Consider the following 116,341-nt stretch of genomic DNA (forward strand, 5'->3'; position numbering starts at 1 on the left):
GTGTGTGAGGGACATTTCAAATAGGTAGTGGAAAAGGAAGAGAATAATTACCAGTTCTGGCCCAGAAACTAAATGCAGCAAGGGGGGCTGTAGTGTGTCCCACTATCCTCCCTCTTCAAAGTTTGCCTTCATAAAGAGAAGCTTAAAGGAATAAGGAAGGAACTGTTCCACGAACCTGAATGGAGAAATAGATCTGTCGAGTACAAAGGTGGACTGTGGTGACTATGAAAATGTGCTGCTCAGATCCCTGGTTGTAGGGAGCACAGTTACTTGATGGCCACAGCTGCTGTCCCTTGGGACCAACTATTGCATTTGCACCAAAGCCATGCTTCCCTCAGACTTCTCCTAGATAATCACTGAGTGGGAAATAGTAGTGCGGGTCAATTCCTCAGAGAACACCTCCAACAGGCAACTTTGACTCATGGTATGCCTATCAACCTGTCAGAAACCTTAGAACTGTGGGGCAGTCTGAAAGTATTCCAACCTATCTTTATTTTTTCTTTCCCCTTCTCCCTTCACAGACATCATTTCTGCATTATGATCCAAAGGCTCTTCCTGACTTCTGCTCCCTCCCTTTTATCCCCTTTTCCTATAATTAATCTCTTTCACAGGAGTCTTATCTTGGTGTCTGCCTCTCAGGGAACCTGAACTAACATAGGTACTAATAAAAGTATTGTTTAGAATCACTTGATTACATATCGAGAAGCATAGCATCCAAAGAAAATCCGCCAAATATCACAGCTATATTAAAAATAAAGCAGTAATAGTTGTTTATTTTATTTAAAAGCTTACTGAATATAGGCCAGGCACAGTCGCTCGTGCCTGTAAGCCCGGCACTTTAGGAGGCCAAGCCTGGCGAATTGCTTGAGCCCAGGAGTTCGAGACCAGCCTGTGCAGCATGGTGAAACCATGTCTCTACAAAAAATACAAAAATTAGCCTGGCACGGTGGTGTGCGCCTGTATTCCCAGTTACTCGGAAGACTGAGGTGGGAGGGTCACCTGAGCATGGGAGGTCAAGGCTGCAGTGAACAAAAATCGCACCATTGCAGTCCAGCATTGGCAACAGAGTGAGACCCTGTCTCAGAAAAAAAAACAAAAAAAACAAAACATGGTTACTGAATAATATGTTTTCTTTCATTTTCCTTTTTTAATTTATCTTTTATTCTAAGTTCAGGGGTACATGTACAGGTTTGTTATATAGTTAAACTTGTTTCATGGGAGTTTGTGGTACACATTATTTCCTCACCCAGATATTAAACCTAGTGTACATTAATTATATTTCCTGAACTTCTCCCTCCTGCCAACCTCCACCCTCTAATAGGCCCCAGTGTGTGTTGTTCCCCTCTATGTGTCCATGCCTTCTCATCATTTAGCTGCCAGTTATAAGTCAGAACATGTGGTATTTGATTTTCTGTTCCTGCATTAGTTTGGCTAAGGATAATGGCCTCCAGCTCCATCCAAGTTTCTGCAAAGGACATGATTGTGTTCTTTTTATGGCTGCATAGTATTACATGGTGTATATGTACCACATTTTCTTTATCCAGTCTATTACTGATGAGTATTTAGGTTGATTCCGTGTCTTTGCTTTTGTGAATAGTGCTGCAATAAACACACATGTGCATGTGCCTTTATGATGGAACAATTTATATTCCTTTGGGTGTATACCAAGTAGTGAGATTGCTGAGACGAATGGTAGTTCTGTTTTCAGGTCTTTGAGGAATCGCCACACTGTCTTCCACAATGCTTGAAGAAACTTACACTCCTCAGCCACAGTGTATAAGTTTTCCTTCCCCCACATCCGCACCCCCCCACCCCGAGCCTCACTGCCATCTGTTATTTTTTGACTTTTTAATAATAGCCATCCTGACTGGTGTGAGATTTATCTAATGTGCATTTATCTAATGATCAGTGATGAGATTTTTTTCATGATTGTTGGTCTGCATGTATGTCTTCTTTTGAAAAGTGTCTGTTCGTGCACTTTGCCCACTTTTTAACAGGTTGTTTGTTTTTTCTTGTAAATTTAAGTTCCTTGTAGATGCTGGATATTAGACCTCTGTCAGATGTGCAGTTTGTAAAAACTTTCTCCCATTCTGTAGGTTGTCTGTTCATTCTGTTGATAGTTTCCTTTGTTTTGCAGAAGTTCTTTAGTTTAATTAGATCTCATTTGTCAATTTTTGTTTTTGTTGCAATTGCTTTTGGCATCATCATCATGAAATCTTTGCCTGTTCCTATATCCGGAATGCTATCTTGCTGTTTGATCTCAGACTGCTGTGCTAGCAATCAGCGAGACTCCGTGGGCACAGGACCCTCTCAGCCAGGTGCGGGCTATACTCTCCTGGGGCACCGTTTCCTAAGCCCGTCGGAAAAGCACAGTATTCGGGTGGGAGTGGCCCGATTTTCCAGGTGCCCTCTCTCACCCCTGGAAAGGGAACTCCCTGACCCCTTGCACTTCCCGAGTGAGGCAATGCCGCGCCCCTGCTTGGGCTGGCGCACGGTGCACTCACCCACTGACCTGCGCCCACTGTCTGGCACTCCCTAGTGAGATGAACACGGTACCTCAGATGGAAATGCAGAAATCACCTGTCTTCTGCGTCGCTCATGCTGGGAGCTGTAGACCGGAGCTGTTCCTATTCAGCCATCTTCAAATTTAACTCTTAACACTACCTTAGCTGTGTCCCACATATTCTAGTATGTCATATCTTTGTTTTCATTAGTTTCAAAGAACTTCCTGAACCTGACTTAATTTTGTTATTTGCCCAAAAGTCATTCAAGAGCAGGTTATTCAATTTCCATGTAATTGTATGGTTTTGAGTGAATTTCTTAGTCTTAATTTCTATTTTGATTGCACTGTGGTTCACAAGATTGTTTGTTATGATTTCAGTTCTTTTGTATTTGCTGAGAAGTGTTTTACTTCCAATTATGTGATTGATTTTAGAGTATGTACCATGTAGAGGTGAGAAGAATGTATATTGTGTTGGTTTTGTATGGAGAGTTCTGTAATGTCTATCAAGTCCATTTGATCCAGTGCTGAGTTCAGGTCCTGAATATCTTTGTTAATTTTCTCATTCTTTACTCTGTCTAATGATGTCAATGTGGTGTTAAAGTCTCCAACTATTATTGTGTAGGCATCTAAGTCCCTTTGAAGGTCTTTAAGAACTTAATTTATGAACCTGTGTGCTCCCGTGTTGGGTGCATATATATTTAGGGTAGTTAGATCTTCCTGTTTAATTGAACTCTTTACCATTTTATAATACGCTTCTTTGTTTTGTTTTGTTTTGTTTTTTATCTTCATTGGTTTAAAGTCTGTTCTGTCTGAAGGAGACAGTTTTGGGCTTGCTGAATTTAAAGCATCTCAAAAGACCTTCAAGTATTATCAAGAGGTAAAATCCTTTCCTAGATTTCAGGCCTGAAGGAAAAATAGCATCTGGTTCAAAGGTTTAAGTCTATGGCAGTGGAAACTAAGTCACACATCCAGACTAGATGCAGAACTAGGGTTAGAAGTTGGGGTCTCTACTTCTAGTTTATGGTTCTTCCTGCTGCAGGAAGAGAGTGTCTCTGGAACCATGAGATACCCTTCTAAGAGAATTTAGCCAATGCTTTTTCATCTGAGACTAACTTCAGTTTACTCAGCCCTTCTCAAGTCTAAACATAGATCCTCTTAGCCTGTCAATTTAAAGTCTTTCATTATTTTAAATGCTGTTTGGGAGATTATGATCCTGTATCAATTCTCTAGGTAAAAAGCAATCTACTCATTTAACCCCCTCTTTTTTTTTGACGGAGTCTCAGTGTGTCGCCCAGGCTGGAGTGCAGTGGCACAATCTTGAATCACTGCAACCTCTGCCTCCCGGGCTCAAGCAATTCTCTGCCTTAGCCTACCGAGTAGCTGGGGATTATAGGCACCTGCCACCACATCTGGCTAATTTTTGTATTTTTAGTAGAGACGGGGTTTCAGCATCTTGGCTAGGCTGGTCTTGAACTCCTGACCTCGTGATCCACCCGCCTTGGCCTCCCAAAGTGCTGGGATTACAGGTATGAGCCACCACTCCTGCCCTCATTTAACCCTTCTTATAGTGTGGAAGGCAGGTTCACAGGGGCAATGTACAAAGCTTTTTGGAACCATCTGAAAGAACAGCTATTGAGTACTCCTCCTGACTTCACTTGTGCTCTTGAACTTCTAAAAGAAGTTAAGGAGGTGAGTAACCAACCTCCCATTTGTAGATGGGAAGTTCCTGGGCATCTCAGAACCTTGGATCATCAATGGCTATTAATATCTTAAGTAGCATACTTTTTTAACGTGGCCTGCTACTTAAATAGATAGGATGAGGCAGCTGCCAGTTTATTTGTGTAAGACGAAACTTGACAGTTGGGTGATTACTATAAAAATATATAATTCAGTTAAACAAATTCTTACTGAAACCTCACTATGGTCTATGTGTTTCAGAAGCCCAAAGATGAATAGGACAGCCCTTGCCCACAAGGAACTTACATGTTTGAGTCAAAAGGCTATTTCAAGTGACCCATAAAGATTCCGAATTTGCTATTTTATCCTCGCGCTTTAGAGTAAAACTATCCAAAAATGTCCTTATCCTTTATTAAGAATAAATAATCTTATTTCCTTTATTAGCGGTGGCTCATATCTGTAACCCCAGCATTTTGGGAGGCTGAGGCAGGCAGATCACAAGGTCAGGAGATCGAGACCATCTTGGCTAACACAGTGAAACCCCATCTCTACTAAAAAAAAAAATACAAAAAATAAGCCGGGTGTGGTGGCAGGCACCTGTATTCCCAGCTACTCGGGAGGCTGAGGCAGGAGAATGGCATGAACCTGGGAAGTGGAGTTTGCAGTGAGCTGAGATATAGCCAGTGCACTCCAGCCTGGGAGCCAGAGCGAGACTCCGTCTAAAAAAAAGAGAAAAAAAGAATAAATAATCTTATTTTCCTTCCACTGACTACCCTTTTTCCCACTGACTACCTCATCTTCTTGTGGTGGTGTGTATATCATATTTCTTATATCCCACACATTTAAAATCACATTCTTGTTTTTATTTATATTTTTACCTCATTCTACCTAAAAAATAATAATAACTACTACTATAACTGATCCCAATGAAACCTTGAATGGTAATTGTCCTCTAAACAGAAAGAAATAATACTCTCTAAGAAACTTAGATAATCAGTTTTCTGACCCACAGAAGACATAATCTGGGATGCCTTTGGCCTAACATAGTTCACTGGAGAGAAAGTTTGAGGTTCTAAACAGAACTTGGCTCCTTTGATTTCCTTTGTTGGGCAGATCTTGTTATCACTGCTATTACCATGGCAGAACTGCCTAAGAAATGAGATAGAAGAGCTCTGGACACAGATCTCCTCAAGCAGGAAGCAGAACATGGGGCCCTGGATGTCCCTCATCTTTCTAACTACATTCTCAATTTGATGGCCTTGCTATGTGCACCAGTTAGAGATGAAGTGATACAGAAACTAGAGACCGTAACAGATCCAGTGCAGTTACTGAGGTGAGAGTCTAGATGTGCTGTCCCCCAAATCTGCCTTAGACACTGTGCCGGAGAACTCTGAGCCAGATACTGTGATATAGCCCGTGTCTTGTCTAGCTCTTGTGTACTGACAACCTGACTAACACACCTTTTCTCCTTTCTGGATTATTGGCTTTATTTTCCAAGGACAGCCTCTCAGGGTTCCTTTGATGATCTTTAGATCAGTTGGGTCTCCTTTATGTCCTGATACTGTTAAGACATTAAGGTACAGTAATTCTTTCTCCTATAGATTGCAAATTACCTTTTCCCAGATGTTGTCCTGTTTGTCCCAACTCAAACCTTGTGAGGGGACAGAAAAGAGGATCACCTGTGTTTCACAGATAGAAGAACCAGGACCTAGAAAAGTAAAATGATCTGCTCAATGAGTTAGAAATTCAGTCACCCACATCCCAGCTACCCACATATAATTGCTAGCACCTTGGTGATTTTCCTTTCACTGACTACCCTTTTTTCAAGGTGACAGAATGATTACAGGTGAAAGAACTCTAATCTGGTAGTTAAAGTGTCAGGAGGTATAACTATCCTTAGTTTTGCCATCAACTCACTCTATGGCCTTGGGTCACTGGCTACAGTACCACTATTAATAAGTTGATGTAGGACTGTGCTGGGGTCTGACCCACAGATCCAGGCTGCACGATGGATCAATAACATACTCAGACACCAATATTCAGTGAAAGAGTGGCTAGGGTCCAAGGCCACTCACAGAAAGAGATGTAGCAACTGCACACACTGAATAGCTGGCCTTGTGGGCATTTATTCAGTGCAGATTTAATGACAAAGGCTTTGAATCAACACACCTGTGGGTAATTAATCTGGTCACCCTCCCCTGGAGAGAGCAGTCCTACGAATGATCAAAGGCCAGTCTTAGGACCACATGAGTAAACAAGCTCTTTAGATAAACTCCCTTACACTCCTTTGTACCTACTCTAAGCTACTAACTCAAGGTAAGAGAATTAGGCTGCCTTCAGCCAAATTTTTTACTGAAGCTATGCAAACCTTCCAGCCTTCCAAGAAGGTTTGTGTCTATTTCCTATAACTTTATCTTTATCTTTATAATTTTTCTACCACCCAGACTGAACCCCTAAGTCTCCCCTTTTTCTGTTTTTTGCATCAGGCTTTGTTGATTGAAGAGTGCAGATGTGTGCAGCAACAGGTCTGTCAGGCATCGTGGTCACTGCTCTTATTCCAGCTTTGCATCCTATAATTAGCAAATAATATATGACAAACATGTGTATAATGAACAACACTCTTCCAATCAAGGAGTGGTGCCCAAGAGCGGGGGTCTATCTGGGAGAGATGATCTTGCACACCCTTCCATATGGCTGTTTGTTGGATGTGTAGGGTAAATCTATCCCTCCCAGCCAAGAAGTTAAGTTATTAAAGGCTGGGAAGGGGGTGTCTGCCAGGTGACAGGGTGAAAGAAAGGTGGATCTAAGATATAAGCCCAATAGAGCATAGCAGATACAGGTTGCAGACAAAGTGAGAGCATGAAAAGGATCAATACCCTACGTGAGTTGCAATGTACAACAGAGAGCATAGCAAGGAACAAATTATCTGGAGTAAATGGTGTCTGTATCCAGAGTAGGATTTGTTCAGCCTCTTGAGTTGTCTTCTTTAGCATCCCCCAGGTAATGTCCGGGGTTTGTGTCATCCAAGGAAGCCACATTGTCCAGGGCTGTGGGTCTTATAGGGTCATTTTCTTCATTTTTGGTACCAGGTTGGGCCCCAGCCATGCCACGGTATGGTTTGATGCATCATGCTGGAATCCAAAGAGGACCTGAGGGGGTGTGAACACAAGCATATCCTCTTCCTCACGTTAACAGTTCATTTGGACCACACCATACATTACTGTTTACATCTTTCCATAAAACTGTGGGTTTTATGTCTTGAGAGGTTTTAGCAAAGTGCTTTTCTATAGCCAATTGAAATTTGTCATCTAAATTTTAAAAATTAAGGGTCAATAAGACTTGTGCTAGTAGCATCGCAGGGTCTTTACTCATACTCCCCCTTTTTTGTTTTTAGAGAATATTTTTAAGAGTGGAGTGGGCACGCTCTACTATGGCCTGTGCTTAGGGGTTATACAGGATGCCTGTGGAATGTTGGATATTCCACGTGTGAGAAAATTGTTGAAATTGTGAGCTGGCATAAGCTGGACCATTATTAGTTTTAATTTTTGTGGGCCACCCCATAAACACAAAAGTTAAAAGAAGATGTTTATTGATATATCGGTTGGACTCTCCAGGAAAGGCCTGTGCACTAATTAAGTGGGAATTGGTATTAACGGACACATGATTGCACTGTGGTCTGAGAGACAGTTTGTTATAATTTCTGTTCTTTTACATTTGCTGAGGAGTGCTTTACTTCCAAGTATGTGGTCAATTTTGGAATAGGTGTGGTGTGGTGCTGAGAAGAATGTATATTCTGTTGATTTGGGGTGGAGAGTTCTGTAGATGTCGATTAGGTCCACTTGGTGCAGAGCTGAATTCAGTTCCTGGGTATCCTTGTTATCTTTCTGTCTTGTTGATCTGTCTAATGTTGACAGTAGGGTGTTAAAGTCTCCCATTATTATTGTGTAGGAGTCTAAGTCTCTTTGTAGGTCACTAAGGACTTGATTTATGAATCTGGGTGCTCTTGTATTGGGTGCATATATATTTAGGATAGTTAGTTCTTCTTGTTGAATTGATCCCTTTACCATTGTGTAATGACCTTGTCTCTTTTGATCTTTGTTGGTTTAAAGTCTGTTTTATCGGAGACTAGGATTGCAACCCCTGCCTTTTTTTTGTTTTCCATTTGCTTGGTAGATCTTCCTCCATCCCTTTATTTCGAGCCTATGTGTGTCTCTGCACATGAGATGGGTTTCCTGAATACAGCACACTGATGGGTCTTGACTCTTTATCTAATTTGCCAGTCTGTGCCTTTTAATTGGAGCATTTAGCCCATTTACATTTAAGGTTAGTATTGTTATGTGTGAATGTGATCCTGTCATTATGATGTTAGCTGGTTATTTTGCTCATTAGTTGATGCAGTTTCTTCCTAGCCTGGATGGTCTTTACAATTTGGCATGTTTTTGCAGTGGCTGGTACTGGTTGTTCCTTTCCATGTTTAGTGCTTCCTTCAGGAGCTCTTTTAGGGCAGGCCTGGTGGTGACAAAATCTCTCAGCATTTGCTTGTCTGTAAAGTATTTTATTTCTCCTTCACTTATGAAGCTTAGTTTGGCTGGATATGACATTCTGGGTTGAAAATTCTTTTCTTTAAGAATGTTGAATATTGGCCCCCACTCTCTTCTGGCTTGTAGGGTTTCTGCCGAGAGATCAGCTGTTAGTCTGATGGGCTTCCCTTTGTGGGTAACTTGACCTTTCTCTCTGGCTGCCCTTAACATTTTTTCCTTCATTTCAACTTTGGTGAATCTGACAATTATGTGTCTTGGAGTTGCTCTTCTTGAGGAGCATCTTTGTGGCTTTCTCTGTATTTCCTGAATTTGAATGTTGGTCTGCCTTGCTAGATTGGGGAAGTTCTCCTGGATAATATCCTGCAGAGTGTTTTCCGACTTGGTTCCATTCTCCCCATCACTTTCAGGTACACCAATGAGACGTAGATTTGGTCTTTTCACATAGTTCCATATTTCTTGGAGGCTTTGTTTGTTTCTTTTCATTCTTTTTTCTCTAAACTTCTCTTCACGCTTTATATCATTCATTTCATCTTCCGTTGCTGATACCCTTTCTTCCAGTTGATTGCATCGGTTACTGAGGCTTGTGCATTCATCACGTAGTTCTTGTGCCGTGGTTTTCAGCTCCATCAGGTCCTTGAAGGACTTCTCTGCATTGATTATTGTAGTTATCCATTCATCTAATTTTTTTTCAAAGTTTTTAACTTCTTTACCATTGGTTCAAACTTAGTTTGATCTTCTGAAGCCTTCCTCTCTCAACTTGTCAAAGTCATTTTCTGTCCAGCTTTGTTCTGTTGCTGGTGAGGAGCTGTGTTCCTTTGGAGGAGGAGAGGCACTCTGATTTTTAGAGTTTCCAGTTTTTCTGCTCTGTTTTTTCCCCATCTTTGTGGTTTTATCTACCTTTGGTCTTTGATGATGGTGACATACAGATGGGTTTTTGGTGTGGATGTCCTTTCTGTTTGTTAGTTTTCCTTCTAACAGCCAGGACCCTCAGCTGCAGGTCTGTTGGAGTTTACTGGAGGTCCACTCCAGATGCTGTTTGCCTGGGTATCAGCAGCGGTGGCTGCAGAACAGCAGATATTGGTGAACCGCAAATGCTGCTGCCTGATCGTTCCTCTGGAAGTTTTGTCTCAGAGGAGTACCTGGCCGTGTGAGGTGTCAGTCCGCCCCTACTGGGGGGTGCCTCCCAGTTAGGCTACTTGGGGGTCAGGGACCCACTTGAGGAGGCAGTCTGCCTCTTCTCAGATCTCAAGCTGCGTGCTGGGAGAACCACTGCTCTCTTCAAAGCTGTCAGACAGGGACATTTAAGACTGCAGAGGTTATTGCTGTCTTTTGTTTGTCTGTGCCCTGCCCCCAGAGGTGGAGTCTACAGAGGCAGCAGGCCTCCTGGAGCTGTGGTGGGCTCCACCCAGTTCGAGCTTCCTGGCCGCTTTGTTTACCTACTCAAGCCTGAGCAATGGCGGGCACCCCTCCCCCAGCCTCGCTGCTGCCTTGCAGCTTGATCTCAGACTGCTGTGCTAGCAATGAGCGAGGCTCCGTGGGCGTAGGACCCTCTGAGCCATGTGCGTGATATAATCTCCTGGTGTGCTGTTTGTGAAGCCCGTTGGAAAAGCGCAGTATTAGGGTGGGAGTGACCCGATTTTCCAGGTGCCCTCTGTCACCCCTTTCTTTGACTAGGAAAGGGAATTCCCTGACCCCTTGCGCTTCCTGGGTGAGGCGATGCCTCTCCCTGCTTCGGCTCACGCACGGTGCGCTGCACCCACTGTCCTGCACCCACTGTCCGGCACTCCCCTGTGAGATGAACCTGGTACCTCAGTTGGAAATGCAGAAATCACCTGTCTTCTGCGTCGCTCACACTGGGAGCTGTAGACTGGAGCTGTTCCTATTCGGCCATCTTGGCCCCACCCAGTTTTTAATATTTAACTTCACCACTGAGTCAGAACTGAAACAGTTGATATGGAGGCCTGTGTTAGTGAGACTTTGGCTTGCCACAAAACCACACTAATTGAAGAAATGAAAATCTGTTGTCCAAGTAAGTAATGAAGCCAATTTGAATAAAGTTATTTATATGATTACAAATTTTAAAAGGAACCTACAAATGAATACTTAAAAAAAAATTTAAGGTAGTGCTATGCTTTGAATATGTCCTTCAAAGTTCATGTGTTGGATACTTAATTGCTGTTGTAACAATGTTGAGAGGTAGGACCTTTCAGAACAGACTAGGTCGTGAGGGCTCTGCCCTCATGAATGGATTAATGCCGTTATTGTGAGACTGTGTTAGTTATCATGGCAGTGGGCTCCTGATAAAAGGCTAAGTCCAAACCCCATTTTCTCTTTGTCTCACACACTCTATCACCATGTGACACCTTCAGTGTCCCCTGCCAGATACTGGTGCCATGCTCTTGAGACTTCCCAGCCATCAGAACAGTGAGCCAAACAAAATTGTCTTCTTTATAAATTGCCTAGCCTGTGCATTCTGTTATAGCAGTAGAAAACAGACTATGACAGGTAGGTAGACCTATTACCCAAAGAGAAACACATCTGAAAAATATACACCAATCTTTTTACATTGAATATGTATGGGTCACAGTGATGGGATCATATAGATGGAAGATGTAGAATGATTTCATCTGCTAAATATACATTTATAATGTTTAGTATTTTTTAATTAGGAAAATTTCTTGAGAGAAACAGTTGAAAATATGTAACAGCAAATTAACAAAAAAGCAGATAAATATTTTTCTTTTAAGAAGTGTTCATGCTATGCTGTTTTTTTTTAAAGAAAGATTATAATAACTCTTGACTTGAGAGTTACCCCTATCTATGTAGATGTGTGATTTGTATATCACAATTCCATCGTTTAGAATGTTCAAACTCTCAGTGTGCAGACTTATCTTCTGCTCTCTCAGGGGTTGGATGTCTCTCGGGGCATAGAGACACAAGAAGGGATTGCTGTTAAAGGATGGACAATTATAGAAATTTCTGGTTGATGCACTGCATATCAGTCCCTTTTATCACTCCCTTCCCCTTGCAAACTGATCTGTCCCGAGACTTTTGGGGTTATAAGTCTGACTCTGACAAACAGATGGCATCTACGTACATTCAATACTTTAAAGGGAAAAGGTGTGATTCTTTTTTTCTACTCTCATTCCAGTGGCCACTAAATTATCTTTCCTATTTCCTTTATACTTTCCATGTCTGTCTCTAATATGCCCTCTCTGAGATGGACTGAACTTTTTTTTCTGTCATTCAGTTATTTTCAGATATTTTTATAACTTTGTCCTTCCTTAAGAATATGTGATATGCAAGAGTTTATTGAAACTATGTGTGGTGAAATCATGCCCATCTAATAGAGCTCAGTTCTAATGCTGGCAATTTCATGTAGCATCTGAATGAACCCTGACAAGCTTCTACAACTCATTAAGTCTCAGCAACCTAAGACAGGCCAAGAAGCTGGTAATTCTGCCTACCAGAATCCTGTTATGAGGAACACATGGAGGAAGAAAATGTAATGTAATGTAATGCAGCAAGCACAGAGCATGGCATGCAGCAGGCCCTCAGAGTTCCCCCATGTCCGTAGCTACAAGTACCTGGGTTCCAGGTCTCCCGACTATAGTTAGCTTGCTCTGCAGGGGTGACTCAATTGGAAACAGCTTCCTGGGTGTTGGTGGCAAACTCAGGGGGCACTAAGAACAGGAAGTAGAGCCTCTTCTGGCTCCCAGGGCTCTCCTCACTATGCCCTTCGGGAAAGGACTTATTTTGAAAACTCCACCTTGCTCACGTGAGCCTGACAAAATGGTCTGAGGCCTACTCTTGCCTTGTTTGACAGATCCCCTCAATTTTCTCTGAACCCCAGCTCCAGATCTCACAGATTCTCCTCACAAACACCATGTGAAGACAGTGGTGACAGGTCACTTCCCACATGCCACACCATGGGTGAATTGGTCAGTGCCAATCCTTGGCCTCAGGATCTCACAGGGCATGAAGGGTTCTGGGCCCCCTCTCCCACTCCAACCCACAGGACACCCAGCAGACTCACTTTCAGTTAGAGCTGGTAGGTGGCAAGGGCCCAGGCTGAGTGTTTTCCATTGTCCTGAGGATGAGGGTGAAGTGAACCCTGAGATACCTGTCTTAGTCCATTTTGTGCTATTATAAGAGAACACCCAACACTGGGTATGTTAGTCTGTTCTCACACTGCTGTAAAAATACTACCTGAGACTCGGTAATTTATAAACAGAAAAGGTTCAGTTGACTCACAGTTCCACATGGCTGGGGAGGGCTCAGGAAACTTACAATCATGGGAGAAGGCGAAGGGGAAGCAAGGCTTGTCTTATATGATGGCAGGTGAGAGAGAGAGCGAGGAAGCGCCACACTTTAAAACCATCAGCTCTCGCGGGAACTCCATCACTATCATGAGAACGGCATGGGGAAAACTGCCCCCATGATCCAGTCACCTCCCATCGGGTCCCTCCCTCCACACGTGGGGATTACAATTCAACATGACGACTTGGGTGGAGACACAGAGCCAAACTGCATCACTGAGTGGTTTATAAAGAACAGCAATTTATATCTTACAGTTCTGGAGGCTGGGAAGTGCAAGGTGGGGGGGCTTGCATCTGACGAGAGCCTTCTTGCTGTGTCATCCAATGGCAGAAGGTGGGAGGGCTAGAGTGCACAAGTGAGAGAAAGCAAGAGATCAAACTCATAGACTCAAGCCCTTTTATAATTGGTATTAATCCATTCATCAAGGTGCAACCCTCATGACCTAAACACCTCCCATTAGGCCCAACCTCCCAACAGTGTTGCACTGGGGATTAAGTTTCCAACACATGCTTTTTTGGGGACACATTCAAACCAACCATTGCATCCTGCCCCTGGCCCCCCAAATTTATGTCCTTCTCACATGCAAAATACATTAATTCCATCCCAGTAGCCCCAAAGTCTTAACTCACTCCAGCACCCAAAGTCCAGAGTCTCATCTAAATTAGAGATGGGTGAGACTCAAGGCAGGATCCAGACTGAGGCAAATTTCCTCTAGCTCTGAGTCTGTGAAATCAAAACAAGTTGTCTATTCCCAAAATACAGTGGTGGGACAGGCGTAGGATGGACATTCTCATTCCAGGAGGGAGAGACAGGCAACAGAAAAGACATAACTGATCCTGAGAAAGTCCAAAACCCATCAGAGCAAACAACATTAAATTTTGAGGCTTGAGAATAATGTTCAAGTTCTGCCTTCTGAGGCAGGGATTGGGCCCCCAGATTCTCAGGCAGCCATGCTTCTATGGCTTTGCTAGGCTCAGTCCATCCAGCAGCTCTCACAGGTTGGAATCTTGTTCCTCCAGCTCTCCCAGGGTATCATTAAATGCCAGTAGCTCTGAAATTCTGGAATCTTAGTAGCAGTCCAGCTCCCACGCCTCTACTAGACATTACCCGAATTGGGACTCTCTGCAACTGACTTGTTCCCACAGCCCCATCAGGTGCTGGCCTGATGGGGACTCTCTCTGACAGCTCTGCCCCTGTGGCAGGTCTCTACATGGGTCCTCAGGCTGTCTGCAACATTCTGCGAAATCTAGGTGCAGGCCGTCACAGACCCATAGCTCGTGAATGCTGTGCACCTGCAGAATTAGCACCATTTGGATGCCGCCAAGGTCCACCGCTTGAGCCTTCCAGACCGGCAGCCTGTTCAGCACCCGGCCCCCCTTGAACTATGGCTGGGACAGCCGAGGAGTGCTGCACGAAGGTGCGGGCAGCAGACACTTAAAGCAGCAGGGGGCAGCAGATGTTGAGGTCCCGTGGGCGTCTCTCTGGAAACTTTGCCTTCGCATTGTGCACTGGGCATGTGACTGGAGGAGCAGCCTGGAAAACTCTGAAATGCTGTCAGGGCCTTTCTCCAGTGGTCTTTGTCTTACTGAATAGCACCTGTTTCCCTTCTATCCGTGGTAATCTCATTAGCAAAGTGGTCACTTGGCCATGTCTTTAGTTTGCACTCCTAAACACGCTTTTTCATTCTTTACATGGCTAGGGTGAAATTTTTCAACATATTTACCTTCTTCCTATCTTTTAATTTACAAATTCCGTCTTTAAAGCATTTCTCTCTTCTCTCATTTTTGTCTAAGTGGCCGAACAAAGTCACGCAGTACCTTGAATGTTTTGCTGTTTAGTTATTTTCACTGCCAGATATCCTAGTTCATTACCCTGAAGTTCTTTTAATTTTTTTTCATTTTTACATTTTTGTGGGTACATAGTAGGTGTATATATTTATGGGGTATATGAGATATGTTGGAACAGGCATGCAATGTGTACTAATCACATCACATCCCCTCAAGCATTTGTTATGTGTGTTACAAACAATCTGCATCCTCTTAGGTACTTTAAAATGTGCAATTCAACTATTACTGACTTTAGGCAACATGCTGTGATATCCCACCTTATTCATTCTTTTCGTATTTTTTTGTATCCATTAACCATCCCCACCTACCCCCTGCCTCCACACTACCCTTCCCAGCCTCTGGTAACCATCCTTCTACCCTCTGTGTCCACGAGATCAATCATTTTGATTTTTCAGGTCCTACAAATAAGTGAGAACATGCGATGTTTGTCTATCTGTGCCTCAACATAAAGTCTATCTCACTCAACATAAAGATCTCCAGTTCCATCCACGTTGTTGCAGATGACCGGATCTCATTCTTTTTATGACTGAATAGTACTCCATTGGGTATATGTAGCACATTTTCTTTATCCACTCATCTGTTGATGGACACTTAGGTTGCTTCCACATGTTGCTATTGTAAACAGCGCTGCAACAAACAGGAGTGCAGATATCTCTTCCATATACTGATTTCCTTTCTTTCGGGTATATACTCAGCAGTTGGATTGGTGGATCATATGGTAGCTCAAATTTTAGTTTTTTGAGGAACCTGCAAACTGTTCCCCATAGTCGTTGTACTAATTTCATTCCCACCAACAGTGTACGCGGGTTCCCTTTTCTCCACACCCTCATCAGCATTTGTTATTGCCTGTCTTTTGGATATAAGCCATTTTAACTGGGGTGAGAAGATATCTCATTGTGGCTGTGATTTGCATTGCTCTGAAGATCAGTGATATTGAGCACCTCTTCATCTGCCTGTTTGCCATTTGTACGTCTTCTTTTGAGAAATGTGTATTCAAATCTTTTGCCCATTCTCTAACTGGATTATTGAATTTTCTCCAATACAGTTGTTTGAGCTCCTTGTATATTATACTGGTTATTAATCCCTTCTCAGATAGGTAGCTTGCAAATATTCTTTCCCATTTTGTGGGTTGTGTCTTCACTTTAGTGTTTGTTTCCTTTGCTGTGCAGAAGCTTTTTAAGTCGTGTCATGCTTGATCCCGTTTGTCCATTTTTGCTTTGGATGCCAGTGCTTCTCGGGTATTACTCGAGAAATTTTTGCCCAGAACAGTATCCTGGACGTTTGCCCGGTGTTTTCTTGTAGAAGTTTCATAGGCTGACATCTCAGATTTACGTCTTTAATCCATTCTGATTTGATTTTTATATAAGATCAGAGATAAGGGTCAAGTTTCATTCTTCTCCATAGGGATACCCAGTTTTCCCAGCACCGGCGCCATTTATTGAAGAGACTGTCCTTTTCCCAATGTATGTTCTTGGCACCTTTGTCAAAAATGAGTTCACTGTGGGTGTGTGGATTTGTTCCTGGGTTGCCTATTCTGTCCCATTGGTCTATGGGTCTGTTTTAATGTCAGTACCTTGCTGATTTGGTTACTATAGCTCTGTAGTATAATTTGAAGTCAGGTAATGTGACTCCTCCAGTGTTGTTCTTTTTTGCTCAGGATAGCTTTGGCTATTCTGGGTCTTTTGTGGTACTATATACATTTTAGGATTGCTTTTCCTATTTCTGTAAAGAATGTCACTGGTGTTTTTGTAGGGATTGCATCGAATCTGTGGATTGCTTTGGGTATGATGGACATTTAAACAATATTGATTCTTCCAATGCATGAACATGGAATAACTTTCCATTATTGTGTCCTCTTCGATTTCTTTCATGAATGTCTTATAGTTTTCGTTGTGGAGATCTTTCACTTCTTTGGTTAATTCCGAGGTATTTAATTTTATTTGTGTCTATTGTAAGTGAGATTAATTCTGATTTCTTTTTCAGGGTGTTCGCTATTGGCATATACAAATGCTAGTGATTTTTGTAGGTTGATTTTGTATCCTGCAACTTTACTAGATTGGTTGATCAGTTCTAATAGTTTTCTGGTGGAGTCTTAAGGTTTTTCTAAATATAAGATCATATCATCAGCAAACAAAGGTAATTTGGCTTCTTCCTTTCCAGTGTGGATGCTCTTTACTTCTTTCTCTTACCTGATTGCTTGAGCAAAGACTTCCCGTACTATGTTGACTACCAGTGGTGAATGTGGGCATCCTTGTCATGTTTCAGATCTTAGAGGAAAGGCTTTCACTTTTTCCCCATTCAGTATGATACTAGCTGTCAGTCTGTTGTATATGACTTTTATTATGTTGAGGTATGTTCCTTCCATACCCAGTTTGTTGAGAATTTTATCAGGAAGGAATGTTGGATTTTTATCAAATGCTTTTTCAGCATCAATTGAAATAATCATATGGTTTTTATCTTTGATTCTGTTGATGTGATGTGTCACATTGATTGAGTTGCATATGTTGAACCATCCTCGCATCCCAGGGATAAATCCCACTTGGTCATGACGAACGATCTTTCTGATGTATTGTTGAATTGGGTTTGCTAGCATTTAGTTGAGGATTTTTGCATCGATATTGATCAGAGATATTGGCCTGTATTAAGAAGTCACTGTAAGAAGATGCCTGAGAGTGGATACTTGGTCAGTGTAATGATTTTAATATGCGCCTTTTCTAGTCTTCAGAAAATAGTCTCTTTTCTTATTTACTTTAGAATGTCATGACCCCCAACCTACGGAATTAATTAAACAAAGAAACATTTCCAATACACTATTTCACATTCAGAAGATTTCACAGTCTTTCAGCGTCAAACCTTGTGAGCAAAGCCAGGACAACAGGCTCTAAGCTGACAAAAAAGTTTACCAGTATCTTCCATAGAGATGTCCTTTTCATTCATATAGATTCCATCCGCAAGTCAGGCCAGATCTTTCAGACTCTGACTTGTAAAAAAGTCTTGTGTAAGGAAAACTTACCAGCTTGCAACTAGTGTTTGGTCACTGCTGAGAGAAACAAATATTAAAAGATAAATAAATACGTCTCAGAGAGTTAAATGGGCATACTTGGAAACACGAAAGCTTAGAAAATGAATTTAATATGGCAGATTTTATTGAGAATGCATCATGAGTCATAGGAGTTCAGAAATCAGGAAGTTCAGGAAGAAGAAAAAGATCACAAAGGCAAGTTTATGATTACATCTACTAATCGAGGAACTGCTTGCTCTGCAACCAATAGATGATCAAGAGATGGTCAGATCTTGGTAGGCCCACAAGAGACGTCAAAATAAAATTCTCAGAAATAAACATCCTAGAGACCTCCAGTTCTGGCCAAGCTGGAGTTTGCCCTTTCCTCCCAGATGGTCCCTCTACATCAGAACACGCTGAATATAACAGCAAACCAGCAAAGAAAACTCTGAAACGTGGAAAGGGGAAAGCAGACTGACTCGTGCTCTCAGGACTCGAGCAAGAACACAGGCAGTGCATTCCCTTGGTTTTTCTATTTCCACCCAATATCCCAGACAGGGCACCGCAGAAGCCCCCAGTCCAGAACCACCAACAGTGGCAGACACAAAGCTCCAAGAAAAGCCTATTCCCTCTGCCAAAAGACCAGAAAAAACGTGATCTAAAAACTGAAAAACCTTTGTGACAAATTCCCCTCCCCTACACTAGACAAACAACAATGGAAAAACCTTACCTCCCCCACCCCCCGAGGTTTCAGGGAACAAGAAGGAAACTTGTCTTCTATCCTGCCTCTCTGAGACAGATGGTGATGATCCAATTCACCTGTCAGGGTAGTGTCAGTGGTGTCCAGCAGCAAGATGAGCCTTCACCTTCACCTGACATCAATAACACTGAACAAGGCAGTCCAAGTTGGGACTAGGAAGCATTCCGTTTATCCCCATCTCTGGTGTCAGTGATGCCCAGTGGAAAGTTGAACCTTTACACTCATCCAAACTCAATAAAGCGGTGTGAGGTGGGGCTAATAGACACTCTGCTTTCCCCCTCAGGCATTCTGTGTAAGCTAGGCCCTATGGAGAGCTGTGCCTCCTTGTCCACCCATCATCAAGATGGAATCAGGTGGTGGGAGGCAGGGTTTGTTGGCAGTCTCCTTTCCCCCTCCTTCTCCTGATGTTCTCAGAGACCAGTGGGGACCTAGGCTTCTGCCCCACCACACTGCAGCAACAAAACATTGAGTCAGCCGTCCAGTTCCCCTTTCCCTGAAGCCTAGCAAAGAACTGTGCCTATACTCCCCGACCCCACCTCTGAGGTAACAAAGTGTTGTGAATTGGTGCCCCCTTTTTTATTGGAAATGTTCTCAGGGGGGCTAGGGTAGAAGTTCAGGTCCCACCCCCAGCCATCTGTGAAGAGGCAAGGTGAACCAGCAATCTAGTTTGCTAGGATGGTATCAGAACAGGAATCTGCACATATCACCTTATGATATGATGGGACCACCATCATATATGTGGTCTATCGTTGAACAAAAAGTCATTATGTGGTGCATGACTGAATATGGACTGTCTTAATGAAATGTCATCACAGCCTTATGAGGTTAAATTTATTACTATTCCCAGTTTAAAGATGGATAATAAAAGCTTGGAAGAGTTTACCTGGCCAAGGTTATTTAGCTACAAAGTGGTAATGCCACGGATTCAATCCTAAGATACCTGATGCCCATTACCCCATCTACTGAAAGATGACACCGTACTGCAAAAATTAAAACAGGCATAGCTGATCTGCTTCTTTACCTGTAATTAGAGTAAAAGAAAACAACAAAGCAAAACATAAAAACAACACAGTGACATGCTAACTGTCATGAAGAAAAGTACTACATGTCTGATAAGGTGATCAGAGATGTACACTAAGTAAGGAAGGTAGCTATAGGGATATCTAAGGCCAGGCTGTTACAGAAAAACACTTAACGGTATGGGAGTGTGCTTGCTGAGCTAGTGTTAGAGCAACAAAAAGGAGGCTAGTGTGGCTGGAGAAAAATCCATTTATTCATTCAAAGTATCCACTGAAGCAGGCATTGTTATAGGCACTTAGGATACATTAATGAGCAATAGACAAAGATATTCGCCCTTCTGGAATTTGTATTTTTCCACCATGGGAGACAGACAATAAAAAACAAAAACAGCATATGAGTGAAATATATTGTATTCCAGAAGATGACTGTGGGGGGAAAAATCAAATAGGGAAGAAGTGGAATCAGGAGTGTGGGCTGAGGGTTGGACATTCAAACAAATATTGCCTGCTTTGCAATTGATAGTATTATTAGATGGGTGGAAGTTTTCTCCTTTGTGCTGCCTTTGCCAGGCATCAGTGTAAATGCTCTATTGGCTTCACTGCAGAGGACAACACATTTTTCCTATCTTTGGTCAGGACTCATTTCCTTCTTTAATATATCAGAGAACCAGAGACACTAATATCTGACAGCCTTTTGCCATCAAGTGGCCACGCGTTTTTTAAGCAAGCATCCCCTGCTACACGTCCACTAAATTTGAGCTTTTAACTGTCTGTGTTTAGACGTGGCCTGGTAGAAACCCTCGCTGGGGCCAGGCGCGGTGGCTCACGCCTGTAATCCCAGCACTTTGTGAGGCCGAGTCGGGCGGATTATGAGGTCAAGAGAGGGAGACCATCCTGGCTAACATGGTAAAACCCCGTCTCCACTGAAAATAGGAAAACTAGCCGGGCGTGGTGGCAGGCGCCTGTAATGCCAGCTACTCGGGAGGCTGAGGTAGGAGAATCGCTTGAACCCGGGAGGCAGAGGTTGCGTGAGATGGGATCCTGCCAGTGCACTCCAGCTTGGGCAACAGAGTGAGACTCCCGTCTCAAAAAAAAAAAAAAAAAAGAAAAAAAAAAAAGAAAAGAAAAAAAGAAAAAGAAAGAAAGCAAAGAAACCCTGACTGGCCAGTGCCCAGGCCATACACAAATGGCATTGTGCCTCACTTTTCACCTAGACGAAATCAGCAGGTGGGGCAGGCTTATAATCAGAACACCCCTCCCTTTCCACCTCACACACTCCCACCCGCCTGTCCCACAATCCTTCCTGCCCCTCCCGCTCTCCCACCCTTGGTTTCTCGAAACCCCTTCTCCTTCCCTGCTCCCTGTCCCCCCAGCTCCAGGAGGGGGAGGGGCAGGAATCTGGCTCCTCTTCCTGCCCCTCCCGCTCTCCCACCCTTGGTTTCTCGAAACCCCTTCTCCTTCCCTGCTCCCTGTCCTGCCAGCTCCAGGAGGGGGAGGGACAGGAATCTGGCTCCGCCTCCCAGTATGGAGATGATTGGCCAAAGGAGGTCACCTGACCAAGCTGAGCCAATTGAAGTCCTCTCCCCGCTGCTTTGAGACGGAACCCTTAAGACGCTGGGCCCCACCCGCAAGATTGCGTCTTGTTTGTGGCAAGATTCTGAGGGGAAGTGTAGCTCCCAGGTTGGTTCCAAGTCTTCTTCCAATTAGGTAAATTACAACAATATCTTTTCCATGAATTTCCTTTCTTTTCTTTTTTGCCTTTTTTTTTTTTTTTTTTTTTTGAGACGGAGTTTGGCTCTTGTTGCCCAGGCTGGAGCGTAATGTCGCGATCTCGGCTCACCACAACCTCCACCTCCCGGGTTCAAGTGATTCTCCTGCCTCAGCCTCCCAAGTACCTGGGATTACAGGTATGCGCCATCATGCCAGGCTAATTTTTGTATTTTTAGTAGAGAGGGGGTTTCTCCATATTGGTTAGGCTGGTCTCCAACTCCCGACCTCAGGTGATCCACCCGCCTCGGCCTTCCAAAGTGCTGGGATTACAGGCGTGAGCCACTGCGCCCGGCCCTTCTATAAATTTTATATAAACTAGGCCTTTTTTGGCCTACATTACCTAGGGTCAAGGTTTAGGGATTCATAGGAAAGGCAAATCCAGCTGGATTGCTCGGTGGTCCACTCTCCACTCCACTCTCTATGTATCCCTTATCTTCACGTGTGACTAGCTTCAATTGTATGGCTAATCACTTCATGCTCTCTCTTTGCAATTCCTCAGGCAGGTTTTCTCTTCTTCGTCAAAAAGTTATATTTCTCTTTTGCATCTTAGTTTTGTTTATAGTTAATTTTGATATGGTGGGCTTTAAATTGTAAATATTGGATTGTATAGATATTTTTCTTTCTATTGTATTTCATTCCTTTTATGCTTAAAAATGCTTTCCTCATCTGAAGAGTAAATACATATTCACCTATGTGTTGGAGATGACTGGGCTTTCATCTCTTATAGTCTTTTTAATGAATGATGTGGTATGAGCATGTATGCATCCTTCTAACTATGTTTCAATTGGTTATCGTTAAGCAGTGTGGTTTATAGGTTGCCAGCCCTTTAGCCACTGATTTTGTCTTTTAAAATTCTTTACTCTGAAATAACTTTGGACTTACAGAAAAGTTACAAAAATGATTATACAGAGAGCCCTTGCCTGGATTTCCCTAATGTTAACATCTTATATAACCATAGAAAAATTACCAAAACTAACTACTACATTACATTGATGTACTAATTAACATTACTACATCGATGTTAATTACCAACAGTTAACATTGATGTGGTACTATTAACTAATCTACAGATTTTATGTGAATTTCACCAGTTATCTCACTGATGTCCTTCTTCTATTCTAGGATCTTATCCAGGACACTTCATTGCATTTGGTCTTCATTTCTCCTTAGTCTCCTCCAGGCTGACATTTCCTCAATCTTTATTGGTCTTCCACAGCCCTGACACTTTTGGAGATACCAGTCAGGTGTTTTGTGGAATGTCTCTCAATTTGTGTTTGTCTCATGTTTTCTTATGATTAGATTGAAGTTGTGCATTTGTAGCAAGCACACCTGTTTTATTCTCCTCCCTTTCCCAGTGGTGAGGGAGGGATTCCCACCCTAGTGTTATGGGGGCGGCTGAACACATGGTACCCTATACTGGACAGACGGAATCCACAGCAATTTATTAGTAACATTTACTCACAACCAGAGAGAGGAGGGCACCTCACGCCAGGTAGAGCCACACAGTGTCACACTCTGGAAGAGAGTGAACAAGCAGGGGCTTTCAGGGGGAAGTCTTTGTAGTAACCAGAGGATGAAGTGACCGTTGTTTCAGGGGAGGACGATTGGCTTGTTTGAATAATTCTGCAGGCTGGTGGGGACCTGAAACATGCTACCCAGAGATAAGCAGGCACTGTGTCTGTTCAACATGATAATAAGGAGGGTACTTTGGCCAGGGGGTCTTTCTCCCTGGGAACCCAATAGGGAAGATAACTTGTGGTGAGGCCAGTCAGTGTCCTCCTGTTCTACCCCAGATGTCAAGGCATCCATATAATTGGGCCTCTAATTTTAGGTCTTATGCGACATTACCGCAAACGTGATTTCGTTCCCTTCTACGTGGATCATGTCAGGGGTACATGACATCCATAAGTTGTATTACTGGTGGTCCTCACCTTGATCACTTGGTTAAAGTGGTGGGAGTTATGCTGCCCCAGTGTAATGCTACTATTTTCTTCTTTGTTAGTAATAAACATAGTGTGAAAAGTTCTTTAAGAAGAAACACAATAGGTCCTCTTATATTCCTGTTTCTTCGCAGACTTTGACCCACTACTGTTAAAATCTGTCTAGGGATCTTGCCTACAGCAAATATTACCTAATGGTGATTTTCTGTTTTCCTAATTTCTGCTACATTTATTAATTGGAATTCCTCTGTAAGGAAGAGCTATCTTTACTCCCTCATTTGTTTATTTCTTCAATTTATTTATCTCAGTATGGGCTCTTGAATAATTATGTTATACATGCCAGGCTTAATACCTAGGTGATGGGTTGATGGGTGCAGCAAACCACCAGGGCGCAGGTTTACCTATGTAATGAACCTGCACATCCTGCACATGTATCCCAGAACTTGCAATAAAATAAAATAAAAATTTAATCTAATTATATCATTATTTTGTTCTTTGAACTGTTCTAGCCTTGGCCATTGGGAAGTCATTTTGGTTGGTTCTGTGGTCTTTTGATATGACCCTATCGTTTTTTGGTACCTTTTTCTGGCACAATAAGATGTTCAGATTCATCATGTGTGTGCCCCCCTACCCTCACACACACACACCCCTTATAGCCCTGGATTAAAACAACTTCTACAAGGGGCCCCGGTTCCCTTTCTTGGGGAATGACATTTACCAACCAGTATCTCGGTGTGTGTTCATTATTAATGGCGTTTCATTGCTGCTAAGGCTCTCTCTATGGAGAGGGTTAGGAAATAACGTATGTATACACCCATGCCTATAGACACATCTACATTTATTTTGGTATCTATCTGTATGCATAGCTATTAAAAGCCAGGAGCTTGTATTGATACTTTCAATTCCAATCATTCTAGACTTATTTGTAGATTCGTTCTCCGACCTGGCTTTCATTATCAAATAGTTTACATACCTGTTTATTTCTGGTCAGTAGATACATAAAGTAGCGTCTGAATTGCTAACAAATAAATGCCCCTGTTGCAAACATATTAATAAGTTATATTTTTGTACAGTTGTTTTTGTCTTTGGCCTTAGAGGATATAGTCAAAATACTGCTCTCCAAAGTTATGTATCTTAGATCTTTTCTTCCTCTCTCCTTCAGCGTGGTTAAGACACTCATTTGTAATATTGTTAGTTGAACCTGTTTCTGTTTGATTTGAGGTACCCTCACCCCAATATCCTGGTTGATTTCAATTTTTTATTTATATTTTGGGTATGTGCAACATTACTATGATCCAAAGAGTCAGGGTTATACAAAAACCTATACTCGGGGAAGTGTCACTCCTTCGTCATCCCTTCTACCCTGTTCCCATTCCCCATTTCTTTCCACTTCTTTCCCTGGCCCTCCCTGTAGGGTAATCAGTCCCTTTGGTTTCTGGTTTAACCTTTCCTGTATTTACTTTGCCCAAATGAGCAGATACATACATGTTTTCTCATATTCCCTTCTTACACGAAGGATAGCATACTATACATGTTCCTTTGCACTTTGCCTTTCCTACTTAACAGCATTCTTGGAAATCACTCCATATTGTTTCACAGAGATCTTCATCGTTCCTTTTTACGGCTGCATTGTACTCCATTGTGTGGCTGTGCCACACATAGTTTGTTCAACCACTCGCCTATGTTTGGGCATTTTGTTTTTAATACAGAAACCAGGTCTCGCTCTATAACCCAGGCTGACTGAAGTGCAGTGGCACAATCATAGCTCATGGTAACCTCAAACTCCTGGGCTCAAGCAATTCACAACTGCCTCAGCCTCCCAAGTGGCTAGGACTACAGGTGTGTGCCACCATGCCTGGCTAATTAAAGACAATTTTTTTTTTTTTCGATACGGGGCCTCTCTATGTTGCCCAGACTGGTTGGATCTCCTGGCCTCCAGTGATCCTCCCGCCTTGGTCTCCAAAGTGCTGAGATTACAGGCATGAGCCATGGTGCCTGGCCTGTATGGGCTTTTAAATTCCTTCCAAGATTTTGCAGTTACAGACATTACTCCCGCGAATAACCCTGGACATGATTTTTTTTTTTTTTTTTGTATTGGTAGAAATGTACCTTCAAGGTATATTCCCACTAGTAGGATTATTGGGCCAAAAGTTAAGTGCACATGTAGTTTTCTTAGGTGTTTCCAAGTTTCTCTCCAGAAGGATTGTACTGGTTTTCATTTCCATTAGCAACATATGAGAATGACAATTTCCCCACAGCCTCACTAACAGAACATGTTGCCTTACTTTGGAAACTTTTTTCTACGGGTTAGGTGAGAAATGGTGTCTCGCTGTTTCTGTAATATACCTTTGTCTAACTATGAGCAAGTTTTGACACTTATCATATATTTGAGGACTGTTTTTATACTCTTTGTTGGAATTATCTGTTCGTATCTTTCCCCCATATTTCTATTGCTGTTGTGGTCCTTCATCCCTCAATATTTAAGAGTTCTCTATATATTTGGAATATTATCCAGTTGTCTGCGATATATGCTGCAAGTACTTTATACCAATTTGTCAGTTGCCTTTTGATTTATTTATGATGCATTTGCATCACTTTCGTTTATCCTTATGTGGTCAAATCGATTGATTATTTCTTTCTTTCATTGCCTCCGGAATTTGAATCCTAGTTAGAAAGCCTTTCCCTACAGTGGGATTCTGCCATGTTTTCTTTTCTTTTCTTTTTCTTTCTTTTCTTTGGTTGACATGGAGTCTCGCTCTGTTGTCCAGCCTGGAGTGCAGTGGCGCGATCTCGGCTCACTGCAACCTCTGCCTCCCAGGTTCAAGCAATTCTCCTGTCTCAGCCTCTCGAGTAGCTGGGATTACAGCCGCCCGTCACCTTGCCCGGCTAATTTTCGTATTTTTAGTAGAGACGGGGTTTCACCATTTTGGCCAGGCTGGTCTCAAACTCCGGACCTCAGGCGATCCACCTGCCTCAGCCTCCCAAAGTGCTGGGATTATAGGCGTGAGCCACCCCCCTCCCCCGGCCACTGCCATGTTTTCTTCAAGAACTTACATGGTTTCATTTGTTATGTTTAGATCACTAACCCATTTGCAGTTTATTCTTGTGCATGCTGTGTTATATGGATCTACCTTTATTTTCCCAGACGTCTCAGTTGTTCCAGGACCATTTATTAAATGTCCATCTTTGCCCTAGAGAGTTTATGTGCCATCTTTATCATGTACTAACTTTCATATGATTTGGTTGTATTTCTGAGTTTTCTATTCTAGTCCACTGGGCTATTAGTCTATTCTTGCACCAGTGCCACTATGTCGTAATTACAGAGGCTTTATAGTGTGCTTTTCTGGCTGATATCATAAGTCCCCTCTCATAGATTTTCTTTTTCACGCGTTTCCTGGCTATGCTTGCATGTTTTCAAAAATATATTAACTTTATTATCAATTTGCCTAAATGCATAAAAATGTGTGCTGGCGTTTTTGAGACTGAATTAAATTTATACACCAACTTAGGAGAACCGACATCTTTTTAATGCTGGATTATTCCATCTAGGACAGTGACTTAGTCTGTTTGGGCTGCTATTACAAAATACCATAGACTAGGTAGTTTATAAACAACAGAAATTTATTTCTTGCAGCTCTGGAGACTGACAAGTCCAAGATAAAGATGCTGGCTGATTTGGTGTCTGGTGAGGGCCCTCTTCCTCATCGATGGTACTTTCTAATTGTATCCTCAACATGGTGGAAGGGACAAGGCAGCTCTCGGAAGCCTCTTTTATGAGAGAACTAATCCCATTCATAAGGGCTCCACCCTTATGACCTAGTCGCCTCTCAAAAGGCCCCACCTCCTGATGGCATCACCTTGCGGGTAAAATTTCAAGATAGTAATTTTGGGGGTACACAAACATTCAGACCATCTCGGATAGCGTATGTGTTTCCATCTGTTGAAGTCTCCTGTGGTGTCATTCAGGCGTATTTAACAATTTTTCTTGTATAAATGTTGTTATCAAGTTTATTCCTAAACTTTAATCCTTGTTGCTAGTGTATGTGGGGCTTTGTCTGTGAGTGTGTCCTCCAGCTGCTTATTTTTTTGTGTGTGTATTAAAAGACTGCTGATTTTTTGTATGTTAATTTTATATTTTGCTACCTTAATGACTTCTTTTACTGGTTCAGTTGATTTATCATTGTTTCTATAGGGTTTTTCAGGTATACTATAACATCATCTGCACATAGAGATGGCTTTACTTCTCTTTGTAAAAAGTAAGTTTTATTGTGTATATCTAAGGTATACAACACGGTGTTATGGGACACGTATGGATAGTAAAATAGTTACTATAGTGGAACAAATTAACATACCCATTATGTCACATAGTGACCCATTTTTGGTTTTGGTAGCAGGAGGCGCTAAAATCTATTCATTTAGCAGAAATCCCACATCGTATCTAAAATCTATTCATTTAGCAGAAATCCCACATCATATTTAATAGTACAATTGTACAAACTGTATTCCAGCATGTTGTGCACTAGATCTCTAGTCTCTTTCATCCTACATGACTGCTACTTTGCATCCTCTGACCTACATCTCCCCCTTTCCTCCTCCCATCCCCTCCTCACCACCCCGACCCTGATAACCACTGCTTTATTCTGTATCTCTGTATATTTGAGTTTTGTTTTACTTTTATTTTTTAAGATTCCACATATAAGTGAGATCATGCAATAGTTCTCTTTCTGTATCTGGATTATTTCACTATTTTTCACTATTATAGCATAATGTCCTCCAGATTCATCCATGTTTTGGCAAATGGCAAGATCTCCTTTTTAAAGTGTATACATACAACACATTTTCTGTATCCATCTGTCCCTTGATGGACACCTAGGTTGTTTCCATATCTTGGCTATTGTGATTAATGCTGCAGTGAACATGGGAGTTCAGATACTTTTCAAAGATCAGCTGCTTTTAAAAGGTGGTGATTTTATTTCCTTTAAGTAGATACCCAGAAAAGGAGTTGCTGGGTCATATGATAGTTCTGTTTTTCACTACCATATTTTTTTCTAAAATAGAAAAATGTATAACTACCATTTTATTTCTAAAACAGAAAAAAAAAATCTATTTCTTTAGGTACCTCCATACTGTTTTCCATAATGGTTGTCCCTATCTACATTCCCATCAACAGTGTACAAGGGTTCCCTTTTCTCCACACACTTGGCAATGTTTGCCATCTCTTGGCTTTTTGATAATAGCTATCCTAATGGTTGTATGGTGTTGCCTCATAGTAGCTTTTATCTGCATTTTCCTGATGATTAAATGATGTTGAGCACTTTTTCATATACCTGTTAGTCAGTGTGTATGTCTTCTTTGGAGAAATGTCTATTCAGGTCCTTTGCCCATTGTTTAAATTTGATTGTTTTTCTGCTATGGAGTTGTATGATTTCCTTACAAAATTTGGATGTTAACCCCTTATTCGTATATATGTTTCGCAAGTATTTGCTCCCAATGTGTAAGTTGCCATTTCATTTTGTTGATTGTTTCCTTTGCTGTGCTTTTTAGTTCTTCTTATTCATTCCTAGGAAAATGATCGATTTCTCTGGTCAGTTGACTAATACTTGTAATGCAAGATTGAATAGGTGTGAGGTAGTAGGCATGCTTTCCTTGTTCCTGATCCCAAGCGAAAACTTTGAGTGCCCCCCGCCAAACCCCATTAAATAAGTTACTAGCATTAGGACTTAGGTATAGATGTTTTATCATGTTAAGAAAGCATCCCGTGGTGCCTATTTTCTTAAGGCTTTTCTATTTTTTAACATAAAGAGGTGTTGAATTTTTCCAAAGGCTTTTTCAACATCTGTGGTGATAACCATATGATATTTGTCTTTAAGTGTATTAATATGGTGGATGATATCAAGGTACTTTCTAATATTGAACCAATCTGTATTGATGGGATAAATCCCACTTTGCCAAAGTATATTATGATTTTTTAAAATATGTTGTTGGATGTTGTTTGCTAATATTTTATCTAGCATTTTTGCATCTACACTTATCTATCCATGTCACACTTGCTTCATAAAGGAAGTTATGAAGATTTCCTTTATAATGCTGTTGAATAATTTATAGAGCATTGGCACTCTGGTACTATCTGATCTTTGAAGGTTTAGTGGAATTGACCTGTAATAGCATCTGAGCCAGGTGCTTCTTGGGAGTTATTCCTTAATAACTTTTTCCATTTTTTTCTGTGAAAATTGGCCAATTTAAGCCTTCCAGCATTAGAGTAAAAATCTTGATAATCTGTATTTTCCTAGGAAATTATTTATTTCATGTGTATTTTTAATTTCTTTATACACAGGTTTGAAAAGTAACCTAATTTTTTCTGTTTAAATGATTATCATTTGTCATTTATTATTTTGTATATTTGTGCTCTCTCCCTTTCTTCCTTCATTAATCTACCTAGTGAGTTTGTCCATTAAAAAAAAAACCCAGGATTTTGATTTAATAAATATACACACATTGTTTTTCTACTATGTATCTTATTAACATCTGCTTATGTATTTATTTATTTATTCATTCATTCATTCATTCATTCATTCATTTTAGTGACCGAGTCTCCCTGGATCACTCAGTCTGGAGTGCAGCGTTGTGATCATAGCTCACTGCAGCCTTGAGCTCCTGGGCTCAAGCAATCTTCCCACCTCCGCCTCCTCAGTAAGTAGGACTACAGGCATGTTCCATCACGCTCTGCTAAAGAATCATTATTATTATTATTATTACTGTAGAGGCAGGGTCTCCTTATGTTGCCCAGGCTGGTCTCAAACTCCTGGCCTCAAGTGATCCTCCCGCCTCAGCCTCTCAAAGTGGTTGGATTACAGGTGTGAGCCACCAAGCCCGGCAATTTCTGCTTTTATGTTATTTCTTTATTTGTGTTTCTTTTGGTTTCCCGGGTTGTTCTTTTATTAGATTTTTGAGGCAATGCTTTAATTTGTTTAATTTTATTCGTTCATTTTCATTGATGAGAGTATTTAGTGCTCTGAATCTGCTTCCAATCACTGCTTTAAATATCTTCTACAGATTCTCATATGTAAGCTCTCATTATCACTCCTCTTAAATATTTCTGTAACTTCAGTTTGTATCTCCTCTTTATCTCGACATTTGCTTAATAGAAGGCTTAACATTTTTTCCAGGTAGAAGAGCCTTTGTGCTTTCAGTTTGTGTTAGTAAGTTCTACTTTTGTTGCATCGTGATTGCAGAGGGTTGGTTGTAATATTTCCACTTTATGGAAATTAGCGAGGCCTTCACTGTGAGGTAATCATGATCACGTTTTGTTAACGTGCCATCAGCTTTTGACAAGGTGGTATATTCTTTATTTCCAAGGTGTAGATTTATGTGTGTGTATGTATGCCTATGTGTGTATACACACACTCAATGTATCTTATTAATTGTGTTGTTTACATTTTCGGTATAGGTCTCTTTATTGTACCACTGGATTTGCCTTGTACTGAGACTTGCCATATATTAAATCTCCTATTATTATTGTGCTTCGATGTCTCCATACCTTTTGGCATTACAAAGGTGGTTGCTATGTTATTTGGTGCATAAGTATTCCTAAGTATTATATCTTCACTGTGAATTTTCAATTTTTAATGTTAGCATGTAAACTTTGTCATTAAAAAAATTACTTTTAGCACCTGCTTGCTTATTGAACATTTTACTCTCTGGTCCACCAGTTTGTTTTTAACCCCCAGTCTCCTTTTAACACTCATCTACCGCCTTATGAAAAAAAAAAGTTTATTCTCTTTTTTTCTATCTCTCTCACTTCTCTTATTTTACTTGCACTATTTTTTTTCCACAATATAAAATAAATGCACGTTAGTCGTTTTCCTTGCTTCACCTTCATTTTAGTATTAGATACCAAATGCTTGCCATCAGATGTTGTAGGGAAGATTTTCCTGTCATTACCTGTGGAATCACAATCCCAGTTTACCCTTTAGAATATAAGTTAGCAAATGTTTTCTGTAAAGAGCCATATAGTAAATATTCCAACCAGTGGGCCATAGTTTGCAGACCCTTGCTCTAGTGGAGTCCTCAGGAAGGGCTGATGGGTACATAATTTCCTAAGTTCCTGTCTGTTTTTCTATAAGCTGTGATATTAGTGAAGGATCGGCTGGGCTGGATATCAAATCATTACTTCAGACATTTTTCTAAGCCCATTTCTGAGTTTAGAGTTTTAAATGATATTCTAATTCAAGGCAGGTTTTATATCCTCAAATGCTTGTTTGAATGGAATTAATTCTGTTTGCAGGGTTGACGTACAGTTTCCTTCTGTTTCATGGTTGTTTAATATGTGTGAAATTTTGTCTTCTGCTCTTTTTCTCTGTCTGGAATGTTTTTGTAAGGAATTATCCTTCCTTTTGTTCATTTTTATGATATTGGATTGTTTTACCAGATTCCTATTTTAATGGTGCTATTTTCTGTCAGTGTAGAAAAATTCAGGCCTGAAATTTACTGATTTCGTTTGCTTGTTTTGGTAGCAGACAAAGAAGTTATGAGCGCTCTGATTCTGTGGTTCTCTTATGTCTTGCAAGATTCTTCATTTTCTCCTTTTGTTTCTTTTCCCCATCATTACCAAAGTGGCAAAGCATGCTTCTCCCTTTCTGTTTGCCCTTACTCTTACCCAGAAGCTGTGGATTTCAAAGGCTACTTTTATTTTATTTTATTTTATTTTGAGATAGAGTCTCGCTCCGTCTCCCAGGCCAGAGTGCAGGGGTGTGATCTCGGCTTACTGCAACTTCTGCCTCCTGGGCTCCAGCGATCCTCCCACCTCAGCCTCCCGAGTAGCTGGGACCACAGGCGCACACCACCACACTTGGCCACTGTTTTAAGTTTTCGTAGAGACGAGGTCTCACTATATTGCCTAGGCTGGTCTGAAACTCCTGGGGCTCAGTGGTCCTCCTGCCTCGGGCCTCCCAAAGTGATGGGATTACAGGCGTGAGCCACTGCACCCAACCCAAAGACTACATTCTAAGATCATCTCTACCTCTTTAAATTACACATATTTTAGAGGTCCTTCCCTATAGTCCCTGCTCTTATTATCTGGGACACCTTCTTGGTATTTTTTAGACTTAGTCTGGGCTCAGTCATTTTAACTGTAGCTTCAGACCAACTTTAAGCCCCTTGCCTCTTCCTTTCTCTGTGTCTCTTGCAGCTTTTCTTGGTCTGTCTTTGCTTGCCACAAAGCCTGGTGATGAGAGCATGACAGATCCTGTGCTGGGATTTCATGCCTTTTCTCCTTTTACTCACTACTAAAGATTTGGCATTATCTGTTTCTAAGTAACGATGAGGATGTGGCTTCTGTATAGATTTACATCTTCCTTTCTGATTGGTTTATATCCTTTTGACACGAAACATTGGGAGGCAGGTGCCTGGGTGGTTGACATTGCCTTATGCTGACTTACAGCTGATTTCAAATGGCATTTTATCTTATCTAAATATATATGTGTGTGTATACACACACAGACACACACACACACACACACACACAAACACAGACATTTATACACACATACAAGTCTATTTCTATTCCATGTCTATAGTAGAGGTCTCTTGAAGTGGTTGTTTGATTCACCATATATTTGTTCAATACATATTTCATTTATTGCTATCTTTGGTGGCAGGCAAGAGACTGTGAAAATCTTCTCAGGACTTGTTAATGTTCCTCACCCTAAAGCAGGTTCATGTCGATGGGCAAAAAGGTGCCAGCCACACTGCTAGAGCTTGCTGCATGGAGTCTGCTGAGTGATGAGCCTGCAGCTATCCATGCTCTTGAGGAGCTCCCATGAGACCTCTTTGTTTCATTGTTCATCACTGCCTTCTTGGGTGGGCAGAAGATGAAACTAAAGGCCATGGTGAGGATTTGGCCCTCCTGTTGTCTCCATGTTGGACCGTTGAGCGTAAGGGAGTCACACTACGAAATCTTGGGAGCCACGATTGATGGTCTGCAGATCTTCCCTGCCCAGAGCTCTTCTCCTTGGTAACCCTATGTACACTAGAGACATAGTGAGTCATCAGGAGGGTATGCTGCAGCCTGAGGCAGGGGGTGGCCTAACAGTCTCCCAAAGGTAGTTGATGGTGAATGCTGAGGATCTCTGTGAGGTTGTTGGTCCAACACTTGGGGTCACCTTAAGGACTCTAATGTCTTACAGAGGTGATTATGGAATAGAGGTGATTGAGAATACTATTGATGGATTCACCTACTGGGTATGATTACATAGAAGAACAACATGGACACCAGACTGGGGAGGATCGGAGGAGAAGGAAGGATGGGAAAAACAATAAAAGATGTTGAGTTTGTACGGAAAAATATTTGTTGGTAGATTGTTTACAGAGTGAAGAGCAAAGATAAAGGGTTTGTCCCTCCTTCCCCTCATTGGTGTTGCTGGATTATATTAAAATCAGCCACCTTTCATATTCTGTCTCTTCCTCTTCCTGCAGACGGCCAAAACGGAGGGTCCTGGATTTAAAGCAGGACCCAGACAGCAGAACCACATGCTCTGAGATCAGGAGCACATTCCCATTTTGTTTTCAGTCTTGTGTTTACTCTCAGCACTCTATCCTGAAAATAGAAGAAGCCAAGCGAAGTGTTAGGTGCCTGGAAATTGTACATTTAGAGTCTCAGTCTCGGCCCATCCAGGGAACGCATGGGATTGTTAGCGGACATTTCCCTTGATGGCACCTTGAGAACAAGGCAACTCTTTTCTTTTCTTTCGAGTAAAGTTGAGCAGAGCCTTGGGTCCTTGCATCTCTGCTGTAGAGATTTGCAAATTCTCTACAGACAGACAGACAGACACACACACACACACACACACACACACACACAAACACAGACATTTATACACACATACAAGTCTATTTCTATTCCATGTCTATAGTAGAGGTCTCTTGAAGTGGTTGTTTGATTCACCATATATTTGTTCAATACATATTTCATTTATTGCTATCTTTGGTGGCAGGCAAGAGACTGTGAAAATCTTCTCAGGACTTGTTAATGTTCCTGTCAAGTGTCTGCCCACAAAAGTGTCCTGTAGTTTCTGGATCTGGGATGCACTGATCACCTGGAAGTAGGTCAGGCTTATTTGAGTGAAGTCAGCACCCTTTTGGCACAGATGATCCAGCAGGACAGACTTAGTCTATCTAAAATCCTTTTAAAATCCTGTAAAGGGAGAAACTTCTCAACTTTTCTCACTCATCATGAGCAGATGAACAACCTCCAGGAATTCAGCTTGTCTTGCTTCTGCCCCACAGATCAGCTGGACAAAATTTCCGGGTGAGAGGTTAGGGAGGGACCTGGGTTCCCTGAATGCCCCATTACGAACAAAGGAGTGCGACTATCCTTAGATACTCTTAAACACTTTGTAACCTATTTCTCCTTCCACATCAGCACGGGCACTGCTGGGTGTTTTAAACGAGCCAAGCTAGAGAGTGTGGTCCCTCATGCTGAGGAGAAAGACAGGATTAGAAAAGTCAGCTGTGCCCAGTCAGTCAGTCAGTCAGTCAGTCAACCAACCATGTGCAGACACTAAGATAAGTCTGTCGACATATTGGCGAAAAAGACAACAGTCCTTCTCTTATTGGAGTGTGTAGCCTTCTAGAGAGGAAGGGGAGGCATTCAGTTGGAGAAATAACTGACGCTGTAGCACTGATGCACATCCCCATGGGCTGGTCACAATAGGTAATACCGCCAGATCGTTTTGTTCCTGTAGTTTTCCCGAGGCTTAGGACCTGAATGGAGAACTTGTCATTTGGAAATTCGTCAAAGGGAATTCTCAGTCGGCTGCTTTCCCAGACGCATCCCCATCAAATAACTGAACTAGATACACTGCTAATTATACTGTAGGCACTAAGTTAAACTCTTTTTCCCTTAATCTGTCCCACAACCCTCTATAATAATTGCTATTGTGCACATTTGAAAGATTAAAAAACTGTATCTCAGTGTGGAAAAGTAACTTTCTTAGGGTCACAAATCTATTAAGTCTGACTGTAAAGTCCACAGTGTTAACTGCTGTTGCAATGGACATACAGATTACTTTATTCTAGAGTCATAAGTATCTATAATTCGGGACTGCTTGCTCTAATCCAACCCTCATTCTTCAGAAATGCCTTCCTTTTTTCTCTCTACAGAGCCCTGCCATCTCATTTGTATACACTGTATGTGTCTTTCTGTGGACTTTCTACCAGAGAGACATCACTGTCCTATCCCAGAGCTCTGAGGTTACCCGCCTAAGACTGTTGAGTCTGAGTAACAATCAGCTATCCTGGGAAGTTTCTGAGCCATTCCAGGCTCTGCTGGAGACGGTCTCAGGGAACCTGCAGCATCTGGAGATAGACAACTGCCTGATAACTGATTCTACTTTCTCTGTTGTCATCCCAGCCCTGAGCCTCTGTTCCCACCTCTGTGTCCCTAGCTTTGTCTTCAACCCCATTACAATGCCTATGCTCATGAGTCTTCTGCAGCACTTAACAGCGTTGATGGAGCTGAAGCATGTGATTTATCCTGTCCCTGTCCATTGCTATGAAGAATGGCATTCACATGGCAGTTTGGACATACAAGCTTGCTAAAGTGCAGGCCTCATTGAAGGTGATGCTGCAGGCAAGTACCACAGAACGACATGAACTAGACCACCCATTCTGAGTGATTTTCACAGGACAAGGAGTTGTTTCATCACTGATGTGTGGCCACTAAAACACTGAGTGTTCTTGCCTGAAGCCCAATTAGTAAAGACACATAATGTACCATTCTGCTATTCCAGGAAACTGGTGTTAGGAAGATTGGATATGTAACTGACCTCTATAAAAGAAAAACTCTAAGAAGGAAACAGCAGACTTTACGAAGTCCTGTGGGTCTCTTGCCCATTGTCCTCTACGTCCTCCTTCTTGTTACTGACCACAGTGTTGGGTACGTGACATGGGCTGACCCAGTCGTGGCACACCATTTCCCTGTCCACACTGATCGGTTCACTTATGGGTACTTGACGCAAGTCAGGACAGTTGAAACCTTTCCTGAATGTTTTTCTGGAGTAGGTGCTGGTTACTGAAGCCAATAATATTACTCACTGAGGTCCTTTAATCTTCTTGTATTCATGATTGCCTTAGGTTGCTTATGACAAACCATTGGCAATTAAAATGAAAAACAACAACAAGAAGAAACAAACTATCCCCACTACCTACTGGTGTCTTTATCAGTATATTGCTATCTCCTTTCCTAGGTGTCAGAAGCCTGGGGTTCAGTTTGCCCTTATTTCACACAGATTCACCAAAGATCTGTTATTAGCTAGATACTGTTCCTGGTGCTAAGGATGAATAGGCAAACAAGACCCTACACCAAGTCACTCACAGTACAGATCTTCCTATGATTTGTCTGCTTCCCCGCTCTTTTCTTAGGGGATTTGGGAAAGTTATTTTGCCCATCTATAGCCCAGATTTTTTTTTTTTTTTTTTTTGCTTTGCCCCTTGCATACTCTGCTGAATCCACATTGGCCTCTTTATGCTGTTGGATAGCTCATCAAGTCTCAGGCCGTAGCTTAGATGTTACGTCCTCCGAGACGTTTTTCTCTTACTTCCCCCTCCTTACTTACCCCACTTCTCTCCCATTACTTCCCTTACTTCACCATGCTGTTTTTAAATGTACCATGTACATTTCCTTCGTGGTACACATCATTCCATATGTATTTGCTCCCTCTGCTCCTCCCCTAGAGTTGCACTATTCAGTATAGTAAACACTAGCCACATGTGGCTACTGAGCACTAGAAATTTGGTTACTCCAAAATGTGATGTACGATAACTGTAAAACGCACACGGTATATTCAAGACTTAGTGAGAAACAAAAAATGTAGAATAACTAACTAATAACTTATTTGCATTGTTTACGTGTTGAAATGATAAGTTACTGCAGATCAAAGACATAGTAAAAAAAAGACAGAGTACTAATGTGTTTATATTGTTCAACAAGTTGAAATGATAGCACTGCGGCAAAGACAATCACTCTCAGCATTCCTATTGAATACCTCCTTGGAAGACCCAACCGGTACAATAAAGCAAAGGAAAGCACTAAAAGGCACACAGATTGGAAATGAAGTCATGAAAAAGTGTCCCTATTTACTGACATGATGGCTATGTATAAAACTTCTAGGAATTTGTGAAAAACCTCCTAGAACTAATGAGTGAGTGTACCTAGGTTGTCATATACCAGGTCAATATTAAAAGTAGGTCAACTCTATTTTTATATACAGTCCTCCCTTTGCACAGTTCTGATATGCACTAAGGTCATTTACCGTGATTTAGTTAAATAACACTAGTCCCTTCACAGTATGGGTCAAACTTCAGTTACCATGGTAAACTAACTGTCAGTAACTACATAAAGACCAAACATTGCTGCTGGCTCTTCAGTCCACAAATCGCTACTGAAATAACAGATGAGAATCATGATCAGTGGCCAGTCATGTCACTTCTTTCAAATTCTGTTTGTGTCGCTCCACAAATCACTATTTAAATAATAGGTGAGCATCAGGATCAGTGACCAGTCATGTCACTTTTCTTTTAAAATCTAATCATGTTTGGTCACTGAGTATCTATTATTTATTTCATGCATCAACAGCCAAGAATGAAGCTGAGTTTCCTCCTTGCCTCCCAGTGAACTACTCATATGACATTTTACCAAAGAACTGGATAGTTTAAAAAGGTAATTGGCCAACAAAGACAGAAACATGCAAACAAATGACAAGAGATAATGCTGGAAGTGGAAATTGCAAAAACGGTTTTGATGGAAAGGATTAAGATATCCCAGTGAAAGTGACACTTGCAAAAAACTTTACACTACAGGATTCCTTGAAGATATTCATGACATAGAAAGAACAAAGAATAAAGTTATGGAAGCTGATGAACACTCAAAACTGAGAAACAAAATTTGCCAAGTCACAGGAAAAAATGTCTACTCCATATCACAATTAATAAGATGAGAAGAAGGCAAGAACTGTTCATACTACTCTTTTTTTTTCCATGAGAAATTCTGGATTTAGTTTTATTTGGAATGTCACCAACTTCTCTGGCATAATATATGGTATAATTACTTTTAGAATGTGATTATTAATATCTGGAGACATTTTTATGTTTTGAGCACTTTTCTGAAACAATAGCTTCTGTTTTAGTGAATAGTAGTGGACAAGGCCAGAATCGATGTTTTTCTGTAACATTAAGCTAGTATTGGTAGAAGCAGTTAGATAAATTCAAGTCCCTTGACTCCAGTCACAAGACTTTCTCTAAATTATTGTGACTTTGTAAAATATTCTTAATTTGAATTTTCTTATCAATCCAATAGTTATTTACATTGATCTTAAGTCAAATTTGTATGTGGCGGCCAGGCATGGTGGCTCACGCCTGTAATCCCAGCACTTTGGAAAGCTGAGGCAGGCGGATCACTTGAGATCAGGAGTTCGAGACCAGCCTGGCTAACATGGTGAAACCTTGTCTCTACTAAAAAAGAAAAAAAAAAAACAAAAAACAAAAAACAAATTAGTCAGTTGTGGTGGTGGGCGCCTGTAGTCTCAGCTACTCAGGAGGCTGAGGCAGGACAATTGCTTGAAACCCGGTAGGTGGAGGTTGCAGTGAGCCGAGATCGTGCCATTGCACCACAACCTGGGCAACAGAGTGAGACTGTGTCTCAAAAAAAAAAATTGTATGTGGCTAGTTATTGTTAATTTCACTTTCATTGACATTTCTACTTTCACTTCACAGTACTTTAAAAATAGGCAGGCCAACATTCAGACTCAGGAAATACAGAGAACACCACAAAGATACTCTTCGAGAAGAGCAACTCCAGGACACATAATTGTCAGAGTCACTAAAGTTGAAATGAAGGAAAAAATGTTAAGGGCAGCCAGAGAGAAAGGTCGGGTTACCCACAAAGGGAAGCCCATCAGACTAACAGCTGATCTCTGGGCAGAAACTCTACAAGCCAGAAGAGAGTGGGGGCCAATATTCAACATTCTTAAAGAAAAGAATTTTCAACCCAGAATTTCATATCCAGCCAAACTAAGCTTCATAAGTGAAGGAGAAATAAAACACTTTACAGACAAGCAAATGCTGGGAGATTTTGTCACCACCAGACCTGCCCTAAAAGAGCTCCTGAAGGAAGCGCTAAACATGGAAAGGAACAACCGGTACCAGCCACTGCAAAAACATGCCAAACTGTAAAGACCATCGAGGCTAGGAAGAAACTGCATCAACTAACGAGCAAAATAACCAGCTAATATCATAATGACAGGATGAAATTCACACATAACGATATTAACCTTAAATGTAAATGGGCTAAATGCTCCAGTTAAAAGACACAGACTGGCAAATTGGACAGAGTCAAGACCCATCACTGGGCTGTATTCAGGAAACCCATCTCATGTGCAGAGGCACACATAGGCTCAAAATAAAGGGATGGAGGAAGATCTACCAAGCAAATGGAAAACAAAAAAAGGCAGGAGTTGCAATCCTAGTCTCTGATAAAACAGACTTTAAACCAACAAAGATCAAAAGAGACGAAGGCCTTTATGTAATGGTAAAGGGATTAATTCAACAAGAAGAGCTAACTATCCTAAATATATATGCACCGAACACAGGAGCACCCAGATTCATAAAGCAAGTCCTTAGAGACCTACAAAGAGACTTAGACTCCCACACATTAATAATGGGAGACCTTAACACCCCACTGTCAACATTAGACAGATCAATGAGACAGAAAGTTCACAAGGATATCCAGGAATTGAACTCAGCTCTGCACCAAGTGGACCTAATAGACATCTACAGAACTCTCCACCCCAAATCAACAGAATATACATTCTTTTCAGCACCACACCACACCTATTCCAAAATTGACCACATACTTGGAAGTAAAGCACTCCTCAGCAAATGTAAAAGAACAGAAATTATAACAAACTATCTCTCAGACCACAGTGCAATCAAACTAGAACTCAGGATTAAGAAACTCACTCAAAACCGCTCAACTACGTGGAAACTGAACAACCTGCTCCCGCATGACTATTGGGTACATAACGAAATGAAGGCAGAAATAAAGATGTTCTTTGAAACCAACGAGAACAAAGACACAACATACCAGGATCTCTGGGACACATTCAAAGCAGTGTGTAGAGGGAAATTTATAGCACTAAATGCCCACAAGAGAAAGCAGGAAAGATCTAAAATTGACACCCTAACATCACAATTAAAAGAACTAGAGAAGCAAGAGAAATTCCATTCAAAAGCTAGCAGAAGGCAAGAAATAACTAAGATCAGAGCAGAACTGAAGGAAATAGAGACACAAAAAACCCTTCAAAAAATCAATGAATCCAGGAGCTGGTTTTTTGAAAAGATCAACAAAATTGATAGACCGCTAGCAAGACTAATAAGGAAGAAAAGAGAGAAGAATCAAATAGATGCAATAAAAAATGATAAAGGGGATATCACTACTGATCCCACAGAAATACAAACTACCATCAGAGAATACTGTAAACACCTCTATGCAAATAAACTAGAAAATCTAGAAGAAATGGATAAATTCCTCGACACATACACACTCCCAAGAATAAACCAGGAAGAAGTTGAATCTCTGAATAGACCAATAACAGGCTCTGAAATTGAGGCAATAATTAATAGCTTACCAACCAAAAAAAGTCCAGGACCAGACGGATTCACAGCCGAATTCTATCAGAGGTACAAGAAGGAGCTGGTACCATTCCTTCTGAAACTATTCCAATCAATAGAAAAAGAGGGAATCCTCCCTAACTCATTTTATGAGGCCAGCATCATCCTGATACCAAAGCCTGGCAGAGACACAACAAAAAAAGAGAATTTTAGACCAATATCCCTGATGAACATTGATGCAAAAATCCTCAATAAAATACTGGCAAACCAAATCCAGCAACACATCAAAAAGCTTATCCACCGTGATCAAGGGGGCTTCATCCCTGGGATGCAAGGCTGGATCAACATACCCGAATCAATAAATGTAATCCAGCATATAAACAGAACCAACGACAAAAACCATATGATTATCTCAATAGATGCAGAAAAGGCCTTTGACAAAATTCAACAACCCTTCAAGCTAAAAACTCTGAATAAATTAGGTATTCATGGGACGTATCTCGAAATAATAAGAGCTATCTATGACAAACCCACAGCCAATATCATACTGAATGGGCAAAAACTAGAAGCATTCCCTTTGAAATCTGTCACAAGACAGGGATACCCTCTCTCACCACTCCTATCCGACACAGTGTTGGAAGTTCTGGCCAGGGCAATTAGGCAAGAGAAGGAAATCAAGGGTATTCAATTAGGAAAAGAGGAAGTCAAACTGTCCCTGTTTGCAGACGACATGGTTGTATATCTAGAAAACCCCATCGTCTCAGCCCCAAATCTCCTTATGCTGATAAGCAACTGCAGCAAAGTGTCAGGATACAAAATCAATGTGCAAAAATCACAAGCATTCCTATACCCCAATAACAGACAAACAGAGAGCCAAATCGTGAGTGAACTCCCACTCACAGTTGCTTCAAAGAGAATAAAATACCTAGGAATCCAATTTACAAGGAACGTAAAGGACCTCTTCAAGAACTACAAACCACTGCTCAGTGAAATAAAAGAGGATACAAACAAATGGAAGAACATTCCATGCTCATGGGTAGGAAGAATCAATATCGTGAAAATGGCCATACTGCCCAAGGTAATTTATAGATTCAATGCCATCCCCATCAAGCTACCAATGACTTTCTTCACAGAATTGGAAAAAACTTCTGTAAAGTTCATATGGAACCAAAAAAGAGCCTGCATTGCCAAGTCAATCCTAAGCCAAAAGAACAAAGCTGGAGGCATCACGCTACCTGACTTCAAACTATACTACAAGGCTACAGTAACCAAAACAGCATGGTACTGGTACCAAAACAGAGATATAGACGAACGGAACACAACAGAGCCCTCAGATATAATGCCACATATCTACAACTGTCTGATCTTTGACAAACCTGAGAAAAACAAGAAATGGGGAAAGGATTCCGTATTTTGGAAATGGTGCTGGGAAAACTGGCTAGCCATACGTAGAAAGCTGAAACTGGATCCCTTCCTTACACCTTATACAAAAATTAATTCAAGATGGATTAGAGACTTACATGTCAAACCTAAAACCATAAAAACCCTAGAAGAAAACCTAGGCAATACCATTCAGGACATAGGCATGGGCAAGGACTTCATGTCTAAAACACCAAAAGCAATGGCAACAAAAGCCAAAATTGACAAATGGGATCTAATTAAACTAAAGAGCTTCTGCACAGCAAAAGAAACTACCATCAGAGTGAACAGGCAACCTACAGAATGGGAGAAAATTTTTGCAATCTACTCATCTGACAAAGGGCTAATATCCAGAATCTACAATGAACTCAAACAAATTTACAAGAAAAAAAAAACCCGATCAAAAAGTGGGCAAAGGATATGAACAGACATTTCTCAAAAGAAGACATTTATGCAGCCAAAAGACACATGAAAAAATGCTCATCATCACTGGCCATCAGAGAAATGCAAATCAAAACCACAGTGAGATACCGTCTCACAGCAGTGAGAATGGCGATCATTAAAAAGTCAGGAAACAACAGGTACTGGAGAGGATGTGGAGAAATAGGAACACTTTACACTGTTGGTGGGACTGTAAACTAGTTCAACCGTTGTGGAAGTCAGTGTGGCGATTCCTCAGGGATCTAGAACTAGAAATACCATCTGACCCAGCCGTCCCATTACTGGGTATATACCCAAAGGACTATAAATCATGCTGCTATAAAGACACATGCACACGTATGTTTATTGCGGCACTATTCACAATAGCAAAGACTTGGAACTAACCCAAACGTCCAAGAATGATAGACTGGATTAAGAAAATGTGGCACATATACACCGTGGAATACTATGCAGCCATAAAAAATGATGAGTTCATGTCCTTTGTAGGGACATGGATGAAGCTGGAAACCATCATTCTCAGCAAACTATCGCAAGCACAAAGAACCAAACACTGCATGTTCTCGCTCATAGGTGGGAATTGAACAACGAGAACACATGGACACAGGAAGGAGAACATCACACACTGGGGCCTGTTGTGGGGTGGGGGGACGGGGGAGGGATAGCATTAGGATATACCTAATGTTAAATGACGAGTTAATGGGTGCAGCACACCAACATGGCACATGTATACATATGTAACACACCTGTATGTTGTGCACATGTACCCTAAAACTTAAAGTATAATAAAAAAAAAAATGACCTGTTGGATGGATTTCTACTTTCATGAAGTTAATGTCATTTTTAGGCCTAAAACTTTTTCTTTTCAAAAAAAATCTTCAGGTGTTTTTAAATTTTATTTCATTTTATTTTAAGTTCCAGGATACATGTGCATGACGTGCAGGTTTGTTATATAGGCAAACGTGTGTCGTGGTTTGCTGCACCTATCAGCCCATCATCTAGGAATTAAGCCCCGCATGCATTAGCTATTTATTCTGATGTTCTCCCTCCCCCGGTGCCCCCGACCAGGCCCCACTGTGTGTTGTTCCCCTCCCTGTGTCCATGTGTTCTCGTTGTTCAGCTACCCCTTTTAAGTGAGAACATGTGGTGTTTGGTTTTCTGTTCCTGCATCAGTTTGCTGAGGATAATGGTTTCCAGCTCCATCCATGTCCCTGCAAAGGAAATGATCTTGTTCCTTTTTGTGGCTACATAGTATTCCATGGTGTATATGTACTGCATTTTCTGTATCCAGTCTATTATTGATGGCCATTTGGGTTGATTCATTGCCTTTGGTATTGTGAATAGGGCAGCAATGAACATACGCATGCATATATATTTATAATGGTATGATTTATATTCCTTTGGGTATATACCGAGTAATGGGATTGCTGGGTCAAATGATATTTCTGTTTCTAGGTCTTTGAGGAATCACCACACTGTCTTCCACAATGGTTGAGCTAACTCACACTCCCACCAACAGTTTAAAAGCAATCCTATTTCTCCACAGCCTTGCCAGCATCTTTTGTTTCGTGACTTTATAAAAATCGCCATTCTGACTGGTGTGAGATAGTACCTCACAGTGGTTTTGACTTTCATTTGTCTAATGATCAGTGATGTTGAGCTTTTTTTATATATGTTTGTTGGCCGCATAAATATCTTCTTTTGAAAAGTGTCTGTTCATGTTCTTTGCCCACTTTTTAATGGGGTTGTTTGTTTTTTCTTGTAAATTTGTTTAAGTTCCTTGTAGATTCTGGATATTAGACCTTTGTCAGATGGATAGACTGCAACAGACACTCTGTAGGTTGTCTGTTCACTCTGAAGATAGTTTCTTTTGCTCTGCAGAAGCTCTTTAGTTTCATTAGATCCCCTTTGTCAATTTTTGCTTTTGTTGCAATTGCTTTTGATGTTTTTGTCATGAAGTCTTTGCCCGTGCCTATGTCCTGAATGGTATTGCTTAGATTTTCTTCTAGGATTTTTATAGTTTTGGGTTTTACATTTAAGTCTTTAATCCATCTTGAGTTAATTTTTGTATAAAGTGTAAGGAAGGGGTCTGGTTTCAATTTACTACGTATGGCTAGCCAGTTCTCCAAGCACCATTTATTAAATAGGGAATCCTTACCTCATTGCTTCTTTCTGTTAGGTTTGTCAAGGGTCAGATGGCTGTAGATGTGCGGTCTTATTTATGAGATCTCTATTCTGTTCCATTGGTCTATATGTCTGTTTTTGTACCGGTACCATGCTGTTTCACTGTCAAGTGCTGGAAAAAGAACAAAAGGAACTGTCTCTCATTGTCGATGGAAGTATAAAATGGCCCAGACACTTTGAGAAACAATTTGGCAGGTTTTCATGAAGTTAAAGATACACTTATACAGCAATCGCACTCCAGGGTATTTACCCAAGAGAAGTGAAATCCTTCTTCCCAGGAAACCTTCCAGCAAAACGTTCTTAATTGCTAAAAACTGGAAATATCTCAAATGCCCGTCAACTGGGGAATGGATAAACAAATTGTGGTATGTACCTACACTGGAAGACTACTCGACAACAAGACAGGTCTAAGTACTGATAACATAATATGCGTGCCACAGAATGGATGACTCTCAAATACATTATGCTAAGTGAAAGAAGACATACTCAAAAGACTACATACAATGCCATTTCTTTGGCTTTATAGAAAAGGGAAAACTAGAGAGAGAGAACAAATCAATCAGTGGTTCTCTTGGGCTATAGAAGATCAACTTTAAAAGGGCACGAGGGCACTTTATGGAGGTTTGGACATGTCCTAGATCTTCATTCTTGGGTTGATCACATGGTTGCGTGCTTTTGTCAAAATGCACAGAATGGTGGACTGAAAAGGGGAGAATGTTATACTATGTCTCAAAACTCGGCACCTTGATTGTTATTTTGTAACCTGCCTTTCTCCCCACTGTGTCCTGAATCAGCAAAAACTCTATCGGTTCTAGGGTGTGATTCCTGCTGTAATCCCCAACTCTGACAGACTGTCACCCCTGTATTCCTGATTCTGACCTGGTTTGCCTCTGATTTGGAAGATATGCTTTCTCAGACCCTCTGCCACTCTTACTCATTAACCTTACTCAGAGCCTTCTGAAACTCACTCAGTGCAATGCAAAGGAGGGATCCACAGCTGCACAGAAGGTGGTTGTCAGTTTCTGGCTTTTCCATGATTCTTCTGAGATGTGTTGACTAGGAGTCCCTGGGCTTCATGCATAGATTCATTCTTTCACCAAATACGTGTTGAATATTTTCCATATGCGGTGGATTCTGTCATCATTTCCTGTTTATTCTCCACTGCCTAACCCAGAACCAGATGTTCACGATGTCCAGTTAACAAACACTTCTGGAGCACATATGATGTTCTAAGCCCTGTGCCTGGCACCAGAAAGACAGATAAATTTGAAAAGACCCTCTTTGTCATCTCTAGCCTCACATGCCCTCCGTGGTGGACATAAAGATCTATTAAGCATGTCTTTTATTTTCTGTATCATGATGCTTTGACATCCTGGGCCTTGCTGACCCTGGAAGGCTTGCTCCTTCCAGGCCTGGTAAGGCAATTCTTAGAAATAGTAAACACCTTGCCCTGGAGCGTGCTTTTCACATGCAAACACATCAACGCGGATACAATACCTCCCAACTGTGTCCTTTATAGGGCTCTCACACCCTGGGTCACTATCCACCTGCCCTAATCACCCCAAGGCCAGGTACCAGGCAACTAGGGACAGCCCCTATGCCCCAAGGCTGCTTAAATTATTCAAACTAGCCAATCCTAAACTGGTTACTCTGCCTTGCCTGTTCCTTCCCACAGAGGCAGAGACAACAACAAATGCTCTGGCTTGCAGTTCTCCCTGTTCTCTTGCAGTTCTCTCTGGCCCAGACCAACCATGGTGCTTCGCCATGAGATTTCCCATGTCTGGGCATCCTGTCTTCTCTTCGGAACTGTGACTAACAATCTGTCTCTCCAAGGCAGTCATTTCCTGATCTGTTTCAAATGTTCTAGTAATCCACTCTATTTTAAAACACTCTCAGATTCCCCTTTAGGATGTTTTCCTCACTCTGCTGGGAGTGCTGTCCGCAGACAGCCTTGAGCTACCAGCTTCCTTGGAGAGCACCTTGGCTCCGGAGAGCCTCCTTGTTTTTCCAGAGTGGCCCACATTCAGTGACTGGTGGAGGCAGGAGTATAAAATCAGACATTTTTAATCAACGTAAGAAAACCCCAAGGGTCATTTTTAGCTTCAGAGTACCCCGTGGAGCTGGCTGAGGGTAATGAGACCTCATAGTAGCTCATTTCCTTCCTTTTCCAAATTCTGTGTTCTGACTCTGCTCTCCACAGGTACTCATCCCATATGTACTCTCACATAAACATCCTGCACAATAAAATCAGTCACACAGACTATCTGTTGCAGTGCTTCAAGCATTTGAAAAATATGGTGGAGATTGTAATGGATAAATAAGATTCTATGGCTACTGCTAAGCTCAACTGACACTCTAGAAAAAGACAAAGAAATCAGAGAGAAATTATTATGCACTTGAAAGCCGACTGCGAAAGCCATAGGGCTTCCTTGGGATTATAGGGAGACTTTCATCTCCTGGCACAGGATGGCAGAGAAAGCTTGTGATTTGATAATCATAGAAGTAAACCTCCAAAGAAGGTTAAATTTCCACCCAAAGTAGGACTGTTTCTCCAGGTTCAGGGCTCGCACTGGGCAAAATTGAGACCCATAGTGTAGTTTGGAGTGAGACCTCTAGAAACCTGAATTTCCGCAAATCTGAGGAATCTCCTGAACTGCAGAAGTGAGCTACTCCATCTTATCATGAGCTAGCATTTCTTCTTGCTTGAAGAAAATGCACAGGTTTCTCTCTCAAGTCAACATATCACCCCTTCAGGATGTACCTCCCAAACATCCCCTTGCCATAGGCCATAAGTAGGGTTAAATCACAGTAAGAGAAGAAAGTACAGAAGTAGGCCCCCAGATAGAAATGGAGATGACAAGACCCTGAAACTATAGAAGGCAGGTGTCAGCATTTGACTGTCAGCAGCCAGGTGGATTGAATTACTGTAATGAGCCCCAAGGAAACCTGACAACAGAGAGCTATGGAAATTGTTAACAGAATGTGTTGCCACCTTACTCTTGAGTAAAACGGAGTACTTCTCAACATGTGCCATCAGAAGAAATCAAGACTGACGACAAGTAGACTGAAGAGTTTCGCAGCCCTTCCAACCCCTGCCACAGGAAACTCGGGATCCTTTGTTCAATTTCTGGACCTGAATCAATTTTTTACATCTGGAACTTTTTGACTGAAAAGGAGGTTGGGTACCCAGGCAGAGAAGGTCTGTGCAGCACCACAGCCTGTGGACACAGTAATGATTCACCCCTTGCTATGGCTGGGCTGGTATCCCAGATGCAAGACACAGTCTTCACCACTCTTTTCTTTCTCCCCTCCTCAAGTGGAAGGAAGGGGTCTCTTTTGGAGCCACAAGGTGTGCAGCCTGGGGTTAGGGGACGGGTGATGCCAGCACTCCCTTGGCTGCCCCAGCTGGTATCTCAGTATGTCGTGTGACCCCCCCCCCCCCACCCCTGGTCCACTGTCTCTGGGCCTAATTCAACACTAGGACTCACCTAAGAGTTGCAGTTCATTTTTGTTTGTTTGTTTTTTGAGACGGAGTCTCGCTCTGTTGCCCAGGCTGGAGTGCAGTGGCGCGATCTCGGCTTACTGCAAGTTTTGCCTCCCGGGTGCACGCCATTCTCCTGCCTCAGCCTCCCGAGTAGCTGGGACTACAGGCGCCTGCCACCACACCCGGCTAATTTTTTTTTTTTGTATTTTTAGTAGAGATGGGGTTTCACCGTGTTAGCCAGGATGGTCTCGATCTCCTGACCTCGTGATCCACCCGCCTCAGCCTCCCAGAGTGCTGGGATTACAGCCGTGAGCCACCACGCCCGGCCAGAGTTGCAGTTCTTATGGCCCAGTCTGCCTTTCAAATTTACTTGGAGACGCAGAGTGCTATAGCCTGCCATGGTGAGGTTTGTGGGAACTCAAGTTCTGATCACTGGGATCAGTGATTCCCCTCTGGCTAGGGCTGCTTTAAATGCTCCCTCTGTGGGGGGGGGGGGGGGCATCAGCTGAGTTTGGTCCGGTTTTCCTTTCTGCTCTAACAGGATAGCACTGAGGTCATTGCTTCACAAATGCTGTGGTCTCCCTCCCGCTGCACCCAGAGATGCTCTCCGCACCACGCTGCTGTGGCCAGGGGTGGGGGAGGGGTGGCGTCGGTAATTCAGGACTATTTTTTGGTTCTCAGGGAGAATGCTTCCAGGTTTTGGCCTTTGAGTAGGATGTTGGCTGTGGGTTTGTCCTAGATGACTCTTATTATTTTGAGGTATGCTCCTCTGATGCCCAGTTTGTTGAGGGTTTTTGACACGAAGGGATGTTGAATTTCGTTGAAAACCTCTTCTGCATCTATTGAGATGATATGTGGTTTTCGTTTTTAGTTCCGTTTATGTGATGAATCACATTTATTGATTTGCACATGTTGAACCAACCTTGCATCCCAGGAGTAGGGCCTACTTGATCGTGATGGATTAGTTTTTTGATGTACTGCTGGAATCAATTTGCTGGTATTTTGGTGAGGATTTTTGCATCTAGGTTCGTCAGGAATATTGGCCTAAAGTGTTGTATTTTCACTGTGTCTCCGTCAGGTTTGGGAATCAGAATGATGCTGGCCTCGTACAGCGAGTTAGAGAGGAGTCGTAGTTCCTCAATTTTTTGGAATAGTTTCATTAGGGATTGGTTGCAGCTCTTCTTTCTATGTCTGATAGAAATGGACTGTGAATCCGTCTGGTCCAGGCTTTTGGTTGGTAGGTCTTTTTTATTACTGATTCAAGTTTGAAACTGGTTATTGGTCTGTTCAGGGATTCAGTTTCATCCTGGTTCAATCTTGGGAGGTTGTATGCTCCCAGGAATTTATCGATTTCTTCTAGGTTTTCTAGATTATGTGCATACAGGTGTTCATAATAGTCGCTGAGGATTTTTGTTGTTGTTGCTGCATTTCTGTGGGGTCCGCAGTAATGTCACCTTTGTCATTTCTGATTGTGTTTATTTGGGCCTTCTCTCTCTTTCTTTTCCTTGTTTGTCTAGCTAGCAGTTTGTCGAGCTTATTTATTTTTTCAAAGGACCAACTTTTGGTTTCTTTGACCTTTTGTAGGGTGGTTCACATCTCAGCTTCTTTCAGTTCAGCTCTAATATTGGTTATTTCTTTTCCTCTGCTGGCTCTGGGGTCACTTTGCTCTTGTTTCTCTAGTTCCTCTAGGTGCGATGTTAGATTGCTAATGTGAGATCTGTCTGACTTTTTCCATGTAGGCACTTAGCACCATAAACTTTCCTCTTAACACTGTTTTAGCTGTGCCCCCAGAGATTCTGGTATGTTGTACCTTTGTTTTCAATAGCTTCAAATAATTTTTTTGAATTCTGCCCAAATTTTTCTCTTTACTCAAAAGTCATTCAGGAGCAGGTTGTTTAATTTCCATACATTGGTTTGGTTTTGAGACATCTTCTTGGTATTAATCTCTATTTTCATTGCACTGTGGTCCGAGAGCGTGGCTGGTAATGATTTCAGGTTTGTTTTTGAATTTTTTGAGAATTGCTTTACGGCCGAACATGTAGTTGACCTTATAATATAATTGATTGGTTTTGAAAGATCTATATATAATTGTTTGCCTCTGAGAGATCTTCCTGTTACGGATGTCTAATTTTATTGCACTGTGGTCTGAGAGTGTGGCTGGTATGATTCCGGGTTTGTTTCTGAATTTTTTGAGAATTGCTTTATGGCTGAGCATGTGGTCGACCTTAGAGTATGTGCCCTGTGCAGATGAGAAGAATGTATATTGTGTTGTTGTTCCGTGCGATGTTCTGTGGATATCTGTTAGGTCAATTTTGTCAAGTGTTGAGTTTATGTCCCGAATATCTTTGTTAGTTTTCTGCCCCAGTGATCTAGCACTGTCAGTGGGGTGTTGAAGCCTCCCACTATGATTGTGTGGTTATTTAAGTTTCTTTGTAGGTCTCTAAGTGATTGTTTTGTGAATCTGGGTGCTCCAGTGTTGGGTACATATATATTAAGGATAGTTAAGTCTTCTTGTTGAATTGAACCCTTTATCATTATGCAGTGCCCTTCTTTGTCCTTTCTGATCATTGTGGGTTTAAAGTCTGTTTCGTCTGAAGTAAGAACAGCAACCTCTGCTCTTTTCTGTTTCCCATTTGCTTGATAGATCTTTCTCCATCCCTTTACTTTGAGCCCGTGATGGGTGTCATTGCATGTGAGATGGGTCTCTTAAAGACAGCATGCAGTTGGGTCTTGCTTCTTTATCCAACTTGCCACTCTCTGCCTTTTAAGTGGGGCGTTTAGCCCACTTACATTCAAGGTTAATATTGATATGTGAGGATTTGATCCTGTCACTGTGCCGTTAGCATGTTGTTATGTAGACGTGATTATATAGTTGCTTGGTAGTGTCAGTGGGCTGTGTACTTAAGTGTGTTTCTGTGGTGACAGGCAACGATCTTTTGTTTCCATGTTTAGCACTCCCTTAAGGACCTCTGGTAATGCAGATCTAGGGGCAATGAGTTCCCTTAGCATTTGCTTGTCTGAGAAGGATTTTATTTCTGCTTTTCTTATGAAGCCTAGTTTGGTTGGATATGAAATTCCCAGTTGGAATTTCTTTTCTTTAAGGATGCTGACTATTGGCTCCCAATCTCTTCTGACTTGTAAGAGTTCTGCTGAAAGGTTCGCTGTTAGCCTGATGGGGTTCCCTTTGTATGTGACCTGCCCCTTCTCTCTGGCTGCTTTTAGTAGTTTTCCTTTCACCTTGACCTTGGAGAATCTTATGACTATGCATCTTGGGGATGGTCATCTTCTGTAGCATCTCACTGGGGTTCTCTGACTCTCCTGAATTTGCCTCTCTACCTGTCTAGTGAGGTTGGGGAAATGTCTGTGGACAATAGCCTCAAATATGTTTTCCAAGTTGCTTGCTCTCTCCCTCTCTTTGTGGGACACCAGTGAGTCATAGGTTTGGTCTCTTCACATAATGCCATATTTCTCGGAGGTTTTGTTCATTTTTGTTAATTCTTTTTTTCCTTGTTTTTGTCTGATTGATCTGATTCAAACAACTGGACATCAGGATCTGAGATGATTTCCTCAGCTTGTTCTAGCCTGCTGTTAATACTTCTGATTGTATTATGAAATTCTTGTAATGAGTTTTTTAGCGCAAGCAAGTCAGTTTGGTTCTTTCTTAAAATGGCCATTTAATCTTTCACCTCTTGTATTGTTTTATTGGATTCCTTAGATTCCTTGGCTACCATGTCAACTTTCTCGTGAATCTCAATGATCTTTGTTGCCATCCAGATTCTAAATTTTATGTCTATCGTTTCAGCCACATAGGTCTGGTTAAGAACCATTACTGCAGAGCTAGTGTGGCCATTTGGAGACAAGAAGACACTCTGGCTTTTAGCATTAACAGAGTTCTTGGGCTGGTTCTTCCTCATCTGTGTGGGCTGACGTTCCTTTAATGTTTGAAGTTGCTGTCCTGTGGATGGGCCTTTTTGCTTTTATATTCTTTGATGAACTTGAGGTTTTGATGTGGTATAAGTCAATTTAGTCAATTGGCTTCATTTCTGGATGATTTTGGGGAGCCAAGACACAGCTCAGCGCTCCTGGGCTGCATGCTCTACCCCTGGGGGCTGGGACGTGTCCACGTTTTTTTTTTTTCCCTGGACTCTCAAGGTTTACTACCTGCTCTTCTGGAGGGGCTGAGGTGTTCCCATTCCGCTGGCAACAGCACTCTGATGGGATGTGCCAGCCAAAGTACTTCCGTGGGGCAGCGGTAGGGCAGCAAGGGCCCCCAAATGCATGGGCTCACCAGTGAAGCAGTGCAGGAAGGCTACGGGTGAGAGTGCATCGGTGGAGGACGGCTGCCGGAGGGCGCACTTGTCTGCAGGGGACCGCCTGCAGAAGATCCCCAACTGCTAGGCAACGTCTGCCAGTGAAAGAGCTATGGTGGTGGCTGCTGGCAAATGCCTCATCTGGGAAGCTGAGGCTGCGCTGCAAGCGGGTGTGGGCAGGGAGGGACGCTGGGATAGGCCAGCAGACAGCGGGACACTCAGATCAGACTGGCCCTATCCCATGGCCAAGATTGCCCTGCTGCGTCCAGGTCCAGCAGCCAGCAAACACTAAAGCCACAGAGAGGAGTATGGTGAGGCTTGGGGTTGGGTGCCCATGGCCGTGCTTCAGTGCAGCTTTTCCCATGCTAAACCCTCTGGACTCCATGCAGGCAAGAATTCTATCTCTGCCAGCTCTCCCGGCAATTCTCCCTGCAATCTCCAATGTCTGTGGGGGTCATGGGGTCTCCTGCAGCTTGGATTCCAGAGGTCCAGGGTAAGAATGAGCCACTCTATGCTTGTTTTACTCGCCCCTTCCCCAGGAGTCACTCAGGCCCCAAAATGAGTCCTGGTCTTCAGCAACCTGATGCAGGGTTCCCAGCTTCCTCCCCTTTCAGCTCAGGGTCTGTGTCCTTCCTCCATCCATTTTCAATGCCTTCTTTCCAAAGATCTGTTTGGAATGTGCTGGTCTTCTTGATGATCAGGTCTCTTATTGGGAGGAGCTCTTCCTGTCTGCATCTGGTCAGCCATCTTTGCCCCAAAGCCTTCAGTAATTTTTAAATCTGAGAATGTGTTAATTTTCCCCTTCATTTTTGAAGGATGGTTTTGCTGGATATGTAATTCCTGATTGACAGGTTTCTCCTTTTTTAGAACTTTGAATATATCGTCTACTGCTTGAGGACTACATACCTCTTATGACATACAGTCTCCTTACTAGTTATAGTAAGGAGTTATCAGTAATAGGAATTATCAGTAATCAAAACGTTCCAACAAAGTCAAGTCTTGGGCCAGATGGCTTCATTGGTGAATTCTACCAAACATTTAAAGAAGAATTACCACCATTCCTTCTAACTCTCTTCCAAAAAATTGAAGAAGAGGGAACACTTCCTAACTCATTCCATAAGGCCAATGTTACCATGATACCAAAGTCTGCCAAAGCCACAACAAGAAAGCTACAAAACAATATCCCTTATGAATACCAATGTTCAGAATCGTAGATGAAATGCTAGCAGGCACAACCCTGCAGTATATTGAAAGGATTACACACCATGACTGAATGGGAATAATTGCTGAAATGCAAAGATGATTCAACACATGAAAATAAATCCATGCACTATATTAACAGACTGATGATAAAAGACCCCATCACCATGTCAACTGATGCAGAAAAAGCACCTAACAAAATCCAACATGGTTTTATAATAAAAAACCCTCAACAGATTAGGAAGAGAAGGATACTTCCTTAGCGTGACATAAACCATGTATGGAAATACGCATAGCTAACGTCATACTCAATGGAAAAGACTGAAAGCTTTTCCCCTAAGATCGGGAGCAGGACAAGGATGCCTGCTTTTGTCACTTCTAACTCAACATACTATTGAAAGCTCTAGACAAGAGTAATTAGGCAAGGGTAAGAAATAAAAGGCATCTAAGATGGAAAAGAAGAAGTTATCCCCTGTCACAGCTGACATGATCGTCTATGTAGAAAACCCTAGAGATTCCACAAAAAAAGCTGTTAGGGCTAATAAATGAACTTGTCAAAGTTGCAAGATAGAAAATCAACACACCATAACCAGTTGCATTTGTGTGCACTGACAATCAACAGTCCAAGAATAATTAAGAAAATAATTACATTTACAATAGCACGAAAAGAAAAGAATACTCAGGAGTAGACGTAATCAAGACACTTACCCTGAGAACTACAACACTTTGCTTGAAGAAATTAAAGAAGACATAAATAAGTGGAAAGATGTCCTGTGTTCATGGGTTGTGGTTACTTTTGCGAAAAAGTCTTTCCTGCTCTGAGGACATAAACTTAGTCACTCTCGTAATTGTTCTAACATTTTTTTAAACTTCAATAGTTTGGGGGCATACAGGTGGATTTTGATTACGTGGATAAGTTCTTTCGTGGTGATTCCTGAGATTTTGGTGCACCCGTAACCTGAGCAGTGTACACTGTACCCAATAGATAGTCTTCTTTTACCCCTCACCCTCTTTCCACCTTTCCCTCCGAGTCGCCTAAGTCCATCATGTCATTCCTATGCCTTTGCACCCTCATAGGTTAGCTCCCACTTATAAGTGAGAGCATACGATATTAGGATTTCCATTCCTGAGTTACTTCACTTACAATAATGGCTTTCAGCTCCATCCAAGTTGCTGCAGAGGCCATTATTTCGTTCCACTTTATGGCTGAGTAGTATTCTGTGGTGTATATATGCCACATCTTCTTTATCCACTCGTTGATTGATGGGCAATAAGGTTGCTTCCATATTTTTGCAGTTGTGAAATATGCTGCTATAAACATGCATGTGCTTGAGTCTTTTTGATATAATGACTTCTTTTCTTTTGGGTAGATACCCGGTAGGGGGATTGCTGGATCGAATGGTAGTTTTACTTTTAGTTCTCTAAGGAATCTCCATACCGTTTTCCAGAATGGTTGTACTAGTTTGCATTCCCACCAGCAGTGTAAAAGTGTTCCCTTTTCACCACATCCACTCCAACATCTATTATTTTCTGACTTTTTAATTACGGCCATTCTTGCAGGAGTAAGGTGGTATCTCATTGTGGTTTTAATGAGCATTTCCCTGATAATTAGTGATGGTGAGCATTTTTTTTCATATGTTTGTTGGCTGGTTGTATATCTTTTTTTTTTTTTTTTTGAGAATTGTCTATTCATGTCCTTTGCCCACTTTTGGATGGGATTTTTCTTTTTTCTTGCCGATTTTTGTTGAGTTTCTTGTAGATTCTGGATATTAGTCCTTTGTTGGATGCAGGGTTTGTGAATGTTTTCTCCGACTCTGTGGGTTGTCTGTTTACTCTTCTGAGTATTTCTTTTGCCGTGCAGAAGCTTTTTAGTTTAATTAGGTCCCACTTGCTTACTTTTGTTTTTGGTGCATTTGCTTTTGGGTTCTTAGGAAGGAATTCTTGTAAATTTGTTTGAGTTCATTGTAGATTCTGGATATTAGCCCTTTGTCAGATGAGTAGATTGCAAAAATTTTCTCCCATTCTGTAGGCTGCCTGTTCACTCTGATGGTAGTTTCTTTTGCTGTGCAGAAGCTCTTTAGTTTAATTAGATCCCATTTGTCAATTTTGGCTTTTGTTGCCATTGCTTTTGGTGTTTTAGACATGAAGTCCTTGCCCATGCCTATGTCCTGAATGGTATTGCCTAGGTTTTCTTCTAGGGTTTTTATGGTTTTAGGTCCAACATTTAAGTCTTCAATCCATCTTGGATTAATTTTTGTATAAGGTGTAAGGAAGGGACCCAGTTTCAGCTTTCTACGTATGGCTAGCCAGTTTTCCCAGCACCATTTCCAAAATACGGAATCCTTTCCCCATTTCTTGTTTTTCTCAGGTTTGTCAAAGATCAGATAGTTGTAGATATGTGGCATTATTTCTGACGGCTCTGTTGTGTTCCGTTGGTCTATATCTCTGTTTTGGTACCAGTACCATGCTGTTTTGGTTACTGTAGCCTTGTAGTATAGTTTGAAGCCAGGTAGCGTGATGCCTCCAGCTTTGTTCTTTTGGCTTAGGATTGACTTGGCAATGCGGGCTCTTTTGGTTCCACATGAACTTTACAGAAGTTTTTTCCAATTCTGTGAAGAAAGTCATTGGTAGCTTGATGGGGATGGCATTGAATCTATAAATTACCTTGGGCAGTATGGCCAAAACAACCTCATCAACAAGTGGGCGAAGGATATGAACAGACACTTCTCAAAAGAAGACATATATGCAGCCAAAAGACACATGAAAAAATGCTCATCATCGCTGGCCATCAGAGAAATGCAAATCAAAACCACAATGAGATACCATCTCACACCAGTTAGAATGGCGATCATTAAAAAGTCAGGAATAACAGGTGCTGGAGAGGATGTGGAGACATAGGAACACTTTTACACTGTTGGTGGGACTGTAAACTAGTTCAACCATTGTGGAAATCAGTGTGGCGATTCCTCAGGGATCTAGAACTAGAAATACCATTTGACCCAGCCATCCCATTACTGGGTATATACCCAAAGGATCATAAATCATGCTGCTATAAAGACACATGCACATGTATGTTTATTGCGGCACTATTCACAATAGCAAAGACTTGGAACCAACCCAAACGTCCAGCAATGATAGACTGGATTAAGAAAATGTGGCACATATACACCATGGAATACTATGCAGCCATAAAAAAAGATGAGTTCATGTTCTTTGTAGGGACATGGATGAAGCTGGAAACCATCATTCTCAGCCAACTATCACAAGGACAAAAAACCAAACACCGCATGTTCTCACTCATAGGTGGGAACTCAACAATGAGAACACATGGACACAGGAAGGGGAACATCACACACTGGGGCCTGTTGTGTGGTGGGGGGACGGGGGAGGGATAGCATTAGGAGATATACCTAATGTTAAATGACGAGTTAATGGGTGCAGCACACTAACATGGCACATGTATACATATGTAACAATCCTGCACGTTGTGCACATGTACCCTAAAACTTAAAGTATAAAAAAAAAAAAAGGAATGAATTCATTACCGAAGCCAATGTCTGCAAGAGTTTTTCCATGGTATCTTCTAGAACTTTTGTGGTTTCAGGTCTTAGATTTAAGTCTTTGATCTATCTTGAGAGTTGATTTTTGTAATAAGGTGAGAGATGAGGATCCAGTTTCATTCTTCTACATGTGGCTTGCCCGTTTTACCAGCACCATTTATTGAATAGGGTGTCCTTTCCTCACTTTATGTTTTTGTATGCTTTGTCAAAGATCGGCTGGCTGTAAGTATTTGGTTTCATTTCTGAGTTCTTTATTCTGCTCCATTGGTCTACATACCTATTTTTATGCCAGTACCATGCTGCTTTGGTAACTATAGCCTTGTGGTATAATTTGAAGCCGGGTAATGGGATGCCTCCTGATTTGTTCTTTTTGCTTAGTATTGTGTTGGTTATGCGGGCTCTCTTTTGGTTCCACGTGAATTTGAGGATATATTTTTTTCTAGTTCTGTGAAGAATGATCATGGTACTTTGATTGGAATTGCATTGAATTTGTAGATCGCTTTGGGCAGTATGGTCATTTTCACCATATTGATTCCACCCATCCATGAGCATGGGATGTGTTTCCATTTGTTTTTGTCATCGATGATTTCTTTCAGCAGTGTTTTGTTGTTTTTCATTTAGAGATCTTTCACCTCCTTCTTTTTCCACTAAGGTTTCTTTTTTTTTTTTAATTTCTGGAATTTATATTTGTGTATGGAGTGAGATAGCAATCTCCTCTCTAAAAAATGGGTATAACCAATGGATCCAGCACTATATATTGAATAGCCTGTCTTTTCTTCAGCTAACCTTCAATGGCAAACCTCTCATGCCAAGTTTTCCTATATTTAATGGGCTCTCTATCCTATCAATTGTATTGGCCTAGATGTCATGTAAGTGAACTATCTTAACTATCTTAATTATTAAAACTTGGTATCTTGTAAGCCATGTCCCTTCTGATCCCCTCTACTTTCTTTTAATATTCTTGGATATTATGTGCCCTTGGTCCTTCAGTATGCATTCTAGAGTCATAGAGTCTATTGTTCCATAGAAAGCTGTGTTGGATTTTTTATTGGAATCACATCAAATATACAGGTTAAGTGGAGAAAACCGTCATCTTTATCACAGGGATTCTTCCATGAGCATGCTTTGTATCTGCCTAATTTGGAACTAATAGCTCTCGATAACATTTGATAATTTTCTCATTTAAAGTCTGAAGCATCTTTGTTAGACTTATTTCTATGTACCTTACTATTTTGTGGCAGTTATAATTGGTGTTCATTGAAGAGTTGTTTTTCCTCTAAGTGGTTGTTGCTGGTTTGTAGGAATACAATTGATTTTCTTCTTAGCTGTAATTAGTGCTGAGAGTTTGTAGATTATCTCAGGTTTTTCCATACAGGTAAATAATATATTGTCTATATAGATATGATCGTTTGGGTGTTTTTAATTCCAATCATTATATCTTTTATTTATTGCACTGGCTAGAATCGCCACTGTTGAGCAGAAATGACAATATTGAGCAATCTTGTCCTGTTCTTGATTTTTAAGGACAATCCATGTAAATCTTCACCAGTGTGCACAGCTGTTGGTGCAGACTATTTTGTAGATATGTGTTTTCCATCCATTGTTTCCCAGTTTGGCAAGAATTGTGTTTTGGTTTGTTTTTGTGTGTTCCATGAACAGGCACTGGATTTTATTAAATGATTTTACCCCGTCTATTAAAATGATAGCCCAATCTTGTTTCTTTCCATTAATGGGATGATTTACATTAACATTCCTTTCTAATGTTAAGGCATTTTTACACTGCTGTGATAAACCAAACTTGTTCTGGTTTATTATCATTTCTGTGCGTTACTTAAGTCTGCAGTATTTAATTTAGCATTTAGCTTGAATTATAAATTTCCTTTCTCCTATTATACTTATTTTAGAGTCAAGATTATCCTCATAAAATATGCTTGGGAGCATATGCTTTTATCTTGGTCTTTGGTGAAGTTTGTATGAACTTGGAATTATCTGCTCCTTGAACGTTTAGTGGAATTTTCCCCGTGTTCCTGGTAGTTTTCTTGACGTTGTTTTGTTTTGTTTTTTGAACTAAAGATCTATTTTTTTTTAATGTCAACTTTTATTTTTAGATAGAATGGTTACACATACAGGTTTGTTACATGGGAATATTGTGTGATGCTGAGGTTTGGGGTGTGGATCCCATCACCCAGGTTGTGAGCATAGTATCCAATAAGGAGGTTTTCAACCCATATCCCCTCCCTGCCCCCTCAAGTAGTCCACAGTAATTTCTTTAATCATTGTTAAGTCTAGTCAAGTTTTCTATTTCTTCTATAGTTAGTTTAGGCAGGATATGTTTCTCTTTCAAAATTTCTACATTGTCTAGGCATTCATTTATATCAGTATGAAATTGTTTTTGGTATTATCTTGTTTATTGTTTATGTCTAATCATGTTCTGCTTTTTAATTTTTAATATTGTTCCTTTGTGTTCTCTCTCTCTCTCCTCCTGTCCACTGCTCTCCATCTTTCTCCCTTCACCAATATTGCCAACGTTGGCTGTTTCGTGTCTTTTCAGAAACCAACTTTTGGTTTGGTTGATTTTGTTGATTCTCTCTATTGTACTTTTCTTTCTCTCTTTCTTTCCACATATATATATATATGGAATATGTATATATATGGAATATGTATGTATATGGAATATACATATATAGGGAATATATATATAGGGAATATATATATATAGGGAATATATATATATAGGGAATATGTATATAGGGAATATATATATAGGGAATATATATATATAGGGAATATATATATATAGGGAATATATATATATAGGGAATATATATATATAGGGAATGTATATATATATAGGGAATATATATAGAGAGGGAATATATATAGAGAGGGAATATATATAGAGAGGGAATATATATAGAGAGGGAATATATATAGAGAGGGAATATATATATATAGGGAATATATATAGAGAGGGAATATATATATATAGGGAATATGTATAGAGAGGGAATATATATAGAGGGAATATGTATATATAGGGAATATGTATATATAGGGAATATATATATAGGGAATATATATATAGGGAATATATATATAGGGAATATATATATAGGGAATATATATATTTAGTTTTGTTTGTTTTTTTTTTTTTTTTTTGAGAGACAGAGACTCACTCTGTCGCCCAGGCTGGAGTGCAGTGGCGCCATCTTGGCTCACTACAACCTCCGCCTCCCTGGTTCAAGCGATTCTCCTGCCTCAGCTTCCTGAGTACCTGGGATTACCTGCGCGTGACACCGCGCCTGGCTAATTTTTGTATTTTATTAGAGACGGAGTTTCACCATGTTGGTCAGGCTGGTCTCGAACTCCTCACCCCGTGATCCGCCCGCCTCAGCCTCCCAAAGTGCTGAGATTACCATGCCCGGCCTCTATTGTACTTTTCTTTTATACCTCATTGCTTTCTCTCCTCATATTATTTTTTCTTTTTATTTTTCTGCTTTTCTTTTGCTCTTCTTTCAAGCATGGATATGACTCTACACAGCCGCACCCAGGAGTGGCCTTTAAAGACAGTGCAGAGAAAAGTACCTCCCTGTTGTGGGGTCGGGGGACGGGGGAGAGGTAGCATTAGGAGATATACCTAATGTTAAATGACGAGTTAATGGGTGCAGCACACCAACATGGCACATGTATACATATGTAACAAACCTGCACGTTGTGCACATGTACCCTAAAACTTAAAGTATAAAAAAAAAAAAGAAGTCTGTTGAAAAGATACACTATGGACCTTGGGCTCAAAGACCTGCGGTAGGAAGCTCTGAGTAGGATGTGAGAAAAACCAATGTGACAGTGAAAAACAATTATTATGTACAACTCTTTTATATTCTAAAGAAGGGGTTTAAGAGTAAAGATCCTTGATGTGCTGATCAGGGTGATGAGTCTGAAGATTCAGTCATCAGAATCTCACAGAGATAAATGGCTCCACAGAGAAAAGAGATTTGAAGGGAATGATACTGTTCAGGAAGAACAGGAGCTGATGCCCATTCATCTCATGAGGGTATGAGGAAGAGAGGCAAGATTGTCTAACGCAGACTGGTGACATTTCACTGGGACACGTGCCATTGAATCTCCCCCGTTTGTCCCCATGAAGTCGTCTACAAATGCGCATTGAATGTTTTGGTAATCAGATTTATCATTGGTTTGGGGGTCGGGGGTGAATTTCAGCATCTACTGTCAAAGCGGGGCAAGAGCAAAGGTAGCTCTTGGCGCCCTAGTAGTACTCTGCTTCAATACGTTAGCTGTGGTCATTGCAAATTATGTCAGCAGAAGTTGAGTGGTTAAACATGGGCTTTACCTTCAGAGAAATGGAACAATTCTGAAAAAGAAGAAAAGAGAGAAGATCCAAACTCGCCACAGGCACATGCAGCAGGTTCTCCAGTCCTCTTTAGAGTCGTTTAGCTGTTTAAAAACATTGGGTGGGTTCTGGCACGTGCCTAGTGTTTTCCACTCTTACCCTGTTTATGCACCTCTGTCCTGCTTCTTTGATCAGCTGCCCACCAGTCCTGAGATTCTCCCAACATGGATCACTTCTCAGTCATAGAGAAGGGAATATGAGAGGAGGTCTAGATCATTATGTTCTTATTTGGCAGTTTAATTGTGAAAAGGAACATTCACCAATATACTCCCACCTCGACACCCACAGAATGTAAAAATAAACTGTTGTAGGATGTGGTACAGTGGTTCTTACAGGGTCTACTAGAGAAGAATGAGGATGTGAAGAAAACTGGGGTTCACATTGAGCCTGGGGTGGAAATCCTGGCTGTTCAGGGTGGTGGAAAGTGTAGGGCTGATTGCCGTTCCTATGATGCCTTCCTTGAATCCTCCGGTAAGTATCCACATCTTCTAGTCTCTGACTTCGACCATATTTATCACCTCTAATACCAGAGTTCTGGAGTTCGTTTCTTGCTGGATTAGTTTCTGTGGTCTTCTAAGGACTTATGACTTATTCGTCTGTTTTCTAGCTTATAAAATTTTGCTAACATATTTTTCTTGGTGTGGTGTCGTTGTCTGATACCTTCTGATTTTTTGTCCCACTTTGCACCCCCCGCCCCCCCACTTCGTTATTAGGGGTTTTCTGGTGGGAGCATAAAAAGCATTTGCACTCAGTATTCCCGAAGTAATCAGAAGTAAATTGATAGATTCTCTAATGTTCCACTACCCTTTCATTCCTGGAACGAACCCTTTTTTAATAGACATACACTAGTTAAGTTTAGTAATAATTAATTTAGAAGTTTTGCATCTGTAATTATATATGCTACAATTTTTACTGCTCATATTGTCCTTTTTGAACTTTTAGTGTCTAATTTTACCAGCCTCACGATAGAGACTTTAAAAATAATCTCATTGACTTTACTGACAAATGTCTTATTATGTCTGAAATATAATGGATCTAGAACCTGAAAAAATTAGTTAATGAAATGCACTGAAATGAATGGAAAGTAGGATACTCTTCTACGGTTTTTAAAAATTGAGGCATATACTGAGTCATATAGTGGCCCCCGCCAAATTCCTGTCCACCCTGAACCTGTAAATGTGGCTGTATTTGGAAACAGTGTTTTTTCAGACGCAGTCACATTAAGATGAGATCATATTGAACCAGGGTAGGCCCTAACTCCAATACGACTGCTGTCCTTATAAATAGAGGTAAATTTGGACAAGGAGACACAGACACATAGGGGAGTCGCGTGGAGACAGAGACGGAGACTGGAGTAAGGCATTACAAACCAAGGAGTGCCAAGGAGTACCAGCATCTACCAGGAACTAGGAGAGCTAAGAAAGGCTTCTTCCGTCAGGTGGAGCATGGCCCTGCTGACATCTTGATTTTGTACTTCTAGCCCCCAGAACTGTGTGAGAATAAATTTATCTTGCTTTTAGCCACCCAGTTTGGGTATTTTGTTATGGCAGCCCTAAGAAACTAATGCAGATTTTAGTGCTAAGACGTGGGTTGTTCCTGTCACAAATGCCTAAAAATATGGAAGTGGCTTTGTAATTGGGTAATGACTAGAGGCTGGAAGACTTGAGGCACATGATATGGAAACCCTAGATTGCCTTGAAGAGACCGTTGGTAAAAATATGAATGCTAAAGGTGATTCTTGTGAGAGCTCCAGAAGGAAGTGAGAAGAGTTGTAGAGGAAGTGCTTATCATCTTAGAGAACACGTGTATCATTATGAACAGAATGATGCTAGAAATATGAATATTCTAGCTGCTTATGACGCGATCTGAGATGGAAATTAGACACATGTTAATGAGCACTGGAGGAAAGGCGACCCTTGTGATAGAGTGTCAGAAAACTTGAATGAATTGTGTAGAAAGCAGGTCTTGTAAGCGATGAACTTGGATATTTAGCTAGGAGATTTCCATGCAAACTCTGGAAGGCGTGGCCTTGTCTCTTTATAGTAAAATGTGAGAGTAAAGAGATAAGTTGAGGAAGGAACTGTTAAGCCAAAAGGAAGCACGCTTGATGATTTAGAAAATTCACAGTCTACCCAGATAGTGCACTATGGAAACAGGGCCAAAGGTGTGGCTGAACAGCCATTTGCTAATGAGACTAGCTAGGCATGTGGACCCAACCCACCACCTTGGCCCTAAGCCAGGAAACCAGATAGGTTAATCCAGGAAGGATCCACACAGAGCCTACATATCTAGTTATGTGGATCCCCTTGGCATCCGCAAAAACATGGCAAGGATTTTGAGAGTTTTATACTAGCAGAAATGCTGCCAGCCTGGACTGAAATGGCCAGAGATGGGACAAAAATGAAAGAAGAATGTCTCTGAAGGCAGAAACATGGAAGACCAGACCAGAAATGGCATTGTCATTACCCTGGAGGGCTGGATGGACTGAGTCCCTGACCCAGAAAGCCAGGAAGATGGGGCTGCCTCCCTGGAGGGTCCTAAAGTTTGGGGCTGCCTCCCTGAAGGGCCCGTGAGACAGAAGATTGAGCCATGGAAGTTTACTCTCGGCCGGAAACTTAATGGACTTTTTTCCTGCTGGGTTGTGAACTTGCCCCAGAGCGACAACCCCTTTAATCTTTCCACCTTCTCCCTTTTGTGAAGGGGACGTCTAACCTACGTCCCTCCCACTGTAGTATTCTGGAAGTAGATAACTTGTTTTCTAGCTTCATAGGTCTGCAGACAGAGAGGAACATTGCCCCAGGGTGGGCCTTACCCAAAGTCTACTCGGTAAGGTCCTGACAATTTTAGATGAGATTTTGGATTTAGGGTTAATGCTGGAATAGGTGAAGATCTGGAGGATTTGGAGATGGGGTGAATATAGTTTACTCACGGTAAGATTGTAAATATTGGGGAGCCAGAGGGCAGACTCTATTGGGTTGAATAGTGCGTGCATCCCCCTCCCCAAATTTATGTCTACCTGGAATCTGTGAAGGTGATTTTAATTGGAAGTAAGGTCTCTGTAGATGTAATCAAGTGACGATAAAGTCACACTGGATTAGGGTGTGCCCTAATCCAATGACTGGTATCTTTATCAGAAGAGGAAAATTGGGACAAAGAGACAGACACACAGGGAGAATGCCATGTGACAACCGAGGCAGAGATTAGGGTTAAGCTGCCACAAGCCAAGGAATGCCAAGGATTGCCAGCAACCACCAGAAGCTAAGAGAGATGTGTGGTACAGTTTCTCCCTTTAACTACCACCCTCACCACAAGGTACCAATCTTGCTGACACCTTGATTGCAAACATTTGGCCAATAGAAATGTGAGAGTTTAAAATTCTGTTGTTTCAAGCCACCTGTTTACGGAAATTTGTTATAGCAGCCTGAAGAAACGAACACAGCACTTGAGTCCTGTTTAGCAAGGATCAAGCTACAGCTCTTTGGTCACTGTGTCTAGCCCGGTGAACATCAGTGGCTGCTTGGGGCAGCCATATGGACATTATTTGTGATTGTGCATCCCTGAGATGGGCCTGGGGATGAGCCCTTGTGAGTTATGCAAAAAAAAAAAAAAAAAGGAAGGACCCCAGCACCCCAGGGAGACTTAAGCATGGCATCAAGTTGCCTAACAGTCATTGTTTTTCAGGCATGGGTACCACAGTTGCTGCCGTAGCATGCATTCTCCTTACCCTCAAGCGTATTCATGTGCTTAGCCGTGGCAGCCGGTGTCCCAGGAACTGATGATTAAATAAAGAGCGTGGTGGAGGAGGAGCGTTTGGCACTCAGCTGCTCCCACAGTGCTAAACCACTTAGCCCTTATTCTATGCAGAGCTATATCTAAGTTTCATTTAATTCTCACGCCAAATTGGGGGTCATGATGAAAAATTTTGTCTATAGCTAAATAGAAAGCTGAAACTAAGAAAGGTCAAGTATCATGAAGTAAAAGAGAGGTTCTATTAGTAATAGCAAAAAGTTAGACTTCAAGCACTGTGTTGCTTTCATTTGTTTTTAAATTTTATTTATTTTTTAATTCGACAAAATTGTATATATTTACGGGGTACAATGTGATATTTTGATAAGTGTATACATTTAGAAAGACTAACTCAAGCTAATTAATATATCCATCATCTCACCTACTATCACATTTTGTGGTAAGAATATCTAAAATCTACTTTTAAAGCAATATCGAAATATATGATACGTTATTATTAACTCTGCTCACTATGCTGTGCAATTGATCACCAAAACATATTCCTCCTGTCTAACTGTGCGCCAGTCCCAAATCCTCAGCAGTAAATGCCCCTGTCTCTCCTCAGTGAAACCACTCTTGATTAATAAAGTAGTCTTAGTGTAGTCTTACCTGGGGCTTAGTTGTCCCAGATCTTTCCTGCCATCCACCAGAACCTCTTTGCCTGTAGAGAGTCTTCTGAACTTGAGAAGCTGCAGGATTATGAAAGCCCAGCATGTCATACACTTGCCTGCTCATTGACCCTTCTCTCACCTTGGCTCTCTTGTCTCTCATAGCAATGTCATCTCAGTATCGGGCATCATGAACATAACTCTTCCGGCCTGTCACAGAAATGAAGCAAATAAAGTGATGGAAAAAAAAAATAAAAAAATTAAAAACCCACAATACCAGTCACAAGTCAAACCATTTAAAACTGTTACTTTTGTATTAGTAACAGACAAAATAGACGTTAAGACAACAATAATTATTTGGAATAAAGAAGGCCACCATGTAGTCATGATAGAACATTTATCAAAGAGCTAAAAAGTCTGAACTTACATGCACTCAAAAACATGGCCAAGAAATATATAAAGCACGATGTTCAGAGTTACAAGAAGGTTGCCACAATAAAATATAAAAGTGCACTACTTTAGAGTTGGGGCAGTTCCAAGAAGTAGCAAGATCCAGGGAGTGCCCATGAGCATGGCAGTCAAATAAGAGGTCTTGCGACCATGAGGCTTGGAATCAGACTGGTTTTCTACATGGACATTGAAATCACCCAGGACCGTGACAAGATTAGGTGTAGAAACTCTGAATGAGACATAAAAATCTTTGACCAAAAGACCAACACGTTGGCTTTATTTTAGAAAGCCATCTTTGTAAGATGCCCAGGATGGCCATAAAATTGAATGTGTATTGGTCAGGGATATTTAAACTACAACTAACAGAAAGTGCAAGTCTCGCTGGCTTATCCAATAAGTAAAGACACTTGCTTATATAACTGAGAGTTCAGAGGCAGAGTGAGTTTCATGGTTAACTGAGCCAGTAACTGAAAGATTTAAAGATCCAGGCTAAATCTTGACCCAACCACTGCTGGATTGGGCATTGGATTATTGGATTAGATTAGACTAATTCTGGGCCCACTCTTGGAGCTAAGAAAGTGGCCATATATCCTCAAGCACATGACTCTATTGGGAGGAGATACACTGATGGAGGCCTGAGCCCAGCCAGGAAGGTGAGGAATGTATATTGTGTAGGTAAACAAAAATGTCACCTGCAGGTACAGACTCAAATTATATATACTGCTATGAGCATAGTAACCACAATATTCAAGTCCTTCTTGTTTCCTAATAGAGTGACTCTTCGGGTAACAAAGACGGATATTTTATTCAGGAGCTACCTATATTGAATTCATGAATAGGCAGTTACAAAGCATGAGAGCTCTCCCCTGTGCAGTATATGTTTTGGAAGAACCTCAACAGGCATCCACTGTGGGATGCTTAAATCCCATTTTCATTCTTTTTCAATTCGTCGGCAAAGTTTTCTATTCGCTCTTGTCCTGAGGTGATGCTGTGTCAGGATTATTTGACCAGAGGTAAATGAATTCTTCATATTTACTGTTAAGTTTTGTCTTTCTGTAAACACGCGACACAGATTTCACAAAGATAACAAAGATCCTCAGATTTCAGTATGGAACAACCTTAAAAGCCCTGGGTCTTTAGAAGAAAGTCAGACTCAGCCGGGCGCGGTGGCTCACGCCTGTAATCCCAACACTTTGGGAGGCCAAGGCGGGGTGATCACGAGGTCAGGAGATCGAGACCATCCTGGCTAACACAGTGAAACCCTATCTCTACTAAAAATACAAAAAAATTAGGGCTTGGTGGCACACGCTTGTAGTCCCAGCTGCTCAGGAGGCTGAGGCAGGAGAATCACTTGAACCCGGGAGGCGGAGGTTGCAGTGAGCCGAGATCACACCACTGCACTCCAGCCTGGGCAACAGAGCGAGACTCCATCTCAAAGAAAAAAGAAGAGAGTCAGACTCCTATAATGTACCAAAATTAAAGAACAACCTTTTCCTCTAATGCACACATTTATTCACGCTTTGAAAAGAATATGTTTCCATAACGATACCAAATATGCATATGAAAAGAAAATTAAAAATAAGATAATCACCCAATCTGCGAATATGCAGATTTGAAAATTAATTATCAATATATAAATGGAAGCTCTTAATAAAGACGTTGTAGTATCACATAGACAAGATATGTAATGTGTTATTGCTCATGTTTTGCCTTAGTCTGCATCTACACTGTCAAATGAGCTTAATCGTGTTCACTGGTTCATTATTTGCTAACTCCTTGATTGACTTAGCCAATTGAGCAGTCCAGCCAGTGAGTCATTCTATAACTGTTGATAAACTACGTGATGTTTTAAATCCAAGGATTAAAAGAAAACCCAAACATTATGTATCTTGCATTTTTTCACAGGTTCTAATCACTGATAATAATTTATCAGTGATAAGCTGATCACAAAAAACAAGGTATAAATGCTTCAAACACTAAAAAAAAAAAACAATGTGGCTGACTATGTTTTAAAAATTATCTGACAGTATTTTCCAACAGAGTATCTAGAACTATTTCTTGAATTGCAAAATACAGTTGCCTTGAGCAGATAACAAGAAGCAATCTGGGAAATTTAAAATTCTCTACTTTTAATACATTAGAAATCTTTGAATCGTAATTGCTCATTGTTTTAAATGGTCTTCACAGTGGAGGGGGTTTGGACCAGAGAGCTGCATCTTCACAAATGGCACTGCTCTTGAGTAAACACCCTCTATGGAATCCCTACCTTTTCACTCCTCTCCATCCTTTGCCTGAAGGAAGTTTTCATTGTAGATGTAATTTTGTATTTGTATGTTGTGGTAGTCCTCAAAGAGTGAGCCTATTACCTAGAGCTGTTGAATTTTACCTCGCATTGAGGGGTTGGCATATTGAGCAATTTGCCAAGGAGCACTATCTGCAACTGCTTCTCTTTTTTTCCTATTGCTTGGCACTGACATAAAGTTACTTCTAGCTACGTTAATGAATTTCACAAAGGAACACAGAAAAATAGGTCTTGGATGTAATGCCCGTAATGATAGAGTCCCATCTTATGCTTTCCCTTGTATGCTGTTGCTAGGTCAGTCATTTTTACTTTCTGAAAGTTAATTTACATAGGACACCTAGTTCAGGTGTATGTATCTGTTCAAACCAAAAGCATTAGAGTATTTATGTTTAATTTAACAACGTCGCAACCGTTCTGATACTTAGGGGAGTTCTGAGTAAGTAAGTTCTAGAAAGGCGAGTTCCAGTACTCCCCTTTCTCTCTTTTCTGTGTTAGGTAAAGCCACTCCTCCTAAAGCCACTAGCATGGATCCCCAAAATGTCCACCACAGAACGAAAAGGTAAAAGAAGGAGAAGTTGTTCCCGTTAAATCCTACCATATCACATGCAAGAGAAATGGCTTATCAACCTGCCTCACCCCAGTGAACACAGCGCCTAATAAATTCAGTGCCTAAACTGGACCCCGGACATATGAATCTTTGTCCACAGAGTTACCTCCCCCCACTGTTTGTGTATATTAGAGCACCGACAGACTTCCATTGGTGTAACTTAAAAAAAAAAAAATCCTAACAAAGTCCTGATAATCATCTCAGAGAAAGAGTGAATGCTATGAGTATCAGGTCTGACAGGAGCAAACTATGACTTAAAGTAAGAGTTATAATTAGGATTTGTCTTTTGGTGAAAGAATTTGACCATCATCAATACCGTGTAAGTTCCAGTTGAGCATAGGTGGGCTAGATAAAATTCTGCTGTGCCTTTTACTGGTGATCTGTTCATCTGTATGTAATGATAGAAACTGGGGCCAGGGCAGGTACCAGGTCTTGAAGTAGGCTTCCATCCTGTGACTTTGTGTAGATACTTCCTAAATCCAACTTGAAATTTCATAATAGGCCGTTTCATAAATATGTAGCCCCATTTTATATCCTCTATTTACATGTGTCCCATAAATAATTCTCCAGAATTATCCGAGACCCACTGATTGGCACTTCCTAGTCTTCCATTCCAAATATCATGACTTCAGTCTATGGCCATACCACCCTGAACGCGCCCGATATCGTCCAAATATCATGACTTCCTTTGATAACCTTAGAGCCACAAACACAGCCTGTTGTCCTCACTAGTACATTCAACTTTAACTGTGGTGGAAAATTTGGTCTGTTGAGTTTTCTTCTGCTTATTTATGTAGCCAGGCCACAGTGCGGGAACCTAGCAAAGTAATCCCAACGCTTGTATAGCATTGTTTGCCTCTGCAAGCAAACCAGAAAGACTCCACTCCGCCAAATTTATTTTGGACATGCAGATGAAGCTGCAGTTTCCCACACAAACCAGCAAAACAGGTGGTCGTGAAATTGCGATTAACAACAACTGCAATGTGTACGCTCCTTCTCTTTTCTCTATCCTTTCTGGGGAGACACAGGCAGAATAAAAATACAGTAAAATCTAATTATAATTCAGATTCCATTCATACAAAATTGTTGCAGTTCAGGCCAGAGCCAGGTATGATGTTTTAAAAGTGCTAATCTTTCTCTTTTCAGTAATTTTTTTAAAGAAGGAAATGTTTTCAGCTAACCTCAAACATTTTATACTGACTTTCATATATGCATATTTTATATATTAATGGTAGGTTTATATGTATACATTTAAATGAATCTCCTGAGGTCCTTAATTAGATTCAGCATTGACTGATGCTAATTACTGATAGTACTTGAAATTTCTTAGTTGGTATTTCAAAGAGAACATCCAAGACCTCAACTCTTCAGTAACTGGGTCTGGCTTCCAGTTTGTGTGAATTAATAAGGCTGAACTAAAATTAATTTCCTTTGGAAAACCCGGGGGTGCTCAGAACAGTCTAGCACCATACTGCCTGGGGGAGACAGCTGGTTTGCCACCTGCAATGTCTGTGACCTCTTAGGCAAGTGCTTTAACGCCTCTGTGCTTCAATTTCCTCGTCTGTAAAATTCTGTTATCCTACCTACTCCATAGAGTTAGCACTCTTAAATGCGTTAACCTTTTGGAGTGTGTGGCACATACTAATCACTATACACATTTTCTTTTTCAAATGAACAGCTAAAATTTATTAGGTTTGCCCTAATTTCCTTTGGCCCTGTATGAAATTAAGTAAACAGTGCTTACCTGTGCGGACTGCTTAGGCTCTTGCAGTAGTGTCTACGATTATGGTTTTAGTGAGGACCTTTTTCATTGTGAAGTATTAAATTTCACGTGTTGTTAGAAATGAAACACATAAAATATATTAAAGAGGGATGGGGGGCCGGGAGCGGTGGCTCATGCTGTAATCCCAGCCCTTTGGGGGGCCAAGGCGGGCAGATCACCTGAGGTCGGGAGTTCGAGATCAGCCTGGCCAACGTGGTGAAACCCCGTCTCTACTAAAAAAATACAAAAATTAGCTGGGCGTGGTGGTGGGCGCCTGCAATCCCAGCTACTTGGGAGGCTGAGGCAGGAGAATCGCTTGAACCGGGAGGCGGAGGTTGCAGTGTGAGCCGACATCATGCCGTTGCACTCCAGCCTGGGCAACAAGAGCAAAACTCCGTCTCAAAAAAAAAAAAAAAAAAAAAAGTGAGATGAGAGTAGCAAAAGCTCAAGTTTGTGTGCTGTGGAAGGTTATCTGGAGGACCACCATCTCAGTAATATGGGCAGTCTCAGAGCTCCAGGCCTCATGAACAGAACGGTCTCCTGAAACATGCAGATCAGGAGAACTCTACAGTGGGTGGATTCTACTGTCAGGAAGTTGACCCAAGCTCACCCACCTATCCTGGGTACTTGAGTCTTGCAGGATCCTAAGGCTGCAAGCCACGTGGATGCCACCATCATGTGAACACTACAATTATGAGCCCTACTGATAGGGCCCTACTGGTCATATCAGCACCAAGGGCTCTAAAACTTTGAGGTCATGTGGCCTCTCTTGTCATGTTGCTCCTATGGTCATGTGATGGGCCCAGATCTTCCAGTCACTACAGTATGGTGGACTCCTGAACCCTGTTGCTCACATGGATTCTTCCCTCACCTGGCCATTACTGGCTACCAGCATGTGGAAGTCTCAGCCCTCGAAGTCATATAGATGACCTACTGTTTCGGGTCATGTGGACTGCTCCCACTCACCCCTCCCCACGGCCACAGCGTCAGGCTCATTCCTCTCTGTCACGTGAAGACTGTGAGCTGCCAAACTCTGCAGATGCGTGTGTGGGCAGCCAAGTGGCTCCTGTCATCTCGTGGCAGGCAAAGCCTTTGCGGTCCTGTGAGCACCGCAGCCAACCAATGGCTGTTGTACATGTGGCTCTTATGGTCACGTGAGATTCCGCACCCTCCCATTCACGTGAAGATTGAGTGCTCCGAATCCTGTCAGAGAGGTGCTTCCGGCTCCACACCCTGACTCAGGCGGAAGTTTTACTGGACTCCCGCTCAGATCTCCAGCCTTTCGGCAACTTTCATATCCTGCCGCGCTGGAAGGAAGTCTGGTACGAGTGGAAGCAGCCGGTACTAGAAGTTTACTGAGAATTGGGCTTTAAGGCGTGGCTGAGCAATCTCCAAATAGCAGAGGCTCTGAGGGGGTGGGGTGGGGGGGTGAGGGGGGTGGAGGGGTGGGGATGTGGGGTGGGGGTGGGGGAGGGTGGGGGGTGGGGGAGGGTGGGGGAGGGTGGGGGGGTGGGGGAGGTTGGGGGGGTGGGGGAGGGCGGGGGGTGCGAGAGGGTCGGGGGGTATGGGGGGTTTGGGTGGAGGTAGCGGAGGACTTTCCTAATGTGGCCGAACTTGTGAACACCTGGCAGAGAAACTGTGTGTGCGTGCGTGTGTGTGTGCGCGCAGCCATGCATCTATGTCTGCCATCCGCCTTGATCCTGGACTCACAGGAGCTGTTGTTGGTAGAGAGTGAAGTGAAGGAGGAGAAAACACTGGGGCAGAATGTGGGGCTAGGGGGATAGGGGTAGGGTTGGTAGTGGGGCGGCAGGGATTCATAAACTTGTAAGTCGTTTCTCAGGGGCAGGGCTGTGGAAGCCTGGTGGGATCCGCCCCCCTTCCCGCCCCCACACTAAAAGCCCTACCCTTGCCTGTCACTCTGCCCGATTCACCGTCTGTGCCAGGTGATTCTGTCCTCTGCCGCTCCTCAGACCACGTTGTTATTAAGGACACTCGAGACTGCCTAGATCCCAGTTTGTATAGACGATTCCAGACCCAATCTTAATTTCCGTCTCTTATTTGATTATGTAAAGATTCTCTTTGTTTCCATGATTTATTTTTCTACTAAACCTTCTAAACATGGGCTCAGGGGGGTGAGCGAAAGGGAGAGAGGGGAATCGGGAATTTTTTTTAAAAGAGAATTTGATATTTCAATAAAAGTGTCCAAGTCGTCATGATGTGAAGATTCAGAATTTACTTGTTATACTTTATTTGAACTTCATTGGCTTTAAAAAATACATTTGGGAGTGGGTGACAATTTTTGTGTGTGTGCGCGCGCACTTAGGATCTCTCAGTAGCTTATAGTAGTATAGCTTCACACTCTTTTGTTTCTGATTCTCCCCTCATCAACCCCTGATTTTCTAATGATTGCTTCTTAGATTCCTTCCTGAAAACTCTCTCCTTTTCTTCCTGTGGAAAAGTATAGTGAATGGATTTAAGGTACAATCATGGGTGATAACGTTTGGTACATCATGAAAGCGGTACTGGGTGAATGAAGTTGAGCAAATAGCAAGATTGTGCTTAAACTTACGGGGTTTCAAATATTGCTTGGCAGATGGTTAGAGAATATTGTCACTTGTGATATTTGATATTACATGTAGCTTGAATAATCTATTTTTCTCTCATTTCAGCATTTCCGAGTTCGTTCTATGAGACTCTAGCGTCAGGACAAAGCAACAACAAAATGTGCTCTACTCTAAAGAAGTGTGGGACATACAGAACTGAAGGTAAACGAATACTGTAGGAATTTTTTAGGTGATATGCTAATAAACAACACGAGTCTCAAAGGGAGGGCTACTTTCCCCAACTTGTATGGGAATGGAACATTTTTTTCCACAGAGCATTTGAGGTACCAGTGTTCTTCAGAAAATATTTGGGGAAACCCTGTTCAGACTACATCTTCTAACACTTTAAAACCTTGTGCCTTTGTTTACTCAGAACAATGGAATGTGGGTTTATAATCGTTGTAATCTGTTCTGCTCATTAAGACATTGATTATTGTTCTTTAATTCATTTTATCTTATGTCGTCAGTCGGTCTCTCCTGCTGGAATCTTGCTACCTTTTTACTCTTCAGAGATACTGCCAAGCATGAGTCTGATACCATGGTGGTGGCAAACAATATGTGCATAAATGCAAGTCATTAGGAAGCGTTACCTGTGGCAGCAAATAAAGTGTCCCACTCTTGAAAACAAGATACAACTTACCTGTCAGGACAAGCAGATGCAGTACCGCTCATTTTACACAACAAAAAACCACACTTCTTCAGAACCATTTTATTATTACTTAATAATTACAGCTGCCGTAGTTTGAGCCCCTGTCATATGTCAAGCACTGTGATAACCTCGGCTGTCATGCAAGTTACTGCATTTAACCCTCAGGAAAATCCTGAGGGGGTGTTATTTTAATTGACAGATGAGATATATGAGTCAGGAGAGGCTCAGTGTGTAACGCTGTGCTTATAGGCAACCCCCAAACCTCAGTGACTTATTTCTCACTCCTGCTGCATGTTTATGCCAGGTGCATATCCTTCACGGGATGGTGGATGTTGGGTTTGAGCGATTCTTACTGGAATGACTCAGAGACCCAAACTAACGGAGCAGCCACCATCTAGAAAAGGGTTACTCACTGCGTCAGAGTGGGAGAGAGCCGTAGAGGGTCTCAAACCAACAACCAAAGGTTCTGACCCAGAAATAACCCATGTCACTTGTCACTCACAACCCATTGGCCAGAGCTAGTCACATGCGCGGCCCTGCCCCAAGGAAGGCAGTCGGGTTGGGCAGTCCTGCCAGGTGCCTGGTACAGGGGAGAATGTAAACACTTGGTAAATGGCAGCACTGACTACTGCATGAAGGAATCAAAGCTGGGAGGGATTAAGTACTTGCCTAACATCACATCGGCCGTAAGTGACAGAATCAGGATTTGAATCCACCCAGGCGTGATTTCAAAGTCGATGTCCTTTCTGCTTCTTTCTACGCTGCCTGCTCTTCTCTTAAAGGAAGCTTATAGTAAAAATTCTTTTACATCAATGATGCAATGCCCTCTTCCTTAATCATCTGATAGTTTAATTGAATAGACACGATGGCGCTGGTTAAAAAGACCAGCATTGATAAGCCAGAGGTCTTTTCCAAATGAGGGAATGTATTGGATATTTGAATATCCATTGTATTCAATTATAAAAATAAAACCAGGTGGTAGATGAAAGGACTTTTCATTGATCATTTACTTAATATGGAATAATCCCCATGTCTTTCCGCTATGTTAAGGAAAAATGATAAAAAAAATAGAGCCTACCTTGACGAAAGTGAAAACAGATGTGAGAGAGTCGAACAAAATTGCTAGATGTCAGTGTTTCAGAAGCGCAGGATAATGACAAAATCTCTGGCCACATGGGCAGAGAAAATTAGCGAGATGGTGCGGGTCAGCCACTTTTGGAATGAAGATAGTGTCACACTTACAGTGACAGAAAAGATTGAAAAAGATCACATTATGAAAAGGATGTGAAAATTTGAAAATTTAGATTAAATAGGTGAATTCCAGGGGAAAAAATATATGTAACTTTCCAAACTGAAGGAATAGAAAACCTTGGTTTATTCAATGTATTCTTGACAAGGAATACTTGCAAAGGCAAAATTACTAGCCAAGCCGAATTAGTTACATGAACACAAATAATATAAATCAATTAATAGCAAACTAAACCCAACAATGGGTAAAGCAGATAATACAGCATGACAAGGTTGTGTTTAATCCCAAGCATGCAAGCTGAGTTTAACATTTTAAGAGATCCATAATGTAATCTAACACATTAGCTGAATAAAGGGAGGAGGACAGGACAAATACCACAAAAGATACAGTTTAAAAAAAAAAAGTGTGCAATAAATTAACCAACCGGGATTGAACAACAACAATACCAATAATTCTCAGCAGATCGGTAATATAGAAAGCTATCTCTTTAAACTGACAATGGGTATCAAAACAATAGACCCCATCAGACACCACCCCTAATAGTAAAACATTAGAAGTATTCTCCTTACAATCAGAAAAGGGATAAAGATGACTGGTATGACGAATTCTGTTCAATGTCGTACTGAGTCTAGTGCAGTAAGCCATATGTCATACTAGGCAGTGCGGTAAGCTGTGATACATGCATGCCTACATACATAAATTAATACGTGTATAAAAGTGAAAATAAAGCTGTCAACGTGACTACCTTCATATGAAACTCAAGAGAAGCTACAGAAAATTAAAATTAATAATGGAGATTAACAAGTTTGTTGGATATAAGACGAATATACACAAACCATTGTAACAAAGAAAATACCATCATTATTGTAAATATACCATTTACAACAGAAAACATGTCTTGAGAAATATACGATGAATCTGCTTACTTGGCAACTATTCTAACACTCTTAAACATTCTTATATACTTTCCTGTACTGTGGAGACTAGAAAGTTGGAACATGAAAGGAAACACACATGCACATGACCACACGCATGTGCGCACACTCTCTCTCTCTCTCTCTCTCTCTCACACACACACACACACACACACACACACAAATACACTCTCACACACATACAAGTTACCAGAGTCCCTTGCAGTTAGGGTCCCAAATGGGATATCTGTCGCATCAAGCGTATGTGCCAACATGAGACTCAGAGGTGGAACTGAATAACATGGGAGCCATATGTGGGGTGGAATACCTGTGATGAGGGAGGTCTCCAGTTTTCATGCGGCAGCCATTGCAGAGTTTCTAGAATTCAGTCTCTGTCATGCATGTCAATTAACGGGCAAGCAGCAGTGGTATTTCAGCTGTAGCAGTTCCATCACGTGGGTGGACTTCTCCTGGCTGTGCAGCATCCAGGCCTGCTTTTCTGGCCCTCACAGAGTTTTTGTAAGCTATGTAATATATTTTATTAGAGATATCTTGTTTGTATAAAAGAACTAGAGTGAATTCTGGCATAGGCAAGTTGGGACCTTGATTAACAGAGTACTTGGCAGCAAAATTGGTTGCAAGCAAAAGACCTTGAAGGAAATGGGGATCTGGGATAGATTTGGCCCACAGGGCATAGTTGCTGACCTCTAAGCTAATAAGTTGCTGACCTCTAAGCTAATAGACTCACTAGGTCCCCAAAATGGTGCTGAGTGGGAAGTCAGCAAAATGAGGAGGCAGCTATTGGTAGGATCCTCTGGCAAGCATAAGCCAGAAACTGAGGCTTTAACACAGTTGTTTTCAACCTTGGTTGCACACTGCAATTCACATGGAGAGTTTAAAAATGTGGTTGCCTGGATCTAACCACGGTTCTGCTTTGATTGTTCTGGGTGTGTCCTGGTGCTAGTGAATTGTCTCAGTGTCCCCAAGTGGCTCTAATGTGTAATCGTGGTTGAGAACTGCTTGAACAATTTAAATGATAAGAATGCAAACCTTTTACAATATTTAATTTTAAAATTTTATAATTGTGGTTTCAGAATGATAATATTACAGTAATAATAAATACATAGTTACACTGGAAAATATGAAATAAAGATTCCCATGTAAGACATAGAGAAGATTGTCTTTTTCAAAGAGAAAGGAAATGGGAAAACACAGTGGTAAAGCCGGGGCCACCACAGGTTGTGTCCGGCTTGAAGCTAAACTGCCGGCAAGGCCAGAGCAAGGTATGGATTAAAACTAAGTGTCTGTGAGCCCAGGGCTGATTCAGCAGTGGAGCTTCCTCTGCAGAAGACAGCCACAACCCAGGATGAGCAAGGAAGGGATGGCACAAACTCAACAAATCCAATAATTGGCACTGAGGGAACAGAAAAAATGGAAGAGGCTGAAACAGACATTAAGATAATATTTCCCCAGAGAGACAAAGGAGTGATAAAGGATGAAATTGTGTCTATTATAAAAGAACAGAAGACTGCCCAAGAAAGATGGCTTTTTGAAGGCAAGGATCTCCTTTCACTTCCTCCTGAAACTTCATTAAAACAACATCAAAGGTGAACGAATTATGGTATATCCATCAAGGGGCTTTTACTCAGCAAGGAAAGGTCAAGAACACGGATGGGTCTCAGAAACATTACGCTGAGTTAAAGAAGCCAGACCCAAAGGGGTGCAGCATGTACGAGTCCATTTGTGTGAAATCCTAGAACAGGAAGACGAATATATAGTAACTGAAAGTATATCAATGTTTGCACGGAGCCAAGGGATGAAGAGGAGATCGACTGGAAACCTTTTGGGTTGTGTTATATGTTCTATATCTTGACTGAGGTGGTAGCTAGCCCTAATCTCTGATTTTTACATATAAGGAACCTGGGATCAGGAGAAGTTGAATGAGTCGTCAAAAGTGAGGTTAGCTTATTAATCAGAGAGAAGATATTCACACCTGATTATCAGTAATAAACGGTTTCCATTATGCTGTATATGGGTCGATAGGAAAAGTGTTTCTCCCCAAGCACTTGACAAAACCCTGACCCAGCCATAAACATCCTCTTATACAAGTATAAAGCGTAGGTGTGAAAGTATAACCATTCTGCATTCCAGCCACCTACTTCTACACGTGGTTGACATTCTCACGTGTCCCTTTACCCTGACTTGTTTGTGTTTATATTTACAAATGAAAACAACTTCTCATTAATATTTTCTCCTGAGGAATCATACTGTAATATACAGTTTTATAACCTGACTTTGTTTTTCTTTCCCTTTGTATCATGTGGTGTGACGAGTATTCTCCCTTGTTGCTTATAGTCTGCCACTTAAACCTGAAACATTTCTTGCATAATAATACATTTTTTTTTCCTGAAAGATCGGAAACGGGAACTTAAGCTCCCTACTGAATCCTTCCACATAACCTGTTTCATGCTCTGAGCTTTCTATTTTGGTTCCCTTAACCCATATGTCAGATGATTCCCCACTGGAGCCGGGGCTGCCCTGTTTTACTACTGCCGCTTTGTAAAATACATTAATAGCTGACATGGCAACCGGATGCCACTCACTCATCTCTTTTCCTTTTCATTTCCAGGAGGACCAATAACAACGAATGCAACTAACACGTATTTCTCCCTCAGTAAACGCCAGATGTTGTACTACGTTCTCGACATAGTAATAGACAACTTATTTATAGTGCTTGTTAGGTCACGGGCATTTCTCCAGGTGCTTTTCACGTGTTTCCATGTGTTAACTCACTTAATTTTTACAGTAGCCCATGAGGTAGAAACTGTTACTATCTTTGAGTTAGGGGGAAAACAAGCAAAAAGAACTTGAGTCGCAGCGAGGTCAGTTAGTTGCCTTGGATCATAGAATTTAGCACCAGGATTGAAATCCTGATGGATCTGACCTCAAATCCTAGGCCCATAACCAATAATGTGCGACTCTGTGTCAAGGCTGAAATGAGCAGTACGACAGGGCCCACTCGAAGTCTGCTGGGCAATGATGGGTGTGGTTTCTGGAACCAGTGTCCCGACTCCAGCCTTCTGTCCAAGAGACTCATCATTGCACCCTGTTGCCCTATACCATCTCTCCTTTTCTCGGACTGTGTAGGAACCGTTTCTCTGGTGTTCAACTTGAAGTGAAGTAACAGGGACAGACAGACAAGATGTACATGGACAGGAAGGAAGGAGGGTTTTCAGAGGGGAGCATATCACCAGGATGAATTCAGTTCCCTGGAGGTGTTTTCAATGTGTGTTTCTTTGTCTTCTGTGTACTCACCCTCTTCTTTCTGACCCACACAGCCATCCCTTGGCCTTTTCACCCTGTATGTCAGGTACTCATGCCCTTTCCTTGCCATGTCTACTTCATTGCAAGGGCAGTCATTTCTACTTCTCCCTTTGACAATATCAGCCACTCTCTGGTCCCGTCATCCTTCTGTCCCAAAGAACCTCAGCCGTATAATTATATGTATATATTTAGACAGAGTGATTTATGTAATAAATTCGAAAAGTGAAATGTCTGGATCAAAGTGTAAGAATGACTTCTGAATGGTTAGGCATATTGTAGAAAATTAGACTCACACACGGTTAGTGGAAGTAGGTATTGGTGTAAATATCATTGAAAATCCTTACGAAAATATCACTTTATGCTTAAAAGTACTCGTGTGCTTCTCCTGGGAAACTGTAGAGCAGGGACTCAAAATCTTAAACCCACTTTGAAGCCCTGGCTGTGTACCACTGGGTTTTTTGGCCACCCCTGCTGGGGGTGCTCTGTAACCCTGGTCAACCTGTGGATATTGTTCCATTACTTTTGTGTACAGGGAACTCTCTTACTTTCTTATTTTAAAACTATCAGTTGAAATATTAAAACACCGAGAGGTAAAAAAGAAAAAAAGCACTAAAAGGCATATTCTGAACAAGAAACAAAATTTGGCCATATATAATACATAACACAGGAAAAGAAATGTGCAGTGGGATCCAGTGTTGTGTGGCAATGTGTTTACCAACATGATTTGGAGTACATGTATCTGTAACCTAATTGTAGAAGCACGTAATACAAAACACTAATACTTGCTCGCGTGGGCAACACGGACACACAGACCACACATTCTTCCCTTTCTCTGAGACAGGGATGATGCTTCCTGTCTGTCACAAGGCTGAGTGAACACAACATGCCTGTAGGTCCAGAACATTCTTCCTACAGAGACCAGATGTCCAGAAAGCTCTGTCTGCTGGATTCAGGGAACGCCTCTCCTCATTTCTGTCAGCACTATTTGCAAAAGCCTCCTTCTCTGAGATCTTCAAAGCTGCAGTTCTAGCCACAGTCTGCAGGGAGGTACTCAGTTCTATTTCTAAGGATACATTAATGAAAAAATATTAATGTTGCAGAAGAAAAAATTAACTTGTTCTAGTTTTGCAGTCGGGTTATGAAATAGTTCTGCAGCCCGAATAGCTCTGGAATAAATATAAATAGAGGTTGGTAGAAATGGTTCAGATGGATGTATTCTCAAAAGTGGTTTTGTCGATGATCCCAAACCTACATCAAATGCATTCATTTAACAAATATTAATTAGGCCCTTATTCTATGCCAGACACTACCAGCCCAAAGTGACTCGTAATCTGAAAACCCATGACCCAAACAGACTACACCCATCTGGTCCAAGACAGAGATCTCTACCTTATCCAAGACACCTGGTTCCCACCCCAACAGGAGTGACTAGCACAAAACATCATCCCTGGCCTGCTCACAAAAAAATCTGTCGATGAGACCTGAAAGCTTGCCATTTAAGGGAGAACCAGTGCAGTCTCTGGAGGAGCACTCAGGGTATAGAGGCAGACCAATATACGTGAGGACATAATTCCTGTTCTGCCACTTACCTGGCTGGGAATTGTACTCAACATCTGTGAACCCAATATTCATGATCTGAAAAGGGACTGTGGATGGAATTCTCATGGGATTTCTGTGAGGAGGTCAAGAGAAACCTAGTGAGTCTGCCCAACACTGAGGAGATGTTGGTTGCCACTGGGCAAGGGTTGGTTTTCTTCTTATCCCGTTCTTTCCCTGCCGTAGCAGGGATGCTGATGCCATGTACTCAGTGGCATGGCAGTGATGTAGGCAGAATTCCAAACTAACACAGGAAGTATGAGTAGGAACGCACGTGATGTCATAAAGGTTACTCACTACTATGTCTGTGTGGGGGGATCAGCCAGTACATGGTGGGGCTTGAGGGGAAACCCAGGCGGTCTGGGTGAGAAGTACTAGCTGCTTTATAACACTCTTGAGATCGCCCGTAATTCTGGCAGCACAACTGCGAGACAGGGATTGTGCTGAGATGCCAGAGTTCAGCAAGTGGATGTGCGCCTGTGTGTGTTTTGTCTTCGGCATCTCTCTCTGTCCGTTCCCTCTGTGGCTTTTTATCACATGTGCTCTCTTCCAACACAAGGCCTTGCCTGAGGCTGTAGCTGTAGCTGTTGGCTAGCTTACACTTTTACACCTTCTTCCCCTCAGTGACGTTATTTCTGAAGTAACGTGTGTTCTCAAAAATGACTCTGACTCTTCCTGTGCTCCATATATTGACCGTGTGCCCTTAACCCTCACTTTAATCTTTGATTGTTTTCCCTTTCATTTATGGACTTTCATGAAAATGAGTTGGTTTCTGGACATCCTCCAAATGTCACCAATAGGGGTCTTTGTTGTTGTTGTTGTTGTTGTTGAATATTGTTATGGACTCATAACTTTTTAACATACTGATGGGCTCCAAACCCTGGTTAAAGGATTTTGAGTAAAGGAATGACAAGATTTGACTTATGCCTTAAAAAATCACTCTGCCTCCTGTGTTGAAAATAGATGGTAGGGGAGTCAAGGGCAAAAGCAGAAGGACAACTTGGAAGGCAGCATAATCCAGGAGACAGATGTTGGTGACCTGGCCAGGGTAGGTAGCAATGGAGGGGGTGAGAAGTGGCCAGACTCTGGATATATATTTAAAGGTAGAGCCAAGAGAAGATACATCCATCCTGATCGGTTGGATGTAGAGTGTGAGAGAAAGAGAGCACTCCAGCCCTACTTCCAAGTTGTAGGGACCAAGCATCAGGAATGTCTAGGTCTGATGCTCTGCCCACATTTAATTTCACTTCTAATGGCACACAGGGAAAGTCCCAGCAGTCAAGAGGAGCAGGACTGTCCTGACAGTGGGTCACACACAGTGAAAGCAATGACGCCCCCTACAGAAGTTCATCTGAGGCCTGGCCATAATCGGTACATTGCACAGAGGTCAGCAGTGACCGAAATTTTATTCGTAAGAGTGCCCTGAGACAAGGTGTACATTTTGAAATTGGTTGAGGTCTGTTTGATGGTCTGGGAGATGGTCTACCTTCGTGAATGCTACAAGACAGTAGAGGGGGAAAAAACATACATGCTCTTGTTTTTGTTGTTGGGTACAGTGTGTTGGGTACGGTGTTTTATTTATGTCATTTACATCCTGTTACTGTAGTGGTTTTCAGTATCTGCTGATTTTCTTTCCAGTAATTCTGTCACTTGCTTAGGAAGAGTTGTCTCTTGGGCTGAAAGCATTTCGGGCTGGGCAAAAAGAAAGCTTGCTCTGGATATTTCAAACTGAGTATTGTTGAGGGCAAGGCTGGAGGCAGGAGGGCAGCTTGGGAAGCTGTTACATCAGACCCACCTGTCATTAAAGCTTGTACTGCACCGGCAAAGAAGTATAGCTTGCTGATTGTTCACAGAATGCATTTGGGGATTGGATGTGGGAGGTGCGAGAGAGCTTGTCTCCCAGGTGTTGGTGTGGTTGTTAGATTAGAGAAGCCTGAGAGAAGGCAAGATTAGGACCCCTTCCAGGTGTGTGGCTGGTGTCTAGTCTAACCCATGGACACACGCACCTCTGTTCTTTATAATTCCTGCTCCATTTCTTAGGAGGTTCAACACAGTTGCTTCCTCTCCCAAGATTCCTGCCCTGATTGTGCCACCTTGTGAGATAAGGCTCTTGTATCTGGACAGGCAGAGGAGTTTGTTTTCTGGGGCTTATGTGGCGGGTTGGCACTTTGCCAGCCCTACCATGGAGTTAGCTCACGACGTGGTACATGGTAAGTGGACCATTGATGTGTCTCAAACTTGTCTTTTTGTTCTCAGTTGCAGAATGCCATGACCATGGTAGCACTTTTCAAGGAAGAAAGAAAGGTGGGAGTTCTTTCCGGGATAATTTTGACAAGAGGAACTGTCATTATGAACATGGTGGGTATGAGCGCCCGCCTTCACACTGCCAGGAGAATGATGGAAGCGTGGAGATGAGGGATGTCCACAAGGACCAACAACTAAGACAGTAAGTGACCAGGCAGCCTGGTTTGCACGTAGCAGCCCCCGGGACTGTGCAACCCTTTCATTCTCTGTGGTCTTCCTTTTCTTCTGTCATTAGAGAACTGAAGAACGCTGGAAGTGGAATAGTGGCTGAGCAATCCTAATTGTAGCCCTGGCGTCAGTGAGTGGAACATGTATAGAAGACTTTCTTAGATTTAATGGATACCCGCCTTCTCTCCTCTTCCCCACAGCACTCCTTATAGCATCCGATGCGAAAGAAGAGTGAAATGGCATGGTGAAGACGAAATCTGTGTTACCACGTGGAGAAATAGAAAACCTCCAGAGAGAAAAATGAGTCAGAACACACAGGATGGCTACACAAGGAACTGGTTTAAGGTCACGGTGAGTATCTTGGTGGGGTCTGCATTAGGTAGACTATTCTGGAACCTGATAGAAGGAAGACCACTTAAAACACCCTAAGTTGATTATTTGGAGGAGAGCTTCGGAATGGGGGAAAGGGGGTTTAGGGCATCTATATTTGGCACAAAAATAAGAAATCATGTCAGCGGTCCTTTCTTTAGAAGTCTAAGCTAAGTAGAAGGTTGGAAAAAAAGAAAAAAAAAACCCAGCTGGTTGGTTCTGTTCTCCATCCTTAGTTCCATGTTGTCTCTCCCTTCCCTCCTATTTCTTCTTTTTACCCTTAGATTCCTTATGGGATAAAGTATGACAAGGCGTGGCTAATGAATTCAATCCAGAGCCATTGCAGTGACCCCTTCACTCCGGTTGATGTAAGAGAGGATGGTGAAGCCAGATGAGTGGGCATGGGGGACAGGGAGAGGCCTGGCTCAGCAGGGGCCATTGGCCTCTGACGCTGTTGCTCTTGCCTTCACTCCCTGTAGTTCCACTACGTCCGAAATCGGGCATGCTTCTTTGTCGAGGATGCTAGTGCTGCCTCCGCGTTGAAGGATGTCAGTTATAAGATTTGCGATGACGAGAACCAAAAGGTGTGTGCTGAGGGCATGCCCTGTACTTAGTCTCTGGGCAGGAGGACAGGCCAGGGGGCTGGTCATCCTCTTTGGGATTAGAGGTCCTGGTACTTACCACCCTGCCTCCCTGCAGATATGTATATTTGTCAATCATTCTACTGCGCCCTACTCTGTGAAGAATAAGTTGAAGCCAGGCCAAATGGAGATGCTAAAGGTAATACAGACTCAAGGATCATTGTATGTCCACTTCCTGGACCCATCTCTTCTTCCCCTGGCCCCCTCTTTCCCTGTCACCACCACCACCACCACCAGAGCCCCAGAGCCCCAGAGCCCCAGAGCCTCTGTCTTCATCTCTATCTCTGCAGCTGACCATGAACAAACGGTACAGTGTCTCCCAGCAAGCTCTTGATCTCCAGAATCTCCGCTTTGACCCAGGTAAGGCTGACAGCAGCAATTCTAAGACAAGCGGGGGCAGAGAGGTCTGCCTGGGAGGGAGACTTAGGAATGGCAATTAAGAGAGGGGTTGGTGCTGGCTCTGGTCCAGCCAGGGCCCTCCCAGCCTTCCAATTCCCTTCTCTTGGCTTCTTCAAGACTTGGTGGGCCGTGACATTGATATAATCCTGAATCGAAGAAACTGCATGGCTGCCACCCTGAAGATCATTGAAAGAAATTTCCCTGAGGTGAAGCCTTAGGCTCAGTGCTGGTATTTAGTTAGAGGGGTGGAAGGGATAAGGTGGAGGGCAGATTTGTCTCTGAGGCCCAAGATAGTGGCCGCCACTCTAACTCTTCTTGACCCAAAGCTGTTGTCTTTGAACTTGTGCAACAACAAACTGTACCAGCTGGATGGCCTTTCTGACATTATAGAGAAGGCTCCCAAAGTCAAGACCCTGAACCTCTCCAAAAATAAGGTGAGAAGGGGGAACCAGATCAACTTTGGGTGGAGGGCAGGACACAGCAGGATAATGGCAACAGGCAGGCAGTGGCACCTGTGGGTGACTGTGAGGACTGGGGGAATTCGGGACCCAGGGTTCCAGGTGTCTCTCTTTCCCTGGCCCTCCTTCTCCAGTTTCCTCCCCATCTTTCTTAGCTGGAGTCGGTGTGGGAGTTGGGCAAGGTGAAAGGGCTGAAGCTCGAAGAGCTATGGCTAGAAGGGAACCCGTTGTGCAGCACCTTCTCGGACCAGTCCGCCTATGTAAGGTCAGTGGCAACCCCTGTCACCCTTCCTGGGCACCTTTGCTCCCTGGGTGACTGAGCTGTGTCTGAAGGTGCCCTTCTGCAGGAAGAAGCAGCTTTGGTCCTCTGGGAGGACCACAAACCTCTCCTCTTACACATACACACACACACACACACACACACACACACACACACACACACTCCTCTCTCTGTGTCACTCACTCATCTGTGCTTAGAGGTCTCCTTTCCTTCCTCTGACATGGCCCCCTTTTCACCTGCTCTGGGGTGTGTTTCCCGCCTGTCTCCACCAAGCCTCCTCCAGTGTGCCCTCTGTGAGTGTGCTCCAGGAAGTGTGGCTCCCCCACCTCCCCAGGACCAGCAGTATTCAGATGCTGGTGCCCTGGACCGAGAAGAGTCCTTTAGTCCGGGGCCTCATGCTGAGACAGGCCTTCCTGCCTCCATGCTGATATGGGGCTTCCCTCCCCTGTCCCGAGAGGGGTTCTCCTTCTCTTGCTCCAAAAAGGTCCCCCCACCTGTCCTGGGCTGGCATGGGGGCTTCCCTGCCCCATACTGAGGGCTGGGGCCCTGGGTGGCTGCTGTCATGCCATCTCTTCCTCTGGCCCAATGCCAGGAGCTGGGCCCTCCTTGGGGAGAAACCTGGGTTTCCTGAGTCAAGGGGCCAGAAGCGGGCCACGTTCCTGAGGCAGGAGTGGAAGGCAGAGGGCAGAGGAGGTTGAGAAGACAGAAGGACAGGCCTCTCAGGGCACTTCCCCACCTTCCCTCCACACCTCACATCGTCCTGCCTGGGCCCTCAGAGGAGCCCTGGGTAGCCCGAGATGGGTAGCATTCCTCGGTCAAGGCATCAGCACGGAGGGGCACAGGAGTCAGGGACCATCAGAAGAGAATGCAGTGGTCTGGAGAGGGGGTCCCCAGACTCTGAACCCCATGCTGAGCTGGGGCTTGACTCTTCACTCCTCCCGGGAGAAGGTCTCCTGTCCCCGTGGCTGCTCTGTTTCCCATGCCCAGCTCAGACTGAGCTCACACAGGTAAGGAAGGCTCCAGCTGCATCCAGTGGGCCCCAGCCCAACAGGCGCATGTTTTCCTTTCCTGCCTCGGTCCCCAGGGCCAGCCAGGGAGCAGTGAGGGAAAGGGCTGCAGCAGGGGAGCCCTTTTCTCCTCTATTCCTCCCTGAACTCCACCTCCGCGGTAGAGAGTCTTTCCCTTCCCTTTGCATTGCATCCTGTTTCTCCCTCGTCTCTCCTCTCCTATGTCTCACCCATCCGTCCCTCCCCTACCTTCACCCCGTTTCTGTTGTCGTCCCCTCTGCCTTCCCCTTCCTGCCTCCTGAGTCCGGCCTCACTCACCTCCGTGTCCCAGCATCCTGGGCCATCCCTAAGGGCTGACCTGATCTTGGCCAGGGCCTGGTCAGGCAGGTTGATGGACAGCCAGTGAGGTAGCAGAGCCCTGGGCTCCCACCCCATTTCCTGCTCCCTGCGGAGCCTTCCATGGTGACTTGGGCAAAGGGGAGGGAGGGAAGGAGGGAGGGGAAGAAAGCCCTGGAGCCTGGGCTCCCAATGCTGCTTCTTGTGGCACTGGAGAAAAGGGAGTCAGGACAGTCTAGATGGAAGCTAACCAGGAGGAAGGAGAGGGAGGAGTGTGAGAGGGAGTGGGAGAGAGACTGTGCAACCCTGAACTGTCAGTCACTTCATTCAATTTTTGGTTTTGGACAGTGCCATCCGGGATTGTTTCCCCAAGTTGTTACGCCTGGTAAGTATGTATAATACCGTCATCATTGTCTCCTCTTACTCAAGAAAATGACCTCCACGCCTGCCCTCAAGTCCTTTGGGTCTTGCCTAGATTACATGCTTGTATCAGACCCTCATCCATTTTATAGGCGTGGATTCCTGAAAAAGACAAGAATATTCTCCCTGGAAAATGTGTCCCCCCGCCGCCACCGCCCCCCCCCTCCCCCCACACACACATTTGCATGTAATAGTAGAGATGTCCAGCACCCCATGAGAAAGCCACCCACTGGAATTTCCAGGGCCATTTCCCACCTGGCCTCTGATGCTTGTCTCCCTGGGCATGTTCATCTTATCGGTCATCCAGCTCCACCTCCTTGGTCTCCACTGCTGACTTCCTCTTTCCTTCTCCAGGACGGCCAAGAGTTATCCGCACCAATGATTGTTGACATTGACAGCTCTGAGACAATGAAACCCTGCAAGGTGAGGAAGAAGGACCAAGCAAGATTTGGGTTGCTGTAAGGGAGGCTTTGTCCACCGCATAGATCCAAATTGTCTTTTGATTTCAGGAAAACTTTACTGGATCTGAGACCCTAAAGCATTTAGTCCTGCAATTCCTGCAGCAGTGAGTATCCCTGGGACCATGAGGAAGGGGAGGGCTGAGACAGGCTGGGCCACCCGTGCACAGGTCAGCTCATGGGAGTTTTCAAGTCTCATCTGGGGCCCAGGCCACAGAGATAGCCTATCCTCACTGCTTCCCCACAGGTATTACTCGATCTATGACTCTGGAGATCGACAGGGTCTCCTTGGTGCTTACCACGATGAGGCCTGCTTCTCCTTGGCTATTCCCTTCGACCCCAAGGACTCAGCCCCGTGAGTATCACGGCTCAGACCCTGCTCTGGGGCTGTGTGTCTCCCCAGCAGACACAGGCCAACTCCTGGAAATGCCCGCACTGGCCGGACCACCCACTCCTGCTCCTCTTTTTCTCCTAGGAACAGCTTGTGCAAGTACTTTGAGGATAGCAGGAATATGAAAACACTCAAGGACCCCTGTAAGTGTGTGATGGGGAAGAGTGGGCAAAGTGAGGGGGTGTGATGGGAACAATCACAGGGGCCAAGGACCAGGATGTGGTAGCCCCCCGCCCTGCCCCGCCCACCCTGCCATTCCTTGCTTCTCTTCTCCTCTACAGACCTGAAGGGGGAACTGCTGAGGCGCACAAAACGTGACATTGTGGACTCCCTCAGTGCGTTGCCCAAAACTCAGCATGACCTCAGCTCCATCCTGGTGGACATGTGGTGCCAGACGGTGAGCACCTGCTTCCTCCCTTGGGCAGGCCCAGAGAGCCAGAGGTGGGTAGGAGGTTAAGGAGGATCCTGAGCACCTGAGCGCTTCCTTTTCAGGAAAGGATGCTCTGCTTTTCTGTCAATGGGGTTTTCAAGGAAGGTGAGTGTCTGTATAGTCCCCTCCCCAGATCCCCCACTGCTCCCTCCCCCTGGCTGGGCTCCCTCTCAGAACTCCCCCAGCTTCCCTGCTTTCGTTCCTTTCCCTTCCTTCCTCTTCTTTCTTCCGTGTTTTCCCACACCCACTCTGCCCTCAAACCACCCTGATCTGACCTAGGCCCATGCCTGTCTGCCCTGCACAGCTCAGGCGTGCGTTAAGGACACAGACTGTGGAGTTTGACAGCTCTCATCCCAGGTCCTTACTCTGTGAACTTGTGCTGGTTACTTAACCCTTCAGTTTCCTCATTTGCAAAATGGGGCTAATAATCTATCTCTTGGGCTACTGTGAAATAGGAATTAAGTGAACTTGTGGTTTTCACAGGGCCCCACACATGATAGGGGCCCTGTCACTGGGAGCGGATTGTTCCTGTTGCTGCCCTCCCCATTCCTGCCACATCCGCCTGGCTCCAAGTGAACAATTGTCCTGGTCTGCCCGCCCCCCGCCCCCCCGCCCCCCCGCCTTCTGTGTGAGTGTCAAGCAAGACTCTGACTGGGGATCACCGTGTGAGCATGTTAAAGCCTGTGCAACTCTAAGGTGGTGGTGTTTGTTGTCTTTGAAGTGGAAGGACAGTCTCAGGGTTCTGTTCTCGCCTTCACCCGGACCTTCATTGCTACCCCTGGCAGCAGTTCCAGGTTAGTGCTGTGTTGTGGGTGGGAGCACCCATCCAAGCTTGGGGCCAGTGTTGTGGAAATGTAGTGGGTGCAGTCCTCCGGGTGTTCTCAATATTGTGGAAGGCCGACAGGAAGATCCAAGGAGCAGTCTAGCCTAGTGTTTAAGAGTGTGGGCCCTGGAGTCAGAATACAGATTCTGTTCCTCACCCCAATACTCACAAACTGTGTGACCTTGATCAACTTATTCGACCACTCTGTGATTCAGTGCCTTTTTCTGAAAATCGGAATAAGACTATCCACTTCCTTGGGCTGTTGTATAGGGTAAATGCGTTGGGGTTGGATCTAAAAATCTAGTGAAGCTGGTAGGCAGTCTCTCCAAAGGTGGACTCTGTGGGAGGGTTAGAGGGTACCAGCCAAAAAATCTGGGAGGCAGGCACAGTTAGGGATATGGAAGGAATTTGGTTGTTGAGTGGCGGTGGTTAAGAAGGATCCTGTTGTTGGGGGTGTGGAGTTATCTACTTGTCCAGTTTGAGGGAGCATTTTTCTTTCCTCCAGTCTGTGCATCGTGAATGACGAGCTGTTTGTGAGGGATGCCAGCCCCCAAGAGACTCAGAGTGCCTTCTCCATCCCAGTGTCCACACTCTCCTCCAGCTCTGAGCCCTCCCTCTCCCAGGAGCAGCAGGAAATGGTGCAGGCTTTCTCTGCCCAGTCTGGGATGAAACTGGAGTGGTCTCAGAAGTGAGTGCTGGGAGTACATGGGGATGGGGGGCGTTGGGACATCAGAGGAATGAGTAATGGAAACTCACATGCAATTTGGAAAAATAACTATCTGGGTATTTTGCTTCCAAAAAAAGTGGGCCTATGAAAAAGGTATCATGCTTTTATACTGGTATATGTAAATATTTTTTTAAATGGCATAATGCCCAAATGACATTACCTTCCATTTGTAAAATCTGAAAGAATCAACCACAACAAACTACTGATAAACCAGGTCAGCAAGGTTGAAAGATACAATATACAAAAATCATTTGTACTTCTATGTAGTTGCAATGGACAATCCAAAAAAATGAAATTAAGAAAATAAGTCCATCTGCAGTAGCACTGAAAAGAATAAAGTATGTAGGAACAAATTTAAGAGAAGAAGCGCAAATCTTATACTCTGAAATCTGCAAAACATTGCTGAAAAAAATTAAAGAAGACCTAAATACGTGGAAAGGCATCCCACGTTCATAGATTGGAAGACTTAATATCATTACGATGGCAGTACCACCCAGAACAATCTGCAGATTCATTGCAGTCCCCGACAGAATCCCAACTGACTTCTTTGCAGAAATTGACAAGGTAATCCCAAAATTCATGTGGAAATGCAGTGGACCCCAAACAGCCAAAACCATCTTGAAAGAGAAGAACAACGTTAGAAGACTCACACTTCCCGATTTCAGAACTTGCTACAAAACTACATTAATCAAGACTGTATGGTACCGACATAGGAACAGACGTGGGAATCAATGGAATATAATTGAGAGTCCACAGACAATCTCACGTATTTGCGTCCAGTTGATTATCTTTCAGGGTGCTGAAAAAATCCAGTGGAGAAAAAAAATAGTCTTCTTAACAAATGGTGCTGGGAGAAGTGGATATCCACTTGGAAAACAATTAATTTTGACCCCTAACTCACATCATGTGCAAACACTGGCAGAAAATGGATCAGTGACCTAAAATAAGAGCTAGAACTGTAAAACACTGTAAGCGTACAGCTTCATTACCTTGAATTAGGCAACCATTTCTTACATATGAAACCAAAAGCACAAGCAACCAAAGAAAAAATAGGTAAATTGGACTTCATCTAAATTAAAAGCTTTTGTGCATCAGCAGACACTAACAAGAAAGCGGAAAACTGACTGATGGGAACAAGGGAAAATATTTGCAAATCACATCGCTGACAAGAAGAACCCTTACAACTCAACAACAAACAGACAAGCCACCCAATTAAAAAATGGGGAAATGATTTGAATAGATGTTTCTCCGAAGAAGATATACAAATGACCAAGAAGCGCGTGAAAATCTTCTCGACATCATTAGTCATTAGGGAAAGGCATACCGAAACCACAGTGAGTTACCACTTCATACCCACTACGATGGCTTTAGTCCATAAAAGGAAACATTACAAATGTCGGTGAGAATGCAGAGAAATTGGAAATCTCATGTTACTACTGGGAACATGAAGTGGAGCAGTTGCTGGGGAAAAGATTTTGGCAGTTCCTCAAAATCTCAAACATGGAGTTACCACATGATCCAGTAATCCCACTCCTAAGTGTATACCAAAAGAAATGAAAATATATGCCCATTCAACAACTTGCACATGAATTTCCGTAGTGGCATTATTCCAAATAGCCAAAAAAATGGAAACACACGGATTGACCTTCAGCTGATGAATGGATAATGTGGTACACCCATACGGTGGAATATTATTAGAATATTATTCATCCACCAAAAAGGATGTAGTTGTGATATATGCTATGACGTGGATGAACCCTGAAAACATTATGTGCTAAGTGAGAGCACCCAGTCACAAAAAGCCACATAATTATATGATTCCATTCATACGAAGTGTTCAGAATAGCCAGATCCGTAGAGACCGAAAGCAGAGTAGTGGTTGCCAAGATCTGGGGAAGAGGGAGAACAGGGAGTGATCTCTAACAGTTAAGGAGTTTCTTCTTGAGGTGATAAAAATAGTTTGGAATTAGATAGTTGTGATGGTTGCACAATCTTGTGAATAGACTTAAAAGCACTGAATTGTACACCTTAAAATGGTGACTGCTACAGTATGTACATTATATATCAATAAAAAAGAAACGTATTATTGAATTTCCACTTGTTATTTCTTGAACATCTTTCTTTATTAATATGTATTAAGCGCCCTTGTTCATTTGAATACCCCTGTGTTTCTGATTTGAATTCTAGTGGGCATTAATGTCAGAGATAGGCGTTTTGGTTTTCCCTAGGCCTTTTTTCATTGTTACAATAGTGCTCATATTGGTACATGTGACCCAGCAAAAAGGTAACATAGATTAAGGGTGGCATCGCATAGTCAGCGTGTCTGTCCTGGGGTAGTAATGCAGAGCACCTGTTCTTCTCCCACCCCAGGTGCCTTCAGGACAATGAGTGGAACTATGCTAGAGCTGGCCAGGCCTTCACTATGCTCCAGGTGAGGTCTGGGAATCAAGTGGGTAAAAGACACCTGTCTCTGGGTCGTCAGGAGGGCCAAGAAGATGGAGGTCAGGTAGTGTGGGGATGGAACCCAGGGCACCTGGCTCTACTAACATCCCAACTCCTTTTCTTTACTTTCTCTAGACCGAGGGCAAGATCCCCGCGGAGGCCTTCAAGCAAATCTCCTAAAAGGAGCCCTTCGATGTCTTCTTTGTCTTCGTTCACATCCTTTTTGTTTCCTCTTTTCACCAGCCTAAGGCCTGGCTGACCAGGAAGCCAACGTTAACTTGCAGGCCACATGACATAACCACCCAAAGAGCCAGTTGCTCTGTGTATTCGCCCCACTCATGATCACCATTTTATTTTCATAATAAAGAGTGACGTTACACGTTGTACATTGTGTGCCCTGGATTGCTCTTCCCCTGCCCCAACCGTGAGCCAGCGGGGCCAGGACTGAAAGCACTGCATCCCTGTTCATCCCTGGCTGGCCTTAGTAGATACATGAATCTGGCTTGCCTTCGTAGGTAATTTTGTCAGTAAATCCTCATGAGAAAGGACACACGCTCCTTCCAGAGACTGGCCTTGAGAGACAGTGGGACTCTGTCAGATGCTCGACCTGGAGGCCCACAGAAGCAGGCATGTTACCTTGGCACACCAGGGGCTTCCATCCACCGTCCCGACCCCTCCCTTTCCCAAAGGTGCACTTTTTGAGAGGAGTCTCAGGGTAGCACCTGCGGCGGGGGTTGGGGAGGGGGGAGACTCAGCCCATCTACCCGGCGCACTCCTCAGAGAGCTGACACCGGGTGCTCCATGTCTGTGTTCTTGAAGGGGTTCAGCCATTTATTTTCACTTCTAAACAAACAGCGGTAGCACAGAATCTCACCTTATGGTCAGTTCTCAACAACTGGCATTTAGCAGTTGCGAATTGCAGGCAAGAGTTGAACGGAACATTTGCACAATTTATTGTGCACACTCCTGTGATGCTTGCACGTTAGACAATCAGCTGGCATACTTTTCGGAATTAAAATAATAGCAGTGTGACGTTTTCAAGTCACAGTCCTACAAATGGTGACACAGGAGAAGTACCACCAGTTTACAAATTATGCCTCCACTTTCGTGTTTGGCATACGTTATTTCCTACCACTTGCCACCTTCCTACCACTTGCCACTTTTCAGTTCTTTATGTACATGTACATTAGGGATCCATATGTTGGAGTGTGGATTTCATAAAACTAGGAACTAAGGGGATAGTTGCCATTACAAAAAGAATAATGCCAACCTTGTTCTTCCCTGTAGTGCCTCAATAGTCAAAGACAAGCTCCTATACCTCTCTAAGCCTTGGTCCTCTCACCCAGGGAGCAGAGACTACAATGTGTGCTTCTCAGTCTCATCGTGGGGACTAGAGATGGCCTCACATGTTACCCATCAACCACAGTGTCTGTTCAGCTCAGGCTCTCAGAGCTGCCAGGGCTCCTTTGTGGACAGGAACCATGGAACCCATCACATGGCCCCTCTGCTTCCTCTCTCTACATCATCAGGCTTCCACAGCTTGGACCTCCTTCCCTAGCCAGCTCTGACATCCTGGTCTTCCAGTCACTCATCCTCCTGCCAATTCCCACGATTTCCTGTGGTCCTATCCTCCCAGCACATGCTAACTCTGACACCTGAACTCACTCTCTCATCTCTCCTGCGCTCTACCTCTACACACACACACACACACACACACACACACACACACACACACACACACGCACATCTCTCTGCAAATGGTCCATTAGGACACAATCTTGGAAGTTTAAATGGTGAGGCAAAGTGTATGCTTCCCAAGATTATTTCTGAAGTTGGAGGGAGGAGATAAGGGTACTCACATACATTGCTTCCGAGCATGTAAATTGACATAGCCATTTTTTAGAATCATTGAGAACAATTCAGTCATAAATAATTGAATTAATATATATATGCACATAAATATATATGCACACTTTTTATATAAAAATCATAATGCAGATACAGTTTAATATCCATTTCATTTTAGTTAACAAAGTCATTAACATAAAGCTATTCATGTCATCATGCTATAATTTTATGTAGATCTGCAGCGATGACTTTCTTTTGTTCCTGACATTTTCCATTTATGTGCTAATTGTGCGGAGTGTGGAGGGGAAACTTTGATTAGGACAGAAAGGAGCATATGGCAGCCACAGCCAGGAGAGTCCATCCACAGCTGCTCTGTTCTTTTCCTTGGGCCTTGGCACACTCTCCTTAGGGATAGGGTGGCAGGGAGGCCGGGGCTGTGGAATTCATAAGGGCTCATCCCTGAGAAGAGGCATTATTTCCCGTATGTCACATGTTTTCCTGCCCATTGCATATGATGGCATCAAGTTTATAGACACCTCCAACAGGGTGTACTTTTTTTTAGAGTTGGGGTCTCATTATGTTGCCCAGGCTGGACTCTAACTCCTGGGTGCAAACTCTTGGGCTCAAGCAGTCCTTCAGCCTCAGCCTCAAGAGTAGCTGGGATTACAGTCACCCGGCAAAGTTGCACTTCTTACAAAGGTTGCTGGTGTGGGCGGGTGGTGGACCCCTCCCTGTCTTCATCAGAGCACAGGAACCTCCGTGTGGAAGGAGTCCAGAAGCAACTGCACGAACACCAGGGTGAGTGGCCTCGATGATGCCCTTTTCTATCCCTCATCTCCAAGTAAATTTTGTGCCTTCCCTGAGAATACCTCTGGCTCCTGTGTATTAGTCTGCACTCCTAACAGTTTGTCCCAGAACTTGCCTCCAACTGATTCCCTTGCCCCGGGGTTCCTGCCTATAGCTCCTGCCCTCAGCCCTACAGTAGCATAACTGCTGCTGATCTTTGCAAACGTGGATTCCATTCATCCTAGTTGTCTGCTCATGAGGCCTTAATGGCATCATTCCATTAATCTTCTCAGAATTCCCCTCCATGCAGCACTCCTTATGACCCCACCCTCCTGTTACCCCTGTGCTGGAGAAAGCCAGTGGTTGGATATGAACCCTTCTCCCCTTCAATGGCCACGTCCAAGAGCACGAACCTAGATATTTGGTCCAACATTATTCCAAATACCTTCCATTATGCTAAAAATACCTTCTGTGAAGGTATTTTTAGATGAGATTGCCATTTAGATCTGTAGACTTTGAGTAAAGCAGATTACCCTGCACAATGTGGGTTGGCCTTATCCAATCAGTTGAAGGCCTTCAGGAGTAAAAAGATTTACCTCCCTTGAGGAAGAGGGAATTCTGCCAGCAAAATGCCTTCAGACTTGAACTGCAGCTCTTCATTGGGTGTCCAGCCTGCCAGCCTTCCCTGCATGCTATCCAGGCTCCAGGTTCACGGGAGCCAATTTCTAAAAAAGTGCACACACACACACACACACACACACACACACACACACACACACACACGAGACACACACACACACACACACACACACCTTGTTGGTTCTGTTTCTTGGTAGATCCCTAATATACCAGGTAATGCTGAAGCTACTATTTCATGGATCACACTTTGAGTAGCAAGAAACTAGAGAATATCTGGCATGTCCGTACATGGCCTCATCTGTAATCGTGGTACCTTCAGCATTGTCTGTGAGAGCAAAGCTGTAGGAAAAACAAAAATGTTCGCTACCATTAGTCCAAAAAAATACATTGTGGCTCATTCTTATATTGGAATATTCTATAACCATGAAAATAAATACCCTAGACCTACAAGAATCAGACCATATATTCGTATGAAAAACGTAATTTCAGATCATGATTATAAGGAGAATAAAGACACCTACAGTATGAAAATATATGCATACAACATATATGTAATACTTTAAGAATGCTTTTATTCACGATAAAATTATGAAACAATTTATGGAGAATATGAACACCACATTCTGGTTATGAGTTACATCTGAGGAGTAAAAGAAGGACAAGTGAAATGAGGGGATGGGCTCAAACATTCATCAAGTTTGTTGCTTAAGCTGGTTAGTGGATACACAAGTGTTCATTTTATAGCTCTCTATAACATTTTGCATATTTGATATGTTGGATTAGTAACAAAAATTTTAGAAGCTGAAGGTTTATTCTACCATAAACGTATACTCATTTTACCAAATGATTAAAATACAGTTAATTATAGAGATGAAAATATCAATAACCAACAATCCCATCATCGCTGGAAAAAGAACTGTTAACATTTTCCTGAACTTCATTCCCTTGTTTTTTGTTTGCTTGCCCATGTGCAAATGTATTGCATTGACATTTCATAGAACCGTGATATATACGCAGTTTTATGCTGTATTGTTTTGTTGATGTTTTAATTAATATTAAATAATTTGCTATGGGGAAAGTATTGAACTTCGATTTCTATCAAACCGTATATAGATGCGCCTGTCTCATTTCTAGAACCATGCATCTGAATGTACGGATTGGAAATGCCAAATCTGTCTTATACTAAATAATGTTACATATCTGAGACTGCTCCTGAGCTTTTTATAGTCTTCCTTTAAACTGTATGTCAACCAGTTTGTTCCCAACAAAGATGAAGTTGCAGCACCACAGAACAATTACATTGCCTAGCAATGCAAACCCCATTCACACGACTCTCCTTTTGGATGGTTGGGAGGAGTAACAATAAATACGATGAATGATGCAAACGTGTATTCATCACTAGAAGATGCTGGTCATTTGATATGGTTTGTCTCTGTGTCCCCCCACACAAATCTCATGTTAAATTATAATCCCCAAGTTTCAGGGGAGGGGCCTGGTGGGAGGTGATTGAATCAAGGTAGCAGATTTCCCCCTTGCTGTTCTCATGATAGTGGGTTCTCATAAGATCTGATGGTTTAAAAGTGTGGCACTTTCCTCCCTCTCTCTCTCTCTCTCTCTCTCTCTCTCTCTCTCTCCCTCCTGCCACTATGTAAGTTGTGCCTTACTTCCCCTTTGCCTTCTGCTATAATTGTAAGTTTTCTGAGGCCTCCTCAGCCATGCATCCCGTACAGCCTACAGAACTGTGAGTCGATTAAACCTCTTTTCTTTATAAATTGCCCAGTCTCGCGTAGTTCTTTATAGCAATGTGAAAATGGACCAATATATCATTGCTCTGCTTGCTTTCAATGCAGTGATCCACTTAATCTTCATGTCAACTCTAAGGGGCAAGTATCATCCCAATTCCCATATAGCCCAAGAAGAAAGGTGAAATCCGGAGAAAGAAATTGCTTCCTCGAGATTAAGTGCCTCTCAACTAAAGGACAAATCCACATGTATCTCACTCTACAAACTCCACACCCACAACCACTGTTTCTGTATTGTGTCTTCTTCTCTGTTAGAGCTGAGGCCAGCACAGGACGAGGGACTCACCCAAGGTCCTCTGGTTCACCATGGGTGCCAATATTGCTTTATTCTCATTTATGCTCTTTTTTAAAGACTTGGTGGGAAATGCTCCTCTGGTATCAAACTAGAAAGGAAATAAGAAGATTGGAAATCACCTGAAATAAAAGCAAATTATTTTCTTCTCCTTCTTAAAATTCCTTGCTTTTCCCAAGACACGGAAATGACACCCAAAACTCATACATTAGGTAAATATCTGTATATTTCTCTTTTCTGGCTATTATTTCCAGGTGTTCTCTAAGATAGATACGCTCTATAGCTTATTTGAAAGACATCTCTCTTATGGGAGGAAGTGAAATGGGCAGTATTTATGTTTTTCCAAGTCTTACAATGTGCCAGGCATTTCTATAGGGTTTCTCCTTTTTTCCCCACCAGAGCTCTCTGAGGAAGGTAACATTCCCATTTTACAGATGATCAAGGATAGACCCACAGAACACTGTACTTTTTCAGGGTCACACATCAAGTCATGAGCAGGAATGGGCTTCTCTCTCTTGCCTGCCTCACAATACGCCCATTAGCCTCCCTTTCAGATGATGGGCTTCCAAAGCTTAAGGAGTGATTATTTTAAGCTGTCCTAGAATTGTATCCACATGGGCACTCCCTCAACATGATATTCAGTATAGGAATAAAAACCTTGTGCCAGAAACCTGGGTGTAGGAGCCACATGGTTGAGCTGGTCCCTGAGGTGTTAAGCAAGGCTCACATGAAAACAGAGTTGTTGCTCTCTCTGGAAGGTGGCCTGAAAAAGATTACTCACGTTTGCACAAGGATTTTAATCCACAGGTAATTTATCTAATTTAGTTCTTACAGCTATTCAAGTTACTGTTCATTGTTGATATTATTCAGATCAGGGTACAGGGGTTATGGGAAGTTAAGCAACTTTACCTAGAGAAATAAACTTGTAAATTAATGTCCAGGAACTCAAAACCTATAATTACACAGAGTACCATTATTTTTCTGCTCCGTTATCTGGGAAGACAATCAATGAACCTAAGTGTGTTGTTTAGGGTTTCTCGTTAACAATGAGCATTACTGCTTCTCTCTCTCTCTCTCTCTCTCTCTCTCTCCACAATGTTTCAGTTAACGATGGACCACATATATGACAGTGGTTCTATCAGATTATCATAGAGCTGCCCTATACAGGTGACTATTTTGTATCTTTTATACCATATTTTTATTGAACCTCTTCTATGTTTAGATACACAAATACTTAGCATTGTGTTACCATTGCTTAAAGTATTCAGTACAGTAACATGCTGTACAGGTTTGTAGCCTAGGAGGAATAGGCTATAGCATATAGCCTAGGTGTGTAGTAGGCTATACCATCTAGTTTTGTGCAAGTACACTCTATGATGTTCATACTTTTACGGGATCTTTGGGGTGTCACTTTTCTGGCCGGAAACCTCTGTGGTCTGTGGCACCTTTGCTTGAGTTTTTCTTGGGCCCACTGGGCTCATTCCACCCACTCGACCTGGCAGACTGCGCTCAGCTCATGCTACCGGCCTGGATCACACGCCTGCCACGGGAGACTGCACAGAGCAGCGAGGGGTGTGTGAGCAAGTGTGTTGTCCAACCACTGCACAGTCAGAAATGTCGGCTGCTGCAGCGGGTGGGGAGCTCCAGGTGCCAGCACGGGTGCCAGCTCTCCACTGGGCTGCCGCTTGACCAGGTGCGCCATGGCTTCCACAGTTGGCACGAGGGAACGCTGTGGTGCCTGGAAGCTTGGAGACGCCAGGAACTGCAGTGCCTCAAAGACAGAGTCACAGCCCTGGCTCAGTGAGCTCCTCAGTCTGGGCTCCCAAACGGCCGCAGGTCTTCTTTCCTTCTCTTCGCCTGCAACATGATGAGCAAGGGGCATGTCTCAGCCCTGTTTGTGTTACAGATCCTTTAGCCTCATTCAGTGGGTCCTGAGTTCTTATCCTGTGCCCAGGAAGAATAAGGTATGCAGACAAGTGGAGGGTGGGCAAGACGAAGAGGAGCGTTATTGAGCAATAGAACAGCTCAGAGGATACCCGAAGGGGGCAGCTCCTTTCTGCACCCAGGGTGTCTCAATGACTGTTCAGCTGCTAGCATAGAGGGTAGCTTCTCTCTGCTAGGCAAGTCAACCCGACAAGTGTTCAGCTATCAGCAGAGAGGGTAGCTCCTCTCTGCAGCTGGTCATCCCATCATCTGCACAGCTCTCAGCAGAGAGGAGGCCCTAGAGAGTGGGTGGCTCCTCTCTGCAGGCAGGTCATCCCATCATCTCCCCATTGTCTCTTCATCGTCTCTGCAGCTCTCAGCAGAGAGGAGGCCCTAGAGTGGGTTGCTCCTCTCCGCAGCTGTTCGACCCAACGTCTGCTCAGCTCTGGCTTATCCCAGGGCTTTTATGGGCCTCGGAGGGGAGGAAGTGCATGCCAATTGCTCCATGGGTGGCCATGGGCGGGCCCAGAAAGGGCACCACAAGTTCCCACTCCAGTCCGAAGGACTGGCAGCCCAACCCCGGCCCAAGTCTGGTCCCGCTCTGGTCCATGGGACTGGCAGCCCAGACTTTGGGCACCGATGAGCATAGGAGGGAAGCCAAGGGGTGGCTGAGGGCAGATCAGTGCTGGCCTGCAGGGTGCCCCTTGGCACCTACAGCCTGGGCAACATGAACGGCAGCAGGAGGCAGACAGGTTCCTGGGCAGAAAGGGGTGGGTCCCCGGTCAGGGACTACAGATTTATCCGAGTTTTAGCCACTCCGCATGTAACCAGGCAAAAAGCCATAAAAGCAGGCGCCCAGAAACATTTCCTCTTCCAAATGTCAACTTCTCTCCAACCTCTGCTGCTTTCAATCTTTCTCCAGTGCTTTAAAATAATGAACAATAGATGTTCATTATTCTGTGACACAGTTACAGCAAGTAAGCACCACTAAATCTTAGCATGAAGCAACAAGAACGCAGAAATGTCATTATTAAGGTATCAAAATGTATACATCATACAGTACTCTAAGCAAACCATGATATAAAAATATGTACTATGATAATCTCATAAATATTCTAAGGAGACAAATAGGTACTAATGGGAAATTGTTTTTAAAAAAAGCTTTATTGACACATAATGATTACACACATTTATGGGGTACATGTGATATTTTGGTGCATAGGTATAATGTGTAATGATCTAATTAGGGTATTTAAAATATCCATTGCCTTGAACATTTATAATTTCTGTGTGTTGGGAGTATTTCAAATCTTCTAGCTATTTTGAAATATACAATAAATTGTTAACTATAGTCAGCCTACTGTGCTATCAAAACAGCATGGAGGTTTCTCAAACAACGAAACATAGAACTACCGTATGATCCAGCAATCACACTACTGGGCATTTATCCAAAGGAAAGGAAATTGGTATATCAAAGGGATACCTGCACCCCTGTGTTTATTGCAGCACTATTCACAATAGCCAAGATAGGGAATCAACTTAAGTGCCCATCAACTGACGAATGGATAAACAAAATGTGGCATATATGCACAATGGAATACCATTGGTTAAAGGGTACAAACACACAGTTAGATATAGGGAATAAGTTCTAGTGTCCTCAAGTGCTTTTAGGTAGTTATTTAAGTTGTTTCCCAGGGTTTATCATTGCTAGCTATGGGAGGTTTGGTTCAATGTGACTTACTTTGCCATTACTGGAAGTAAAACATGTACTCTGCGTTTAATTATGAAAAGAATGAGCCATTGACTTTCTTGCCTGAAGAGGTTGAATGCAATTTGATTGTGAAAGTGAGGGATGTCTACCTCAGTTGAAATGGAGAATGCAAATAGGGATGAATTCCTTAGTTACCATAGGCAAAAAAGTTTTCATATGTAGATCTATATATTTAGAAAAGTGAAACATTAATTTAAATAAATCATGTTCTTACCAGAATGCCTTAATTCGAAATATGTGAGCTCTTATAACAAATTATTGGAATTGACTTTCCTCCATAGCATACAGTGTCTTAAACCATAGCATGTTCCCTTCAGCTACACTCTCAGCTGAAATAACTTTGCATTTGTGTGTATACACACGTACGTATGTGTCAGGTATGAACATATAATAAATATATAGAGATATATTTTCAAAGGAAAATGTAATCTTATCATAACATCTCTTGGCAACATGCCTTTTTCACGTAACAGCATATTTTCCAAGTAATGGAACACATTTCTAACATGTTATTTTTTTGGTTTGCTTCACAAACAGGCTTATCCTGTGTTTTCAAAAATATTATTTTGTTTACTTTACCTGATTATAAAATTAATGTAAATTTTCTGCCCAAAACAAGTAATTGTTTTGTATTTTCCTCTTCCTCTATCTATGTTATGGTATTCATTCAGTTATGTAAATTATAAATCAACATATACATTGTGTGTGTGTGTGTGTGTGTGTGTGTATATATACATATATGTATATATATGTATACATACACACACAAGGAAAGAAAATGTTTCTAAATTTTAACTTTGTTTATCAGTAGGTGTCATCAACCCTAAACAACAGCTAATGTCCTTTCTGTCTCTATGGCTATGCTTATTCTGGACGTGTCATACAAATGGAATCATACAGTATGTGACCTTTTGCATCTGACTTATTTTAGTTAGCATAATGTTTTTAAGGTATGTGCCAGTAATTTTTTAATGGCTAAATAATATTCCATTGTGTAGATGTACCACATTTCACTTGTACATTTATCAGTTGATGGGCACTGGATTGTTTCCATCTTTTGACTACTATTTATAATGTTGCTGTAAATATTCATGTACAAGTTTTTGCTTGAACACCTGTTTTCAGTTCTCTTATGTAAAGACCTAGGAGTGGAATTGCAGGCCGTGTGTTCATTTTTAAACAAAGCTGATTTTACCTGTGCAAAATTGATTAAAACAAATAGACAAATAAATAAACAAACCTGTTTTTATGGTATTACCAAATGGCTGCCTGGGAGCAAAGAGACCATCAGGGAATATGGACAAATAAAATACTTGAACCTTTGAGAGAGGGTATTTACCAGGTAATGGTTTTCTACGGTTACACATAAATATTAAAAATGCAGAAGGCAGCAGGAGTTGCTTCTGTTACTGGAAACCCAAATCCATTAAATTCACTCTCTAGGCTTTTAGGCACTTAGGGTTATGTTGAGTATTTGTGACACAATTCTTACAAAGGCATAAAGCATACCATTCCGTAAACAGGCAAAGACTGTTCAGACAAATATCTATGTCTAATGTGAGCCGATTCAATTGAAATGCTGTCCCCACATCACCCATTGGGTCAGAGGAAAATATCATGGCCAGAGATAACCTGGCACAGAACTGAATTTATCCAAGATGTATTATCTTTGAATACCCCATTGTGACCTGCCAGCTGGAGGTCACACAAGAAAATATGACAGCACTAAATATGGCAAACAAAAGTTCATTCTATCCCATCAAACATTTTTCTAATGTGGTATTTAAAAGTTTTTTCAAATATGAATTTCCTTTATTTGTTTAAAAATGGAAAAATGTGCTTATTTATCATATTCACCTCAGAAAGTCTATGTGGCACATCAGTGATGTGACGTAGAAAACTTTTAACTCCAGGAAAGCCAAACTCAAAGGCCTATGGGGTCAAGTTGATAATGTAGATAATATAAGCAGGGCTATACAAAAATAACAAGAACTTTTGCTACCACAAGTTAGTACCCTCTCTCCAGTTTTACGGAAATGAACAGTAGTCTTCGTCTTTTTTTCACCCACTTTTCACAAATTTTATTTTTTAGCCGGGCATGAGGGCATGTGCCTATAGTCCCACCTTACTTCAGGAGGCTGAAGTGGGAGAATTCCTTGATCCCAGGAGTTTGAGACTACCCTAGGCAACATAGTGAGACCCCCGTCTCTAAAACAATAAATAAATAAAATGTTATTTTGAACAGAGAAGTAATAATTGTATTATTTATTAGGTACAATGTGATGCTTTGAGATACATAGATAGATAGGTAGCTAGATAGATAGATACACACAGACTGTGGAATGATGAAATCAAATGAATTAACATAGCCATCACCTCACCTATTTATCATTTATTTTTAGTCAGAATGTTTAAAATCTACTCTTTTAACAACAAATATTTTACTTTTTACTGTAAGAAAAACAACAGCAATAATAGTACAATAAAAACTAATATTCTGTGCATGTGTGGGGATAGGAAGTGACAGGAACCACAGTGACTGGGGATAAAGAAGCTGCTACTCAGCTCCAGCCAGTTGTTTCCTTAAGGGCATGCAGGAATGTAGGCCCTGTGTGGCAAAACCGTCTCATTTTTCAAGATAAGCCAAGAAGCCTTATTTACGTATGAAATCTTCCAATTTTTAGATGTTGGCAACTGTTTAAAATGAAATGTTATGTGGACAAAATTGTGTTCCCCAAATCATCAATTTTTACCCTCTGTTGTAAATTAATATTAATTGAAGGAATATGACATCTAAAACCAGATAAGCTAAAATCAAAAGATTAAAGACAGACATGATTAATATTTTACAATTATTTTTATATAAACAAAAAAAGTCCAATTAAAGAATTAGGAAAAGAAAGGGAATGAAATTAGGAGCAGACACACAAAGAAGCTTACATTAAGTGCTTTGTCCAGACATAAGGAGTTGAGAAGAGTTTTCTTTTTATTGCCGGGGTTATTATGGAGGTTAATGAAAATGTTTACCCAAAAGTTGGAACTATCAAGGATGAACATAATATTCATAAGAAAAATGAGGACAATATGATCAGTTCCCAAGAGCTTTTCTAAAATAAGGACGGCTCTCGTTTTTGGCCTGCCATGCTAATATCACTGCCTTGTGTTTTACAAGGATTTTCGGTTTATATGGACTCTTGTTTGGATGGCCACACTCCCCCTTTTAGCAGAGTGATGATCTGCATTTCATAGATCAGGAAATCAAGGGCATAAAACATGTTGCTGAGAAAAGACTAGGAATAAATAACCTTTTATTCGTGCAAATCTCAGTTGCAAGTTCACATAGTGGAGGCGGAAATGTCAACCAGATGTCTAGAATACAGAAAGAACTAGTCTTTGCTGAGCCTTGAATACTATTTTTAAAGTCTTATTAATGTGAAAGACTGAGGACTCCTTGTAACCTCATTTAAAAGTTTTATCTGCTAATACATGGACAGTGTTTACAGACAGAAACATATTTGTCATTTGACTTTAAAAAATATCCATCTACGCAAAAATCTCATTGTCAAAAGTAGGCAGAGAGCATAAAGACAACATAATTTTCCACTGAATGATTTTTCTTGAAATTAAACATTTTTATTTGAATGCAATCATCAACATAAGACTGAATGACAATATATTTGCTTATGAGTAATATAAATTGAAGCCACACAAATTGAGAACAAAATTAAGTTGCCTTGATAACTATTCAAACAGTGCTTGACCGAAACAAACTCCTGTCCCAGTATAAATACTCTCTATTAAATTCTCAAAATAAATATGGCTGAATACAAAGAAATCCTTATTATGCTGTCGAGATGACCCATTTTCATGCTCTGGAAAAGAAACGATTTGGCAGAAGACATGAGGATGGTGTGTTATTTTAAAGTGAAGACGTGAATGTCTATATGGAAAGGCAAGATTAATTAAATATTAAACAATAAACTGAGAATTCCAATTGGGTTCCCTTTTAGCACAGTGCTGCCAAAGCACTGCCAAGTGCATCATGCGCTTGGATGTGCAAATGTATCTCTGCATAACGGGTCTGATCATCCTCATGGCTCCATCTACACCTGCACTTTCTGTGTGTCCTTTTGAGAATACTCACAATCTCTCAGGTTGGCCTTGCCCTATGCCCAGCCATTTTTCCTCATGAGGTTTTGGGCACATGGGTGGTTGTGGGATGGGGAGGCAAGGGACAGTGGTAGCTTGCTTGTCCCTGTGGCACCAAGTTGTTCTCGGCACTGGGGACAGTTAACGTGTGATGAACCTTGGCCATGACCTTTTTGCTTTGTTCTCAGCCCTTTCATTAGCAGCGTGTTTTTATAGATAGTCAATAAATTAATCTTTATCATCATATATGCATGTATGTTATCATACATACAAATAAACGGAAAATAATATAGAAAGAATTAGATTATTGCAAAGTAGCAAAATTCCTGCCAAACAGGATTTTTAAAAGGAGAATATCAGGTAAACTGTAGACAGTGTCTGGTGATATGATTGTATACCTGGAAAACCCCATAGTCTCTGCCCAAAAGCTCCTTTATCTGATAAACAACTTCAGCAAAGTTTCAGGATACCAAATCAATGCCCACAAATCAGTAGCAGTCAGTAGCATTTCTATGTACTAATAACATCCAAACTGAGAGCCAAATCAAGAACACAATCCCATTCAGAATAGCCAAAAAAAGAGCAAAATACCTAGAATAATACCTGAATAATATTCCATTGTATGGATGTACCACATTTCACTTGTACATTTATAAATTGATGGCCAACCAGCGTGGGGTCCACCCACTGTGCAGTCCGATATGCCGGCTGCTGCAGCGCAGCCAGCAACTCCAGGTTCCAGCATGGGTGTCGGCTCTCTGCAAGGCTGCAGCTGGACCAGGCACATTGCAAGCAGCTTCCACAGCTGGCACTTGGGAACACGGTGGCATCCAGAAGCTTGTAGATACCAGGAACTACAGGGCCCAAAGAGGGAGTCATAGCCCTGCCTTGGGGAACTCCCAGGTCTGGGCTCCCTGAAGAGCCACAGGTGTTCTTTCCTTCTTTTGGGCCACAACGTGGTGAGCAAGGGATATAATATATTTTGTCTGTGTCCCCACCCAAATCTCATCTTCAATCCCCACGTGTTGTGGGAGGGACCCGGTGGGAGGTAATTGAGTCACGAGGACAGGTCTATCCCATGCTGTTCTCACAATAGTGAATAAGTCTCATGAGATCAAATGGTTTTAAAAATGGGAGTTTCCCTACATAAGCTCTCTCTTTGCCTGCCACCGTCCATGTAAGACATGACTTGCTCCTCCTTGCCTTCCACCATGATTGTGAGGCCTCTCCAGCCGTGGGGAACTGTAAAACCTCTTTTTCTTCCCAGTCTCAGGCATGTCTTTATCACCAGCATGAAACGGACTGATACAGAGCATGTCTGAGCCCTGTTTGTGTTACAGCTCTTTTAGTCTCATTTGGCAGGTCCTGAGTTCTTATCTTGTGCCGAGGAAGAATGAGATATGCAGGCAAGTGGAGGGTGAGCAAGATGAAGAGGAGCTTTATTGAGCAATAGAACAGCTCAGAGGAAATCCACAGGGGACAGCTCCTTTCCACAGGCAGGATGTCCCAATGAGTGTTCATCTCCTAACAGAGAGGATAGCTCCTCTCTGCTAGGCAAGTTGTCCTGACAAGTGTTCAGCTATCAACAGAGAGTGTAGCTCCTCTCTGTACCTGATTGTCCTGTTGTCTGTGCAGCTATCAGCAGACAGGAGGCCCTAGAGTGGGTGGCTCATCTCTGCAGGCAGGTCATCCTGTCCTCTCTGCAGCTCTCAGCAGAGAGGAGGCCTTAGAATGGGTTTTTCCTCTCTGCAGCTGGTCAGCCTGATGACTGCTCAGCTCTAGCTGAGCCCAAGCCTTTTATGGGACTCAGAGGGGAGGAATTGTGAGCTGATTGGTCCATGGGCAGCCATGGGCAGGCCCAGAAAAGGCACCACAAGTTCTCACTCTGGTCCATGGGACTGGCAGCTCAACCCTCAGCCTTCTGGCCTTCCCTGGCCTGAAGGTGGGGCCTCACCAGGGACCCATCCCCTTCTGCCTAGAAACCTGTCTGCCTCCTGTTGCCAATCATAGCACCCAGACTGTAGGTGCTAAGAGGAGCCTGCAGGCCAGCCTCAGCTGCCCTCAGCCTCCCCTCGGCTTCCTGTCAGTGCCCAAAGAACGGAAAGGGCCAGGGCGGCAAGGGGCTTTCATGTCAGCACTGCACCGAGCCTGTGCAAACCCGGCCGGGCTGCAACAGTGCCTGGGCTTGGCTCCAACTTTGCTCTGAGATTAGAGTGGGCACAAACAGCAGGGAGAAACCAGGCAGCTGGAGCAGGCACTGCGATGGCATGGAGGGCCTTCCTGGGCCCCCGAGTGCAGAGATGCCTGCGTCCACAGCTGTGTGGGGTGGGGGGTGGGGCTCTTGCCTGCTCCCTGGAGTGGGAGGCCCAGGTCTGCAGCTGTGGTTTGGGTGGCTGCAGCTGTGCTCTGGAGGGCGGGGCTCCCGCCTGCTCCCACGCCCAAGAGCACAGGGATGTCTAGGTTTACAGCCATGGCTTGGGTGGCTGCAGGGGCACACAGGGAGTTCCCACCCGAACTTTGAAGGGGCCGGGCTCCCACTTGTCCCCGCTTCCACTGGCTCCATGGAGGGTGCAGCCCTGGCCACACCTCGCTGCTGCAGCCAGCATGATGGCAGCGGCCACTCCAGACAACCTGCCGCTGCCATCAATACAACAACAAAAATCACCTAACTAACCATGCCTTTCTCAGAAGGTATCACCATTGTTAAGTGACACATGATTGTATATATTTAAATACAATCTGTATTGCAAAATTTAAGAGCACAATCTATATAAAAAGCTGGAAGAAAATAGTTGCAACCTGTATTGCAGATATATGGTTAATATCCTTGATACCTTAACCAACAGAGAAATGAGCCAAAGATTACAACAGAGAAATTACATGAAAGTAGCGTAAATACCCAGTGAACATTTGAAAATATGCCCAACGATATAAGTGACGAAAAGTGAAACAAGCTCTCATACTACATGAAACAGATAAATATAAACACAGTATATAGAGAACAATCACAAGTTTATAAAAGAGTATACTTTTATATTTGGATAAATATCTGTGCATTTTATTAAGACATATACATAAATCACAGAATATACATCAAATTATTAATAATGAATATCTTCTGGTTGGGGAGTGAGTGCAGACTGGACAGTTAATATACTGATATATTAATTTGGGAAAATGAATAAACCTCAAAATGCTACTTTCCATGCTGGTTATGAAACCTCCCTTTTGATAAATAATAATTATCCTTACCTTGAAATAGCCGTTTACTTCTTTCTTTCTTATTTTAGAATATATAATTCATACTAAGAGTTATTCTATTTAAGTGGCTATGACTCTGTGCTGAGAGAGCTGATGGACAAAACTGCCTAGGGTCAGAGTAAAGAGGTCACAATGTGCACAGATGTAATGCTCCTAGGGCAGTGACCAGGACTTCACAAATAAACCGTGGATGCCAGTACTGTCACCTCCCTGAAGGTAGAAGAGACCATTCAGCTGGGCAATGATAAATCCAGCATGGATGCCACACCACCCCTTCCCAGGAGAGCATCCATAAAGTGTCTGCTCATATTAGGACACCAGAGGGAGGGCTCTGCATCGGACACAACATATTTGTACTATAATTTATAGACATAATTAATATACCTGACATATAATGAAATCTAACTAGCTAAAACAGTTGTGTACATGTCTACCAACAGGTAATTTAAAGAAAAAAATGAATGGCAATGGCAATCAACATATTTAAAATTTCTTAACCCCACCAAAAATTAAATCTAATAAAAAGCACTGAGATATATAAACATATAAGCAAGATACAGAACATAATATGCAACATGATCTGATTTTTGAAGAATATATATTTCCATAAGGATATACACATGACGTATTTTAAAATATAAATGAGCCCACAGAAACAAATCTGGATAATATTCACAAATTGATTAAGTCATTATCTTGAGAAAGGACATAGTAACAGGGGAAACACAAGATAATGCCTCTTATAATTGTATATTTCTCCAGTGTTTTCAAGAGCTGGGAAACACATACAGCACACTGATTTTTAATTAGCAGAATAACCAAGATACAATTATGACAGCATAGAATAAACCCAGTTGTGGTTTGATTTACAAAACTAATGTTGAAAAATATATTTCTGGACATTAAAAGATGTTAAATATCCTGTAACATAAAAAGGAGGTCACATACCACATTGTATTTATAACCACACACATACAAATTCAATCAACTGGGTTTAATTTGAGAGAGGGATCAAAGGAAACATCCTTTCACATGAATTAATACCCACGGGCTCTGTCTCCATCTCTGCTTAGTGCTTTCTCTGCCGTATAACTTCCAGAAAGTTTATTCTGGTGGGCTTACACAGCCCTCCTTTCCTTCCTTCCTTCTTTCCTTCCTAGATCTCTTGCTAAAGTGATATCCAAGCTGCAGTTCTGGATTGGGTCAACAGATGGCATTGACTGATCTTCAATTTCAATTTTATTTTTCAATAAAAAAATAACTCATTTCACAAAATGAACAAATTGTACTTTGAATGGAGATTTTGAAAAAGTATGGAAATAAAATCAAGATTCGTTCCTTAACTCAGCAATTAACACTTTTCATTTACTACTTTAAATTTTGTAGAATATGGTTCTCAAACTTCAGCTTGTATCAGAATAACTTGGGGAGCTTGTGACAGACTGGGGAGTACATGTACCCCATAAATTTGTACAAACAACAAAGAAAGAAAATATTGCTAGAACCAACCCCAAGAGTTTCTGATTCAGTAGGTCTAGGGTGGAGCCTATGAATTAGCACGTTCTAGCAAGTTCCCAGGTGATACTGACACTGCTAACAAACACAAACAAATCAAAACAGCGCCTTATCCTTTATAGAATACCTGGAGAATCACACTGTGCTGAGAATGCTGGTAGAGGTATATAATTTGGGATCAAGGAAATGAGGTTATAGTGTGCAGTGGGACCACAGACTCAAGCAGTGGACGCCACAACGTTGCTCTCTAAAGCATGAAGGGACCAGTCACTAATCAATACAACAGCATAGAGCCCGTATGTGGACAACGTGGTGATTTCATCACATCTCCCACCCCGGGGAGCCCTGTGGGTGAAGAATTAAGCTCCGGGCTCCCTGAGGCTCAGGGATCTGAAGTAACTGCCCAGATCTCACCTGGCCAAGCCCTGTTCCTTCCACTGCATCTCCAGACCTAGTGCTCTTTATTAGTTAAAAATAAAGTACATTTTTAAGGCCCTGCTTATTCTTATAAAGGTAATCCGCAGTCATTTTGGACCATGTGGAAAATACTGTCAAATACAGACAAGAAAATATATCCAGCACTCCTGCCCCTTCATGGTAAACACAATTAATGTTTTGGTGTATTTTGTTATAGTATTTTTTCTCTACTTTGATATATGCCCACAATGATAGATACTAGCATTTCTGGAGAAGAGGCTTCTGTTTTGGGGGAAGTGACAGGATTGCTATCAGGACACAGTTCCTTTGACTGCAGCCTTCTGTACAGCAGTTCTGTTATAAGGATTGGTTCCTCTGCACTGTCTCTTCATTCCAAGACTCAAAGGAAATCTCTTATCTTGCACCTCTTAGAGTCTTTCTTCCCTTACAACATAAAAGACAAAGTACTAAGGATAGGAAAGCATGTATGGTGGTAGGAAATGGCATGAGGATTTTTTTGTTCCCTTCCAAAGTCCCTCAGGTAACTCATCCTACAATACTGGACAGTCACCATGGCTAATATATCAAGAAAGTCTGCACACATTTCCCTCCATACACTTAGGATCCCAACTGTTCTCTCTTAGAGTTATGAATTTAGTTTCTATCACAGACATCTCTTCTGCAGAGAAGGCAAGGTGAGGCTAAGACAGTAACCACTAAAGCCTCCCATGGATTTCTCATTTCCTTAAAACCTCATTATTTTCATTTTACTGATGATCAGCTCCAGGCTTGCCAAGGATAAACCACATATCCTGATAAGTGGCAACAATGAAAATCAGCCATTGGACCTGCCCAGAGTATACCCAGCAGCTTCTATTGTAGATGTGGGCTTCCAGGGGTAAGAATTGGTAGTTGTAAACTTTTTTGGTATTGTGCCTGAGCTTTGTCATGCCCATATTGTAACATACTAGACAACTCCCCTTAGTGATGATGTTTGTGGAGAGGAAATCCTGTCCTAGGATAGGAGGCATGTTGATTGGCAGTTCCTGAAGTGGCGAATAATTCAGATGAAAGTACAGGTTTTAGACCTTGGGAATGTGACATGGAGGAAGGATATTCTTGTTTATCAAAGCTTGAGTTATGACTAAGGAATTTTATATTGTATCTTTTCTAAATATGATAATAAATTCAAAGTAGGTAATAAGGATCTCTTATGAGAAATGAGAAAAGCCAAGACTTAAGAGGCTAAGCAAGTTACCCTTAGTGCCAACTCTGTAAAACACAGGCCAGGGACTTTAAAACTCAAGCCTTTCCCTCTGTGATGTCTTCCTGAGCTTTGAAAGGCTTCTATCTAAAATCTTGTCATAAAGTGGCAATCTCTGCACTCCTGTGATTCTTCAAAACTTTTATAATGACTGTATTGATTTCTTCATCATTAAAATCAATGAGATTTTAACATTTAAAATTGCATTAAAAATTGGAGGGGATATTATCCACATATACCTCAGAAACCACTTTATATGCCAGGAACTCTCTTTAACCAGAGAGAAACAAATGAAAATTTAAAATCTCATAGAAAATTAGAGGAATGCAATTAAACTTATGAGAAGATATCCAATAGCAATGAACACACAACTAAAAGCTCAGGTACCCTTATTCTCAGTTAAGGAAGGTAAATTGCATGACAAAGTTTGCAGTCATCCCATTTTCATGAAGAATATGTGTATATACATGCTGTCTGTTCAGGCTGCTATAACAAAATGCCACAGACTGGATGACTTAAATGACAGACATATATTTCTGATAGTTCTGGAGGCTGGGAAGTCCAAGACCAAGTGTCAGTAGATTCAGTATCTGGTGATGGCTCTCTTCATGGCTGGTAGACAGCCACTTTCTTGCTGTTTGCTCACATTACCCTTGGTGCATACTTGTGAAGAAAGAGATCTGTCTCTCTATTCCTCTGCTTATAAGGGCATCAATCCCATTATGAGGGTCCCACTCTCGTGGTCTAATCTAAACTTAATTAAACCCCAAAGGCCCCACCTCCAAATACTATCACCTTGGAAGCTAGGGCTTCAATGCGTAAATTTGGGAGGATAGAAACATTCATCTCATAACACATGTTCATACACATTGTACACCTTTATGTATTTTGTACATATATATTTCCATATATATTCTCATGAACATTTTCTTTCTATGGAGAAAAAAAATCATCTGTTGAATATGCTCCACACCATTAACAAAGGATACCTCAGCAGAGTGAAGGAGGTAGATATGGGATCATTTCATTTTCCACATAAGCATGTCTTTTGCTCAGTTCCTATCAATTACAAACATACATTAGTTTTGTGATTTAAGAAAGTAATTGTGATAAATTTGCGAAAAAAATAAAAACGTTATAATAATCTAATCTCAGTAATTTATTTTGTGTAAGTCTACTGGACTGGAAAGCAATTTGCACTAAGTAATATAAATAATGTAGTATAAAAAACAAGGAGATCCTGCCATTTGCCACAACATGGATGGATCTGGAGATCATTATACTAAATGAAATAAGCCAGAAACAGAAAGACAAATATTGCACAGTCCCACTTATGTGTCAAATATTTTTAAAAGGTCAAATATATAAAGAGAGACAAGACAATAGTGATTATAAGGGTTAGGGTGGGAGAAGGAAATGGGGAGATGTACAGATCAAAGATACAAAGCACAAACATGTAGGATGAACAAAACAAAAGATCTAACACAATATGAGGACTATAGTAAATAATAGTGTATTGTATTCGAAATTTTTGCTAAATGAGTTGATTACAGCTGTTCTTGCCACAAGGAGGAAAACAGGAAACTCTGTGAGATGATGGATGTGTTAATCTGTTCCACTATAGTAACCATTTTACTATATATATGTATGTATCTTATAACATCATGTTGTACATCTTACAATTTACAATATAATTAATTTTTCAAAAGGAATTCATAGTTAATTGTGAGATTTCTTTTAAAGAGGAAATTTCACATTGTATTTACAATATGATTGGTCCCCCTTATTGTTGATAATACTCCCGTGTGAATAAGTACATGTTATAAATCAAATGTGTTTAAAAGGATATAACCCAAAATACAAAATATCGACACATGCACACACATGCGCTGATATACCGTTTCTCAGAGACACACTGATGGCTTTCTCTTCATTTGAGACAGGGGTGGAACTTCCTGCCAGGAGCTCAGAGAGCCAGGCAGCAATAGATTAAGCAGGAAGGGCTGCCTGTGCCATTCAAGCCTCCAGCATACCCTGTTTGGTGGGTCAGGCCAGAGGCCCCTTCCTCTCCAAATCCTTAGAGAGCCTCCTCCCTGACATTCGGAGATGTAGTTCTGGCTTTGACCAGCAGGTGGCAATTATCTCAATATTCCACCTCTGCTGCGATGGAAAAGTAACAATTTTTGCAAAGAGAGACAAAGACAATATGAAATGAATAGTACTAAATATATTCGAAAAATTCATGTGGAGAGAAAAAAATTGAATGTGTATTGCTGTTTTATTTTTTGATAATGACTTCCAAAGCTGGGTCTCTCGCAATTATTCTTTCATTCTGTACATATTTTTGTGGGGGGTGTGGGCACTGCCAACTCAAGTCCATTTGTCCATCCCACTCTTTTCTCTGAAGCCCAGACTCTCATTTTCAACTCAGTGCAGGACATATTCATTTGGAGAAAGACGACTGCAATTTGTTTCTACATGTGTGGAGTGAGTGTGTTTCTTTAATGTTAAACTGAAGAGTAAATAGGCAGGATAACTCATTAAATAATAAAAAGAAATGGCACAAATATCTTTTCCTCTTCCAAACTCCAAAGGAAAGCATATGCTAAAAAAACACCAAAGCTCACAAGTTACATAAATATGTTACATTGCATGTTTTGTGTGTATATTTTCAAATAATCCTTAATTTATTCATGCCATTCATTTTACATCAAAATCCCCCCATTGATGGAATGAAGAACTCTGGAACTAACATTTCCAATATCAATTAAGGGAGTGGCATGCTCAAGACCCTTTCTTTTTATTGTTTTTAACTTTTATTTTTGGTTCGGGGTACATGTATAGGTTTCTTATATAGGTAAATTGCATGTCACTGTGGTTTGGTGTACAGATTATTTCATCATCCAGATAATAAGCATAGTACCCTGTATTAGTCCATTTTCACACTGCTATAAAGAACTTCTCTGAGACTGTGTAATTTATAAAGGAAAGAGGTTTAATTGACTCACAGTTACACATGGCTGGTGAGGAGGGCCTCAGGAAACTGAAAATCATGGTGGAAAGTGAAGGAGAAGCAAGTACCTTCGTCACAAGGTGGCAGGAAAAGAGAGAACATGAAAGAGA

The 116,341-nt window shown here is 42.2% G+C and overlaps 1 protein-coding gene across 5 annotated transcripts; it reads left to right on the forward strand.

The window, feature by feature from the left end:
* Positions 1 to 21,267: 21,267 nt before the first annotated feature.
* Positions 21,268 to 93,937, forward strand: LOC129024333 (nuclear RNA export factor 2). 5 transcript variants are annotated; one of them, XM_054471304.1, is made up of 24 exons: positions 21,306 to 21,375; positions 21,478 to 21,575; positions 29,961 to 30,068; positions 74,233 to 74,328; positions 84,155 to 84,344; positions 84,571 to 84,721; positions 85,024 to 85,107; positions 85,219 to 85,323; positions 85,439 to 85,519; positions 85,671 to 85,740; positions 85,897 to 85,985; positions 86,106 to 86,213; positions 86,393 to 86,502; positions 88,209 to 88,245; positions 88,635 to 88,703; positions 88,790 to 88,845; positions 88,986 to 89,093; positions 89,214 to 89,272; positions 89,411 to 89,526; positions 89,622 to 89,664; positions 90,281 to 90,353; positions 90,888 to 91,070; positions 93,480 to 93,540; positions 93,687 to 93,936. In XM_054471304.1, exons 4-24 carry the CDS (start codon positions 74,286 to 74,288, stop codon positions 93,729 to 93,731), a joined length of 1,881 nt encoding a protein of 626 aa, XP_054327279.1. In that variant the 5' UTR covers positions 21,306 to 21,375; positions 21,478 to 21,575; positions 29,961 to 30,068; positions 74,233 to 74,285; the 3' UTR covers positions 93,732 to 93,936. The 5 variants fall into 5 exon arrangements, with proteins under 5 accessions (XP_054327281.1, XP_054327278.1, XP_054327279.1 ...); XM_054471306.1 differs by lacking the exon at positions 21,478 to 21,575 and having other exon boundaries at positions 21,268 to 21,348; XM_054471303.1 differs by lacking the exon at positions 21,478 to 21,575 and having other exon boundaries at positions 21,271 to 21,375; positions 93,687 to 93,937.
* The last annotated feature ends 22,404 nt before the right edge of the window (positions 93,938 to 116,341 follow it).

The sequence above is a fragment of the Pongo pygmaeus genome, chromosome X (genome assembly GCF_028885625.2).
Source record: "Pongo pygmaeus isolate AG05252 chromosome X, NHGRI_mPonPyg2-v2.0_pri, whole genome shotgun sequence".
Lineage (NCBI taxonomy): Eukaryota > Metazoa > Chordata > Mammalia > Primates > Hominidae > Pongo > Pongo pygmaeus.

Bases quoted from the DNA above. Each gene is read 5' to 3' on its own strand.
- LOC129024333 (XM_054471306.1), top strand. From the start codon at position 74,286: ATGTGCTCTACTCTAAAGAAGTGTGGGACATACAGAACTGAAG. The intron at 85,108-85,218 runs GTAAGAGAGGAT...CACTCCCTGTAG, and splicing joins ACCCCTTCACTCCGGTTGAT to TTCCACTACGTCCGAAATCG. The intron at 88,846-88,985 runs GTGAGTATCCCT...GCTTCCCCACAG, and splicing joins GTCCTGCAATTCCTGCAGCA to GTATTACTCGATCTATGACT.